Here is a 142500-nt window from a genome sequence, read left to right as displayed (position 1 = left end):
TCAGGCATTGTTCCTTATACATACCTAGACTCCATGGTACCAGTTGATATGTCGCAGGTTTGGTCTGCCGATTTTCTACTGAAATTTTAAATTTACCTACAGTACTAGCTATTCTGACCGGTAATTTGTGCTGAATTTTTTATGAGCTAAAACAAATATCTTCAGTTAAAAAAGAAAATAATTCTTCAATCGGGTAACAGATGGTCCGGCCGGTTGGTCCCTCCCTCCTTCCACCCCCACCAACCGCCCTAAAGGAGATGTGTGGGATAACCACTAAATTTTAATAAATAATACCTCAAACTAAAAGTTAGGATAATATAATTGACATTGCTGGATTCCTTGTAAGACTAGGAATATTTGAATATAAATGTCATATATTTTGGGACAAAAAGATAAATGATACTTACCTAGATTAAACATTTTATCTAAAATTGTATGTTTAATGCAAAAAATATGTTGTTTATATTCAAATGATCAACAAATTATAAGAATTCCAGCAATGTAAACGCTATATTCTGGCTGGGTAATTGTATGAATTTTATGAGCCAAAACAGGCAGTCAGGTAGGTAGCGTGGTGTGGTGGTGTTAATCTAAAAATAGCTCTCGAGCCGACACTCACCATGCTAAGCTGTGAAAAAATCCGCGTTATGAAAGTCTCAGCTTGGCAAGGCAATCACAGATATGTAAAACGCTAAGTGAAAGCTGCTAAGCTGGGTAATACTGTATATATATATATATATATATATATATATATATATATATATATATATATATATATATATATATACGATATATATATATATATATGTATATATATATATATATATGTGAGTTCTATATATAACGCTGTTTTGATAACGTAATTATGAATTCGAACAATATTTGTATAACGTGATCGCCGGTTTTGCTATAACGCCGTATTTTGCTTTACGGCTTCTCCAATTTGGTGGTATTAACTGTGAATATGGTAAAGAAGAATATCTCCAAAAGACTTCTGATGATAGAATTCCCGTGATTATCGTAAAGAAAGGATATAACATTCTTGAAGAGAAGCTTGATGTTATCAACCTCAAAATCACCCCTCTCCCCCATCAAGCTGTTACATTCATATTTTTCAAGGTAAAGTGTTAAATTCTACTGTATGATTTTTCATTAGATATGAATGTAACATTTATTTAGACTGTGCTATCCTTTGTGTTAGGCTAACTACTAAATTTTTTCGATTTCCTCGGTAAACTGCACCTAACCCTATTTTCTCCATAAGCCCTGTTATTTCTATTATCGCTGATTTTCTATATAAACCCATATTTTACAAGAACACAATTATCGCTAAGTAGTAGAACTACCTGTATATATATATATATATATGTATATATATATATATATATATATATATATATATATATATATATATATATATATATATATATATATATATATATATATATATATATATATATATATATATATATATATATATATATATATATATATATATATATATATATATATATATATATTAGGCAGGTACCCTGCTCAAAGCTGCACTCTTCTGGTAAGTACTTCGTTCCCTATACATACTCCAAGGACCTGGCAAAATTTGAAGTTTTGATATACGCAGGTTTGCCCGCCTTTATTTTCACTTTCGGAAAATTTTTAAATTTACCTACAGTACTAGCTAAACACGCCAGGCGGTGCAATGTTCTGTTCAGTGTTTGTCAACTTTTTTTCATATTCCTTTATTTCATTTTAAGTTGTCTTGAAGATTGCAGGGCTGACATGAAAGTGACCAAGATGTGGGACACAGAGTGACGCAAGGCAAGAGAGAAGCCATGATGGACAGAGTTAGGAGACAGCTTATAAAAACATGATATCTGTAGCTGGAGATATTCCTTATGTTGGAGGATAATTCAGATGATTCAAGAGATATTCTCTCACAATACTGATGCTGATTTTGTCCCTGGATCCAAGGCTCTGACAGACAATTGCCTCACAGAACTCTATCAAGACTCCCTACACTGGCTGCCGCCAGGAATCGGTACTTCGATTAGTGATTGGTTGAGCTGCCATTGCTACTGCCACCTTAACTGACTATGGCAATATCACAGCGATGACAAGAGTCAAAGCTATTGGACTCACATAAGCGCGGATGCGACAAAAAATACCGGGATGAAGCAGGCAAGAAATTGAGATGGCTAGTTTAGAATTTGACGCCACTCTATTTTGATGGTAATAAGACCGCCACCTGCGATGATAAAGAATGAGAAGACCGAGAAATGGAGTTCGAGGGATTACGCAAGATCATGTCATCATGGTTGAGCCTGGCAATGAAGACCACACATGTGACCTTCTAAGACTGGACACGGAAAGTAGATTGCCAAAACTATTCCAACAGTTTCTGGGTGGAGAAAATCTAACCCAGCAGCCCATTGTGTGTGTTGGGTTGTGATGAAACCAATGTAAATGTAGTGGATCAGAAAAGGAGTCATTCATCATCTTGAAATGTTACTTTGGTCACCCGCCTATTATTTCTGCTATGTCAGCTTCTCACGGAAATGAGCCAGTTCTTCCGCCGCAGTTTTTGGTCACTATGATGGTGTAAACCAAGTGGTCCTGAGCATTGGCGTGGTCCCATTGGAAAGCAGATCAAGGAGTTCTTGTCTGAGCTTCAGGTTGTCGCTTCTTCCAGCCAGTCAGCTCTGATTTCCTGTGTTTAATGATGAAGTGGGAGAAAGATCTGTCCTGGGATCAGAAATACCTGTATAGGATTTGTAAAAGAGTTACTTCACAGGTGTTGTTGAAGGCGATACCCTGGCTGCTATTGAGCCAGGTCCTCCCTGTGTGTCAAGGTGAACACCTATGGAGTAGAATCCTCAGGGCTGTATGTAGCAACACCAAGACCCAGCCATGAGTTGAAAAGAATTGTCATTATTAAATAATAAAGTTCAGTGCTCCAATGTGGTTTACATCAAGATACACCTCACGTAACACACGCTCAAGGAACTTATTCCAGTCCCTGCTATATATGAAACACCTGAATAGTGAGGAGGAGAATACATAAAGGCGCTGTCCAGAGAAATGCATTACTTTGCCCACACAGATCAACTTCTTCCTTGGTATGTGTGCATGGTGACAGCACTGCTAGAGAAAATCTGTCTCAATGATGTAAGAAAAATTAGAGAGGAGAATCAGCAAAAGGAATGCACTGGCAGATCTGAAGAGGATGAGGAAGACATTCTGATGCTGCTGTTGACGAGAATTTGTTAAAACGGTACTTATGAGGAGGGTAAAGATGGAGATGGGAATGAGGATGTGCCTCCCAGTCAACATGAGAAAATGGTGACCCGGAAACTAAAGTGGGTTAAAAAACTATCATTCCCATGATTAACTGGAGGAATGAACTCAAGACTGAGCCTCCTGTTTCAGTCAAATCTACAGTTAATGACATTCTTGAGCATACCATTAGTGGTGCCTAAGTGGGCCAAAACAGCACTCAGGCGGTCGAGAGGCATAAAAGTGATGACTGGAAGCTTAAAATTGTATGACGGGATACCTAATCGAGAGATGGATATATTAGGCAAAGATTTATTGTCTGGAAATGATGCTGTTCCGCATTAAAAAAGAATTTCACAGGAATTTGTAATGATTTTCTAAGGTGTACCTGTAAAATAAATATGTGAATTAAACGTGATGTCACCCATGTAAATTTATCATTATCCTGGAAAACATTAAATGACACCTAATTTTTGGTATACACTAAAAGTTGACAAAAAGTCGTCAAGGAGCAAAGTGTGGGGCAGGGTAAGTATTATGCATGAAATGGCATGAAATTTTGCACAGGTGTTTGTTACAGCCATACAAATCCATGCCTGAAAGTGCAGCCTGCAACTCAAATAAAAGTGTTTTTCCTGCCCCTAATAGCTATATATATATATATATATATATATATATATATATAGTATATATATATATATATATATATATATATATATATATATATATATATATATATATATATATATATATATATATATTTTTTAGATAAAAATGTCTCTAGGTAATTATGTTATCTTTGTCCAAAAAATATATGACATTTATATTCAAAATATCTCTGGTCTTTACAAGGAATCCAGCAATGTCAATTATATTATCCCTAACTTTAGTTTGGAGGTATTATTTTCTATTAAAATTTAGTGGTTATCCCACACATCTCCCTTTGGGACGGTTGGTGGGTGGGGGTGGGGAGGAGGGACCGACCGACCGACCATCTGTTACCCGTGAAGAATTATTTTTTTTTTAACTGAAGATATTTGTTTTAGCTCATAAAATCTCACAAATACTCAAGTCAGAATATAATTTACATTGCTGGAATTTATATTCTGGGTGGGATCATTTCGAATATAAACAACATATATTTTGTGATAAAACATACAATTTTTAGACAAAAACTTCATTCTCTAGGTAATTATGTTATCTTTTGTCCAAAAAATATATGACATTTATATTCAAAATATTCCTGGTCTTACAAGGAATCCAGCAATGTCACTATATTATCCTAACTTTAATCTTTTTTGAGTACATATCAAATGTTAAAAACTCTTGAATGGCAAGATTGGTAGTGAGGAGGTTGGACTGACCGCAAGGGTTGGAAGAGGGGGAGGCAAGGTGGGTACTTTTGATTGACAGATACTCTAAAATATATATATATATATATATATATATATATATATATATATATATATATATATATATATATATATATATATATATATATATATATATATGTATGTATGTATGTATGTATGTATGTATGTATGTATGTATGTATGTATATATATATATATATATATATATATATATATATATATATATATATATATATATATATATATATATATATATATATATATATATATATATATATATATATATATATATATATTTTAGGGCAGGGAAAACACTTTTATTTGAGTTGCAGGCTGCACTTTTCAGGCATCGCTTGTATGGCTGAACAAACACCTGTGCAAAATTTCATGCCATTTCATGCATACTACTCCTGTCGATCGCAATCACTTTTGTCAACTTTAGTGTATACAAAATTAGGTGTCATTTAATGTCAGAAATGATAAATTTTACATGGGTGACATCGATTATACATTATATTATTATATATATATATATATATATATATATATATATATATATATATATATATATATATATTTCATTAGCCCAATAGTATGCGGAGTTGAGGTGTTGATTGTTGAGTCTCAGAAGTATTAATGAAATATATATATATATATATATATATATATATATATATATTTTTTTTTTATATATATATATATATATATATATATATATATATATATATATATATATATATATATATTTCATTAGCCCAATAGCACGCGGACTTCTACATACAATCAACACCTCAACCCACCAGGATTTGAACCCACGGCCCACTAGCCCATGACTGTGACCGGGGAACGCTAACCTACTTCCATATGGCATCACGAAAATTGTGACCAAGTCTTAGGTTGCTCATTTATCTTTCTGCCTCATTTACACACAATTGCTGAGTTTCAATTGTTTCTCTTCCTTTGACAACACAACATACATACAATATAATGTTTCTCACCTTTGATCTTTTTTCCTTTTTGCATTTATTTATGGTTGGTTATTTAAAATAAGGCCAATTCACTTAAAGTATTGGCATCAAATTTTACTGACTGGTGTACACTAGTGACTCACTTAAGCGTCAGTTATTTAACTGGAAGTAATGTCGGTGAGTAAAATATTTCCATTTACTTGAAATAGATATGCCGATTTATTTGTTTATTTATATATTTATAATATACTGTACAGTTAACCCTCACTTTACGCGGTTAATGTAACCCGGAGGGTACCGCGGAAAGGGAGAAACGCGTAAAGTGAATAACATAACATATGGGATTAATTGAAATGGAGTCCAGGCCGATCACCAAACTCCACTTTTTGACGACACATAACTATGTTGTAGTAAAAATAACATCTTAATTTCATGATGGTGCATGCACACAATTAATACTTAAGAGAAATAGAGAAATACAGTCGCCAAGTTAATGTCCATTCAAATAATGGACACGACTCCCTCCCCCTCTTCTCACACTACACTGCTGGCTCTTCCCTCTGAGAAATTTTGGGGGGAAAACCAGGTATAGTAATAAATAATACCTCAAACTAAAGTTAGGATAATATAATTGACATTGCTGGATTCCTTGTAAGACCAGGAATATTTTGAATATAAATGTCATATATTTTTCACAAAAGATAACATATTTACTCAGATTAAACATTACATCTAAAATTTGTATGTCTAATGCAAAATCTATGATGTTTATATTCAAAATGATCATCAAATTGTAAGAATTCTAGCAATGTAAATTATATTCTGGCCGGGTAATTTGTATGAATTTTATGAGCTAAAACAAATATCTTCAGTTAATAAAAAAAAAATATTCTTCACGACACTATCTGTCAATCAAAGTACCCCACCTTGCCTTCCCCCCTCTTCCAACCGCGCGGTCAGTCCCAACCCTCCCCCCCACCCCCCACCAATCCTCCCTTCAAGAGATGTTGGGTGAAAAATTTAGATTTTAACATTTTGTATTAAATAATACCTCAGATTAAAGTTAGGATAATATAATTGACATTGCTGGATTCCTTGTAAGACCAGGAATATTTTGAATATAAACGTCATATATTTTGCACAAAAGATAACATACTTACTCAGATTAAACATTTTATCTAAAAATTTTATGTCTAATGCAAAATATATGATGTTTATATTCAAAATGATCATCAAATTGTAAGAATTCCAGCAATGTAAATTATATTCTGGCCGGGTAATTTGTATGAATTTTATGAGCTAAAAAAAAAATCTTCAGTTAATAAAAAAAAAAATATTCTTCACACGGTAACAGATGGTCGGTCGCTGGTCCCTCCCTCCCTCCCCCCAACCCCCCACCAACGTCCCTACTAGATAAATGTGTGGGAATACCAGACTGTTTACCTTTTTAGTAATAAATAATAATTCAGACTAAAGTTAGGATAATATAATTGACATTGCTGGATTCCTTGTAAGACCAGGAATATTTTGAATATAAATATCATATATTTTGCACAAAAGATAACATATTTACTCAAGAGTAAACATTATATCTGAAATTTGTATGTCTAATGCAAAATCTATGATGTTTATATTCAAAATGATCATCAAATTGTAAGAATTCCAGCAATGTAAATTATATTCTGGCCGGATAATTTGTATGAATTTTATGAGCTAAATTAAAAAAAATTATACTTCACCCGTGTAAAGGGGTATACCCACCACGGAATGTGAGCATCCTGGGTTCTGGCAGGGCACCGCGTAAACGCGGAATGTGGGACCGCGTAAAGTGAGGGTTGACTGTAATATATTTAACACACTGCAAGTATTTTCTTTAATTATATACTTGTTTTGCAAAAGAGGGAGGCTACCATTATACCTGGTAGGTGAAGTTGACCAGACATTTATGGTGATCATTAAGGACCAAACTCCGAATCCATGACGTGACTTCTGTTCATCATTTATATCCTAAATTTACCACTGTCGGTAGTTTCAAGAATTAACTCCGTCATTTACTGAATATTCTTTGTAAAAAAAAAAAATTTTAAATGAATTATTTATAGGAGATAAGTATTATGATCAGTAAATATACAGATATGCATTACTGACCACCTCCGAACACAAGGACGGCTAAAAATAGCCACAGGCGGTCACAGTCAAGGTCACTTTCCTTTTCTTGTCACTGGCAAATGGGGGGGGTGATGATAGCAGCTGTGTATATTACCGGGGTATATTGTTCTTTTACGGTATGTTAGACTGGTTTATAATACATTTTTATTATTTTAATATACCGGTAATCTTCATTTTAATCCAACTTCCCAAACGTAAGTTTCAGTATAAAATAATTAGTGGTAGGACCTTGTGAGTGGTTTACCATGTTTCCATCACCACTCTTGACACGCTAAACCACAATATTTAAGAGGTAAGAATTTTATATCTGGTGCTTAAGACGACCCCCTAACTTTGGGCTGATTTTTTTTATGGTTCAAATTCCGTCTTATAGGCCGAGATATACGGTATGTCATCACAAAAATTGTGACCAAGTCCCAGGTTGCTGATCTGACTTTCTGCCTCATTTACACACAATTGCATGGTCTCAATTGTTTCTCTTACTATTGACAACACAACATACATACAGGTACATTGTTTCTCACTCTTGATTTTTTTTTTTCATTTTTGCATTTCTTTATGGTTCTTTATTAATGTTATTATTATTATGAGCATTATCATTATTAATATTATTACATTATCGCCCCAATGTGGGTCAGTGACCTGTGCCCGGGTGGGCTAATCCCCGTGTAAAAAAAAAAATTTTTAGGGGTTTGGGATTGACGGTTAATCGAGGGTCGGTTAATCGAGGTTTCATTCCTTTCACATTTATGTGGGATAAATCAAGGGGTACAGAAATTAAAGGAAATTAAAGAATCTAAGGAAAGTAGTGTATGACAAGGGTGGAAACTAACAGTAAATGACCCAAGACACTTTTCTTATCCTGAATCTTCGTAAGTAGTATACACAGTGAATCTTAATATTGTACTGTACTGTATCTACACCAATTCTCAACATTTCGTTTGAACTTAAGGAGTATACTGTACCAAGTTGAGTCATCAGGCTCATTTACAATATCAGTCATTGACAAAGCAACTCCATTGTTCAAGGTCCACAATTATTTTCCTGGCATTACCTTACATGATAACTGGATCTTACTAATTTACCTGTATAGTATAATCCAACCACCTCAATCAATCTTTTTCTCACTTTCAAGCATCCAGCCATAAATTCTATGAACTAATCTCAACCTACCATGCACTGTGTCCATACCAGGCTGTGCAGAATGTGTTCAGTACCAACTCAAAGGTCACTTATGTCCACCTAAATGGTGTCAGTTACCCTTGTCATGTAAAGTCATAACGCCTGTCACCTCACCTTACACCTGCAAAACATACTTCTCTTGCCAACTTCATACAACTTTCCTCTTTGCTTGAAAGGAAAGTTGTATGTAGCTGGTGTGAGAGGTGTGTTATTGTATAACACTGGAACATGAGAAGTTAAAGAGGATGGCATATGTAAGCTTAAGTGAGCTGAAATGAGAATAGTGAGATGAATGTGTAATGTAACATTCATAAATAGGAAACCCTATTCAAAGCTAAGAGGGTGTGTGTGTGTGTGTCTGTTGGTGAGGTTCTGTGCAGAAGTAGCTGAGATGGTATGGGTTTGTGAAGAGAATGGGGGAGACTAACTGGATCAAGAGATACAGGAGTTTGAATGTGGAGGGGAAGAAAGCTAGGAGTAAGCCCTGAATGAGAGATAAGGTCCTCATGAGAGAGGCAACAGGAGACCAATTAGCTTGAAAACTGCCATCAGATAATGGAAAATGGCTGTAAAATGGTACAGTTTTACTATTACTGATAATATCTTCCCTTACATTGTAAACAGATGAATTAGTAGGGTAACTACAGTATGGTTAAATAGCTATCCTTTTCAATCATTGAAAGTACATCCCTTTACAAAAATAGTATCTTTAAGATATGGCACATAAGCTGAAGCTAGACATTTATCTATAGTACTTTTGAGACCAAGCTGACTTGCTACTCGATAAACTATATCAGATTCTTCAACATGAACCAGCATGGATGCTACCCGTACTCGACGGTCCTTTGTTATACCATCATGTTCCAATCTGAAAATGAAAAAATACGATGATCATGATGGTGACTTTACCTGGGCCAGTGTTTGTCCAATTGTGAACAATCATATGATTTTTCACAACAGAAAAAAAAGTTGTTTGTGACATCCCCATCAATGTAAAAATCAAATCTGGTTAAGATAGAAGTGAGGAAAGATGTAAGTTAGCATGCCCCCTCTGTATATGAACTAAGGAGAACTAGTGCATCAAGCCATTCAAGGTACAATACTGGTGCAGTAATTTGAAAGGTAGAGTAATAATCACAGTTGTAACTAACTATAATGTCTTTTTCTAACAATGTATCTTTTCATTCCACTCAACACTTAGAAGTTCAATCACAAATTTACTCAGAGACAAGTAAACACTTTCCCAAATTCTTATAGCATAAATGATAAGTTTCCAAATGTCAATGTTCTTTTTCACACAAACCAAAATAAAAAGAAAGCAAACTGACTTTTCAAATGCACAAGTTAAAAATACCGTACTTAAACAAAAATATAAAAAAATATTAAAATTACTTACTTCTTCACTACCTCGAGCATGATTTCCGGAGAAAGTTTAAAAGTGGCCAGATAATCAGTAAGATATGATTCATCACCATTCTTAACATATTGTTGGTAGAGAGCTGTGCCCCAGTCCACAGTAAAGCTATAGGCACGTCCCACCAGCTGAGCTTCACACACACTGTAATGTGTAAAACAGGTAAGAAAATATAAGTGAGAGTAACTGGTATGGCTGAGTGATTGAAGAAATTGTATTTTAGATAAGCTTGTTGGAGGATGTTAATACAGTGGTCCCTCGATTAACGAACGGTTCAATTAACGAAATTTTGGTTAACGAATTAGCTCCCATCACGATTTTCAGTTCCATTAACAAACAAAACTTCGATTAATGACAGCCTTACGAGAAACACGCTTTGTTGTGCTGATCAGCTGATCGGCTAGTCCGCCAATACAGTAATTGGTTCTATGTTTACATTCGTTTCCAGTGGAGTAAATATCAAGAAAGTTGTGCTCTTGAATATTTTTGCATTTTTAATATTAAAATTACTGGTCATTCTGAAATTTAGTTAACATATTGATAATATATACAGTACAGAAATATTATGAAACATGAAGAAGGCATTAGAACCAATGCACTCTGTAAAGAATATGGCAGTCGATGGACTGCCTCTACAATCAGCGGTTTGATATGTAAACAAAGCTGCCGGGAATATGACATACACACCTCAAAGTAAGTTAAAATACAGTATTCTATTGTTTTTTATTTATTATTGTACAGTATACTGTACAGTACAGTACTGTATTTAGTTTATATTTAATGTTTTGTTAATTCCATTACCGGTATACAGTACAGTACTTTGTATGTACAGTCATGCGCCGGTTAACATCCTAGATACGTTCTTGGAAACGTGACGTTAACCGAAATGAACGTTGTCCGATCATCACATAAACTTTGTATTTATACTTACGTGTATGTGGAATACTATACTGTATACGTACATATACACTTTTACTCTTAAATCACTACTATAATGTGATACAGGTGATTAATTTTTCTCTCTTGTGCAAAATACATGACGTTAATATTAAAATTATTCACTGTTTTACAAGGATTCCAGCAACGCTGGGCAGATGGGGGAGAGGGAGGGAGGGAGCAAGCAAGCGTGGGGGGAGGGGAGCGGTTTGACAGTTGGCACAGGTCCAGGCCTAACGCGTATATATTTATCAGTTCTTAAGTGACTAAGCTTCTCTCCTATAAAAAGCCAGTGAAATGACCTGGGTGAATATAATTTACATTGCTGGGATTCTTGGAAGATGTTGATTTATTTAAATATAAACAACCTATAATTTGCACTAGACATAACAATTTTAGTACTGTAATCAAATACCCTTAGTACATGTGCACTCCAGCTTTGCACTAAAGTCATTTACAGTATTTCTTTTACGTTTCTTTTAGTATGGTGTGTGCATGTAAATGAATGAAAATAAATGAAGAAATTTATGTAAATCTACCCAAAAATACAGTTGAAAAACTTTATATTATAAAAGGTACTACAGTATTGTACACTAATGTCCTACAATTTTTATATCTTGAGCAAAATATATGACGTTTATATTCAAATTATTGGCAGTCTTGCAAGGATTCCAGCAATTCAAATTATAATCTAACTTTAGTCAGAGATATTATATAAAATAAACACCTTAAAGCATAAAGTTATCACCATCTTTTGTCTGGGAACACAAGGAGGGAGGTAGCCAGCGAGCGTAGGAAGAGGGGGGGTGGGGGGGAGGGGGCAGGAGGTGAGGTGACAGAGCATCTGGTGTTTGTTTATTTATTTGAGATAAGATTTGACAGTTGGCGCTGAAGGCCTGGGTGTTTATTTATCATTACTAAGAGTGACTAAGCTCTTCTCATAATTTGCCACCCAAACGACCTGGGTGAATATAACTTACATTGCTGGGATTCTTGTAAGATAGTGATTTATTTGAATACCTGTATAAACAATCTATATTTGCAATAGACATAACAATTTAAGTACCATAATCATTTAGTACATGTACAGTACAGGTTTGCAGGTCCATTGTTAACCGAGGGACCACTGTATTGCAGTGTACTTGTACTGTACAATATTGACTAAATTCACTAGATAACGTACACACATCCTTGACTACCGAAGGGTCAAGACGTACCTGGCGCTCCTCTCGGAGCAGCCAGGTCAACTGTTAAGTTGGCCTATACCAACCCCCTCCCCTGAACCCTCCTCCCCACAGGAATATCAACAAGTTCTCGCCAGAAGTTACAATTTCATTTAGGAAAGGAACGGAACCAGTGTTAAACAGAGGTGAACAGTGCTTAAGTCAGTGAGAACAACTCAACAGTAACAGTCCCAAGTTAACCTTCACACAGTGAGGTCCCAGGTACCCAGTGATAACGACCCGTGAGACCCAACAACAACCAGCGATGTGCTAATCTGTCTATGATAGGAAGGCCTGGGACCAAACCTCACTCATATACCACCATCTGTGAGGGAATTACTACCCCACATGTCCCTCATAACACCATATGTGAGGGAATTACTACACCACGTCAAGTCCCTCATCACACCATCTGTGAGGGAATTACTACACCACGTGAGGTCCCTCATAACACCATCTGCGAGGGAATTACTACACCACGTCAGGCCCCTCATAACACCATCTGTGAGGGAATTACTACACCACGTGATGCCCCTCATAACACCATCTGTGAGGGAGTTACTACACCACGTGAGGCCCCTCATAACACCATCTGTGAGGTAATTACTACATCACGTGAGGTCCCTCATAACACCATCTGTGAGGTAATTACTACACCACGTGAGGTCCCTCATAACACCATCTGTGAGGGAATTACTACACCACGTGAGGCCCCTCATAACACCATCTGCGAGGGAATTACTACACCACGTGAGGCCCCTCATAACACCATCTGCGAGGGAATTACTACACCACGCCAGGTCCCTCATAACACCATCTGAGGGAACTACTACACCACGTGAGTTCCTCCTAACACCATCTGGGAGGGAGTTATTACACTACGAGTTTGCTGTTCAACACCTACACTAATCTATATGTTCACTGTATGTTCCTTTACCTTTCTCTAATGAAGGCTTTTGTTAAACCACCAATGTATGTAATAAGTCATTTATGTCCAATGTATATTTTCAGCCTTCGGGCTGCAGAATTTTTTCAATAAACCGTTAATTATTATTATTATTATTATTATTACAACTAAGGGTTGGTAAAACTTGTCAAGTAAGTGAGTGTCAAGTCTGTCAGCATGAGTGGCACATGTGAGTGCTTGTGTCCCCCATCATAGGAATCCGTTTTCTCTCGCTTCAGGACGCCTGAGTCCGTTTTCTCTTAATCTTAAGAGTGCAGTACACCAGAGACTTTGTTATTCCTTAGTAATGACACAGAATTTGAAATTGCAACTGGGGTTGCAATTGCTGAGGCAACTAGATATGTCTGATTACAGCAAATGTGTTATTGTCAATTTGTAGGTGAAAGATTTTATCCTCAATAGATGTAGGTTAACATTACACCTGGAGGCAAATGCTTACTAAAGTCTAAGGAAGGATATTCCTTTAACACATAATAACTGGCCAGTATGGGAAGGATCAAAGGATCATCGTGTCTCCGTCAGGGGATTGTGGAGTGGGGGACGTATATGTAATCGGACGTTGTTCAGTTGGACGTTAACCAGCGCATGAATCTATACTTTTTCTGTGAGTTGGAACCAATTACCCAATATCCCATTGAAATAATTGATTCAGTTAACGAAATTTTCGGTTAACAACCGACTCTGTGGAACCAATTGTGTTCATTAATCGAGGGACCATTGTATGGGTAAATGTGCGAGGAAAGTTGATGAGCATGCATATGTAAAGGGATGTAGAAAGAATTGTGTGAGAAGGATGTTAATATGGGTGAGGATAAAGCTTTTAAAGTAGTTATACACCTGTTTCACTTTATACATAACAGTATTTTGCAGAAACAAAATGTTTAAATTATGGACAAAATTTATTTAACCTGAATAAATTATCAATAACATAGCTGTAGGGTTGCCAGGTACAGGCACTACAAAGGCAAAATTTATGACCAGCCAACTAAAAAAGAAATACTGTATCTATGGAAGGAGAGAAAATTTTGCAATGTATAGACCCACACATGCAGGATCTTTGGACCTAGAATAAACTGGTTTTGAAGATTTTCTGGTTTCCTGGGTCCGAGGTTATCCATGGTACCTTAGGCCTACCAGGTCTCTCTCTCTCTCTCAATTGACTGTTTGTTTTGTTTCTTAAGTAACAAATTTAAGAAAATATCGTATGTATAATTTAAATTACGAAAAACAAAACAAATACGCCCTGTAGTCTATTTAGAAGTTGAGTTCCCTAAAAAAGAAAAGAAAAAGTTAGTAATATCCCAAAAGCTGGAATAACTGGTGCAGAACATTTCCGTATTAGAGAGACGTTCCTGTATTCTGACGAATCCTTATCATGGGAAAATCTTGCATATATATAGAATTTTTCCGGGCATTAATGAATGTTTCAGTGCCTAAACTACTCGTCTGTTATGTTTTCTCAGATTAATTGGGGGAAAAGGCCAATTTTCCGAGTAGGCTGGAGTCTGTGATAAGAGGATGAGTCTAAGTGTGATCTAGGTAATTTTTTTTTTTTTTTTATGGGAAGCTTTTTGAAGCAAGATGGAAACACAGAAGAAGGCAAAGCATTGCACAGTTTGGCTGTTTATTCAATCAACAATACTTATTTATGAACTGTACTGTACTTCAAGAAAATATAGTAATATCTCTGTTAGCTGGAATTCCTCAAACCCGGAAATCTCTGATAGCCGGAATTGAAATTTGCTTGGAAAATCATTCCCAAAGCCGGAATTTTAAAAAAATTTCCGGCTATAGTAAAAAATTTTACAAGGTTGAAAATCAAGAGAATTTTCTGAAAATGTTTTGAATAAAGATGAAAGTTAATTAATTTATATATATTTTTTCTTTGGGTGGGGGGACTGACCTACTCAATGTCAGGTGGAGGTAGGGTGGGGGATTAGTGGTCTCATATTACTGACCTTCTGATGGAATGTCAGGTCACCCTTTCTTGGGTGGGGGTTTAGTGGGTCTCATGACCTGACGATGTCTTGAATAAACACGAAACCTAAAGTATTTTTAGGGAGGTTGTGATAAGTATAAATGAGCAAAGTTGTATCCCTTCAATATTACATTACAAAACATTTTAAAAGGCAGAAAGGTGTGGGTGATTCGAGAGATGGATTGGAAAGGAGTGGTAACATGCACCTGTGTTGCCAAGTGATAAGATCCTCAACAGCTGATCTTTTAATTCGCCTCCATGCAGTCACACAACAAGACCCTCACTGGATACTTGGTGTCTTAATTCCCATGTGTGTGTGTGTGTGTGTGTGTGTGTGTGTGTGTTTTGAGCTTGCCAAGCACATTGTAGGATTTGAAGAAGTTTGATGAAGAGTTTGTTCAGGAGTCAGGTGACATGCCAAAACACTAACACAGCACTACTAAACCATTGTCTTATAACATTTTACATTATAATTTCTATTTTAAATTAATTGATACATTATAGCTCGACAGGGCTACTTTTGCACTTAGACAACTGATCAATGAATAAACCAGGGCATATGGAGACTCATTATACATGAGTGATGTCACAAAGCTTTGAAACTACAACCACAAATTATCACAACCTGTACTCAAATGTACTAAGTTAATTACTAATATTATTATGTATGGTGCAAAATAAGGGATGTTTACAATCAAATTAATCGCTACCTTAGAAAAATTGCAGCAATGCAAGTTATATTCTCGTAAGTTAAGTCAGTGGCATTTTATAAGTTATATCTCTCTCCTCCGTTTGTTGTTGAAGGATCCATTTGAAGTGACCACACCACCCACTCTCCCAAAGGGTCGTTTCACTGTTTGTCTACCGTACTGACTCATTCATGATACAATACAGTGATTCCTCGGTTAACGAGCGCCTCGGTTAATGATTTACCTTCCATAAGATTCTTAACTTCGGTTAACGAGCAATCCCTCGATTAACGAGTTTCTTACAAGCGGACCTCAACATGTTTTTGCTTGCATTTGGCGGTCCACCAGCTGTAGTATTTGTCAGCCAATACAGTAATCAGTTCTAGGGCTTAAATTCCTTACTATTTTAGTAAATATCAAGAAGTTTATACTATTCAATAATTTTAAAAGTTTAATATTAAATTTTTTAGTCATTTTAACAATTATTGAACAAAATTGAAGTACAGGAAACTAGTTTTATGTGCGCCAAACAGCCTGTCAACACACCAAACAGGCGTCAGTCTCTGTGTCTTTTCAGTGGAGGTAACATCTTGCTTGAGACTCTTCAACTAAACACTTTTTTTTCTCTGTTTCCATGCAAATTATGGGTCATTTTGAAATTTATTTTACATATTGACAATACTGTATATAATGCAGTGCAGTGTTGATTTAAAGAAAATAAGCTTGAATTACACCAACAGAACTAAAATTTTATGGGTGAAATGGCGCCATGGGGTGACTTCTCTTTCACCCCAATGCCTTCTCTTCTCCCTTCTCCTCCACCCCCATTCTAATTCCCATCAGCATCATCATCATCCAGGAGCCTTCTACATACACACCTCAAAGTAAGTGTACTTTACTACCTTTTTTGTTGATTTTAGGCAATTTTCCGTGAGCTGGAACCAATTGCCCAAAAACCCATTGAAACAATGGTTTCGGTTAACGAGCAACCTTCTGGAACGAATTGTGCTCGTTAACCGAGGGACCACTGTAATGTTTATTTATTTTTTATGTACCCTTCATATACAATACAGTATAGAACTATGTATATACCTCATAGGTAAAAAATAATGTCATTCAAGACTTATTCAGGTCATATGACCCACTGATCCCCCATCCAACACTGGTTGACCTGATGTTGCATCAGGTCAGGTTAGTAACGTGACTCAATAATCTCCCACCCAACCTTCATCACAAGTGTTAAGATATGATAAGTTATGTATTACAGTCAATTGAGTGAAGTGTGCAACAAGAGACATGACCAATCGCCCAAGCAACTAATGAGCTGATCAGTGGTGAAGAGGATAAAAGTAACAGCTGTATTCATGCCTGTATCATATAGAGATGGCAGTGGGGTGGAAGAGAAGTCACCCCATGCTTCTTGCCGCCATTTCACCAATAAAATTTTTAAGTTCATTAGGTGTAATTCAAGATTATTTTCTTTAAATCAACACTGCACTGCACTATATATTGTCAATATGTAAAATACATTTCAGAATGACCAATAATTGTACTGTAAAAACGTAAAAATAGTTTATGTTCAAGAGAGTCTCAAGCAAGATGCTTCCTCCACTGAGCAGAGACACAAACTGACGCCATTCTGGGTGAATCAAGTGGCTGTTTGGCGCGCTCAAAACTAGTTCCCTGTACTTCAATTATGTTAAATAATTGTTAAAATGACTAAAAATTTTAATATAAGACTTGGAAAATTATTGAATAGTACAACCTTCTTGATATTTACTCAAATGGTAACGAATTTAAGCCCTAAAACCAACTACTGTATTGGCGGACTAATACTACAGCTGGTGAGCAGGCGAAAGCAGGGGAAAACATGTCGGGAAAAATTCGTAAGTAATTTGTTAACTGAATTTTTTTTGTTAACCGAATTGAATATTCTTATGGAAGGTAATTCGTTAACTGAAATTTCGTTAACCGAGGGATCACTGTAGTAAAGAAATTAAGTTTCTAACTTAATTGGAACTGTATTTATGGATTCCAGTAGTTAAGATTTAAGGAAAACATCTCCAGCACCTAGAAACGTTCTGGGGAAGTGGGCTAGTGTGCGTCTGTGCAAGAGGTCTAGTTTAGACACTCAGAAACTTTTCCCAGTAACCAGAAAAGGTTCCGGGGATAAGGAATTTTTCCGGGTTTGAGAAAGTCGTCTCGTTTCCCGGAAATCTCTCATCCACGGAAGTGCTCTGCACCAATTGTTCCGGCTAATGGGGATATCACTGTATTGTGACCCTAAAAGCTTCTGGAACCTATGGACAGTTCCCTTTACTAGTACATTTACAGAGACTCGTCAGGTTTTGTACAGTGTAGCAGTGCTGTTTGTTTAAATTCGACAGAAGGAAACTCGCAATAGTAAACATACTATGAAATCAAAGTAAAACAATATTAAAACAAATATCTTAATGTAATGATTTGAGGAATGTGTATATGACAAGCCACTGTAAAAGCACTAGTGAAGGGGACTGTACAATAAGATCACAATAAGTGGAATCTATAATCCGTGGAACTTTCCAATACTGTACAAGGAAAAAAATTTTTTTTTTTAAATATCTTTCCATTTCAGGCATTCGCATGAATTTCCGAGTGATTGCATCATGCAACGAGTGCATGATAAGCATGGGTGGCAAGCTGCACGAAGAACTTAGGTCGTAGACTCAGTAAGCTAGTGCACTCTGATTAATTAGCTACCACTGTCATGTGGCTACGTGAATGCAGACAATCTTATATCATAATACAGGTACACCACCGATTTTCCGGCACCCTTGATTCCAAAGCCTTGCTGGATTATCCGTTTTGCCGGACCAACCGAGGTCAGGTAATAATAATTCAACAATACTGTACACCTCTGACCCACTAATTATACACCTCTTGTGTCTCTGAAGCACCATGGACTGCTAAAAACGTAAATTAAATATTAAATGTAAATTAAATGTGAAAAAGCCATAATTTTGAGCAACATTACTCTACACACGTTGTACTCAAATGTACTATACTGTACTACACTAAACTAAAATTTTTATCTCTTGTGCAAACTATGTGATGTTTATACTCAAATTAATCAATATATTGCAAGGATTCCAGCAATGCAATTTATATTCTGCTAAGTCTAGTCAGCAACATTTTATAAGATAAAAACTTTAAGCCTAAACTGCCTTCACCCTGGCTGTGAGGAGGAAGGGGGGGTTGTGTTGACAGCTGTCAGGGATGGGAGATAACAAAACAGGAGTAGTTTTAGTTTTTCCCTTATAAAATGTCACTGAATTGACTTGGCAGAATATAATTTTTATTGCTGTAATTCTTGTAAGCTAATGATTAATTTGAGTATAAACATCACATAGTTTTCACTTGACATAAAAATTTTAGTAATTAACTTATTACAGGTTTACCCTTAAGACAATTATTTCTTTTCCTTTTTTCACAATATAAATTTAGGATGGTTTGTACATGTAAATGAGTAAAAATAAATGAAGAAAGTTACATATATCTTCCCCAAAATATGAGTTAAAAAACTTGTACACAAATGTACTGTACTATGCTAGACTAAAATTTTTATCTATTGTGCAAACTATATGATGTTTATACTCAAATTAATCACTATCTTACAAGGATTCCAGCAATGCAATTTATGTTCTGCCAAGTCTAATCAGCTACGTTTTATAAGATAAAAACTTTAAGCCTAAAACTAGCGTCACCCAGGCTGGGAGGGAGGGAGGGAAGTTAAGTGCCCCTCATAATTTTGTCAGGACTAAAGGAGGTGCCAGACCACCAGTTCCTGGATTATCGGTGGTGTACCTGTACAGTATCACTATTTGACCTGCCTGCATCACAAGCTCACGTCGACAGCCTATGCTAATGAGTAAAGTACAATACAGTATAGTGAACCGGATCACAAGGAATTTTTATTTGTTAAATAAAATGCAAGCTCCATTAAATTTTCATACCCGAAAACATTATGATCGTTAAATTGTATTTTCAATCAGCAGGACCTTGCGGTACTCCTAATTTTTGAAAACTAAAGTTGCTATTGCTGTTAAAAAAAATAATGTAGTACAGGTTGTACCTCTCTAGTCCGGCATTCTGTGGTCCGGAACGATAGTTTGCCCAATAGGTAGATAGGCAGCTAATTTTTTTTTTTTTTTTTACTTATCTGAATTTTTATTATTATTACAGAAGTATTACATTTTCACCCCTCAGGCTCCAATGTGGGTCAGTGACCTATGCCTGGGTGGGCTAATCCCCGTAAAAAAACAACAACAACAAAGCCGCAGGAAACTAAGGTTTGTTTACATACGGCAGTTCGGCTCTCTCTCTCTGTTTGTCTATACAGTACAGAGTACAACATTTAACCCTTCAATATATATGAACAGTAAATAAGTGTTGCTTTCATATTCTTATGTAGAATAATAACGATATGTTTTTACATGTGCTCACTTACATACGCGCAGTCTTACTTTTTTTCTTTAAAATTAATGGTTAGCTACTTATATTGTTCCATTTATTAACATTAAATAACATTTCTTCAAACAACCATATTAATTTTTACATTAATTTTACTACAGCTACAACCAGGGTCTTATTTTCTTGTTTTATATGTAGAACCAATCAGTCACTGGTTTTGTAAACATTAACGAAAACAATGCCGGCAGCCGTCTCGTCTCCTCGTGTGTTTTACTATTTCACAAATTATTAATGAATTGTATTGTTCATTTTGCACACACAAACATTAATTCAATAAAAAAAAATCAGAAACATTAATTAAAACATATATGAACATTAAATAAGTGTTGCTTTCATATTCTTATGTAGAGTAATGACGATATGTTTTTCACATGTGCGCACTTACATACGTGCAGTCTCACTTTTTTTCTTTAACATTAATGGTTTACTACTTTTATTGTTCTATTTATTAACATTAAATAACATTACTAAAAACAAACAGATTAATTTTTTAAATTAATTTTACTACAGCTACAACCAGGGTCTTATTTTCTTGTTTTATATGTAGAACCAATCAGTCACTGGTTTTGTAATCAACGAAAACAATGCTGTCTCATTTCCTCGTGTGTTTTAATATTCTATGTATTATTAATGAATTGTATTGCTCATTTTGCACACATAAACATTAATTCAATAAAAAAGACATTCAGTAATAAACAATAATGAATCTTTTGTACATAAGAGAAATGACGCTGTTTACACGATTGTGCACGTCGTCTGAACGTTGGCGGGCCGTTCAAACCCGTCGAAATTCGAGTTTCCGCTGTCAAAATTTTGAATTATGTAGTGTTTTTTGTGTCCAAATAAAAAATGTTGAATTAAAAACTCGCGAAATTTGAGAAGTTACTGTACGACATTTAACCCTTCAATATGTCTTCAAAGAGACCACGAAGCAGTGAAAGTGGTGCTAACGTAAGCGCAAGTCACTACCTGTCCAGGAAAAGGGTGAATTTCCATGGTCCGGCACCGGTCAGGTCCCGAGGTTGCTGGACTAGAGAGGTAGAACCTGTACATAAATATTCTGAAACTGACCTAAGAAGTCTTGTGGTTATATATTTTACTGCTGCAGGGGTCAGCCTAAGGAGCCTCAAAGATGAGCCAGTAGCACTTCTTCTAACATGGGCTGTTTGTAGTGCTACAAGTTCAGCATGACGACTGTACTCAACAGCTGTTGCCAGTTGCTGGTCCTGGTGAATAAATATAATCTTTACATGACAGATTTAAAACACTGAAACTATAAATTACCCAAGACTAAAATCCTGTGCTTCTAGCTTCCTTCTTTAACACATCCTGCTGGACAGGGGAGACAATAACATATGCAAATGAATCCCCAAGATTGCAAAATAATGCCTAGTAAATTCAAGTAAATTCATTTTGTTGAACACAAAAAATAAGCCTCGGATGTGGAGGCAGCTGCAGTGGTGCACATAGTTCCATAATATCCCATGAATTAATTCTTGGATATTAATATACTTTACGAAAAGACTACATATTATTGTACAGTATAGTCTTAATTTACGCGGATTTCCTTTACACGGTTGGTCATTTACGCGGCACCTGGCCAGACCGGGAATTATTAGTTACACGGTACATTCCATCATTTATGCGGGAAGCGGCGCGGGCAGGGTGTGCACTAGGTCGCCCAGTCAACAAAATATTACCAAGTTCTTCACCCGCCACCCACCACAGCCAGCCCAAGTCAGTGATAGTGAGGATATGGACTTTGAGGGGTTTGACAAAGAGGCCCTGCAAGCCTCTGTGGTGGATAGTAATACAATTGATACAAGTGATACAGGTGAGGGCCAATAATCTGCCCTCTGCCTCGGACCCAACCCCCCATCCCCGTGTGCCCAGCCATCTCTTCTACTAAAGTAAGTGTTAAAAAAACCTAATACAGTGACCCCTCGTTTAACGAACACCTCGGTTAACGTAATTTCGATTAACGAACTGCCTTCCATAAGGATCTTCAATTCGGTTAACGAAAAAAAATTCGGTTAACGAAGTTCTTACGAACCGACCTCAACATGTTTTCGCTTGCACTGACCGGGCAACCAGCTTTAGTATCAGTCCGCCAATACATTAATCGGTTCTAGGGCTTAAATTCCTTACTATTTTAGTAAATATCAAGAAGTTTATACTATTCAATAATTTTAAAAGTTTAATATTCAATTTTTTAGTCATTTTAACAATTATTGAACATAATTGAAGGTAAAGTGACTAGTTTAATGCGCAGCATCCAGCCTCTTAACACAGCAAACAGGAGTTAGTCTCTCTCTGTTTTCACTGGAGGTAACATCTTGCTTGAGACTCTCTTCAACTAAACGCTTTTTTCTGTGTTTCCAAGCAAATTATTGGTCATTTTGAAATATATTTTACATATTGACAATATATAATGCAGTGCAGTGTTGATTTAAAGAAAATAATCTTGAATTACACCAAGAGAGCTAAAATTTTATGGGTGAAATGGCACCATGGGGTGACTTCTCTTCCACCCCAATACCTTCTCTTCTTCCTTCTCCTCCACCCCCATTCTAAATCCCATCATCATCATCATCATCCAGGAGCCTTCTACATACACACCTCAAAGTAAGTGAACTTTTCTACCATTTTTGTTGAATTTAGGAAATTTTCGGTGAGCTGGAACCAATTACCCAAAAACCCATTGAAACAATGGTTTCGGTTAACGAACTTTTCGGTTAACGAACGACCTTCTGGAACGGATTGAGTTCATTAACGGAGGGGTCACTGTATTATTGATATTTCTCTATAATATTAATTGTGTGTGCATACCATCAAAAATTAAGATGATATTTTACTAAAACGTACGTATTGTGTCAGATAAAGGGTAGTCTGGGGGTCGGCCCAGTCTCTATTTCAATTAATCCCATATGTTCTGTTATTTCGTTTGCGCGTTTCTCGTTTTACGCGGACCTCCATGGGTTTAATTGATTGCGTAAACCGAGACTACTATACTGTACTATACAAATTACCCTGTTAATCAATCAATTTAAGAAATCTTCATTCCTAAATATATTTTTAACTTATTCTTACCAACCTGCATGTAATATTGAGCAGCATGAGCATAGCTGTGCATGGCCTGAGTGAGTAGATCTATACTGGCATTATACAGATACTCTGGCTCGAAATCATCAGCAATCTGGAAACCTGGAGTAACCCCTGTTAAAAGAAAAACAGAAATATGTATCTGAATTATGAATAACATTTCATACAAGCCAAACAAGTTATGCCCAGGGAAATAAAATAAAAATGGAGACAGGTGACTGTACAAGCACACCCTTGCATGTGCGTGTGTTTGTGCATGTGCCTGATGAATTTCTTTACAGTACTGTACTGTATTTAGAAATATGGAAGATGTCTGGTCACAAGCATTCTAGATTTTCTGAGTGGTAATGTACAGGCAGACCCCAATTTACCGATGGGTTGTGTCCCTGAAAAACCTTTTACAATATTATTGACAAATATTGTAAATCAAATGACTACCGGGTAAAGGTCTCAAAGGATATTTTTTATGAAAAAAAAAAGTTTTAACAAAATAATCATGATACAGGTTGACAATCCCATATCCGAAATCCTTGGGGCCAGAGGAATTTCGGATTTCGGAATTTTTCAGTTTTCAGAATTTTTTTTATGTGTATTAGCCACCCGGGCATAGATCACTGACCCACATCAGGCCTGGGGGAATATAATAAAATGATAATAATAATAATAATAATTCATAGGTCTAGGTCGTGTTTCTCACTTTTGATCCTTTTTTTCATTCTTGTATTTCTTTATTATTATTATTATTATTATTATTATTATTATTATTATTATTATTATTATAGTGCTCCTGTATTACTGTTATTTTTATTAATTTTATTATTATATATTATTATTATTATTAATGTTGTTATATTTTATTTTGGTGTACTTTTATTAAAAATTTTATTTACTAAGAATAATTATTATTATTATAATTATTATTACCATTACATTTTCGCCCCCCAGGCCCTGATGTGGGTCAGTGATCTATGCCCGGGTGGGCTAATCACTGTTTAAAAAAAAAAAATGCCCCACAAAAAAACTTTTGGTTTTCAGAGCTTTTCGGTTTTCGGAATTTTGGATAAAGGGTTGTCAACCTGTAGTATCGTATAGTATACAGTAGTGTATAGATGCAGTACAGGTAATAAGTTTATTCAATCCAAATTATCAACACCAACAATATCTGGCATAGCATCACTGTCATTGTTACTCTCCTCTTGTGTTAATCCGATAAAGCAGATAAAAAGAGATCCTTAACCCCTAGGCTTCAGTTCACATCATATGAATTGTGCTTACAGGGCTTCAGTTCACGTCATATGATGTTTTGTAACTTCAAAGTACTGTTTCAATCGCCAAGTGGGCCTGGCTAGATTATGTTCCCAAAAAGGCATTTATCTTTCACTCACTCACATATGCAAGCCTTTGTTCATAGTAACTTCTCAGCTTTTGTGATGTAGGGATCTTGCCCTTGTACTTCACGTGCATCACCTCATGTATCTACCCCTCAACCCCTAAGCGCAAGTGTATTAGGGGTCTCTGAACCATCCAGCAGATTTGTGACCAATTAATGGAGGCAGTAATAATAACTGTAAATAGCAATAACATAATAAAACAAGTGTCCTGTACCTCATACTGCCAACAAATCAGTGTTGTGTACCTCGTACTGCCAACCTCACCCTACTGCCTCGCACTCACATGCCACCTCACGTGCATTCTTGACTCTTCCTAACCCCTGCGATCTTAACCTGTGGTAAGAACATGTAGTTCTTCACTTTTTTTTATCATGTATGACCAGTTTGTAAGATTAGAATTGCTTTTTATTTAGATTTTTCTGAATATAGCCACATGGAGGGGGGGTATATGCCAACCATAGCCCGATGCCTGGGGGTTAAATATCCTGATTTTAGCTTTCAAGATTTTGACTAAGGGTCTCCATGAACACCAATTTCGATATAATGGGGGATGATATTGACCATTCACAGTGTTGTTTATCTCAACACTTGTACCAAATCCTCCCCTCACAGAGGAAAGGACATTGATGCTGAAGCTACACATACACTGAATCCTTGCAATTATCACTTGGTCTTTTATCAGAAGACAATGAAATATGCAGTGGGACAATGACTGCTTGGCACACAGTCTCGAGCAGCTAACCTCCCAAAATAATGCTTGAATCTTGGCACACAGTTTAAATCTGAAGTTGTGTAGATGCTTGAGCAATACCGATTCTTGAATTTGGGATTTTTGAGCTTTGACTGTATGTGACTTCATAGCTCAAAGGCAGAATGTCTGCCTCACAAGCGAATGGTCCCAGGATTCTGTCAGAGCAGTGGATTAGTTTACCCCATGTTCATTAACTTTAGAACATTAAGCAAAATAATGTTCAGTAGCGTAGAGTAGCACCCTACCTAAAGGTGGTTAACCCACAAGCTACAAAATTTTACAAAATTAGTGTTTCATCAACTTCTATAATGAGCCTTCAAGGCCTAGAAATAAAAAGCATTATGAAGTCACATGATACCTTATCTTGCATATATTCACTACTGTATAATAAGTATTCCCCGATTTACGAAATGGTTCTAGTCCTGAAAAATCTTTCATAAATCAATATTTGGTAAACGGATCATTTTCTCATAGACTCCCATTATAAATGATGAGATGCATTCTTATATATATATATATATATATATATATATATATATATATATATATATATATATATATATATATATATATATATATATATATATATATATATATATATATATATATATATATATATATATATATATATATATATATATATATATATATATATATATATACGTTAACGCCCCGACGCATATACGCCTGCGGGCCCCCAAAAAAAACGTGACGCCTGCTGGACCACCACTCCACGACCCCCAGACGGAGACACGATGATCCTCCCCATACAGGTCAGATAGTATGTGTTAAAGGAATATGCTTCCTTACTTAGGCTTTTTTTAAGCATTTGCCTACAGGTGAAATGTTAACCTACATCTATTGAGGATAAAATCTTTCACCTACAAATTGACAATAACACATTTGCTGTAATCAGACATATCTAGTTGCCTCAACAATTGCAACCCCAGTTGCAATTGGGGTTGCAATTTCAAATTCGTGGCTTTACTAAAAATAGTAAAGTTTCTGGTGCACTCTAAGATTAAGAGAGAAAATGGAGGACTCAGGCGTCCTGATGTGAGAGAAAATGGACTCATATGACGGGGACTAAATAAAAAAAGCATAGCTACATGTTTTGTGGACTACAGTATTAAGCGTACCCTTTTCATCACTTTGTAATAAACATAGCCATACCTGTGTGTGTTTATGATATTTACCATAACATTATATATATATTTAGTGGGTCTAAATGGTCGTAAAATGGGAAAATGGGGTTGGGTCTTGGGTGCCTGAACCAATTAGAATAAATCCCATAGGTTCTGTACTTTCGTTATCGGCGGGATCCCAATTAGGTGCGATAACCAAGGGATGACTGTACTGTACTGTATATACTTGTGACACTGGCCAGTTGCTTCTGGTGTTATGGTACAGGGGTACCAAGTGACAGCACTAGGATCCCACTTCCTCTATCAAGGAATAAACAATTAAAATTTAAATTACAAAAAACAAAAAAACAAAAACATTCAAATAATGGGACCTAGCAAACCGAAATGGACCAAGAGCGGGTACAGTCAATTATGCATTGCGTATTCTTATAGATTGTGCAGCCAGGCGCACGTTATCTAGTGAATTTAGTCAATATTGTACAGTAACAATGGACCTAAGTGCAAACCTGTATTGTACATGTACTAAATGATTACGGTACTAAAATTGTTATGTCTATTGCAAATATAGCTTGTTTATACAGGTATTCAAATAAATTACTAGCTTACAAGAATCCCTCCAATGTAAGTTATATTCACCCAGGTCGCTTGGGTGGCAAATTATGAGAAGAGCTTAGTCACTCTTAAGTAATGATAAATAAACACGCAGGCAGGCCTTCGGCGCCAACTGTCAAATCTTATCTCAAATAAACAAACAAACGCCAGACATTCTGTCACCTCACCTCCCGCCCCCTTCCCCCCAGGGCCGGCGCTACCCACTAGGCGAACTAGGCGATCGCCTAGGGCGCCAACATCTGGGGGCGCCACAAATTCAGGGCAAACTTGGATAAAATTAAAAATGAAGGGAAAACTGTGGTGGACACTGTGGTGGAGCCGTGGAGGGTCGGAGCAGGATGTTAGAAGGGGGGGGGGTCGGAGGGAGGCGAGGGTAGGTAGACGGTAGCGACTGTGTTTTCTTTTTTAATATTATTCGTTAACCCCCCGGAGGGACTAACCCGGGTCCTTATCTTTGGCGGCCTGGAGAACTGTCGAGCAGTGACCTGAAGGCTGACATCTGAGGAACCCTTCTCCCAACCCCACCATCCCCTCCCCTCCCTTACTGCCAGGGCGGCTGAGCCGCCCCTTCCCTGTCTTTGTCGGGATGAGGCAAGGTTACCTGACCTCTGAAGTTTACGTCAAGGATTTATTGACTTAATGTAATAACAATAATTGGTTATTTGCATGGGTGAAGTAATAAAGCCACAAGATGAAAACAATGTAGTAATGGGTTACTGTACCTACATTAGCTTATCAAAACTTTCAAGGGGGCGCACATCTAAAGGCTTGCCTAGGGCGCCAAATCATCTTGCACCGGCCCTGCTTCCCACCTCTTCCCACCACCCTCGTGTTCCAAGATAAAAGATTGGTGATTTCTTTATGTTTATTTTATATAATATCTCAGACTAAAGTTAGGATAATATAATTTACATTGCTGAAATCCTTGCAAGACAGATATTAATTTGAATATAAGCATCATATATTTTGCTCAAGATATAAAAAATGTAGTACATTAGTGTACAATACTGTAGTACATTTTGTAAAAAGTTTTTCAACTGTATTTTTGGGTAGATTTACATAAATTTTTCATTTATTTTCATCCATTTACATGCAAACACCATACTAAAAGAAATGTAAAATAAATAAATGACCTTAGTGCAAAGATGGAGTGCACATGTACTAATTTGATTACGGTACTAAAATTGTTATGTCTAGTGCGAATTACAACATGTTTATATTCAAATAAATCAGTATCTTACAAGAATCCCAGGAAAATATAATTAACTTATATTCTCCTAGGTCATATCACTGGCATTTTAAAATGAGAGAAGCTTAGTAGGACTGTTAAATAAACACACAGAGACCTTCGCCTCAAACTTATCACCTCAACCCCTCCCCCCCAACCCCTCGCTAGGTGGCGTAGCTGGCTCCTTCAGTCGCCTCCCCCCCCCAGCCAGGCTTTTAGGCCTACAGTTTTTATCTTATATAATATCTCAGACTAAAGTTAGGAGATTATAATTTGCATTGCTGGAATCCTTGCAAGACAGCCAATAATTTGAATATAAACATCATATATTTTGCTCAAGAGATAAAAATTGTTGTACATTAGTGTACAGTACTGTAGTACATTTTATAAAAAAGTTTTTCAACTGTATTTTTGGGTAGATTTATATAGATTTCTTCAATTATTTTCATCCATTTACATGCACACACCATACTAAAAGAAACGTAATAGAAATAAATGACGTTAGTGCAAAGCTGGAGTGCACATGTACTGTACTAATTTGATTATGGTACTAAAATTGTTTTGTCTAGTGCAAATTATAGCATGTTTATATTCAAATTAATCAGTATGTTACAAGAATCCCAGCTATGTTAATTATATTCACCCAGGTCATTTCACTGGCTTTATATAAGAGAGAAGCTTAGTCACCTAAGAACTGATAAATATACACGCGTTAGACCTGGGCCTGTGCCAACTGTCAAACGTAGTACTACCGTATTTTTCAGCTTGGAAGACGCTGCATCGTGGAAGACGTACCCTGATTTTGGAAATGAAATTCTAAAAAAAAAAAAAATTATGGGTTTTAGCCCACCTGGGCACAGGTCACTGACCCACATTGGGGCCTAGGGGGCGAAAATGTAGTAGTAATAATAATAATAATAATAATAATAATAATAATAATAATAATAATAATAATAATAATAATAATAATAATTATAATAATAATAATTATAATAATAAAGAAATACAAAAATAAAAAAAAAATATCAAGAGTGAGAAACAATATACCTGTATGTATGTTGTGTTGTCAAAGTAAGAGAAACAATTAAGACCCTGCAGAAAGTCAGATCATCAACCTGGGACTTGGTCACATAGCAGCAGGGTCTACCATTAGACACACACCCCTTTGAATATCATCACTTAGAACTGCTTATCAGTCATCATTTTCATCAATTTAAAAAAAAAATCTGTATAAGAAGGCGAAGTCTTTAATACAGCACTCATTTTATACATCTGGTCACCTCCACATCTTAGGGGCTGTAGTGTTTACATTCTTTCTCTTGTTTTTGTCGGTATGACAACGAAGGGAAATATTTTCCAACGGTAGAAGGTAAGCAAATGTAAACATGTATATCAACGTCTATATAAAACAAAAAATCTTTATTTAAAAACAAAATAAATGTAAAAACCAACTCGTTTTTTGTAAAACCAATGACTGATTGGTTCTACATAATTATAAAACTGAAGAAAATAAGCCCTCCATTGTAGCTGTATTAAAATTAATGTAGAAAAATTAATATGGTTGTTTTAAGTAATGTTATTTAATGTTAATAAATGGAACAATGGAAGTAGCTAACAATAAAGGGTAAAAAAAAGTGAGATGTGTATGTAAGTGAGCACATGTGTAAACATATCATCATTACTCTTCATAAGAATATGAAAGCAACACTTATTTACTGTTCATATATGTTTTAATTAATGTTTCTGAATTTCTTTTTGATTGAATTATTGTTTATGTGTGCAAATTGAACAATACAATTCATTAATAATACGAAAAATATTAAAACACGTCATTGTTTTTGTTGTATACAAAACTAGTGACTGATTGGATAATATAATTGACATTGCTGGATTCCTTGTAAGACCAGGAATATTTTGAATATAAATGTCATATATTTTGCACAAAAAATAACATATTTACTCAGAGTAAACATTATATCTAAAATTTGTATGTCTAATGCAAAATCTATGATGTTTATATTCAAAATGATCATCATATTGTAAGAATTCCAGCAATGTAAATTATATTCTGGCTGGGTAATATGTATGAATTTTATGAGCTAAAACAGGCAGTCAGGCAGGGTGGCGGGTGGGGCGAATCTAAAAATAGCTCTCGAGCCGGACACCTCACCGCGTACACGTGGAAAAAACCCGCGTTAAGTGAAAGTTCGGCTCTGGCGAGGCACCGCGTATACGGTAAAACGCGCTAAGCAAAACCGCGTTAAGCAGGGTAATACTGTATATATATATATATACAGTCTGCGCGGAAAGTTCGTTCGTCTGCTTAAAAAAGTGCATATTTACTGTTATGTTATATAAATAAAGTCAAGTAACATTTACTACTTCAATTAATACTTTGTATTGTTCCCTTTGCACTTCAGGCAGTCCTTTAGCAAGGTTTTGCAAAAGGTCAGGGAGCAAGTTAGCCCAGATATCCTTGATAGCTGCCTCTAGCTTCGAGATTGATGATGCGTTAGTGTTGCGCAAACGATGCTTAACAACGGACCACAAATTTTCTATTGGGTTGAGATCTGGGCTACTGCCAGGCCAGTCATTAAAGAAAGGTACCTCACAGTCTTTTGAGCCACTGAATGACACTTTAAGCAGTGTGGCATGGGGCACTGTCCTGCATGAAAAGGCTTGCCTTAGCTTTATCAAATGATTCAGGTAAGAAATCACTGAGCAGCTCAAGATAGTTGTACTGATTCATCATCTGGTTCTTAGGAAGGATTAATAGTTCACCAACACCATAATACGTAAAGCAAGCCCAAACCATAAGCGAGGCAGGGTGCTTAACAGTCTTCACTGTGTACTGTGGGAGATATGCATCCGAGTGAGGAGGGCGGTATACCCTCCCTCCACCACTGCCAGTCACAAAAAACGTAGCCTTGTCAGACCACAAAACACTCCTCCATGACTCTAAACCCCACACTGCATATTTCTTGCAAAATTTCACTCTATTTTCCTTCTGTCTCTTCGTCAATAGAGGTTTACGACGGTGCACGGAAGCTCTTAAGTCCAAGGGCATTATGTAAGGATTGCCGAACACAGCTTAAGGAGACGTGGCTGAGAAGAAAGGGTTTCTCTCTTTCACTTCGTGTGCTGTGAGGGTGGGATTGGACTTAACTTGGCGTGAAATAACCTCAAGTGTCCGTGGATACAATAATTTAGGCCTACCAGACTTGGGAAGAGGAGCTGGCAACATGTCCTCTCCAAGCTCATGGAATGTATTTTATCTATTTCTTATGGGGAAAATTGGCCCGCTTAACGTTGCTTCGTATGTCTCGTTTTCAGGAATGTAACCCCGACGTTAAGCAAGGACTTACTGTATTTTGCTTTCAATGGATTTGATTTTGATGTGGTTTTATCTAAAGAAGAAATGCTAAACTTATCCATTTAATATTTTACTCTTTCCATTGGCATCAAATCAAATTCTGGAACACTAAATACATCAGCTTTCCCACAATTGAAATACTGTGTATCTTGGGTTAGCATCTTGCCATTGTTTCAGGTAGCGATCCTGTGAGCCATAATAGGTAAAGCACTGCACGTACGGTATTTTATTTTTAGCTTAATTAATTAAACTCTCTTAATACAGTACTCTATGTTGTTTTAAGTTTAGTAATTTTTATAAACTGACCATGTCCAGTACGGTATGCCCTGATATGCCTGTTTCAGCACCTCGGCACCTTCTAATGATGCAAAAAAGTAAGAAAGCAAAAAAATCTTCTAACTGTATTTTTCGTACTTAAATTAAAACATGGGCCAAAATGAATTTTTTGTTACTGGATCTTTGTAAATTGGGGACTGCCTGTTTATAAATATTACCCAAGTTTTACTCTGCCTAATCCCCTTTCTTAGAAAACTGTATGAAAGGATATAAAAAAGCTTTGATTAAAGACCAACCTTTGACTAAAGAGGATAATCTTGGAATAGTTTCTCGCTGTATGTAAACCTTATTAGGAGTCGACTTGGTTGAGGAACTGAAATATATTGATAAAAAAAGTTTATAAGTAAAGAATAATCATTCCAAGTGTCTTGTCATAATCATATACTGTACTGTTTTGTACTCATCTAAAAATGCTAAAGGATCTGTCAATAGTACTCATGACTGGTATAACAAACAATATGTAACACACTATGAAAGAAAAAGTACCGTACAATTGAAAAAAAATGAAATGGTTCTACCTTTTTACCATAACTTATGTAAATGTAGCATTTTTTGTACTCAGAGGAACGCTAAGTAATTTTACTTATAATCTACTTTAAAATTACAGGTGCAAAACCAGGTATGTGCATCATAAGCAGAACTAACTGTCATTGCAATCACAACAACTCATTAAGTAAAACATTGTCTGTTTACTGAAATTAGCAGTTCCAGGCAAATCCTTTCTTCAATATAACTACCAGTATTACCATTCTAATAATTTCTCAATGGTTGTTGCCTCTAGTTTATATTACTGGCATAAGCTAAATTATATGATAACAGTTGGGAAAAGCATCTGGCAACAACACTCTTTTGTATAAAATCTTCTCTACATTGGAATTTATGAATTTTTATATTTGATTTTTTTTTCTCATTTTATAATAAAGCATCAACTATTCAACTGAATTACAATAACTGTGAGAAAACTATTTATAACAATGACCAAATTTAGGAATTTTATATCTCTGAATCTGCCTCTAATGAGTGAAGCCACGAGAGCAAAATAAAGCTTCACCATCTGGTTTCCACAAGACAAAAAATATCATATCTAAATATTCTACATAATTAAAAAAGTATAACTTACAAGTGACTAATGAACATACCTTATGTTGCTGATGGTACTACATGATATGCCCAAGTCAATAGTAGCTTCTAATGCCTGCTCCACTGCTTTTTCTGCATCAGCTACCCACATCTCAGCAACCTGTGAATCATGATTTTAAAATTTCTTGAACAGAAAAAAGTAATCATGCATCTTGTCTAAGGATGGAAAGACACAGAATGAAGAGACAAAACAAACCAGTCAACACTAGTAACCCCCAACTACAACATTATAGATCAACTAGAATTTCCAGTGGAGTGCAAACTCAGATTCTTAACACTAGATAAGATTTTAGTCTAATATTTTTCTATTTCATAAAACAAACTGTGATCTGATGATCAGTTTCTTGAAAAATAAAATTATACATAAAGCTAAAAACATTGATTCTAAATCAACAATATCATACCTCAGAATACAGAAGAAAATGTAGAGCAACAAGTCTAAGTGTGTCTGCATCCTGAGGGTACTTGGAGTGGAGGTAGTGGACGAGGGCCCGGTCCAGTCCTGTCTCCTTTCCTTTTGGGTCAGAGCCACGCCCCAGCAAATGCTCAAACTGATCATGTTCCCTTAGAGCATCAATAATATATGACATCTCACTGTATCTTCTTACCCCAACAAGAAGACGCACCTGGAAGATATACAAGCAAATGGCACTCTTGTTTTCTGAAGCTAATGACTAGAACCTTGTGAATATTGAAATGATCCCGACTATGACTTAAAAGCATATACAGTATATCTAGGGGGTAGCTGTAACATTTTAGTAAATGTACAAATGTTTAAAAAATAATTTTTGAATCTTAAAATGTTTTCAACTACTGTACTGTATCCTCAACTTCTCCATATCCCAGCCACTGTCCAACTCAGTGGTGGATTCAAGGGAGTTTGGGTTTCAGTCACGTCAGGTCAAATGTCAACTCGTGCCAAGACCAACTCATACGGATTCTTGAAATTTGACCTTTGTTAGATGCAGGCAAATTTTCTCTACAATAGCACCTACCTCTGGTCAGTCAGTCTCAGGTTGTCAACATTTCAAAGGAACCGCCAAGCAAGAGGCTGTAAATGTAAGCTGATAAGAATTATGACCTCACGTGACAAGGGTTACTGCTAGATTATGGGAGGGAGGGTGGTTAGGAACTTAGGTGTAGGTAATCACAGGTGCTGGCTCTGATGCAGATTCACCACACAAAGGAATCAGAAATCAGCAAAATCGTTAACAATTTTGCCAGTGATTAACACAGATTCGTTTATTTAAGGCTTATTGGGCAAGATTTTTATTTTGCTTATCTATCTGGCCCGTCCACATTCTTCTTAGATTCAACTTTGAAATCAAGATAGTCTTTCTTTAACCCCTTGTGCAGAGGGCTACCTCTGGCCTGAATAAAATTGTCTGGCATTAGCCAAATAAAATATTAAAAGTGGTATCCCCAAAGTGACAAGGTTACTTAAGAGAGAATTACATATCAATAAAATAATGATTAATACCATTAGTGACCACTGTGAGTGCTGTATGAGTGATGTGGTGAGAGATAATGCTGTCCGTAATACTGTGCCAATTCCTTCCATGCTGGATGCAGAAGTGAAGCAATCATGAGCTCGGATTACCAGTTCAACACTCATGCTATGTACTGAAAATAAAAAGCTCAATTGCATTTTCCTTTTCATTGTACAGTACAGTATGCACATGTTGAATTAGTATCTATGGTAAATTCAATATATATAAAGAATACATTCAAATGATTAAGAACTAAAAATAAAAGACACATCCACCAAGTTCTGAATGCAGTAATTGAAAAACAAGGTGCATCTCTTGAAAACCAAAAAGCCATTCATATTAATTTCCTGATAAAGAAGACCCAATAAACAGATAACAAGTAAGTATGAACCAAGTTTGGAAAATATCATACAATAACTAATAAAAGCTATACATTATGCAGTTAACAAAATAAAGTCATGATGTACCTTTCTCCACCTGGTCTGGGTGTGATGATCCCATGCGTTGGCCAACATCAAGCAACTGATTACCTAATGCTGAAGGATCCTCACACAGTGTGATCAGGTCCCGCCACTGTGCCTCCAACTCATCCCAGAGTAATATTCGATCTCTTTGAGTAGTCCCTGGTATATCTGATAGAGAAAACAAACTAGTTATGATATCAGTTAAAATATTAATTAAATCTTATTTATTTAATTTAGAATAACCTTTCTCCGTTCATACCACCATTCACAACTGAAACAATAAATGATAAGGTTAATTTTATTCAGTATTAAATATAATTAGGCTTACAGATTTTTAATACAGTAGGGTCCTGCTTCATGAGCGATGTGCATTCTTGAAAAAAGTTATCATAAAGGGAATTCTCATTCAATGTTACCCATTTTTCCATAGGATCCCATGTTAAAAGCCAAGATGTGTTACAGCCCAAAATTTTTGTACCCTATACTCCATGGTATAAACTTATATGTACTCCAGCCCAAAGAATATTTACCCAAAAACATAAACTAACAAGATTAAATAATGTTTTAGTGTACCTTCACACCTCACTTAGAAGTGCCCCTTAGAATGATCGAGAAAATCTATACAATAAAAAGACGAAGAAATCCATAAAGTAAGAAGTGAGCATGAGAAGCACATGCCAAGTAAATGCACCATCACTAATGAGAGAAACATATCTGAGCCAATAATCACATTTCTCTTCAGTTTTAAACACTGCTGGTAGATGTGTGTTTAATCCACCTTGATTCTCTCTTTGTCTGCCTAATTATTGTGTGTTTTTGTCAGTGTTTTAGACCCATAATGTCCGGAAAAGGGCATGTAAGTGTTACTGCTGGAAATAAGACAATAATACTGTATTAGGGAAAATGCAAATGGGTGAGCATCAGGTGGTTGTGGGTCATACATTACACTTGGCTATTTCGACCATTGGAGTTAATACTATTCTAAGACGTCGTCGCTACTTAGCGTCAAATAAAACTTCACATTTCTGGGATCTGGATGCTATTCAGCGTCAACAGAGAAAATTATTCCCTTAATATCAGCTGATTCCTCGAATGCATCAAAAATTGGACAAATGGTAGTGTTTGGCACACATGTCCTGGGAGTTACCTCCTCCCTTGACCCTCCTAAGGAGAGATAGTTTTTTGAGTGACTGTACATGCAGGGCTGGATTCAGGAGTGGACAAAGTGGGCAGCTGCCCAGGGACCTCCACAATCTGGGAGCCTCCACATATTACAATATTTTATTTATTTGTTTATTCATTTGGATTATTTTTATTTTCATTCTTTAAAATTCATGTTTATTTTTGACATGTGCAGTAGGAGCTATATCAGGGCTGGTCGACTTGAAACCACATGAATGACTCCAGTCATGTCTCACTTTTGTGTGTGTGTGTGTGTTGGGAATTTGTACACTATCAATAAATATACAGTTAATTAAAAATTTCTCAATGTTCTAATTTCCTCAATATAACTGCATATGGCTTCAAAATTCTCCAAAGAAGTGTTCAAATTTCACAATTTTCCCGGGGGGCTTACAGCGCCCCCCCCCGGAACTCCCAGATGTTTAGGCTCGCTTCACTCGCCACCCCATCCTCTTGGGTAGTTATAATGAGGGGGGCCTCCACAAAGAGGCTGCCCATGAGCCTCCACAGGTCTAAATCCGGCACTGAGTACATGCATACAGAGAGAGAAAGAGAGACAGATGCAAGTTTTATCCACAATGGATACTTACCAGGGCCAGCAGTTATAGTTGCTACAGCTTCTTCACAAAGAAAATTAATGATGGTACTCTGAGGTACAGGAAGAGCATGAATCAAGTCCCGAGCCAACTGCATGACGCCACTCCTTTTCAAACGCAGCACCATTGACACAATCTGTTAATGGAGAGAAATTCTGTAGATGAGATAATCCCAGAGGATCAACTATCAGGGAAACTTTGAAGTGGTACAATCAGGGGTGAATTCAAGGGGGGTCTCACACACACCCCCCCCTTCATCAAAAAATTTCAATACTTTTTCTTTAATGCGGTATTGTACTCAGGCATTTTTGTATAGTAAAAAGTAATTACTATTGACCTCAGAATATCTCCTAATATAAAATGCACACAGTTTCAAAATGGCTTCAAAACGCCCAAAATATAATATTGGTCATATTTCAAATTGTTTTCTGGGGAGGGAGGGAAGAGGGGGGGACTTACAGCACCCTCCCACAACCCCCTAGCTGGGTGGGCTGTGCTTGACATATTCTCCCACCCACAACTTCTTGGACCCCCCTTTTGATATTCCTGGATCCATCCCCGACAATCAGTGAATAAATTCTAGCATCAAAAATAAAAAAGGTTTTTATTAATAGAACAAAGCTAATAACATAATAAATAGTAAAATAAGTGATGTCTGAAACTCAACACGGCATGCTTGCTGTGAAGCACGAGGCCTCACTGATGTACACATTCCATTTAGAATTGCCACATATAAATAAATAAAAAAAATTCTATGTATGAATTCCATTTTTTATTCACATACCTATCCAGTGATTATATATAATCACAAGTCAAGCCTAAAACTAATGTGGAAATAAGAAAATAAAGTGGTGTAAAATAAATGCTGTGTGTGATATGTCTCACAGGCCACACAGAGATCGTAGCAGTGTTGCATTTAAAAGGCCAAGGCTGGTTCCCATGGAAACGGATATGCTACACAATAACTTCAAAGATTTAGCCAACCTGACAGTTCAGTTGCCACTTTCTAACCAATTCACATGATTTTAGAAATCATTATCTAGCTTTTTCAGCAAAAAACTGAAATTGATTTTTTGGTAACCAGAGGGGGGATATCTAGGTTTATTATATGGAAATCTGTACAGTACAGTGGTCCCTCGGTTATTGAACACAATTCGTTCCACAGAGTCGCTCGTTAACCAAAAATTTTGTTAACCAAATCCATTGTTTCAATGGGATATTGGGTAATTGGTTCCAGCTCACAAAAAAGTACATACAAAGTAAAAAAAAAATGCAGTAAAGTACACTTACTTTGAGGTGTGTATGTAGAAGGTTCCTGGTTGATAATGATGATGGGAATTAGAAGTGGGGGTGGAGGAGAAGGAAGTGGGGATGGTGGAGAAATCACCTTTCAGGGGACCCATGCTTGATGCAGTAATTTCAACAATCAAATTTTAAGTTCACTAGGTTTAGTTCAAGATTATTTTATTTAAATCAACACTGCGCTGCGCTATATATTATCAATATGTTAACTAAATTTCAGAATGACCAATAATTTTAAGGCAAAAATATTCAAGGCACCAACAAAATCGATGTTCACTCCACTGTAAACAAAGCCAAACGGACGCCTGGTGGGTGAGTCAAGCGGCTGATGGGTGCACAAAAAACTAGTTCCCTGTAAAGCATATATTATCAATATGTTAACTAAATTTTTAAATGACTAATAATTTTAATATAAAAATTGCAAAAATATTAAAGAGTACAACTTTCTTGATAATTACTCCACTGGATGTAAACATAGAACAGATTACAGTCAACCCTCGCTTTACGCGGTCCCACATTCCGCGTTCCCACGTTAACGCGGTGCCCTGCCAGAACCTAACGTGCTCACATTACGCGGTGCGTGAACCCCATTACGCGGAGAGTATCCGGCGCGACGCTATTTTTAGATTCACCCCACCCGCCTGCCTGCCTGTGCTCTCGCCTCTCCCTCCTCCTCCCTCCCTCCCTCCTCCCTCAGCCTGGGCAAGCCGCGCGGTAAGGTTGCTCAGTGTGTGTCTTTGTTGCGTTATCACTGACGTCATATGACGTATCGGACTGTGATTGACCATGCATCCCTACCCCCCTCTGCTGCTAGCTGTAATTGGCTTAAAGTATTATGACGTGTCCACCCGGGGGAGGGAGGGAGGGAGGAAAGACGATGCTTGACCTAGCCGCGCCAGTTTCATCCCTCCAGGCCAGACCGTGTAAACGTGTATCCATTGTTCTGTAAAATGGCTTCCGCCGGACCACCGCCCCCAGAGAGAAACCTTTCCTTACCTGGGCCCAGCGGCACTAAGCCAAAGAAGACACGACGTTCCTTAAGCTACGAGGTGAAGTATACCATCATCCAAGAGATGGTGAAAGGAACAAGGCAGGTTGATTTGCCGCGCCAGCATGGTGTGAATGAATCTACGATTCGAACAATAAAGAAGGATGCAGCCAAGATAAAGGAGCACATGAAGATCACAAAGTCAACAGGTGCTTCTATGATCAAGTGTTTTCACAACCAGGTGCTTCTCAAGACAGAAAAATTACTTGTGAGGTACTTGGTGCGTCAGGCGTGACGGAACATGGCGGTCCACACGCGCTATGTTAAGGAGTACACACGTGAACAGTACATTGCAGTGGCACGAAAGATGGGAATTACAGAGCCCAAACCCTTTAATGCTTCCTCTGGGTGGTTACAGAGGTTTAAGATCCGGAACAAGATCGCCAATATAAACATTGGTGGTGAAGAAGCGAGTGCTGACCGTGCTGCGGCTAGGGAATTTCCTCCGTTTTTACGTGAGATTATGGAGGAAGGACAGTACACCGACGACCAGGTGTTTAACATGGACGAATCTGGTCTTTTTTGGAAAAAGCTACCTTCCAATACCTTCGTTGTGAAGAATGCCAGCAAGTGTCGGGGCCGGAAGTTGCAGAAGGAGCGCATCACCGTCCTGTTTACCACCAATGCCTCCGGTACCTGTAAGCTCAAGTTATCGGTGATCCACACAGCACGCAAGCTGCATGCCTACAAAACCATGGACATGACCAAGCTAAATGTCCACTGGCTGACCGCACGTAAGGCGTGGATGTTCTCTACACTGTCCCTCTCCTGGTTTGATGACTGTTTTGTTCCCGATGTAAAGAAATTCTGTGAGCGACAGAATGTGCCATTCAAGAGTTTGTTTCTGCTGGACAACGCATCAGGACACTCGCCCCTACTGTTAGATCGTCACCCCAACGTAAAAGTGGTCTTCCTTCCTCCAAACACTACGTCTATATTACAGCCCATGGACCAAGAGTTAATCTGTAATGTAAAAGCTGCATTCTCTACGAAAAAATTCAAGCTCCTGAACGACTACACCAACACCAGGGAAGAGTTGCGTAACCTGAGTGACACCACCACCGATAGCAAGAGCGAAGAAGATGAGGATCAATAGTTGGCACAGCAAAAAATACTGTTCAAACAATTCTGGAGAGTATTTAACATCAAGAAAGCTGTGGACTTCTTGGTGGAGTCATGGGATCAGCTGTCTATTGCTACAATTCGTCACGCATGGAGACATGTGTTGCATGGAATACCAGGTGAGAGGAGGAGTCAATCTGTGACTGGTGAGGTTCAGACTGTTGCAGTAGCAGTGGACCTTGCCAGAGAAGCTGCGCAGAGTGTTACAGCTGCAGGCTTCTCCGAGACCACCAACGACGACATCATGGAGGTGATAATGGAACCTGATGTGACTACCGAGGAGATGGTACATGATGATGACGATGTCAGTGAAGAGGCAAGTGGTGCGTCATCCCAAGAACAACAACACTTATCCCATAGTAATGTTAGGGGTGCCATCGAGTGTATCGAGAAAGCCAAGCTCCTCCTTTCCGATGACCCTGACGCAAACAGGTATGAAATCTTCACTACCCAGCTGTTGCAGACTATGGAGCCCTACATCAAGGTGTATCACGACAACATCAACACCAGCCGTCAGCAAAGCATAACAGATTTCTTCGCCCGCAACCCACCACAGCCAGCCCAAGCCAGTGATAGTGACAGTGAAGATGACTTTGAGGGATTTGTCAGGGAAGCCCTGACAACTGTAAGTGACAGTGATGGTGATGCACCTAGTAATGGTGATTCACCTGAGGGCCAGTAGCCTGCCCTCTGCCTCAGAACCAGCCTCCATCTCCGTACGCCGACCCATCTCTTCTACTAACGTAAGTGTTCCACCTAACTTTTAGTTTTCCTAACCTAACCTTTATTTTTCCTATGTTAACCTTTATTTTTCCTAACCTAACCTCTTCTATATTACTTGTTTTTTCATACCATCATAAAGTTGAGATAAAATTTTTACTACAACATAGTTGTGTGTCGTCAAAAAGTGGAGTTTGGGGGTCGGCTCGGACTCTATTTCAATTAATCCCATATGTTATGTTATTCACTTTACGCGTTCCTCACTTTCCGCGGGACCCTGCAGGTTACATTAACCGCGTAAAGTGAGGGTTGACTGTACAGAATTGGCAGACTAGTCCATCAGCTGATCAGCTGATGCTCACAACAAAATGTGTTTGTCGTAAGGACTTCGTTAATTGAAGTTTTGTTCGTTAACCGAATTGAAGATCCTTATGGGAGGTAATTCGTTAACCGAAATTTCGTTAATCGAACTGTTCGTTAACCGAGGGACCACTGTAATGTATTGTTTTAGTTAATCGTCTTTCTAAACTAACTATGTACAGAACAGGAAGCCCTGAGATACCTGTGTCAGCATCTTCCAGTGCTGTAAGAAAAATTAGCCCCCCTCCCCCTCCAAAAAAAAAAAAGATTCATATCTTCAAATTACAATATATTTATGAAACACAAGACAAAGTAATTTTTGGGGTAATTTCAGATTTTTGTAAACCAAATCTTCATAAATCAGGGGCTGCCTGTATATGATTGTGGCAGCCTTCCATGGCATTAGCAAGGATAGAAATATGACATATAATCAAATGTTATACGACTTACAGTAATTCTTATAGAATAAAATAGGCTACATTAAATCTACCCTTTAAATATCCCTAAGCTCTCTAATAATACAACTAACCCGAGTTCACTCAGAATCTGATGGACAAGTACTTTACTCACCTTTCTCACAAAGGTAAATAAAAAAGAGTGAGATTATTAATATACACGTATGTAATATAAGAGTATTTTACATATCACTCACTAATAATAAATACAGTGAACCCTCGCTTAACGCGGTTTCACTTTACGCGTTTCTACATTTACGCGGAACCCTGCCAGAACCGGAATTCCCACTTTACGCGGTGCATCTACTCATATACGTGGGTGAAGTATAATTTTTTTATTTAGCTCATAAAATTCATACAAATTATCCGGCCAGAATATAATTTACATTGCTGGAATTCTTACAATTTGATGATCATTTTGAATATAAGCATCATAGATTTTGCATTAGACATACAAATTTTAGATCTAATGCAAGTATTTTGTTTACTCAGAGCAAATATGTTATCTTTTGTGCAAAATATATGAAGTGTATATTCAAAATATTCCTAGTCTTGCAAGAAATCCAGCAATGTCAATTATATTATCCTAACTTTAGTCTGAGGTATTATTTATTACTAAAAATGTAAATATACTGTTATAACCCAATCATTTCTCTGGTAGGGAGGGAAGGTGGGGGTGAGGGGTAGGGAGGGAGGGAGGGACCCAGGGAGCAGGTGGGAAAAGGGGGGGAGGTGGAGTATTTTGATTGACAGATAGTATTTCGGTAAGTATATTTTGTATATTTATTGAAGATATTTGTTTTAGCTCATAAAATTCATACAAATAATCGGGCCAGAATATAATTTACATTGCTGGAATTCTTACAATTTGATGATCATTTTGAATATAAACATCATACATTTTGCATTAGACATACAAATTTTAGATCTACTTTAAGTATTTTGTTTACTCTGAGTAAATATGTTATCTTTTGTGCAAAATATATGACATTTATATTCAAAATATTCCTGGTCTTACAAGGAATCCAGCAATGTCAATTATATTATCCTAACTTTAGTTTGAGGTATTATTTATTACTATACCTTAAAATCTAGTGGTTTTCCTCCCAAAATTTCTCAGAGAAGGAAGAGCCAGCGAGTGTAGTGTGAGAAGAGGGGGAAGGAGTTGAGTCCATTATTTGAATGGACATTAACTTGGCGACTGTATTTCTCTATTTCTCTTAAGTATTAATTGTGTGCATGTACCATCATAAAATTAAGATGTTATTTTTACTAGAACATAGGTTTTGTGTCGGAAAAAGTGGAGTTTGGGGGTCAGCCAGTCTCTATTTCATTTAATCCCATATGTTATGTTGTTCACTTTACGCGTTTCTCGCTTTACGCGGGCCTCGTGGGTTCAATTGACCTCGTAAAGTGAGGGTTCACTGTATTAGAAAATAGAACTAAAAAAAAAACAATCTTACAGAATACATTAATAAATTAATACTAATACTAATATTATTATTATTATTATTAATAATAAATTTAATAATAATAACAATATCATCACTACTATCATTATTATAAATGGAGCCACCCATGGAGGTATAAAGGGTGGAGGCAGCATGCACGACTCCCAGTACTGTCAGGTGAAGCCAATTCTCCCGCCAGCCATCTTTGTGTTGGCTGGTCGTGCACCAGGAGGCTGAGTGACCCTCATTGACACTGGTTTGCACTGTTTACACTCATCCATAGTATCCCTGTGTGATTAAGAGAAACTATTATTTTATTTTAAACCATTTATTATATACTATAGTACAATAAAACTACATTTCAATGAACAACAGAGTCTTTGAGCAAGATAACATTTATCAAAATGAGGAATTTGATGTGCTCTCAGAAGAGGGAAATACTAACTTAGTTTCATCTAGTGTGGTCTCTCCTTGTACTGAGAAAATAGTTGCATATATAGCTGGTTTTGTTAGTGTGAAACTTAAGAAATCTTTGAAGTGTGAAGCATGTTGTAGTGTACTATTTACCCAAAATGTTGATGAAAATCATGCATTAATCACTACGAAAACCAAAGGGAATCTATCATTTCCAACTAAAGACGTCATTGCTATACTGTATGTTGCTTAAGCAAAAAGATATTCAGAGAAAAAATATTGCTTGCCAGTAAAATACACCCCTATGCAAAACTGTCAACATATGATTACCACAAAATTGTAATTTATGTATTGTCGGAGTTCTTGAACAAAACTATATTTCCAGGCTTGGCAATACACACGTCAGAAAGTGATTGTCTCAACAATCATCTTGTATTGCTAATCAAAGCAGTAGCCGAGACCTATCTACAGGTCTACATGTCTACATATCTACATACGTATGCAGGCAAACAGTTCACAGCATGAAACGATTCTCAAAGCTGTCAAAAGTAGAACTAGTGTGAGGAAAGAACTTGTTCAGCAGAATCTAATAATCAGTCTGCAAGGTAAAAATGCACAGAAATCCCCGTGCTCAGGGTACCAGATTCGTGCCAGTATAAGGATAATTGATGATAATGATTAGTGTTGTTCATTGAAATGTAGTTTTATTGTACTATAGTATATATAATAATAAAATGTTATTGCTTAATCACACAGGATGGATGAGTGTAAACGCAAACCAGTGTCAATGAGGGTCACTCAAGCTCCTGGTGGCGACCAGCCAACACAAAGATGGCCGACGGGGAGAATTCTTCAGGGGCCGCAGCATGCCGCCTCCATCCTTTATACCTCCATAGTGCCATCCATGAAAGCACTTGCCGAGCCATTTGCTTTACCGCCTCTGAATGCTCTGCTGGATCATGTCTGTTGTAAAATTGATTTATCTAACAATTTCTCTTACATGATGAAGTAGATTTTGATTTAGTGTTAAGCTCTTAAAATGGATTAATTTGCTAATACCTGTAGTATTTAATGATATCATTACTACACTTTAGATAGAAGTTACATTGCTAATAGGACAATACTGTGTCCCTTTTTGACCTTGTACAGTACTTCAACAGTAGGTGTTCCGGGGTAAAGTTAAGATGGTCAAGGAAAATATTCCCTGTTACACCATGTTATAATGGGTTTCCCAATCACAAATTCCTCAATCAGTCCTTACATAATATGTAAAGTATCCCCGTAATTGTAGAGGACAACCTGTATTTGATTTGGTTAGGCCAACGAAGGAGCTTGTATAGTGCATCCTGTTTTGAGTGCACAAAAAAAAAAAAATTTTCTGAGTATTGGTATGATAATACAGTATGTTCTTGATTTAAAAAAATAACAGTACTGTACTTACTGTTACAGGATTACGATGATGTACAAGATAAATAAATGACAGATCCAAAGATGCTGCAACTTTATACAACATAATAATTCGTTCAGCAGTTTTCTTGCCCACTGTTAGTTCTGGAAAAAAAAGGAAATAGTGTACATTATGAGGTAAGATAAATGTTTATTTTTCCATAAATAACTACAGCTAGTGAGTTTACTAACTTTCATACCCTGAGTGAAAGAATACACAGTAGTACTATATAGTCTGTTCACTCATAGCTTACAACTGAGACTTTGGGTCAATTTGTAGCAAGGCAGCTGATTGGTTGGCAGACACACATGGGAAAAGTCACTACAGTTCTTTACTATTTAATCTATTGTATTATAATCTCATATTTTAAGGGATAATAATTATTCTATGATAATCCCTGATAATTTCTGCACTTGAGGAAAAAAAATTTAATGTGAAATACTCTGCCAAGTCACTTGTTTTTACATGAGTTTGAGGAGTAAGTTATACATACCACTTATATACAGTAAAAGTCCAAAAATCCGGATGCCAGAAATCCGGACACCTGAGAATCCGGACTTTTCGAAAACTCAAACTTTTTTTTTTTAACGGGCTTTTGTGTGTAAAGATGCGAGCACCACAGCTGCACATGACAACAAGCGACCACGTGGTCGCCACTTTAAAACGAGCACTCAAACTGTGACAACATATGTAATTTTGAATCCTACTCTTCCATTTACAGAGTACTGCACAAGCCCATAATAATGGCTCCTAAAGTAGATAAACTTAGTTGTGTGAAGAGAAAGAAGAACACTTTGAAATTGAGTGACAAACTTGAAATAATTAAAACTAGAACGTGGTGTAAGCAATACTGTTCTAGAAACATACGACATTGAAAGTCTACAATTTATGATATAAAAGGCAAAGAATAAAATTCTAGAATTCACAGCTTTTTTTAAAACTGTCTCGTATAAATGAAGCATGGTATATTTGCTAATGAATAAACTATCAAAATGTACCTGTTCATCTCTTCTTTATTCCTCCTTAAATTTGAATTTTAAAAGTACTGCCTGAGAATCCGGAAAATCCGAAAATCCGGATTGACCCAATCCCCAGGCAGTCCGGATTTTTGGACTTCTACTGTATGGTGATTGTAGATGACACATTGAAAGCTTATTTATAAACGTAATAACATTTTAAGTTTTTTGTGTAATGATTGTTATTGAAATAAGTAAGCATGCTGGTTGTAACAAAAAACTGCATACATATTTTCTTTATTACTCATAAAATTATAAAAAATTGCAAAAATTTTTGTGACTTTGGGATTTTTATTTGTAGATAAGATCATGACAAAAAAAGTTTGTACCTTTGAATTTTTGTAAACCAAACCTTCCATATTGTCTAGTTTTATCTCTTTATCACAAAACTTTCAATAAACTTCTCATGTTATATGTGCACTAACATACTGTACATTATGATACCCCTAATTCCCATCCTATACTGTATCAGTTATCATTCTAACACAATAACTGAAACACTGAATACCTTACCAGAGGCAACTTTGATTAAAGCTGATGTATACATTCCAAGATCTTCCTCAAGAGACATCATACTGTAGCTACTGTAACTGCTACCAATGGTACTTCTGCCTGTAAGGTGCAATGGATTTTATTTCACTGCTGAAGAAAGACCCCGAAGTCTCAAATCCATTTATATATTCAGTACAGTAAAAGACTAAAAGTAAAATCTAATGATATTAAATATTATGCATGCATAAAAAACTACGTGTCAAACATACTTAGTGTGCGCTCTCGTCGTGCCACATTCTGATATGATAAAGTTCTGTGAGTCTCAGTCATAACGGTCTTCTCAGCCCCTACTTTCTCTATTTTGTTGCCACTAGCCAACCCAAGCAACTGCAGCAGCAGCTGTACATTCTGAAATTCAAATGTATTTACCATTTATGTCAACAGGTACAGCACAAGAATACAGCAGCCTTGTGAGCTTTGTGATTGCTTTGTTCTGGGGACCCAGCGCGACATATGTTTACATGTTAAAGGTACGTGTTTGCTCTGGCACTCATACCAAAATTCCCCTTTTTTGTCCTTCACTCCCCCCATTTGAACTAGAAAATAATGCTCTAATGTGACTTATAAAATAAAGAAAATATGAAAATATAATATAAAACTATAAAATATAAAAAACAATAAGTGGAAAGGAATAATGCATAAGGAAGTATAGTAGGTATCACATAAACAAGTTTAAGGAAAACACTGACAATTCACTGTGTGATAACCTTGGACCTACAGCAGGCCCTCCTACCCCTCACATATATTTCAGATCTTATGAGGCTTCATGGACATTTTATACTAAATACAAAGAGTCAGGGGATCAGTACCTAGCATATAGAGTATATATACTGGACAGTACAGTGATCCCTCGGTTAACGAACGCCTCGGTTAACGAAAATTTTTCATGAATTACCTTCATAATCTTCATTCGTTAACGAAATTTTAAGTAACGAATTACCTTCCATAAGAATCTTCAATTCGGTAACAAAAATTCGGTTAACAAAATTTTTACGAAATCATGTCAACATGTTTTCGCTTGTTCACCAGCTGGAATATTAGCTTAAATTCGTTCCCATTTGAGTAAATATCAAGAAGGTTGTACTATTCAATAATTTTCCAAGTTTTATATTAAATTTTTTAGTAATTTTAACACTTATTTAACATAATTGCAGTACAGGAAACTAGTTTTTGTGCCAATCAGCCACTTGCCTCACCCAGCAAGGCGTCAGTTTGTATCTCTGGTCAGTGGCGGTAACATCTTGCTTGTGGCTCTCTTGAACATAAACTATTTTTACATTTTTACAGTACAGTTATTGGTCATTTTGAAATTTATTTTGCATATTGACAATATTTAGTGCAGTGCAGTGTTGATTTAAAGAAAATCATCTTGAATTACACCTAGTGAACTTAAAATTTTATGGGTGAAATGACGGCATGAAGCATGGGGTGATTTCTCTTCCACCCCCACTTCTAATTCCCATCATCATCATCATCATCATCAACCAGGAGCCTTCTACATACACACCTGAAAAAGTACTTAACTGCATTTATAGTATTTTTACTTTGTATGTAATTTTCGAGCTGGAACCAACTACCCAAAATCTCACTGAAACAATGGTTTCGGTTAACGAACGACCTTCTGGAACGAATTGTGTTCGTTAACTGAGGGACCACTGTATGTCTAAAGAACAAAATCAAACAAACCTTGTTAGTTTCTTTGAAGAATCTCAGTATCCGACAAGCAGTAATACATCCCATTGCTTACACAATGGTTTACCAGGGCCTGAATCGTCTCATGTTTTCCTTGATCATTATGATTGTCTTGCCAACTTTCCTGCTCTCTTTCCGGCTGATCATCACTTGTGTCTTTACACTGCGGCTTTTGTTTGGTTCTTTGTCACACGTTTGTACACTTTGTATCTCCTTTTTGTCTGGCATCTCATTACATCTTTTGGTACACAAAATGGTATTTGAAATCTTCCTTAAGTTTTTAATATCTGATGTTTCAATATTGGAATAGTCTATGTTACCTGATTCAGCATCACCTTTATTATTAGTTGAAAATGAACTGTCCAATTCCTCTTGATTTATTGTTAAAAGACAATCAGGTAGTCCAGCTGACTTTAGCACAACATCATGGTCAAGAGGGCTAACCCCATCTTGTCCTTCCCAAGGCCATGTACCAAGATCACTTGGTGGCCTAATTGTTAGGCTCGAAAATCCTGGTTCTTGAGAGTGAAAAGCCTCGACATAGGCTTGCCACATTTCATATTCAAGCGTCACAAAACCTGAAGGTGGACTATGTGCACTTTGTAATTCATGAGATAAATCTAAGTTGCTATCAAGGGATGAAGGGCCATTAAAAGCAGTGCTTTCATCTTTTTTGATGGACCAGATCAGTGCATACTGCAGACACAGACACTTCAGGGTAGATGATTCAAGCTCCTTACTTATGGCTATAAATAATGCAGCTGCATGTTCTGAAGGCACAGATTCCTTAATAGCTTTTTTTGGCTACTACAAAGGAATTCTTCAAACATAGAATAATTTGCAGTGACAATTGACTTATTTTTTTCAAACAAAGCTCTTAACTGGGCACAAACAATAGTATAAACTGGAAGGTTTGTCAGCTGACACACTTGAAGGCTCTCAGTAAAGAATCTCATTGCACAGATTTGTCACAAGTTTTTCTGCAATTTCTTTCACTTCCCCTGCTTCAAAACTCCAGAGTAATTCTCTATAAGTTATTTGGTGTTTAACTACTCCCACTGCCTTGCAGATTTGACTTACCAAATTCCAATTGACAGAATGACTGCAAAATGGGGGCAGTTGACTAACTGATGTTAGTGCAGAGAGAAACTGATACTGCAAGTAACTATTGGTAATGAAAGTATCAAGTGTTATGCCAATAATATCAAGTGCAGTTCTTGTGATCCATTCTCTTTCAATATCAGATGTATATTGCTCTGCTTGAGATTCTTCATTCATAGCAGAGGCAGAAGTGGAAAGTATCCGAGTGATTTTGTCCTAACATGTTCTTCACTTCTTGTATAGCTAGAAGAAGAGAAAGAATCGGGGAATACAGATCAAACACCTTCAGACCTTCAACAGCAATATCAATTGATCCCTCTGAAACATGAGACTGAAGGAACCAGCTTTGTTCTTGAAGTCCTGACTGCAGCACACAAGTATCACAACCACGGCAGCAATTTTTTACTGAAAGATTACATCGTTGGTTCACTAAATTCTCACTAAGGGCTGCTTGGTGGATCTCACTCTCTGCCAATTGGTAATGCAAAGTGCTTTGGACTTTCTGTGATAGCTGAGTATATAACCACACAGACAGACAGAGAGAGGGATCATGCTTCTCATAACATGCGCAAAATACAGCCAATATTGGAGTACGTAATGAAACCGCTGCTGTGATTAATTCACTGGTACTATTTTCACGTTGATGACATGTCAGCAATATTGAATACAAATCTTTAGGCTCATATGACAACCAGGCATCAACTCCCACATCAAATGTAGTTTCTGTTGTAGTACAAGAAAGAGCATCATCAATAATGGATATTTCACTATCACTGGGACTGGTGCTAATTTGTTTTTCATCACCACTATGTACCGGGGACTGAGAATTGTCTCTGCTGTGGATCCCAATCTTAGCATACAAAGCTGACCTTTTGCTCTGACCTGTGGCTTTTGTTGTTTCTCGAGACTGATGTGCTTACTTATAATAGTACATGTGGGTAAGGGCAAGCATCATGTGTTCTCTCAAGGCAACACTCTGGAAAAATTCTGTCACTTTTAACACTTCAAGTTTTGGGCAATTAAAGACTTGAACAATGACAAGGAAAAGCAGCCAGTGGTTTGACTCTGCTAATTTTGTCAAAAGCTTAACTGGCCAAGGGAGGTTATATATAGAAGACAGTTCAACACACAGTCTCATACCTTCTATTAGCAGGTGCATGTGCTTCTGAGTAATTTCTTGTGTAAATATATTGCCCATCATATCTACCACAGTGTTTAGTGGGAGTGACAACTCAAACAATTCCCCAGGTCCAAGGCTTCCCCTTACATTTACCTTATTTTTGCAACTGACAGAATAATACAGTTTTCAAGCATTTCTAATAAAGCTGCTGCAGCCTCTGCTCTAGTTTCCAGAATACAAAGTTGCTGAAGAATACTTCCAATTTCTGTTTCAATAAGAAGTTCATGTCCTTTTCGTTTCTCTGTGGTCAGCTTCATGCACCATGCAGTTCGTCTGGGATAGATCTGAGGAACAGAAAATTCCTTGTGCATAAAACAGATTTAAGAAAACTACATCTTATGAGATGGCAAGAGACCAAAGATCAATAGGGATGCACAAAAACCATAATATCAAGTTTTGGCCAGAATCAGAACTTAGTGTGCTACAGTTGATTGAAAAGAATATACAGTACTGTACAGTATATCAGATTCTCAGGTTTAGTGTTTTCTGTCCTTTTTCACAGTGTACATCAGAAATTTATCATCATTATAAATACAGTAATTCTGCATATTCTGATTACAGTGTATGATATTCTATATATCAAATACATTAGGTGTCATGTATGGTACAATAAATACGATTTCAGATGCAATAATGTTTTTACTACACATACATCAATATTCATTAACCATTCATTACTTTTTATGCTGCATTGTCAATTAGAAATAAGAAGCATTAACAATGAATTATATTTTAATTTATGATAAAATAACCAGCACCACAATAAAAAGTTCTGGTTCTAGCCAGTTATTTTACCGAAGTTCTGACTGGAATCGTAACATTATAAAAATCAAAGTTCCGGCCGGAACTAACTTTTGGTGCATCCCTGAAGATTAACAGAGGTACAGTAATGGATTATTTGCACATATATAGGTGTGCAAACAGTAATGATTTCCATGCTACAGATAAAAATACAGCTGAATATAATTGTAACAGCATAATAATAAAAAAATCATAACTCATATTATGTAGCCATTTAACAATCAAAATATTCTTAAAAAAAAAAAAAAAAAAAAAAAGGACTTACCAGAAATGCAGAAGCCAAAACTATCCTGAGGGAGTCAGCCTCAAGGCTAGTCATGAGAAGAACAGATATACAGGCAGAACAAATGGCACGGTTTGGCCAACTACTGAGAGCAAATCCATACACTTTGTTCTTGAATTCATCAATTCTGTGTTAAATTAAAATGGAAAATTCAATATTACTTATAATGTACAAAAAACTTTCTAATGTTACAAGAGATTTTAAACACAACTGGAAAAGGTTTTATCACTACAGGTGCTCCTCTACTTAAGTACGTTCAACTTACAAACTTTCAGAGATACAAATATCATCACTGAGGGGGGTTACCTGCCAGAACAGGTGTTTAATGTGGATAAGACTGGATTATTTTGAAGAAAATTCCAGATAGAACAAACATTACCTGAGAGGAGAAGAGTGAGCCAGGTTTTAAGGCTGTATTAAAGGATATAGCTGTACTAAATATCCATAATCTTTTAATTTTTTACAATATATTTGGTATCTACAAGAGTAAAGTTGGACTTACAAACAAGCTTCAGGAACATAACTCATTCATAAGTAGAGGAGAACCTGTATAAGAATTCATGAAAAAAAAAAGGAAAACATAGTACAAAATACTACTACTTACTTTTTCTTGTTTTTGTTTGCATAAATGCTTGCCAGGATTGCAGCACAAGCATACGTGAGTCGACATTCTTTAAGATAGTACAAATACTCCAAGGAATGCAGGATGCCATGTTTTTTTACCAACTCTTCATTACTAAAACTAGTAATTCCAGCATTTATATCATACCCATATCTGTGAATGTCAAAAATATATTCAGAAGATAATACATATAAATAAATACAGTATATTCAGATATGAAATCAACACATTAAAAGGATTATCAAGTGCGATTTAGTAAAATATATCCAAAGTTGTCTTTCAAACTGTTACTCAATCTTTTACTGAGTGTTTTCAATGGGAATAGAAATTTCTAGGAACATCTACCTTAACAAATTTGTTTGGAGTTTGATCTACTTTCTTGAATAAAGTGTTCAATATAAAATATACAGTGTAGACCATACATCCCAATTGGTCATAATTATGGGGAAATACACAAAATTAAAACAAAGGAGATATTTTAAAAAAGATTTGAAATATACATTGGTCATCCAAAGTAAAAAATACTGTACAACCATCTTGGCACATAATCCCTCATTAGCTAATGATTTTTGTATTATCCCCTTAATCATAACCAACTGAGTCTCACAGGCCACTCTGTAAATTAATATTATGTCATCTTTATTAATATTGTCATTGTGAGAGTTAAAACATTTGCCATCTTAAAGAAGGATGAAAACACTATCATTTAACAACTGTATAGAATATGGAAATATTAGATATTATGTTGCAAAAGTGTAATGTGTTATTTTCTCCTGGATATTAGGTAGCCATTGGTAATGTCCATTGAACAATGACACACCATATACAGTACTATACTGTACGGGCATAAAAGTACAGTTACATTAGAGCATTGTATCGCAGTATTTTCTGGATGTTTTAGATAATTTAGGATGGGTTCGGTTTACTGTACAGTTAATTCGTTGAAGAGAGGTACTACTGGAATCTGAGGAGCCATTCAGTATACCTATAAAGTCGCCCTCATACGCTATGGGGTTACGGCTGGGGTTGCAACAGATACCCGTGGATGTTAAACTGACATTTGTGCTGCCCCAAAAAACCTGACCCCATGTCCTTATTTATCAGAGTATACCTGTGCGAGTTCAAGTTTTTAAGACCAAATTATTTTGGCAAAAAATTGGGGGCTCACCCCTCTAAACGGGTAATAGTTTTATAGGTTGAAAAATATTTACCAGTAACTACCAGTAAACAATAGAAATGACACACCAACACACCACCAGCTGAGTGTCGGTACAGTTGCTAGGGCAGATTCTCTTTAAGGCCATCATAGCAAGCCCAAAGTAGCCAAATGCATGGTATGGTATGCACAGGACGATGTAAAACATAAAGTATTCATTTTTAAAGTTTATTTATAGATACTGTACATAAATTTTGTTCATTACATTTGAAACATCAATCTTGTTAATTAAATTTAAAACAAAAAGAAAACCACGACATACCGTATTTCTAAATACCCGGTATTTTCATTAAAAATATTACATCACAAGTATATTTTACCTTAACTGTGACTGAATGAATATAGGTAAGTATTCTCAGAATAATTATAAATATATTTAAGGGAATGACGCATATGTTACAGTGAAAGATTAAAAACAATGACTTCGCTGTTGTTCAAAGATTTAATTGCAACGTCAATGGTTTTCAGTTAAAAACTGTTGTACTGCATTCGTATTACAATAATATTCTATCCTATCATTAGCCTTATAATCCTTCCACAACTAAAGACCATTCAAAAGCCAAATACGTAAAATATCTTTTGAACGTAAAGAAAGAGAAAGTCATTGCTTTCACAATTTTATCCCACTTTCCATCGTAATACGTACATCATTTCAGCAAAAATATTACATTTCCATGTTCTCAGCTAAATGGTAGTTTTGTTGAAACGTAATGTACAATATATAATATTAAAATGCAAAAATAGCTATAAAAACAATTAATACAATCTGCAATGTACTGGCTGGCATCTCCACTGCCTGCTCCTGCTGCCCAAGGTCACCACTCCTCCCAACTTCGCCTCCCTCAGCTCCTCCACCTCCTCTGCCTCCTTCACCCCCTCTGCCTATTAAATCTAACACACAAATGTTTTGTGAATAACTGCACTTCCATCTCTATGTACAGTACTGAACTGTACTGCCAGTATTTTTACAAACAATAAACATGGCAAGAAAAGCTATTAAAAAAAAAAAAAAAGAGATAAAAATTTCACTTTACTGTACAATACCTATCCTCGGCGACAGGACAATATCGGGCTCATCGTCACTCAATTCCATAACGGTGAAGTGGGGGCGACGATTCAGCTGTGCTCTCACTGTCGCCAGTGATTGATGGTGTTAAATCTCCTTCGGTGATCAAAGAACATGTAGATGGGGAGTTGCCTTTCTTTCATTTCTTCCATGATGTTTTTGTATGGAGCGAAACGTCCTCCATCCTCGGTGAGAGATGAATTTCAGGGCACGCACTAAGGAGGGGTCCAGGTACTATAGGCCAGGTTTTTCAGCGCTCAATAAGTCTTGGTCATCTTATTCCTGGTCATCTCCCAACTTCTCCCAACGTTATTTCGTGCTCTTCCCTCATCCTCTTCCTCGCCTCCTCTTCCTTGCCTGAGTCTACTAACTCCCAGATCCTCCTCGTCAGCTCAGTGGCGCGGCTCTCACCTCAGCTCCCCTAATCTCGTCCCTCTGCCATAAACCTTCAGCAGCCACTTTCCTGGATGAAAAGCCAGGGTCTTCTGAATATTTTCATTAAAAATCCACCCAAAATCATTTTCCTTGTCATCGCCTTAAGCACCAAACAAAGCTCCCAGTCTTCCTTGAACAGGGCTAGAGGGCAGAGCCAATCATTTTCAATTAAAAAAATGTTGCAGCACATGTATATTTTACCTAAATCAGCTCTGGAATGAATATATTCTCACACAAATAGTAGTTTAAAAGGAAACGCGGATGTATTTCAATGTAAAATAGGATAAAATACATGACGAAACAAAAGACTTTACTCTAACCTTCCAATGTTCTCAAGAGATGTTGATTGCTTTTTTAATAGTTTTCGTTAAAATACTGTTATATTACAATGATATATCTATACTGTGCTTGATACTACATTCACGGAAATATTTTGAAATGATTTATCAGATATAGTGGAGAAAGTGACGAAAGCAATGACTCGCTGCTCAAAAGATGTTACCGTAACGCTTGAATGGTTTTCAGTTAAAAATCGTTGCATCACAAGTGAATTAGGATAGAATATTATTGGAATAATAAATAAAGCTTTTAACTTTGAAAACCATTCAAAAAGCGTATTACGTAACATCTTTGAACTTAAAGAAAGCGAAGTCATTGCTTTTCACACTGTCCACTGCACAGCGACGCCATTTCGTAGCAAAAATATTACATTTCCATATTCTCAGAAATAAATAGTAGTTTTGCTGAAACGTAATGCATTTCAATAAATTTAGATAAACTACATGAAAACAAAGACTTGTACCTAACCTTCCGGCGTTCAAGATATGTTACTCGCTTTTTTAGTAGTTTTGTTAAATACTCTTATATTAGTGATATTCATACTGTGCTTGATATAATACATTCACGAAATGTAATATTATTTTTGCAACTACAATGCTGATGTCAACACAAGCGTGGTTGCTGTGTGCCAGACTGACTGAGTGAGGAGAGCTGTGCGCAGTGTCTGTAGGTTGCGGAGCGATCTGCGTCCCGGGTGGTTCGGTACGCACGCGAAGTTGAATGGGGCAAAGTATCGAATGTATTTCTCAATTACTAATGTGTTGCGAATAGCCTCCAGCGGGGCAATCCGCGTATTTGCAAATCCGTGTATTATAAACCCGCGTATGTTAAGGGCCGACTGTACCTTATAATGAATTTCAGTAATTGGAAGTTTGGTAAAGACAGCTAATACTGTATACCAAACAAAGTTTGGTATTAGATGAGTTATTAAGATTTTTGGTTTATACCAAAAAGCTCCCTATACCAAAATGGCTGCACATCGATTATTTTGGTAGAGAGAGGTAATACTGTACCCTGTATAGTAATTAAAAAGGCTGAAATGTGCTGACTTTGAACTTTGAGGTGAACAAATAAAAAGAAATATTTAAAAATATTAATTAATAGTGACTTTAGTTGCCAGTTTAAGAGGGCTGTTTGAGGGGTAGACTTATCGGGTGAGTATTGCACTAAACATGAATTTTTAGATGAAAAATTGCAGGTCAACTAATGCACGAGATGGACTTGTAAAGCAGTACAGTAGACACAGTAATTGCATAGAGAAAAATTACTGTAATTTAAGTATACAGTGCTGGACAAGAGATTGTGTGTAACAAAGGGCGAATATAACAAACCTGTTCTTTTTCTGAAATGTAAAGATCCGACTCAGGTCAAAAGAAACTGTGCCATGCAGGAGATCATAGACAGTAACATCCAATGATGTACCATTTTCTGATTTTGTAAACATCTTCTGCAAAATGGGAAACCTCTCCACAACTCCTTCTGCTGTTTGCTGTAAGGACATGTTATGCCTGGCAAGGATAGTACATAGCTCTTCTATTTCACCACAAGGTTCACTATTTACATCATACTGAATAAAATCTCTCAAGTTCTTGGTTGGAGCAAAGAGCATGGTGAGAAAGGCTGGAAACTGTAGTTCTCGAGGATTTTGACAAGTTTCACTAAGAACTACAAGATTTTTCACACTCAAGTCATACAAAATTTTGTTGGGTTTTGTCTTCAGAAGCTTCATAAAGGGAACAATTGTATTTGCCCAAGATGGCAATTCAAGTTTTTCTAGGGCTTTACCTTCAGAAGCATCCAAGGAAAAGTTTTTAACATAATCATAGGCAGGTAAAACAAGATCATGGGCCCCCAGAAACTCCATCATTACTGTATGAATGTGGCTTTCAGAGACCTGGCAGGGGTGTTCTCCAGTGAAATCCGCAACAAGTTCAAAAGCTCCCGACATAAACAGTCGTCTCATGAGTAATTCAGCATTACCTTTTTCTCTTGTAATGAAGACTCCACACTTGGCTAAAATATTTAACACTAACTCCAAAAATGGTTCTTTGGCAATTATCACTAGATCAATCATACTTTGTGTTATGGGTTTAAAGAGTTCTGTTGACCACACTGTGTCCCTGCGGTCATGAGCTTCAAAACTCTGCACACTCCACGTATCTCCATCACCAGGTCCAAGAGAAGAGGAATCTAAAGAGTCGTGGGACTTGACAGAAGACTCCACATCACTAGCATACAGTGGTCCACTCAACAGGTTGAATCCTGCATATTTTGACTCTGATATATTTTCATACTTCTCATTTCCATCATTTCCTGATTTTTCTGGAATGAATGATCCTGCTTGCAGGTTCTTAGAGGGCCTAGAATTGTGATTTGACCTCATCAAATCTTCACTTTGTACTAGTTCATTTTCATGCAGGTCTGCTTCTTGACTATTAAACTCCCTGAAGATCCACCGCTTCAAGTTGTTTAAATCATGTTGATGAAGAAGGTACTGCCACTTTACATCGGCATCCACATTCTCCAAAATCTCTGGGTCTGTGAAAATATGAATAAATTAGTAAGGTGACATTCTAGGAAAAATTAGACAGTAGAAATAATATTCACAAACAAAGAAATTTCATGAAAACAATATACTGTACAGCAGATGAGATGATGATGATGATTATGACTTCTTTAGTTTGTCAACTGATAGTTTGAAAACAGGATACTTCACCTCTACCTATTTATGATCCAACTTGAAAGGGGGGGGGGGACAACAGAGTCCAGCAACATATAACACAGATACAGTGTATAAAGCTAAAGGACAAATAAATGTGAAGTCCTTGACATATAGGTAATGAAGTGTTCATAAGTACAATACAGGGCTGCCTCACTTATCGCAAAGGTTACGGGCATGAAACTTGTTAAGAATATTGAAATTGTGAATAGCGGAGCAATTTCTCCCATAAGAAATAATGTAAATAGGGGGGATACAGGCATCGCGGTGATCATGACCGCCCGATTTTAACACTTGTTTTACTCAATACATATAGAACATAAAAAAAATAAAGAAACAAGGCATAATATCAAATAAACATCAATAACAAACACTTTGAGTTTATTAGGCATATATGTTTACAAGTACAGTATACAGGGGTACTTTACATGTTTGAGTGTGTGAGTGTTTGAATGTTTATGTGCGTAGGTGTGAGAGGTAAGTTTTAAATGTAAACTGTTAATTTACCTCTGATGTGCTGTGTTGCTTGCTTGCTGAAGTTGGCATTAAGGGAGAGGGTGAAGGTTTACTGGGGTGAGAGGAGGCTGGGGTCGTCAACCACCTCACTGCCAGGGTCGTCAGCCACCTCACTCTCATTATCGGTGTCAATTTGCACTGAAAGCTGTTGTTCTCCAATAGATGAAGGCTGTGGTTCACTCGTTGAAGGCTGTGGTTCACTCGTTCTGTGTTCACTTGCTGAAGGCTGTGGTTCACTTGTTGAAGGCTGTGGTTCACTTGTTGAAGGCTGTGGTTCACTTGTTGAAGGCTGTATTCACTCGTTGAACTTGGTTGATGGCTGTGGTTCACTTGTTGAAGGCTGTGGTTCACTTGTTGAAGGCTGTGGTTCACTTGTTGAAGGCTGTGGTTCACTGGTTGGGCTGGTTCCTCGTTGAAGGCTGTGGTTCACTCGTTGAAGGCTGTGGTTTTACACTGGTCTTGAACAGCTGCCTAAAAGCTGTGTTCTGTTTGGATGTACGTGGGGTGGTTGGTGCACTGGGGTTGAAGGTTTGGCCATGATAATTACTTCAAGAGTCATTTGTTGTGCATTCTTCCTCTTCTCCTCAACCACCTTGTATGTCTTTCTTGACATTGTGGATGATAGTGCAACTTCAGTCAACATTAAGGTCCATTTCTAATGCCATATCCATCACCATCTCAAATGAAGAAATCAGTTTCCTTCGGTTCCATACAGTGAGGAGTTGTGTTGGAGTTTTATCTGCATCTTCTCCCGTTGCAAGTGACATTTCTTCTTGCTGAAGCCTCTCCAGTTCTATCAGGTCTTCATTGGTAAGTTCTTCATTGTGAGAGTCGAGGTCTTCTTTGTCAGTGTCATCCACTTCATCAAATCCAGCCTTCTTTACAAGTCACAATACTCTTCCTTATTGCAGGCACTGAAAGGAAACCAAGAAAGTTGTGCACACACTCGGGCCACAGCTTACGCCACACACCGTTCATGTTCTGTTGTGTTATTGCCTCCCATGAATCACTGATGTTTTTTATGGCTTTCCTGATGTTGTAGTGTTTTTTCCAAAACTCCCGGATTGTAGGTTCCCTTCTCCATTTGTCCCCTCAATCAGCTGCTCCATGATACGCTGAGTGTAGAGCGCCTTGAATGTAGAGATGACGCCCTGGTCCATGGGTTGCAGCAAATCCGTGGTGTTGGGAGGCAAAAAAACAACTTTTATGTTTTTACACCAGTCAACCATAGCTGGTGGATGACCTGGTGCATTGTTGATCACCATCAGAGCTTTATCATCAAAATTATTTTCCTTATTATAGCGACTAATGCGACCGGACACATATTTGAACATGTAGTCGTGCATCACAGATCCTGTTACCCACACCGTTTGAACGCCAGACGACCGGAAGTTGTCCCTTCACAACCCCCCTCAGAATATGGGGTGCTTCAGACCGGTACACAAGGAGAGGTTTAACTTCAGGTCACCCTCAGCATTTCCACCAATCAATAGAGTGAGGCGGTCCTTGGTAACTTTGAATCCCGGTGCAGTCTTTTCCTACTTAGATATGTAGGTCCGTGAAGGCATTTTCTTCCAGAAGAATCCGGTCTCATCCAAGTTGAAGACTTGCTTAGGACTGTACCCACCCTCCTTAATTATGGTTGCGAGAAATGGTGGGAACTTCTCTGCTGCTTCATGGTCGGTGCGAGCTGATTTTTCTTGTATTTTTACATTGTGGATTGATATACGTTTCCTAAATCTATCAAACCATCCACGGCTGGCACTGAACTCAGGTACTTTGGGTTTATCTTTAGTTATATCTTTCCCACAGCGATCTTGCCTTCTGTTGAATCATGCGTTGTGATGAAGGTGTTTTAAGGCACTGGGTCTGGTCGTCAATCCACGTGCTCAACATCCGCTCCATCGTTTCCTAAATCTATCAAACCATCCACGGCTGGCACTGAACTCAGGTACTTTGGGTTTATCTTTAGTTATATCTTTCCCACAGCGATCTTGCCTTCTGTTGAATCATGCGTTGTGATGAAGGTGTTTTAAGGCACTGGGTCTGGTCGTCAATCCACGTGCTCAACATCCACTCCATACTCTCCATCGCAGCATCATGGAACCTCGTCACCTTCGTAGCCGTCAGTGGTGTTGCAGCCCTGGCCATCTCCTTGGTCTTGTCGGCGCTTTTAACTATAGAATGCACCGTAGAGGGAGCCAAAGCCAAGCCGTGCACACGCCCAATCACTGATGTTTTTTCTCCGTGTTCATGTCTTTTTATGATATCCTATTTCACATCCAATGTAAATGCCACACGTGATCTCTTAGCAACATTGCTGGGAGTTTTAGTAGCTGGTTGCTTAGGCGTTACGAGATCACACAAAACACACGCCAGCACATGAGAGACTGAGGCAAGTGGGAGCGTATGGAGGAGGAATACGTACACACGCTGTCCTACGCTGCGGTTGAGGCGCGCGGTTCAAAATTTTTGCTCGTAAGAATTTGCGAATAAACGGGGCAACCATTGCGAATAGTGGAAATGAGTAACAATAAATTGATTGCGGATAAATGGGGTTACGAGTACCGAGGCTATGAATAACGGGGTTTGCCTGTAAAGACCTTGAGTACCGGAGTAATTAATCCACAGCGATGTCATTATGCAGACGGAATCCGTTACACTATACTGTATATTCGTGTGTTAATAAAAGCATACAGGTATTACACTAACACAGTTTGGCTTATTTATGCTCATAATAAATTAGTTCAAGTATAATAATCATACTTATGATATACTTTCAGGAAATTCAGTTAATTTTTTTTACTAAAGTGTGAATGAATGTAGGTAGGGTTCTAGATTTTATTATGTACATGTAAGTGGCATGGATGACCTTGTGCAGTGTGAGATAAAGTGGATGATGTGGATGTGTACAGTATACCATACACTCGTACACTTGAGTACATTGAGTTTTTATGATGAAAATTTTATCCAAAAAGTAAGGGGTCGAACTATATATGCATAGTATTTTTGAGGGGTTAAAATTAATTAATTTCCATGGGTCATTTATGGTGAACGATAGCTGTACATACATGCTGTAAGCTCCTTCATCCTGGGCTTGCCCACCATACCCCTAGATCCTTTCTTTATGTTGAAGCATGAAGAGCAGAGCCTCATTCAAAATATATGCCACTTGAAATCTACAAATACCTTGTTTTAGCCCCTGTCTTATAGGCAGAAGTATTTATATAAATGGGTTAGTTACATTACACTTATATACTCTATCACCCCCTGTAACTTTCCACTAGCTATGAGGTAGCATGTTCAGAGCATGTGATAAGGTGTGCCCACAGGAAGTCACGTCACTTAGTGCTGAGCTAAAGCATTAAAAGTAACCGGCTCTCTGGCTACCTATTGCGGGCAGTAGTTTGATTTCACTCACTAGAGGAAGACGTTATTTAGAGCCATCGTGGATGGTTCTGTCTTCCCTCGAGGGAAGACATTGGATATATTTCTGTTCTTCCCTCGATGGGTCCCTACTCACTCTCACTCACCGCTCATCGACAGGACGTACTTAGCAGAGCTATTTAACATAGCCTCCGTCCTCATTTAACACTCATAGCTACAGTGATTAAGTTACAGTGATAATCCTTTTTGAAGGTGTACATAGAACTCTTTATAATAAATACAAACAAAGGAACATATTGGATTTCACTACAGAAGATTCAATAAACTTTTATGTATATTTTAGTATCTCTAAAATATAATGTAACGTGCTTCACAAGTGATTGCTACAAGTGGTGACAACCCAGGAAGGTTGTTACACATATGACAGTTTCACAAGTAACTGTTATATTCATGGTAACAGTCACCTCAGCAGATACACAGTTGGTAAAGTTAGAGATATTACTGTGGCATACTGTTACATCTGTTAATAAGAGGCAATTTGTTATATAGGTGGCAGAGGTTATATACACTTGGAACTGTATATAATATATTTTCCTAATAAATGAAGAAAAGACAGTTGGGTTTTTGCTACTAAAAACCTTATATACTTTTACATGTTCCAGCCCCCTTAACTCATCAAGAATCAATGGTTAAGGGCCGGTTCATAGGGTGGCAGCGAAAGGCAACCAGACCAATAACATTAACCAGTGTTCGCCAATAAACTTTGAACTTATTTTAGCACTTATACCATACAAAGTAACAAACATTCACCAGTGCCTGTTACGGGTGTGACCAGCGCAGCTCAAGGTGACCAAGTCTCCAATCTACAGTGGTAACAGTCGAGGTAATCGTATCTCCTGTTCCTACTGTTACAAAGAAGATATTGGGTGCACAAAACACTAGTTCCCTGTGCTGCATATATTATCAGTATGTTAACTAAATTTTAAAATGACTAATAATTTTAATATAAAAAATGAAAAAATATTAAAGAGCACAACTTTCTTGATATTTACTCCACTGGAAACGAATGTAAAGATAGAACAGATTACTGAATTGGCAGACTAGTCCATCAGCTCAACAGCTGATGCTCACAACAAAATGTGTTTGTCGTAAGGACTTCGTTAATCGAAGTTTTGTTCGTTAACCGAATTGAAGATCCTTATGGGAGGTAATTCGTTAACCGAAATTTCGTTAATCGAACCATTTGTTAACCGAGGGACCACTGTACATAAATTGGTGATGTTCACCTGTAAAGAAGAAAAAAAAATATCTGTACAGTGGTCCCTCGGTTAACGAACGCCTCGGTTAACGAAATTTCGGTTAACGAACTGCCTCCCATAAGATTCTTAAATTCGGTTAACGAACAAAAATTCGGTTAACGAATTTCTTACAAACCGACCTCAACATGTTTTCGCTTGCACTGGCCGGTCAACCAGCTTTAGTATTAGTCCGCCAATACATTAATCGGTTCTAGGGCTTAAATTCCTTACTATTTTAGTAAATATCAAGAAGTTTATACTATTCAATAATTTTAAAGTTTAATATTCAATTTTTTAGTCATTTTAACAATTATTGAACATAATTGAAGGTAAAGTGACTAGTTTAATGCGCGGCATCCAGCCTCTTAACACAGCAAACAGGCGTTAGTCTCTCTCTGTTTTCACTGGAGGTAACATCTTGCTTGAGACTCTCTTCAACTAAACGCTTTTTTTCTGTGTTTCCAAGCAAATTATTGGTCATTTTGAAATATATTTTACATATTGACAATATATAATGCAGTGCAGTGTTGATTTAAAGAAAATAATCTTGAATTACACCAAGAGACTAAAATTTTATGGGTGAAATGGTGCCATGGGGTGACTTCTCTTCCACCCCAATGCCTTCTCTTCTTCCTTCTCCTCCACCCCCATTCTAATTCCCATCATCATCATCATCATCCAGGAGCCTTCTACATACACACCTCAAAGTAAGTGAACTTTTCTACCATTTTTGTTGAATTTAGGCAATTTTCGGTGAGCTGGAACCAATTACCCAAAAACCCATTGAAACTATGGTTTCGGTCAACAAATTTTTCGGTTAACGAACAACCTGCTGGAACAGATTGTGTTCGTTAACCGAGGGACCACTGTACAGTAAATGAAATAATAAAATAAATACGCTTAGGAAGCATATTAAGGGTAAATAACAAGTGAAATACAGCCACTCCTCGACTTACGACGGGGTTAGGGACCCAAATCCAGGTCGTAAGTTGAAAATGCAAAGATAATACGTACATAGAAAATCTAAAATGGATGTCTCTTTTTCTTCTCAGCACCACAAAACTCTCACTTTTACGCTTGCCAGCCATTTTAAAGGGAATTACAAACCAAAATTTTGTCAGTACACAGTGCAATCACTAACGTCGGGACTCGAAAATACGTAATTTGAAAAAATTTTGGTACAACTAGGGCGGTCGTATGTCTGAGTGGTCGTAAGTAGTCTTAAAGGAAAATGGATAAACCTTACATGATTAAGTTATTAAATTAAATTTGCCTTAATCTCACCAAAAACAGGTTGTAGCTAATTGTTTTGTAGCTGAGAGCCTCTGTGCAGTTTTTCAACGAAACAAAATTTGATATAATTCAAAATTTCAAATGGTAAGAAAGACTATCGTCCAAAATTATAGTGCTATACTGTGCCTGCTACAATAAATTCATAATAGTAGCATAAATGGAAATAAATTCTTTTTAATAATTTAAGAAAATTAATTGGGATCAGTACGTGTTGAGGAGCTGTGCCTGAGTTCATATATATTTGTTCTTAGGAACAAGAATAGCTTCAGTCGGGGTCGGTCAGTCTGGTGATTTTACCGACTCGACTCCGACTCCACAAGCATTTCCTCCGACTCCTCGACTCCGACTCGACTCCACAGCCCTGGTTAAAAGGAAATGACAATGCATTTAGAACTAACAAAGGAAAACAATGCATTCATAAAAACAACAATAATGCAGGAAAAAGCAGTCAAACCAAAGGAAAAACAAAAACAAAAAACTACTCCTAAATTGATTTTTACATCACATACACTACACCCGTAGTCCGTCAGCCAGCCGGGCTCAGGCTCACCTGGGCCAACCTTCGACTGGGGAGGGCCGTGGAGTTCTTGCGGAGGCGGGTATGGAGGAGGCACAACAGAAGGGGCCAGGAGGCGGCAGTGCACCACGGGTAGTAGGCACAGGTGTGGGAGCCGTTCGCCAAGTGGCGTCTGTTTAGCAGGATGGACACCCACCACTGCCACCCAACCTGTGACATACTGCCTGTGGTGGGGCTTCCACCACTATGCCTGTCCTGTCGGCTTAGTGGCTGCGTCACTGCACCGCACCTGCGTTGCCCCGACTAGGAGCCAGCTGGCGGGATACCTCCCTCATGACAGGACCCCATCTGTGTTTCATTAAGCGCACCTCCCTCTGCTGAAGTGCCACGCCCGCCAGTGCTGGTCCACCTTATAGTGCTGTCTGTGCAGGAGCGCCGTCATGGAACTGGCGACAGAGTGGCAAGTTGGGCGGGCGACATTCACCCCGCAGGCGTGTTCAGGTACTGGAGGAGGGCCTGGGATGTCTGCTCGCGGTCCAGGCTACCCCGGGCCCGTGTATCCCTGAGGGAGCCTCTTGGCAGCACCAGCCCCAGCCTCTGCCCTGCCATTGGACTGGGGAAGTATAGACGTGAGGCGCCCCCCCATGACTTAGAAATCTGTCATCTCAAGGCTGGCCAAGGTTGGCCTCCATCTGTGATGCTCAAGTACCCCCACCTCGCCCAGTAGGCCCGCCAGACTGGCGATAATTTTTCAGGGGTAGCCTCGTTGGGGAAGTGGGCGTCTCCAGCCAACATCAGTCGATTAGCATATACTGAAATGCGTCTTGTTTCAGGTGGTCGTCGGCCACCACTTGTTGAAAGGGAGATAGTCTGGCGCTGGGGTCAGAACCAGCGACTCCGGAGGCTGGGAAGAAGTGGGTCTGCGGCAACACCTGAGGACCCGATGATACTGAGTCACCCTCCATGTCAGGCCATTAGACAGACTGCCGGGCCCGCCTGAGCATTGAGTCGAGCCCTGGTGCCCCATGCAGGTTGCGGCGACCAGTGGCGGGAGGAGTCAGGGGATGACAAGCGCCACGCAGCCCCTGGTGCAGGGGTGTAGGTGACTGGCTTGTCACAGCCAACCTGTGTCCTCACCGAGGCTCACAGGCATGAATGAGCCCTCCTGTGACTTGTGGGGGTGCCAGTCGCCCGCCAGCACCCTCGACACTAGAATCTGGTACACTGGGTCGTCCGCCGCCGCTTTGCATACTGTGTCTTCGTCCATAGTGATGCACCCATCCTGATCCAGTGCTGCGATTGTGACTGCACACACTGCAGCGCACAGGTCCTCCTCTTGGTCCATGTCCTCCGCATCAGGCGCCGCCCTGAGGGAGGGGAAGCGGGATAGGGCGTCAGCTGCACAGTTCCGCTTCCCTGGCAAGTATTTGACCGTGAATCGGTACTGCAGGGTCTTCTCCTTGAGCCTGAACAGGCGCGGATTCGCCACATCCGTGAAGGCTCTGTCCCCTAGCAAGCCAACTAAGGGGCGGTGGTCCGTCACCAGAATGAGGTTCGGGCAGCCAAGGAGGAACAGCCTGGCCTTGCGCAGGCACCACACCACAGCCAGGGCCTCCCCTTCTACTGCAGCATAACCGGCCTCGGCCGTGCTCAGATGTCGGCTACCACACAGAGCCAACCGCCACCCTCCTCTGCAGCAGAAGGGCGTCTCTGGAGAGGCACAGGCACAGTATTGTTGCAGGACGACGAAGCCGATGCCCTCCCTGCTCCAATCAGTGACAGCTGCCGTAGGCCTGGATTTGTCGTAGTACACCAAGCCGTCCCTGGCCAACTGACAGATGGTGTCCTGGGCCTGGCGAAACTTGAGCCGCAGCTGGTCGTCCCAATACACCTGCTTGCCCACTGGCTTCTTGAGGAGCTCACGGAAGGGCTCCATCACAGGTGCAGTGGCAAGGAAGGGAGCCAACTGATTAACCAGGCCATGCCAGGACCTGATGTCAGTGATTGATGGCTGATCCGGCATGGGGAAGTCCTTGATGGCTGACAGACGTTGGGCAGTGGGCTGGTACAGGTCCCACCCCAGGAGGAAACCCACAAACTCAGCTTCTCTCCTGCAGAACAAGAACTTTTCTGGTTTCAGCGTGATACCTGTGCGAGCGCAGGTCTCCAGAAAATCGTAAGTGTGCCAGAACGCCCCCTTCACACTGGAGTCATAGAGGAGAGTGTCATCCACGCACTTGTACTTGCAGGGCACATCCTGAATAGCGTCGTCAAACCTCTTGGTGTAAGCATCTGACGCTGAGCAATGTCCCATGGGCGTCCTGCAGTATCGAAAACGTCCCCACGGCGTGATGAATGTGGTCAGGCGTCTACTCTCCTCCTCCAACTCCACTTGATGAAATCCCCAAAAGGCGTCGGCGACGGTTTTGAACGAGTGCACTGGCACCCCAGACACCATGTCGAATGGTGCAGGTGTGTGGTGCGTCTCCCTCAGACAGCTTGCATTGAGGCGTTGGAAGTCCACAGTGCGCCTGGGCTGACCGTTTTTCTTGGCCACCACGACCATCCTGGCGCACCACTCCGTAGCCTCACCAGCAGGCACTGGCTGGATGACGCCTCTCCTGACGTCCTCCTCCAACTGGGCCTTCACCTCCGCTTCCCAGTGTTTCGGAACGGGAGCAGGCGTAGGGGGTCGTGCCGGGCGTCAGGTGGATACGGTGAGGGGGACCAGTCATGACTGGCAGTGGGGACCTGCTGGTGTTGAATGCGGTAGACGAAAAGTGCGTGAGTAGCCATGCCTCCAGCCTGGCCACATTCTCCTCCAAAGGAGGCAAGGGTATCTCAACTGGCCTCGGCGGGAAACGGCTGCTCTCAGGTAAACGGTTCGGAGGTAGATCGTCGGCAGTGTGCCGCTCCCCTCCATCGCCCACGGCAGCCACAGCACGTCTATGGAGCGGGAAGTCGACAGGCACCAAGTTGAGGCACTTGCAGGCCTCCAATGACAGATAGAGGGCCTTGGCTGTCTGCACGAAGTAGACCTCCTGGACGGTGGACCCCTCGTCCACACCGAGGCGGCAGGGGGCGGACCCCAGACACTTGAGCTGTTTGTTCGCCACGTCCCTTAAGCCATTACGGGCCCGAAGTTGCCCCGGACACAAACCGATGTCCCGGAGCAGGGATGCGCCTGCCACACACACCATAGCACCCGTGTCGGCTACAGCCAGCACAGGGGTGGCGGGGGAATTGCCCCCGGCCTGGGACACGAACACTTGTAACCTGGGGTGGCGGGATAGCTGGGCTGTTGCCACTGTAACAGCGCCTGACACATCCACAGGAGCACTTAGGGCTGACTTACTCCTACAACACCTTTTGAAGTGACCAACCTTACAGCAATTGCGACATGTAGCCCCACTTGCAGGGCAGTTACTTTTACCAGAGGCATGTGACACGCCGCAGTTACCACAGTGCACGCGACTGGGGTGTCGAGGTCGGGCGGCAGCTACCTCAGACTCACCGGTGACGTCATCACCAACCGCCACTGCCTCCGCGGCTGTTCCCACCACTGCCTGGCCAGACGTACGACACAATACACCAGCATCTCTCACTGCTGCCTCAAATAACATGCATTTGTTTCTAAGCACTTCAACACTATTATAACTAGAGTACCCCTGGAAAATTTCCCTTTTCAACACTGGGTTACTCAGGCCCACCATAACTTTACGTAATAGCATGTACTCAGAGAGGTCGTTATCACAGGTGGGACATTTAAATTCACACTCCACTGCCTCTGAGAAGCATCGTTGAAAATACCTTTTCATGGGCTCCTCTTCACCTTGTTTGCTGTTGAAAAACTCGTTCCATTTCACAGCTTGGTTTGAAGATTGAAGAACCATTCCACTGATGGCGTCCAGGGCTTCTTTGGGCGAGAGCTGCTCCCACTGACCGCTGGGGTATCTCGAGTCAATCACTCTTTGGAGTGCGGGGACGCAGTTCAGGCGAATGTGGAGTGTGGCCACCAGTTGTGGCCACCCGTTCAACAGCACCCATGACTCCATGGACCGCCTCCATGTCCTAAACGCAGCTGCTGGCATTTCTGCCTCACACTTCTCTGGAGCGACAGCTGCTGAGGGCTTCATGACCGGCATAGAAGCATGACCACCGCCAGCACCTAGAGACGCCATCTGAGCCATCAATGCACTCATGGCCTGCTGCTGGGCGCGCGTGGTGTTCCCGGCCGGTGTAGAGAAGCCCTGGCGTCCCCTTGAGGGCGTCGAGAATCGTGGACGTGTAGGGGCCATGTCAGCGTTCTTGTCAGGGCTGTAATGGCGTGTCGGGCCCCGACATATCCTACTCACTGTGCGCCATGTGAGAGGTTGGAGTCATAGACCACGTTCTTTATAGACTTTATTCTAACAGTGTCAGCTGGAGACTGGCAACCGGGCGCTGCCAAAGACAAGCCCCCATCTCAACATGGGAAAACATATCGTACGATGGTACAATCTTACAAGAACTAAAATTTTATGGGTGAAATGGTGCCATGGGGTGACTTCTCTTCCACCCCAATGCCTTCTCTTCTTCCTTCTCCTCCACCCCCATTCTAATTCCCATCATCATCATCATCATCCAGGAGCCTTCTACATACACACCTCAAAGTAAGTGAACTTTTCTACCATTTTTGTTGAATTTAGGCAATTTTCGGTGAGCTGGAACCAATTACCCAAAAACCCATTGAAACTATGGTTTCGGTCAACAAATTTTTCGGTTAACGAACAACCTGCTGGAACAGATTGTGTTCGTTAACCGAGGGACCACTGTACAGTAAATGAAATAATAAAATAAATACGCTTAGGAAGCATATTAAGGGTAAATAACAAGTGAAATACAGCCACTCCTCGACTTACGACGGGGTTAGGGACCCAAATCCAGGTCGTAAGTTGAAAATGCAAAGATAATACGTACATAGAAAATCTAAAATGGATGTCTCTTTTTCTTCTCAGCACCACAAAACTCTCACTTTTACGCTTGCCAGCCATTTTAAAGGGAATTACAAACCAAAATTTTGTCAGTACACAGTGCAATCACTAACGTCGGGACTCGAAAATACGTAATTTGAAAAAATTTTGGTACAACTAGGGCGGTCGTATGTCTGAGTGGTCGTAAGTAGTCGGTAGTAGACAGCTACCAACCAGGGAGGTACTACTGCTTGGGAAGATATTGGAAGCATAATGTATTGTCTAATGGTAGGCCCTGCTGCCATATGGCATTACAAAAATTGTGACCAAGTCCCAGGTTGCTAATCTATCTTTCTGCCTCATTTACACACAATTGCAGGGTCTCAACTGTCTCTCTTACTATTGACAACACCACATATATAACCGTACTCATTCTTGATCTGTTTTATTCATTCTATTTTATTCTCCTATGTCAATTGATATTAATGTTGAAGCGGGGCCTTCTCGGATGGGTTCCACTGGTCGGGATGGTTGTGGACCCCAGGGCCGACCTGATCATCATCAAGTTACTGGGGCCTCAACTGACGCCACCGAGGTTGCTGGAGGATCGGCTTTTTTCACACTTCATTTTTCCAACATTCGCGGACTGAGATCCAATTTTCCTTCTGTGGGGCACCATCTATTAACCTCTTCCCCCAACCTCTTACTACTTTCCGAACTTCAACTGACCAAAGCAGCTTCACCCAAACCTCTTCAAGTCTCCAACTACAACCTTTATACCTCTTTCCGTTCTAAGGAAGGTGTATGCGCCTACTGCAACACACGTACACCCATAGCTCGACTCACGGATCTTGAATCTTCCCTTTATGATGTCATCTGGCTCAAAATATCTCTACCTACTGTGACTATTTTTCTTTGTTTCCTAAACTGTTCTCCCAACTCTACCAACTATTTCAAACGCTTTGACTATCTCACTTCTTGCCATGAATCATTGCAATCCACACACCCAACACCGAGACCCTCTACCTAGGGGATTTCAATGTACATCACAGAGAGTGGCTTGGCTCTGCAAGGGATGACCCAGGTGGAGCTGAGGCACTCTCTTTTTCCTTACTTAATGATTTGGAACAAATAATCAAACACCCTACACGCGTTCCTGATCGACACGATCAACTTTCTAACATTCTTGATCTTTGTTTTACCTCTAACCCCTCACACTATTCATACTCAATTTCTGCCCCCTTAGGGTCTTCTGAAAACAACCTTATTTCTATTAAATCAAACTGGGCACGACCACCTCCCCCAACCCTCTCTAAACGTCAACTATGACACTATCAGAGGGCAAGCTGGCAATCCTTGCGAGAATTCTTCACCGACTTTCCTTGGGATGAATGTTGTTTTACCACTCGGGACGCCTCGGTTCGTGCTGACAGCATTGCTGGGGTTATATGGGGTGGTATGAGTGCATTTATCCCATCTTCTACCAAAACTTTCACATTACAATCATGGTTTGATCGCTCCTGCTCTCTTGCTTGCAGGGTGAGAGATAGGGCATATCGAGCTATGAAACTATCTCCTTCTCCTATTACCCACACCTCTTTCATTACTTCTAGGAATCGTTGTAAGGCTATTCTTCGTAGGGCCAAGCGGAATTTTATTAAAAGAAAGACCGCTGTCCTGACGAATTCTTCCTCTAGTAAATCCTTTTGGTCCTTAACTAAAAACATTAGTAACAACTTCTGCACTCCTTCTTTGACTCCCCTCTTCCGACCTGATAATTCTATAGCCAACTCTCCCCCTGACAAAGCCAATCTCTTTGGCACCTTATTCTCCTCTAATTCCACCTTAGACAATTCCCACTCTATCCCTCCTACCCCTGCACCTCCTACTGAACCTATGCACTTTCCTATAATCTCCACTCGCAGGGTTGCCGGTGTGTTATCCAGGTTGGATGTGAGTAAGGCGCATGTACCGGACGGAATACCCCCTAGTGTTCTGAGGGAGTGTGCTGAAGCCCTGGCCCCTGTGCTTGCTCGCCTCTGCCCCAAAACCCAAACTTTTCCTTCTTCTTGGAAGCATGCCTTGGTTCAGCCCATCCTGAAGAAGGGTGACCATTCTAATCCCTCTAACTATCGCCCCATTGCCCTAACTTCATCCCTCTCTAAGATTTTCGAAACTATCTTGAACTCCCATTTTCTCTTTTGTCGGATCACCAGTATGGCTTTCGCCAGGCGAGATCTACTGGTGATCTGCTCTCCCATTGCACCCATCTTTGGTCATCCTCTCTTAGGGATTATGGGGAAACTTTCGTCGTGGCCCTCGACATCTCCAAAGCATTTGACAGGGTATGGCACAAGTCTTTGCTATCTAAACTTCCCTCTTTTGGTTTCTCTCCCCCACTTTGTTTTCTCATCTCTAGCTTCCTTGAGAACCGATCCATGGCAGCTGTTGTCGAGGGATCGATCTCTCGCTCTTTTCTACCAGTAGTAGTGTCCCACAGGGTTCTGTTCTTTCACCTACTCTCTTCCTTCTTTTTATTAATGATTTACTTCACACTACAACTAATTCTATCCATTTTTACGCTGATAATTCTACTCTTCACTCTTCTTCACATTTTCCCCTTCCTCCTAACTCTCAAACTAGATCTGTTTCTAGAACTGATATCATTACTTCTATCAATGCAGATCTGTACAGCATCTCTGAATGGGGAGGTAGAAACTTGGTTAAGTTCAATAGTAATAAAACTCAATATTTACCAATTACACTTTGTAAATTAGACGATCTTCCACCAATTACATTTCAGGACGCTATCATCCTGCCAAATTCTGAAATAAATATGTTAGGCCTCACCATTTCCTCCAATATGTCCTAGAAATCACACATCCTGAGTACAAAATAGCTAAAGCTGCCTTCCGAAAGTTGGGAATGCTGTACAGATGCAGTAGCTACTTCACTCCTGAGCAGTTGCTCCAAGTATATAAGGGATTCATTTGCCCTAACTTGGAGTACTGCTCTCATATCTGGGGTGGCTCTTCTTCTGTCCAACTATTAGATAGGGTGGATCAAAGGCATTTCGTCTTATTAACTCTTCTCCTTTAGTCGACAATTTCGCTTCCCTTTCTGTTCGCCGCAATGTTGCTTCACTCTCTCTCTTTTACAGGTACTTTAACGGGCAATGTTCGGTGGATTTGGCATCCTGTGTACCGCCGGCAAGGCCGTGGGTTCGTAACACTCGTCTTACCCGCGGTGCCCACCGTTTCTCTGTGGATGTCGGTCACATGAGAATAACCCGTTATAGTATCTCCTTCTTTCCTTACACAGCCAAACTGTGGAATGCTCTGCCTTCTTCTGTGTTTCCATACTTACACAATCTGTCTCACTTTAAAAAGCTGGTTTTCCAGCATCTTCGTGGTGCAGATTAACACAATATAACCTTTTTGTTCTCTATTTTCAATTTCGTTCTGTTCCTTTTTTCTTGCCCCCCAGGCCCCAATGTGGGTCTTTTGACCTGTGCCCGGGTGGGCTAATTCCCGTAAAAAAAAAAAAAAAGTCGAGTAGGTCATAAGTCAAGGAGTAGCTGTATTACAGAAACACTTGAAATACCTAGGAACGCACCAAACTCCACGAGGGCCAGATGTAAACAAAGGGGATGCTGAACCATGGATACTAGCGCCGGAAGACAGGAGGCGCCGGACAATAGAGTACTGTACCGAATTAGGGAGGTTCAACCTGTACAGGCAATTGTGAGTTTGCTCTGGCATTAATTTGACTGTAATGTACTGTATGTGAATGTATTTCAATTACTGTACAGTATATATATTAGAGCATTCTTTTAATCAATGTGTACACCAAAAAATTTATTTAAAAACATACTTATGTTATGAGTTTTTTTTTTAAAGGGACTTATCTCAGTTTTTATAATGGGAGTCTATGGGAAATATGATCTGATTTAGGAAAAATGTATTTACAAAATGCTTTCAGGAATGGAACCCTTTTGTAAACTAGGGACTGCTTGTGGTATTGATCAGGGTTTTTGTGCCACCTGACTCATACTAATCAAATAATACTGCAATAATACAGCACTGACCTCCAGCATAGGCATAAAGATCAGTGATAATAAGCATTATCGCCAGTGGAGTCCAGCGTGCCACTTGTCCAACTGTCACTGGAGCTGACACCTCTGCAGAGGAAGCATCACCCAAACACACCAATTCTGTCCATCTCCTAAGATAATACAAAAACTACTGAGTCATTAACATCAGGAAAATTTACACTGATTCTGGAGTAATACCAGAAGAATAAACCAGTCCAATGTGGAATTATCCTCAAATATTTACTACACTTACACTGGGAGGTTTATGTACATTCTTCTACAAACCAATTTACTTTAGCCAAAGAACAACTCAAGAGTTCTCCCAGTTTGCTTCCCTTTCACTATGCTTAAGCTTTATATCAGACCTCTTCCCCAGTCACAACATTTTTATTGAATCAAAATTGTTAAGTATCATGGCAAATACACTACATAAGAAAAATTAATTCACATACACTACTTCTTGGAATGACAGGGAGAAGAATGACCCAAGATAACACTAAGTAAATAATATATATTTTAATAATTTATTCTGAAAGTGAAAAAAATTTCTTACTGCGGTGGGAGAGTAAGAAGATCTGGTAGTGTTCTATGGATAGTCATCACCAACTGTACTGCCAAAGTTTCAACAAGTGTCAACAGACCTCTGCTTCCTAATACTTTTCCTATAATATTTATTTCAAACTGATCATCACTTAAGTTCATCATCTGTCTTAATTCTTCATTGTAGTCATCATCCTGTACATGAATAAAAGAGAGATTTAAATAATTATAATACTGTACCTTGTTCTACAAGTATTTGATTCAAACATTTTCACATATTATAAATGTATACTAGTCTCTCTCCTATGTATTACAATATCATGTTGGCAGTGTTAAAGTGTCATCATAAGTTACTATCTCACTTCCTGCTATGAATCGTTGCTAACCACACACCCCAACACCGAGATCCTCTACCAAGTGGATTTCAATGTACATCACAGAGAGTGGCTTGGCTCTGCAAGGGATGGAGCTGAGGCACTCTCTTTTTCCTTACTTGATGATTTGGAACAAATAATTAAACACCCTACACGCGTTTCTGATCGACACGATCAACTTACTAACATTCTTGATCTTTATTTTACCTCTAACCCCTCACACCATTCATACTCAATTTCTGCCCCCTTAGGGTCTTCTCATCACAATCTATTTCGATTTAATCAAATTGGGCACGACCACCTCCTCCACCTCCCTCGAAACGCCAACTATGGCATTTTCGGAGGGCAAACTGGCAATCCTTGTGAGAATTTTTCTCCGACTTTCCTTGGGATGAATGTTGCTTTTCCACTCGGGACGCCTCGGTATGTTGTGACAGCATTGCTGGGGTTATACGGGGTGGTATGAGTGCATTTATCTCATCTTCTACCAAAACTTTCACTTTACAATCATGGTTTGATTGCTCCTGTTCTCTTGCATGTAGGGTGAGAGATAAGGCACATCAAGTTATGAAACTTATCTCCTTCTCCTATTACCCACTCCTCTTTCATTACTTCTAGGAATCGTTGTAAGGCAATTCTTTGTAGGGCCAAGCAGAATTTTATAAAAAGAAAGACCGCAGTCCTAACTCTTCTTCTAGTAAATCCTTCTGGTCCTTAACCAAAAACATCTGTAATAACTTCTGCACTTCCTCTTTTCCTCCTCTTTTCCGACCTCATAACTCTATAGCCAACTCTTCCCCTGATAAAGCCAATCTCTTTGGTACAGTAGAACGTCGATTTAAAGCGATTCAAATTAAGATTATTGATTTAAAGCAACACCCACAATTAAGGACAATGTTTTAATTTAAAGCAAATCTTTCCTATTTTGTGCGAGTCAACCTGGCGCATCCTATTTTAAAATTCGCGCCTAATGTTTCTCTGAGCAAGCTACACTGTCCTAAGGGCAAAGCTGTACTGTACATGTACTCAGAATAATGTACTAAATGATTACTAAAATTTTGGTCTAGTGCAAACTATAGCATGTTTATATGCAAATTAATCACAATCTTATAAGAATTCCAGCAATGTAAATTATATTTTCCCCAGTCACTTCTGTGACATTAAAAAAAAAAAATTAAACTTAATCTAAAGGACATAAATAAACAAATACATACTTCACTAGACCTGCGGCACCAACTGTCAAACGTGTCACTGTCACCTCCCTCATCCCCCCACCTCCCTCCCTCCCTCCTAGTCAGGGTTTGGTGGTTATAGTTTTACAGTTTTTATCTTATATAAGATCACAGACTAAAGTTAGGAGAATATAATTTGCAATGCTAGAATCCTTGCAAGACAGCAAATAATTTGAATATAAACCATATATTTTGCACAAGAGATAAAATTTTTAGCCATTTGTAATAAGTTTCCTAATTAGAACTAAAATTTGTATGTCTAACGCAAACTATAGCATGTTTATATTCAAATTAATCACTATCTTATAAGAATTCCAGCAATGTTAATTATATTCTCCCAGGTCAGTTCAGTGAGATTTTAGAAGAGAAAAACTTAGTCACTCTTAAGGACAGATAAATAAATAAGCACTAGACCTTGGCATCAACTGTCAAACATATCACCTCACCTCTCTCTCCCCCCAGCCCCATCTTCCCATCAGCTGATCGCTAGTAAACAGACCATTTCGCGTCCCTTAATTTATGATTTATGAGTGTTTGTTCTAACATAATACTACAAAAAACAATGTTTTGTTTATTCTAGGAGATGGGCTGAGGTGCATCTTGGTATAACTGTCAGTCTTTTTAGTATTTTGTACTTCTTTCAAGTTCCAAACTAAATTATTCCATTGAAACAACACTTCGATTTAGTGCAAATTCGGTTTAAAGCGACCTCTCTTGGAGCGTATCTCATGTTATATCGACGTTCTACAGTACTGTACCTTATTCTCCTCTAACTCCACCTTAGACGATTCCAATTCCATCCCTCCTACTCCTCTTACTGAACCTATACACTTTCCTGTAATCTCCAATTGTAGGGTTGCTGGTGTGTTCTCCAGGTTGGATGTGAGTAAGGCGCATGGACTGGACGGAATACCCCCTCGTGTTCTGAGGGAGTATGCCGAAGTTCTGGCCCCTGTGCTTGCTCGCCTCTTTTGCCTTTGCCTCAAATCACAAACTTTCCTTCTTCTTGGAAGCACGCCTCGGTTCAGCCCACCCCGAGGAAGAGTGACCATTCCAATCCCTCTAACTATCGCCCCATTGCCCAAATTTATCCCTCGATAAGATTTTCTCTGTCACCTTGAAAGCCACTTTCTCTTTTGTCGGATCACCAATATGGCTTTAGCCAGGCGAGATCTACTGGTGATCTGCTCTCCTACTGCACCCATCTTTGGTCATCCTCTCTTTGGGACTATGGGGAAACTTTTGTCATGGCCCTCAACATCTCCAAAGCATTTGACAGTGTATGGCACAAATCTTTGCTTTCTAAACTTCCCTTTTATGGTTTCTCTCCCCCACTTTGTTCTCTAATTTATAGCTTCCTTGAGAACCGATCCATGGCAGTTGTTGTCGAGGGATCAATCTCACTCTTTCTCTACCAATAGTGGTGTCCCACAGGGTTCTGTTCTTTCACCTACTCTCTTCCTTCTTTTTATCAGTGATTTACTTCACACTACGACTAATTCTATCCATTCTTACGGTGATGATTCTACTCTTTACTCTTCTTCACATTTTCCCTTTCCTCCTAATTCTCAAAACACATCTGTTTCTAGAGCTGATATCGTTACATCTATCAGTGCGGATCTGTGCAACATCTCCGAATGGGGAGGTAGAAACTTGGTTAAATTCAATTGTAATAAAACTCAGTATTTACCAATTACATTTTCCAAATTAGATGATCTCCCACCAATCACATTTCAGGACGTAATCATTCTGCCAAATTCTAAAATAGATATGCTAGACCTCACCATTTCCTCTAATATGTCAAGGAAGCCACACATTCCAGAAAGCTGGGAATGCTGTACAGATGCCGTAGCTACTTCACTCCTGAGCAGCTGCTTCAAGTATATACAGTAATGAATTCATTCGTCCTAACTTGGAGTACTGCTCTCATATCTAGGGTGGCTCTTCTTCTGTCCAACTGTTAGATAGGGTGGAATCAAAGGCATTTCGTCTTATTAACTCTTCTCCTTTAGTTGATAATCTTTCTTCCCTTTCTCTTCGCCACAATGTTGGTTCACTCTCTCTCTTTTACAGATACTTTAATGGGCAATGTTCAGTGGATTTGGCATTCTGTGTACCGCCAGCAAGACCGTGGGCTTGTAACACTCGTCTTGCTCGCGGTGCCCACCATTTCTCTATGGATGTCAGTCACACTAGAATAAACCGTTATAGTACATCCTTCTTTCCTCACACAGCCAAACTATGGAATACTTTGCCTTATTCTGTGTTTCCATACTCATACAATGTCTCACTTCAAAAAGATGGTTTTCCGGCATCTTCGTGGTGTAGATTGATATAATCTTTTTCTTTTCTATTTTTAATTTCTTTTTACTCTTATTTTTTTAGCCCCCTAGGCTCCGTTGTGGGTTGATGACCTGTGCCAAGGTGGGCTCTTCCCCGTAAAAAAAAAAAGTGTCCCATGACCCTGCATTGGAGGTGCACTTACTGATACACAAAAAGACACATAAGATTATACAGATCCCACATCCCTTAACCTGCTAACTCCAGAATACATTTGATATGATCAATCCTATGAATGATTGCATCCACATCCTTGCTAACCTTGAGCAAGCACCCACACAGTGACATAACACTACCCCATGTGGACACCAACTGAATATATGACTATCAATAGATATATAAACAGTTTGCATTACATATAAATGCGGATAGTGGTAGGGCTGTATCCTGGAGTGTGGTGTGAGTGAGGTGCTGTGGTCTTGGCAGCAATGGGGATTGTCTTTACAGTTGTGCTTAGAGCCGTCATGAAATATCAAAACAAGATTGAGGAGGATTACTTATTTAACACGATAATATGATGGTAGAGTAGCCCTCACGATTTTACCTCATTTAATATCATCACAGGGGGTAAAGTAGCTAACTTAAGGCAACTATGCACTACACTGATTCTTGTTGTCCATCGAAACTCAGAGAAGATACTCCATATTCTCCATTAACTAATTTTAAGTCCTGCTAATTTTCATGGCACTAAAGGGTGTATCACATTGTGTAAGGGCTTTAATCCTCAAAGCAATACCCTAAATAGAACTTACCATGGTGGGAGGCAAGACTAGAGCAACACCAATGTGAACAGCACACTCACCAGCATCAAACAGTTTTAAACCCCAATTTGGTACCCAAGGTAATTGTTTTCCTGATTTTCTTGGTGCTAGGCACTGCACTGTAACTTGTTGGGTATTTTGGAAGCATAAGTTGAGGTAGATTAACCAAAAAGCAACAAAATATAATAAAACATAGCAACACTAAACAAACACTTTCCCTAATTAATTAAGTTTATAATAAAACAACATTAAACAGGGACCCCTGTATTTTATTCTGCCTTATCAGTCCAGCCCCCCTTAACATATCATAAGAAGTCCCCCTTAATATTTAGACATCTATTACAGTACAGTACAGTAGTACCCGATTTACGCGGTCAATTGAACCCACAGGGTACAGCGGAAAGTGAAAACCGCGTAAAGTGAACAACAGAACATATGGGATTAATTCCAATAGAGACTGGCCCGACCCCCAAACTCCACTTTTTCCGACACAATACCTATGTTGTAGTAAAAATAACATCTAAATTTTATGATGGTATGCTCACACAATTAATATTTAAGAGAAATACAGTCGCCAGGTTTATGTCCATTCAAATAATGGACTCAAATCCCCCCCCCCCCTCTTCCCAGCTCACTAGCTCCTACCTCTCTGAGAAACGATTGGGTGAAAACACTAGATTTTAACGTTTAGTAATAAATAATACCTCAGACTAAAGTTAGGATAATATAATTGACATTTCTGGATTCCTTGCAGGTCAGGGAATATTTTGAATGTAAACTTCATATATTTTGCACAAAAGATAAAATATTTGCTTTGTGTAAACCAAATTATTACATTAGATCTAAAATTTGTATGTCTAATGCAAAATCCATGATGTTTATATTCAAAATGATCATCATATTGTAAGAATTCCAGCAATGTAAATTATATTCTGGTCGAGTAATTTGTATGAATTTTATGAGCTAAAACAAATATCTTCAGTTAATAAAAAAAAAAAATATTCTTCACGACACTATCTGTCAATCAAAGTACCCCACCTTGCCTCCCCCCCTCCTCACACTCACGCCAGCTGGGTCGGTCAGTCCCAACCCTCCCCCCCACCCCCCACCTTCCCTCCCTACCAGAGAAATGTTGGGTGAAAAAACTAGATTTTAACTTTTAGTAATAAATAATACCTCAGACTAAAGTTAGGATAATATAATTGACATTTCTGGATTCCTTGCAGGTCAGGGAATATTTTGAATGTAAACTTCATATATTTTGCAAAAGATAAAATATTTGCTTTGTGTAAACCAAATTATTACATTAGATCTAAAATTTGTATGTCTAATGCAAAATCCATGATGTTTATATTCAAAATGATCATCATATTGTAAGAATTCCAGCAATGTAAATTATATTCTGGCCGGGTAATTTGTATGAATTTTATGAGCTAAAACATATATCTTCAGTAAATAAACAAAGAAATATTCTTCAAGGACACTATCTGTCAATCAAAATACTCCGCCCTAGCTGGGTCAGTCCCTCCCTCCCCCTACCAGAGAAGCTTTGGGAGAAAATAGTATATTTACATTTTTAGTAATAAATAATAACTCAGACTAAAGTTAGGATAATATAATTGACATTTCTGGATTCCTTGCAGGTCAGGGAATATTTTGAATGTAAACTTCATATATTCTGCACAAAGGATAAAATATTTGCTTTGTGTAAACCAAATTATTACATAAGATCTAAAATTTGTATGTCTAATGCAAAATCCATGATGTTTATATTCAAAATGATCATCATATTGTAAGAATTCCAGCATTGTAAATTATATTCTGGCCGGGTAATTTGTATAAATTTTATGAGCTAAATAAAAAAAAATTAAAAAAATTATACTTCACCACGTATATGAGTAGATGCACCGCGGAAACTTTCAAAGTCCGGTTCTGGCAAGGTACCGTAAATGAGAAATCTCGGAAAGTGAAGGGTAATACTGTATATATATTTAAAAATTATATCTCAACTTCCCCTCCTCTACAGTTTCTTCTATTTCTCTCTCAATTCCACATTCTTTTATCCTCTCATGCTTTACACTGTTCCATTCTTCCAGTCCCTCATTCCAATTCCTGAACCTGAAAAATATCTTTGACCCACGCAGCTCCAACTCATAAATTTCATTTTAACAAAATGTTTTCTTTCACCCAAAATTTTCAGTCACTTGCTAAACCTAAATCCCAATTCTACTATTTTCACTATCTAATTCAGCAATAAATCCCTTTAAAAACTTGTAAGATTCATCATAAAAAGATAATGAAAAAGAGTTTTGGGTAGAACTTACAATATTCAGTAGAGCTTTGAGCTGTGAGTCTTCAGACAATTTCTCCCTTGCAACATCAATGCAAGTAGAAACAATACTAGTTGTGACAATTGTACCATACACCCAGGGCTTCAGTTGAAGATAAGTTTCTGCAGACTTTACTTGACCTTTGGTAAGTGCATCTTCTATGATTTCCTTCATTGGCTTGTCTCCCCAATCCTTAAAAAAATATTGATAAATTGTGAATATCGCACACTCATTATCTGCAAGCAGTCTTAAGTAAAACTTTCCAAAGACACTGTTATTGTTATGGCTGCTGGCTTTATCGTTGATGTCAACAACCATGTGCCTCCCCCACCCCACACACGGCCTGTTACCACACCACATGTAGCGACTGGAGGAGGCGGTGTTTACCACCGGGAGTGTCATCACCACTGGCATGAGCGCTGAGAGGGTGTCATGGATCTCATGACACAGATTGCCCTCTCGAGTGATGCCCCCCACCACGCGACCTGTTACCTCGACAGATGTGGCAGCTGGAAGTGTTCACTGGGACTGTCATCGCCACTGGCGTAAGCGCTGGCATCGCCGGGAGTGCTTTCATCACTGGCGTCAACACTAGTGTCAGTGCTGACGTTTTTGCTGCCTTACCCAACAAAGATTAGGGGGTGGGCGGTGTTTACGGAGAAGAGATCATGACTCTGCTAATGTATGGTTTAAAAGGCAGCGTGGCCACCTGGACTCTAGGACACTGCCCCCTCAAGTGATGCTGTGAGGATCAACACTCTGCTAGCAGTGGTGAACAACAACTCCCAATCCTGGCAGAGTTTTGTACTGGAACAATTTACACAGAACTACCTTCCCTTGGAACACCATACTGATTCACATTGACCCGCACTTGTAAGTACAGCCAAAGTGATGACATACCCCTCAGTACTGAAATATTGTGGACTAATTATGCCCACTCGTTCCTGCCTTATCTGGAGCAATAAGCCAACGCAGAATGAAGTGTAGCTAAGATTAATAGAGTTATGAACTTTGTATTATGTCATTATGCTCAATAATCAATTACAATTAAGATAAATTGTGAGACTAACTAATTATGTATCAGACAGGTCACCATGTAATACTAATGAATGCCTTGTTATCTGCAGGTTTTGACCACATCAATAAATATTGAATGCATCAAAAGACGGGTTTCAATCATTCCCTTCGACTTGCCCGTCACCTGAACGTCCTTAACTAAGGCGTTTACAGTCAAAACAAATGCGGAAGGGCATCGAAGGGAATACTCAACTACCAGGAGAAAAAAGGACCACAGGACACGTCACCAACGCCAGGAGTTCAGCGTGGAACAACGTAGATCGTCAATCAGCCACCTGCCCACAGTGGGTGGGACATCGGTGCGGGAGACAGTGTCGTGTGTGTGAATGAAGTGTTTAAATATCTGAGGGGTTGTCATAAAGTTTTCGGTTCAAGAGTACGGTCCTAAGAGCGTTTGCTTGTAACAAGCCGGCTCACGCACCCAGTGAGGCAAACCCACTCTCCCAGTGATTATAGTGTATGCACCAGCGATCATAACGGGCAGCTGACCAGGTTTGAGGTAACAAATAACCAACTTAACAAATTACGAGGTAAGTGTGATTAAATTAACTTAATATCACCCCAATTTGTGACACCATAAACAACCTGCAGTGATTCACTTGAAACACCGTAAGTAACCGACAGTAAAGTGTCGTTTGTAACACCATAAGCAACCAACAGTGACCTACTATTGTCAAACATACTTACAAGCAGCGAGCCACACCACCGAACGCAAATACAGTCAGTGAGCAGTGGTTCATCGAACAAACTTTGAGATCTAACCAGAGCTGAAAATAATTCTCAAAAAGAGGGCCAAAGGTAGCGGGAATGGATCCAGAGCAACGAAAGGGAAATGTGAACATGGATCAAGGTGACCAAGACCCAGAAGCAGTAGTTGACCCTCCAGAGCTGAACGACCACGATGTTACGGCCACAGAAGCTGAAAGGGACCACCCTCTGCCTGAGTCTGAATGCTCAGCACCTGACCAAAATCCCGGATCTAACATAATGGCAGAAGTACGACGAACTGTGACTGAAATGCTGGAAGCATATTTTGCAAAAGGGAACACAGCACGACGTTTGGAAGAAGGGAGCGACCAACCCAGGCTGAAGACAACATCAGGGGGGACTCTTGACAAGTCTCCCACTGGGATGACTGGACGCCCCAAGGGCCATGAGGAATCGACCGACAAAGATGAAGACGTGCAATAAGTTGAAATGGAGCAGCCTGAAAGGAGAGAGAAGTACGGCGGCAAGGAAAAATCCGGCAGCACCTCAACTTCACTGAAGGATATGTTGTCATCCTACCACATGCAAAATGCACGCATACCTACTTTCAAGGGGGAGAGCAGTGGAGAATATTGGGACTACATGAATAGCTTCAAGAGATATGTGGGAACCTCCACTGCCCCAGATTCGGAGAAACTTCAAATGTTAATCCACTCATGTTCAAGTAATATTCGGAATGTTCTGAACCCATTCACCAGGATGAAGTCCTATGAGGGCTATAGAAAGGCCCTGAGTACCCTGAAGGACCGGTATGGTGATGAGGACGCCCATATCGAAGAATTATTGATGAACCTGATCAACGGACCACCTGTCAAAATAACCAACAGCGAGGGCTTGCAGGACTTGGCTGGCGAACTTCAGGCGAGCATTTGCAGCTTCGAGTCCATGGACTCACAAGAAACCCTCGAGCATCTCCTCGTAAAGAAAGGCATAATTGAAAGGCTTCCTGGTCGTTTACAAGAAAGGTATGAGATTGCAGTCCTCGATCACCCTCCAAAGAGATATGGCTACATGAAAATAAGGGATATCTGGCAGTTCATACAAAGCAGAGCGAAGGAGGCAAAAAGGGCGCATACTCGATACACTAGCCTGAGGTACGAGGGAAAAGACCGATCTGGCAACTGTATGTCTGGCTTCCGCCCATGCGACATCGACGGGTGTGGTAAGGCACAATCAAGATGGCTCCACCTGCCAAAGGAAGGGGCAGATGTGCCGCCAAGAAAGGCAAGTGGGAGCAGCCGCCAGATCATAAAATCGAATAGGGTAGATGCTGACGTTAAGGAAGGCTGAGGATTCAAGAGAGAGCGCGAGGACTGTGACTTCGAAGATAGAGAACAGAGTGGTGGAACCGGAGGAAGAAAGAATAGAAAGAGAGAGCCCCAAGAAGATGACCAAGTCAATCAGCTGAGGCGGTTCGACCAAGCCGACAACAAGCAAGGAGAGAGGACATATGTGAATTACGTGGATACTACTGTAAGAGGGCGAGATCAATGACTAAGCCAAGACAAGGTCGTGCTCCCACTACTAGCAGTTCAAGTAATGGGAAAAGGGTTTACAGGATCAAAGAGAACCACGGCGCTACTAGACACAGGCAGCGACAGGTCTTACTGTGCCAAAGGACTGGTCGAAAGACTAAGAATACATGGGAAACCAACATCACTCTTCATAAACACGTTAACCCAAGGGGAACAATGTAACACCACAGAAGTAGATCTGGAAGTAAGAGGCATTAACACCCGGGGAGCGAAGTGCCCCATATCCCTTCCTAAGGTACTGGTACTTGACAGACTGCCACCTTCTTTAGAAAACTCAACAGCTACAGCCCTAGACATAGATGCTTGGGGACATCTTCAAGGACTTGCTCCACTTCCACCAAACAGACGAGTCGCAGAGTTACTGATTGGACAAGATTGCCCAGATGCCCTGACTCCCCTCGAGTGTCGGACGGGGCCGGATGGAGCACCTTTTGCAATAAGGACAAGATTGGGTTGGACGATCAATGGGCCCCTGATGGGCAATTTAATTCACAGGTTTACAACGGAATGTTCCATGCTAACTGCCTCTACAGAAAAAACTCGTTTGGAAGAGCAGGTGAGGCGCTTCTGGGAAATCGAAGCATTACACCAGACCCCGGGAGATGGCTCCCCATCATCGGTAGAGGATAAACGGGTCATCAAGCTTTGGTCGTCGACTGGACAAAAGAGTACCAAGAGATATGGCTGCATATTCACCTGTCTAGCTACTCGTGCAATGCACCTGGAGGTGTTGGAGTCTCTAGATACAGATGCACTCCTAAACGCTACTGTCCGCTTCATCGCCAGAAAGGGTACGACTCCGAAACGTATTCGTTCAGACAATGGCACCAACATGGTCGGGGCTTGCAAGGAACTCCGAGCGGCAGTGCGTAGTTGGAGGAATGATGAACGCAAAAACAGACACTTTCAGAAGAAAGATATAGAATGATTCAACCCTCCAGCGGCTTCACACATGGGAGGAGTCTGGGAATGGCAAATCCGAACAGTCAGTAAGGTTCTCAGAGCAATTGTGGGGACCCAAGTCCTGGATGAATATCGACTGCAGACGCTATTTTGTGAAGTGGAAGCAATCATAAACAATCGACCCATCACCCCTGCCTCGAGCGACGTGAGGGACCTGGAAGCGCTTACACCAGCCCACATCCTCCACGGTGGCCCACACGCTGATCTGTCACTAGGAGGATGTCTTCTGAAGGACTCACATCAATGACGGTGGCGGTGCGTGCAGTTCCTAGCAGACCGCTTCTGGAAACGCTGGGTGAGGGAGTACCTTCCACTACTCCGCAAAAGACAGAAGTACATAGAACCAACCCGAGATCTCCAGGAAGGCAACCTCGTCCTCGTCACTGGGGAAAATCTTCCTCGCAACAAATGGCCATTGGGCAGGGTCACGGCAGTGGTCCCAGGAGCTGATGATCTGGTACGCCAGGTGCGTGTACAAACAGTATCTGGGAAGTTCCGAAGGCCAGTGACCTGTGTATGCCTTCTTGAACACGCCACACCGTAAATCTTGGGCGATTGCCCAAAGCCGGGAGTGTTATCACCGCTGGCTTTATCATTGATGTCAACAACCATGTGCCTCCCCCACCCCACACACGGCCTGTTACCTCGACAGATGTGGCAGCTGGGGGGGGGGGGGACGGTGTTTACCACTGGGACTGTCATCGCCACTGGCGTAAGCGCTGGCATCGCCGGGAGTGCTTTCATCGCTGGCGTCAACACTAGTGTCAGTGCTGACGTTTTTGCTGCCTTACCCAACAAAGATTAGGGGGTGGGCGGTGTTTACGGAGAAGAGATCATGACTCTGCTAATGTATGGTTTAAAAGGCAGCGTGGCCACCTGGACTCTAGGACACTGCCCCCTCAAGTGATGCTGTGAGGATCAACACTCTGCTAGCAGTGGTGAACAACAACTCCCAATCCTGGCTGAGTTTTGTACTGGAACAATTTACACAGAACTACCTTCCCTTGGAGCACCATACTGATTCACATTGACCCGCACTTGTAAGTACAGCCAAAGTGATGACATACCCCTCAGCACTGAAATATTGTGGACTAATTATGCCCACTCGTTCCTGCCTTATCTGGAGCAATAAGACAACGCGGAATGAAGTGTAGCTAAGATTAATAGAGTTATGAACTTTGTATTATGTCATTATGCTCAATAATCAATTATAATTAAGATAAATTGTGTGAGACTAACTAATTATGTATCAGATAGATCACCATGTAATACAAATGAACGCCTTGTTGTCTGCAGGTTTTGACCACATCAATAAATATTGAATGCGTCAAAAGACGGGTTTCAATCATTCCCTTCGACTTGCCTGTCACCTGAACGTCCTTAACTAAGGCGTTTACAGTTATTATTTACTATCATCACACATTTAAGAGTTTAGAATCTACAAATAATGTTGTAAACATTTTCTATGGACTTCAATTCACTGCTTTAGTTGTCATATAAAGGAAACAGAAGCAAATGCATGAAATGAGGTCTATTAAGGCATCGAGACCACAAAAACTAAGAGTATCCAATCATTACATACATCAAAATCAAAAAATTAGGAAGGAAGCCAATCACCCCTCAAACTGATGAACAAACCCAAGGTCACCTGCTCACCAAGTTAAAACCAGGGCTGTGTGACGCAAAAGAAAAGAATCCAAATTAAGAGAAAAAGCTTATGAGGAGCCAATCACTGACACAAGGAATCTTATACCATCATTGTTTCTGCCACTCTCTTATGAGAAATGGGTGAAGAAAGGATCTGAAATGCCTATTCCTGTAGAAGATGTGAGGAGTAGACAACAACACTTATATCTGGATCAAACCCAAGGAACTCATATCCAACAACTTATAGAGGGTTTTATGAGAACATAAAGTATAATCCTGTAATATGTACCAACATAAACAAGTCTGGATAAGAATACTACATTACAATCACTATCAAACCCTTCACTACAGGGATGCTGCTTTTAATATTTTATTTGGTTAATGCTTGACAATTTATTCAGCTCAGAGTCGACTCCATACACAACGGGTTAAACATTTGGATAGGCATGATATATATATATATATATATATATATATATATATATACAGCTGCTCCCCGACTTATGACGGGGTTAGGGACCCAAATCCAGGTCGTAAGTCGAAATGGTCATAAGTCGAAAATGCTTAAATAATACTGTACATAGAAAATCTAAAATGGGTGTCTCTTTTTCTTCTCAGCACCACAAAACTCTCACTTTTAAGCTTGCCAGCCATTTTCAAGTGAATTACAAACGAAAATTTTGTCAGTACACAGCGCAATCACTGACGTTGGGACTCGAAAATACGTAATTTGACAAAATTTTGGTACGACTGAGGCGGTCTTATGTCCAGGTGGTCGTAAGTCGAGTAAGTCGTAAGTCGGGAAGTAGCTGTACAGTATATGCACCCTAAAAAGAAGGGAGATTAATTAACCCAAAATTGACAAAATTATATAGAGTACAGTATAATTAGCTGGCAGGACTGCAACATCACTTCTTCTACACTGTACTAGGGAAATCGGTAAGTTAAAATACACCCAATAAAAGCTCAATCTGGGGAGAGTGGAAGATAAAATTAGATGTATTTAGAGTGCCACCTTTATGGAGGGAGAAAAAATCATGTATCAGGTGTGATACCAGGTACTTTATATCACATAACCTCATATACAGTAATATCTAGATTCAGTAATAAATAATACTGGAAGCAAGATTGGCAAAAATAATCAACCAACAGTTTATAAGGAAAATTAACAAAAGCAACTCATAGTACATGGGCATTATAAAACAGATATACAGAACTGTACATTGAAATGCCTGTCAGTTTAATGAGCACCCAGTTAAATAAGTGTTGTAACTTTTTGGTAAAGAAAAAAGTTACTGAACATGAATTCTTAATGTACAGTGACCCCTCGTTTAACGAACGCCTCGGTTAACGAAATTTCGGTTAACGAACTGCCTTCCATAAGGATCTTCAATTCGGTTAACGAACAAAAATTTGGTTAACGAATTTCTTACGAACCGACCTCAACATGTTTTCGGTTGCACTGACCGGGCAACCAGCTTTAGTATCAGTCCGCCAATACATTAATCGGTTCTAGGGCATAAATTCCTTACTATTTTAGTAAATATCAAGAAGTTTATACTATTCAATAATTTTAAAAAGTTTAATATTAACTTTTTTAGTCATTTTAACAATTATTGAACATAATTGAAGGTAAAGAAACTAGTTTCTGGCGTGCCATCCAGCCTGTTAACACACCAGACAGGCGTTAGTCTCTCTCTGTTTTCAGTGGAGGCAACATCTTGCTTGAGACTTTCTTCAACTAAACGCTTTTTTTCTGTGTTTCCAAGCAAATTATTGGTCATTTTGAAATATATTTTACATATTGACAATATATAATGCAGTACAGTGTTGATTTAAAGAAAAAAATCTTGAAATACACCAAGAGAACTAAAATTTTATGGATGAAATGGTGCCATGGGGTGACTTCTCTTCCACCCCAATGCCTTTTCTTCTTCCTTCTCCTCCACCCCCATTCTAATTCCCATCATCATCATCATCATCATCATCCAGGAGCCTTTTACATACACACACCTCAAAGTAAGTGAACTTTTCTACCATTTTTGTTGAATTTAGGAAATTTTCGGTGAGCTGGAACCAATTACCCAAAAACCCATTGAAACAATGGTTTCGGTTAACGAACGACCTTCTGGAACGGATTGAGTTCGTTAACCGAGGGGTCACTGTATTAAATTGCTAGAGAGAGATCAATATATGAACCACATGATTTTTAATCTCCCTTAATTTACAATCCAACAAAGAAAGAGAAAACAGTGATAACAATAATTCAGGACTTACTGCATGGTGCTGAACTAGTTCACTGTCATTTCCTGCTTGTGGCAACTGCAACTGCTCTACACTACGTAGATAAAATGATACCTGAAAAATAAGTAAAAAAAAAATATAAATAAACAAAAATGTATAAAGAATTTCACATAAGAAACCTTTGTATCTAGCTTAATTCAGTAGTATTTAGTTAATACTTCTCAAGTTTACTGAAACTTCATATGAATATGTATTTTGATGAGTACAATACTATATACAGTATAGCATTAAATTAAGAAACCCTTTGACATCAATTACCACAGGGTCTGCATTTTGACAGTACCTGTACCTGATGACAACCGCAGTGTCTGCATTTTTCATTTGCATGCCTTACATTTAAACATATCATTTTCTATGTTGTTCTCTGGGGCTCTAAAGCAGGGGTGGGCAAGATACTGCCCGTGGGCCAAATTTTGCCGGCCAGACAATTATTTCTGTGGCCCGCCATTGCATGTGGCAATGGAGAATTTTTTTTTTTTTTTAATCTTAGAATGGATCAATATTATGCGGGAACTGGCCACCTATAGCAGCAAGACCAGCTCATCACCTGCTGACCTGGCCTTGTGAATACCCCCAGTATGGTTATCCATAGGGACTAGGCAAAGGGAGGTCAGTAAACCCTTACCTGAGAAACCCGTTCTTGATCATATGACCTGGACGACCACACCCACACTTCAATATTGTGTCACACACTGACCCGGGCGTCCAGCACCAACACTAGAGAAGCTCAGCCTTCTCTCTGCTTCTCACTTAAGAGGATGTTACTGTGGTTTTGCAGAATTTGTACTTATGTGTTGTTGTCCCCAACCCATAATTTCTAAGTGAAAATGAGTGAATCTAGGAAGAGGAAAGCTGCAGCAGTGTCGAACATTCAACAAGGAATGGACTTCTAAATATTTTTTTACCAACGTGGATGGAAAAGCAGTGTGTTTAATTTGCAAAGAAAGTGTGGCAGTGCTAAAGAATTACAACTTAAATTACCATTTTGAGACCAATCACTCCAGTAAATATAAAAAAAAATTCTGATGAACAAAAGAAGAAGAAAGCTAACGAGATGGTTGCTCAATTACAACAACAGAAAAGTATTTTCAAAAAACAATTTGCATCCCAGGATGGTATTACAAGAGTGAGTTATGTGACAGCTCACAAAATTACCAAAAACAGCAAGCCATTCTTTGAAGGAGAATTTATAAAGGAATGTATGGCTGATTCTGCCTCTATTTTATGTCCAGACAAGAAAAAACTGTTTGAGAAAGTAAGTTTGTCAAGGCAAACAATTGTAAGACATGCAGAGGACATTGCTGAGAACATGTATCTGCAGTTTAAAGTGAAAGTAAGGACTTTTGAATAATATTCACTGGCACTTGATGAAAGCTGTGATGTCAGAGACACAGCGCAGTTGTTAATTTTCATTCGAGGCATCACCAAAAATTTTGAGATCACAGAAGAATTGGCATCAATGCAGCCACTGAAAGGAACAACAACTGGAGAAGACTTATTGGAGGCAGTAAATAACTGTACAGTATTTTGAAATTAAGAATAGAGTGGAAAAAAATGGTAAATGTGACCACCGATGGAGGGCCAAATCTGACAGGTAAAAATGTTGGATTGCTGAAAAAAATTCAAGATCAAGTCAGAGAAACAAATGCAGAACAAAATATTGTCTTTCTACAGCGCATTATTCATCAAGAAGTCCTTTATAAGAGTGTTTTAATTTAAGCCATGTCGTGGACAGTTGTAAAAGTGGTTAATTGCATTCGAGCAAGAGGATTAAATCACAGACAGTTTATATCCCTGCTCGAAGACTTAGAATCTGATCATACAGATGTACTATATCACACAAATGTGAGGTGGCTTGGTTTGGGAAAAATCCGGAAAAGAGTTTGGGAACTGAAAGAAAAGATTGGCTTATTTTTGGACATGAAACAGAAAGCTATAGATTTCCCACAGTTGAATGATGAAAAATGGTTCTCCAATTTCGCATTTGCTCTTGATATCATGGGTCATATGAATGACCTGAAATCAAAGTTACAAGGAAAGGGGGCTTTTGCACATGATTTATACAGCAGTGTCAAGGCTTTTATGAAGAAATTACTTCTTTTGTCTTGTCAGATAACAAACAAACAGTTTGCTCACTTTGCAACCTTACAACAGATTGCAGTTTGTGATCAAAATGTACAGAAGTACTCATTGCAGCTACTTGACTTGCATGCTGAATTTTCACCCCGATTCCAGGATTTCAAATTAATTGAAAATAACCTGTCTTTGGCGTCTTCTCTTTTCATGTTGACAAAGCCCCATTTGACCTACAATTCGAGCTTATTGACCTGCAATGTGATCCTCTGCTTTCTGAGCAGATGAAATCAGTGCCTCTTCCAAAATTCTATGCCTCTCTTAATGACTGCATTTCCAAAACTAAAGGCTCATGCCCAAAGAATGCTTGTGCTGTTTGGATCAACATATATATGTGAGCAGACGTTTTTGGTAATGAAGCTGAATAAATCCAAATTTAGATCTTCAATGACTGATAATCACCTTGAACAAGTTCTTTTCATTGAAACAACAGAGGCAACACCTGACTTCAGTGGTCTGGTTAGCAATCATCAGCGCTGTCATTCATCCCACAGAGTAAGTTAAATATTCTTATCAACATATGAACAACTTCAAATATTACATAATCACATATAGTTTTTTTTTACTTGCCTTTAGTTACTTATTTTTAACAATTAAAACAACTTTATGACTTTTTATTCATCAAGAACAAATAAATATTAAATTTTATTAATTTTATTTATCAAGCAGAGTGCAGCAGTGACAACGTGGATCAGGGACAGCTACAATCAGACCTGGACGACTCCACCCAACTACCACTTCCCTAGGGAAGTCGGAAGAAGCAGGATTAGCTGTGATCAGACCTGACCAACTCAACCCTACCACCACCTCCCTTGGGAAGAGTAAAGATAACGTCTCAAGAGAAGAAGAATTTCAGCCAGCAAGATCAATTCTGTTCTATTACATTGATGTCCTTAAAGTACTAATTATACTGCACCTTAACTCTATATTATTACTAGTAGTATTAATATTAGTATTTGTATTAGCATTATTATAAATAACAAAAGAGACAAGCTAAGAAGTGATATATTTATTTACCCAAAATATCTATGTATGTTATTTAATATTTTCCTTACATCCTATATATAAAAATACAAGCCTTTACTTTGTGCAAATATTATGCATTTGCATCTTTATTAAGTCTGAGGCCCGCGAAGTGTACCACCATTCATGAAGTGGCCCGTCAATCAAAATAATTGCCCACCCCTGCTCTAAAGGCATCAATGTCTCTGCAGAACCCAAGTAACCAAAGAGTGTGTTTGGTTTGATTATCTTATATTTCGTGACTGCTAACTATTATTTTATTTATTATATGTTCATAATTCTGTACAAACTACAATCAACCATAATTTTTGGATGAAAATATACTAATTGAGGTTAGGAAGGTAAGTATTGTATCTAGAATACGTATTTGTTTTATATAAAATGAAAGTTCTTTTTACAGCTATGCAATATCACTGTCATCATCATTCTTGGAAATTAAAAAAAATTCTGTTGTAGGGGGAGACCATACGGTAAAAAAGGAAGCCTGATTTTTCGTATATCTGATGTATAATTCGACCCTATCTTTTGAGAAATACCAGGTATAATCCTAAACATATTTTGCAGCAAGACACCAGACTCTCATTAATGCATCTTGGCCATGATTACTACTAGCAAACTAGTAGGAAGTTGAAGGGTTAAAAATTTCTGTCACACAATCGTATTCTACTGGATACATATATCTCACCTGTTCTGTCATTTGTAACACCATCTGAGATATATTTTCACTGTCAATGTACTGAAGCACATTACTCATCTCTTCTAGTACACTCTGAAACACAAGGTAGTGCAGCATTATTAAGAGAGAGAGTAACCTTACTGTTTAACTTACTATAAAACTCTAATATCCAATATGATAACAAAGCAATTACCACTCTAGGATAATTGTCATACACCCTCTGAACAAAGATTTTTGTCCCCATCCTTCTAGAAAAGGATACAGTAATTTGTCCCCTCATCTACAGACAAGGATAACGGCCCATCTCCTCCTAGGCAAGGGCATTTACCCTGTCCTTGGACAAGGATAACCATTATCCCTACCCTCCACACAATTATTAATTTCATTTTTTAACCATGTAACTCTGAAAAAAAAGTTCACTCACAATATCAGCCCTGTATGTCATTAGTTCCTACTTAAGGTATTTGCCATGAGTCAGCTGATTCCTTTGTATACAGTATTATCAGCGGTTAGTAATAAAATTTCTTTGCTGCTTGTGTTCTAAAATATATTGAAAATTAAGTATTATTCAAATACAGAGTGAGGTTACAATGGCAAGTTATTATCGTTTGCAATCACAGACGAGAGGTTGTACACTGATCTTAAAAAGGGTGTACAGTATTTCCTACTTCGAGAATTGAGGGTGTAGTACAATGGCAGGTGCTGTATGTTTACCAGTATGAGCAGTAGATCATAACAATGACTGAATTTGATATCAAATTTATTTATTTCAGATCCCTGGTAGACATAGGCTGTGAATTCCCTCAGTGTGCCCAACATGGTATGCTACAGTACCCTGAGGGTTTAGTTTGAATACTAGGCTTGTTTAAAGGCATTTAAGCAATGATCCTTGACAGTTAATAGTTATTCTGGGGAATGAGGGCTGGGGTTATGTAGGGGACAGCTGTCAAACAGCCACTGTCTTGAGACACAACTGTCTATGAAGTTAGGGTGGAGGTGGAGGGAGGATTTTATCATTGAGGCAGTTATTCAAGACCTATCCACTGGTGATGGGATGCTAATAGTGTGTCAGCCCTTGTGATGGAAATATCTACCAAATATCTAATAACTGATAAAGTTGGTAGCAATTAAACTTTTTTATATTTAAGCACCTGTTTCAGTATATAACTCTGACTATGTAACACAACATATAGGGGTAAAATTTATCATAAATCATACTGGATGGTAGGAACCTAACCTTATTTGTGATTCCTTCCAAGATACAATCTCACACACAAACTGGTATCTATTGTAAAAAAAAACCTTAAGAATTCCCAGTTAACCTCTACGCCCCGGTTGACATTCCATCTAGAGCACCCCGGTTGACGTTCCGGAACACGTGCCTTTCACAGCATTGTTTGAATGCCCAGCATGGGTTATTACGTTCCAGTGTGACTATTTGCCTGTCACGCCACACGCTCGGCCACAGGGAAGCTTCCTGAATGTAAGTACCTACCGGTACTTTTGTTTGTTTCTTTTTCATTGTTTGTCCATCTTATCATGTTGTATCAAAGTAATATTGCTAAAAGTAGTGTAGTATTACTGGTAAATAGTGCTATGATCATGTTATAAATGTATTTATTTGTGGAATTATTATTCCGATAATTATTTATATGCATTATCTGCTCTACCAAACACAAAGACAGCCAGAAAACCTGGCGACAGACTGCGTGTGTGTCGCCGAGCACTTTTTAAGAAAAAAAAAATGCAAATAAAATATTCTAAATGAATTATAATTTATAGTGAATAAGTATTACGAACAGTGAATATATGCATTACTGGCCATCCCGGACACAAAGGCAAGCAGAAAATGGCCGCTAAGTGCATAGTGACAACGAGTGCTAGCCGTCAAAACAACACTGTCACCTTATCTCCCTCGCCACTGCTGCCCCAGGGAAGTTTCTAGAGGGTCAATATATAGTTTTCTTACTTCTTTTTTAATGTTTTATCATTTAAAAAGGTTAAAAATTATATTTGGAAAAGTTGATTTTTCTCGATTTACCTCATTTGTGAGGAATACGGCCAGTGGCAACCCTAGCCCTGGGAGTAGGGGTTAAGAGTCAATCTCTACGTTTTCTATGTAACATATTTATTAGTGATGCTCAAATATACATTGTGGGAGTCTGTATGCTGGAGTGCCCATCATAAGACTAATGCAGGACATAACATTCAGAGATATATGTAATACAGTATTCCCACATGCATTTCTGAACGTCATGTCCAAAAAATACGGTATCCCTTTAAAACAGTTTCACACAGCACAGGGAGCCCCCCAAGTTCGCGGATTTTCATTTTGCGGTCCTCTATTATTCACGGACGACACCCTGGATGTACCCAAGAATGTCTGTGGGTAGTTTTAAAGTTGACGGCATTTTTGCGGCTGGGACAAAAAGCCATTCGTTCTAGAGACAGGAATTTCTTTTACCTGTATTGTATACATGTGTGAGTGTGTGTAGACACACACACACACAAAACACATACAAATAAATAATAAAGGAAAAATACTATCACAAATAATCAGAAACAAATTTATTAAAAATGTGAGTCTACCCTCAAGTCACATTTTTAATAAATTTGTTTCGGATTATTTGTGATAGTATTTTTCCTTTATTATTTATTTGTATGTGTTTTGTGTGTGTGTGTGTCTACACACACTCACACATACCCCCTGTATATACAATACCTGTACAGGTAAAAGAAATAATTGTCCTAAGGGCAAACACATAAAGGGAATATACATTTATTTGTACACAAGTAAAAATGTATCCCGCCCGGTCCGCAAATGTTAAAAAGTTATTCGCGGATTTGTTGATTCGCGGTCATTTTGAGAACCTACCTCCCACGAATTTGGGGGGCCCCCTGTACTTATCTTTTCTATTTAGCTAAAACAGGCCTATTATGCTGATCAGAATGGCTCATGGAAAACTTTCTCAAAATTCACTAATGACTCTTTTTTCAATAAAAAATACCAGAAATTTATAATTAAATGACGCAAATTGTAGGATTAGATCTCCTTTCTTTTGGAACACTGAGAGCAGTGAATTAAATGTCTTGTGGTTCTAAAGGAAGACTGAATTAATCAGTTTTCTTACAATATTCAAAATTATGGAGGTTTTACTGTACAACGGAAAAAAATCTGTCAAATTAATTCCTCACCGAGAAATGATGCTTGGCGAGGTACTTGAGAGATAACGCTGTGGAATGTGAATCCTCCTGCTGAGCATAACGAGGAATGTAACTGAGAAGTAAATCTGCAAGTTGACCATACTGCTTTGCTCTCATCTCTGCCAGACCTGTCCAACCCTCTTGGTGGTTACATGATGCCAGGAATACACTCAACCCTATCAGATAAACAGTACCTGCACTTTATTATCAAATCATAAGATATTTTCATCAAAATAGTTAAATATAGATACAAAATGACAATACGTATATAATTTAACTCATCACTATTTATATTCAAAAGCAATTATGAAATAAACTTCAAGGATAAAGCATAAACTAAGGCATTACAAATACAGGTAGACCCCAATTTACAGATGGCTGATGATCTTCAAAGACAGGATAAATACTTATCCACTGCATCAATTTATAAATGAAAAAAATAAATAAATAAATAAAATCATATTTTCTTCATAACATTGGAAGAAGCTGAGGTGCTGACACAGGCCTCTGGAAGTTTGCTGTGCTGAACAGTGAATACAGTCTCTCCTCGACTTACGACAACCCGGACATGGTCATATAAAATATTTTTCACATTACGTATTTTCGAGTCTCGACATTAGTGATCGCGCTGTGCACCGACAAAATTTTCGTTTGTAATTCCCTTTAAAATGGCTGGCAAGCGTAAAAGTGAGAGTCCTCTTGGTGCTGAGAAGAAAAAGAGACACCTATTTTAGAATTTCTATGTATTATTTTCGCCTCTTCGATTTACGACCTGGTTGTCGGGACGGAACCCCGTCGTAAGTCAAGGAGAGACTGTAGTGTTGTCTTCATCCATAATGTGTGTTGCTTCATTTTTGAAGAGTTTGCGGTGTACAGTATGTCTACTCTATACGAAACTGCTCCTCAAATTCCTGTAGTACCTCAGGCTCTCAACTGGCTCAGCCATGTTAAAATTTATATTTTTATCGACTCTGTATTTGTGTTCTTCTGACTAAATAAACTGCTTCAATATCAATTTGCTATACATATACAGTACCGTTCCTCAAATATTCAAATACAGTAGGGTAGGGATATATCGTTACTTTATAAAAAAAAATTATATCATGGCTACCAAAATTATAGTACACATATCGGCATTTTCCTATATAGCGATAATTTTTTTATTTCGCGAGGGAAAACAGGCAGGAAATATTTCAAATGTACCGCCATGGCAAACAAATGTGTTATTTGCTCACCAGAGGTGCCACCGTGGCTACTCACTCGCGCTTTCACGCTCGCCCGCTCAGTCTTTCCAAGTGAGTGACGAGAAAGCAACCGACTGCTGCGGATTACGACTTCTAAGGTGAGTGTAAATGGGTTGCTAGTGATGTGAAAAGTGAAGTGAAGATACAGGTGCTCCTCTACTTAAGAACGCTCAACTTACAAACTTTCAGAGATACAAACATCATCACTGAGGGGGGGGGGGGGGTTACCTACCAGAACAGGTGTTTAAGGCTGTATTGAAGGGCATAGCTGTACTAAATAACCATAATCTTTTCATTTTTTACAATATGTTTGGTATCTACAAGAGTAAATTTGGACTTACAAACAAGCCTCAGGAACGTAACTCGTTCGTAAGTAGAGGAGCACTTGTAATGGAAAGCTTAATGGAAAAGATTTAATAATGGAACTAATATTTTTGGTGTTCGTTTATGTAGGTGTGGGATTGTCATGTTTAGTGTTCCCAAGATGGTGCGTCAGCTGCCGAGTCTGGTGTTCCTTGATATTGAAATAGCCTGTTGTTCCAGAGTCTAGTGATCATTGGTGCTTTAGTTAGTAAGAAAATTAACTCGTTAAGTCAAGTTTAGTCACTTTTTTTTCGTATCCAGAACCTAACCTTATTTTCTCCATTGATTACATGTACAGTAATTATATATCGCGATTTAGTATATGGCGAACATCGTTGGACCCCACCTCGCAATATATTCCGACCCTACTACAGTACAGCAATTTTTGAGCGACTGCATCATGCCCTGACACGTAGACGCATATTGGGCACGTGGGTAGGCTAGCTGCAAGGAGAACTTAGGCTGTAGGCTCGAGTGCTGCAATTGGCTACTACTGTCATGTGACTGCATGGGATGCCTGTGATTGCCCGATGCATCTCCCAGCCTATTTCCTCAAACCCTAGCATCATAACGTGTTTAGTTCTTAGTCTGCTATCATTGTAGAAGGTTGCTCCCTCACTCACTGCTGTTTTTGCAAATGATCTGTGTTCTGCAGTACTGCACATTACTGTACCAGCATACAGTGTTAAGCTGTAAACAGTGATTACAGTTACGTACACTGTAATTTAGATTCAATAAGTATAAGTACCATACGTACGGTACTGAGCATAGCAGAGTGGACAGTGTTTGCATTCTAAAGCCTCGTGTGTAGATGTGTGTGTACTGTACTGTACATTATATTGTACATGTACAATGCTAAAAGCTACAAAAAAATTCCCTGGCACCAAGGGGTCGAGGAGAGGCACAGTGAAAAGACTGTCCATAAAAAAAATTAGACATTCTGAACAAACTTGAAAAGAATGTGCCTGTAAAAGTGTTAATGAAGGAGAATGGAGTGGGCAAGTCGAGCATTTACAATGTGAAATATGCTAAAGGAAAGCTGAGAAGGCAAGGACAAAAAGCTATGCCAGGTACAGGTGAGGAAGGTAGCCTCACCCTTACTCATATGGGTAGCTTAAAGTACGAGAAAGCTGATGCTGTGGTGTATAACTGTTACAAGCAGCAACACACTGCAATTTTCAATCCTGCTGGAGATGCCTGATTTCTGTGGGAGCTTTGGGTGGGTCTTTAAATAGGAAAATCCACTTTAATTTAAAGATTTTTTATTAACAAATGTTTTTCAAGAACATATCCCTTATGTAAACTGAAGTCGACCTGTATCTGAAAAGTAAAGTCCTACCATAATTTATCAATACTTTGATCTATGAAAACTAAGGCTCCCCCCCCCCAAAAAAAAATGGAAGAATTACAAACTGACCATCTACAAACCTTGTTCTATCATGGCTTTAACCTCTGATACTTTAGCCAAGTTCTTCTCCTCAAGACCTTCATTCATACCACCCAGTAATTCTCCAATGTCAACCTCAGAATCCAGACTACTTATAGAGGCATCCTGCAAAACAAATCACAGAATACAAATGCAAGCATAAAATGTTCTACTTCACCTTGATTACCTTCTAAACCTTTTACTTATTGAGCACTTTAATGGTATAGAAACACCCACTAGTATACCCATCCATCCACATAGTCCACGTAAGAGAAGACCTCTTTTAATTTTTCTTTCATTTTACAACAGAATCCCTGTTCACAATGTGACTAGTATGGTTGTGTATGCAGGATATAATAAATAAAAAAATAGCAGTAAATTAGAAAGGTGTGTTCTGTTCTTAATACAAATATTTAAACCCAAAGCTACAAAAGATCATAAAGCAGACAACCAAAAACCAAAGTACAGTTATTCCCTCAGTTTTTGTCTGGATCAGAATAAGATATTTTAATCAATACAACTTATCTTATAGCCTGAGCTCACAGCATGGTGGCCTAATTTGTTTTTACCTAATCCAGTTTGGTTGACATACTGTATAAACAGTAAAGCCTCGAATAACGATGGTAATGTGTCCTCCAATATTGCAGTGTAAGGTGAATCATCGTATCGCAAATCATTAATTACCATTAAAATAAAGCAATAATAATGAGATGCATTCCCAAGTGTGGCCTTTTCATATCTTTAGTGTGTCTTTTTACTCTCTTTTTTCCCCAAAACAATACAATGCACCTTATACAATATAAATGAATAATAATATGGTCACACAAGAGGAGATGGGACGCCATTGTTTTTGTTTGTGTTTACAGCCGAGAGTCCGGGACGATAGTTCTACACGAGAAAATTAAGAAAATAAGACCCTGGTTGTAGCTGTAGTGAAATTAATGTAAAAAAATGAATATGTATGTTTTAAGTAATGTTATTTAATGTTAATAAATGGAACAATAGAAGTAGCTAACCACTAATGGTGAAGAAAAAAAGTGAGATGGATTGGGAACGCCAACATGCACGTGCGCATTTAAGGATACCGTGTCATTTATCTTTTTAAGAACATGTACAAAAGATTCATTATTGTTTATGACTGAATATGTATTTGATTGAATTGATCTTTATATATGCGAAATGAACAATATAATTCATTAATAATACATAGAATATTAAAACACACAAGAGGATAAGAGATGGCATTGTTGTCAGTGTTTACACCCATAATGTCAGTTATCCACCTGAAACTGAAGAAAATAAGACCCTGGTTGTTGTTGTTGTAAAATTAATGTGAAAAATATGTATGTTTTAATTAATGTTATTTGATGTACAGTAAAGTAACCACTGATATTAAAGAAAAAAGTGAGATTGATAGTGGAGCGCCAATGTATATGTGCACACTCAAGGAAACATAGTCATTTATCTTTAGAATATGTACAAAAGGTTCATTATTGTTTATTACTGAATATGTATTTGATTGAATTAATGTTTATATATGTGAAATGAACAATGCAATTCATTAATAATATGTAGAATATTAAAACACACACGAGGAGACAAGACGGCATTGTTTTCGTGAGTGATGAAGAAAATAAGACCCTGGTTGTAGCTGTAGTGAACTTAATGTAAAAAAATTAATACCTGTATGTATGTTTTAAGTAATGTTATTTAATGTTAATAAATGGAACACTAGAAGTAGCTAACCACTAGTGGTGAGCACAGCTAAACAAAAAGTTAGCTTTGCTAACCGCTAATCTGCTAACTAAAAAGTTAACTTCGCTAACGCTAAACAGCTAAAAAAATTAGCGGAAGCTAACACTAACCGCTAACTTTTATTATATGAATTTAGCTTCGTTTTCTTTTGGTGGGGGGGGGGGGCTCTAAAACCCTTAAAAACAGACCTAGACAGCTGAAATTTTCATATGTTGTCTTGTAGCTTAGACATAGAGCTTTCCAAAAAGGTATAGCATGCCAAGATCAGATGATGATCAAGGTGTACATAAATAATTAAATGAACTAATGAAATAAAACATTAGTTTACATTCAAGTTTCAACATACACTTTATAATCTTTATTTACTGTACGAAAAGACAGAAAGTATTAAATGAATCCAAAAAATATAGTACTGTATAGCATAGGTAGCAAATAGCATCATTCCAATATCAGATGATGATCAACTTATCAAGGTGTACACTGTACACAATTTCACAAATAATTAATTTGCATTCTCATACAACCTATCGGCCTTATTCATTATTCATGTAAATATGTAATACCAACCACATACACATTATACCAGTGCATTTTTATATAACTCATTGTTGGCCTTAGTCATGTAAATAAACAGAAAACTTTAAACTTTAATGAAAAGTAAGTTTTTAGAAAAATTTGTTTGGCACACACCTTGGATGACATCCTGGTTATGAACTTAAGCAGTACTTAGCATAACCAAATATATTGACACAAAAAAATCCTAATTAAATTAACAAATACAGTGGGGTATGCTATAACGAACGGATCCTACTACGAATATTCCTATAACGAACGTTTTTACCTATAAAATTGAGAATGCTATAACGAACGCCAATCCTACAACGAACGCGGATGAATACGGGACTATTTCGCTTGGCGCATGAATATTGTTGTACCGCGTCAGGTGCCATCTTTGTCTCATTGTGTAGCCAGTGCACCACTGTTATTGTTGAAATTTCGTCTTTTGATATGGAAATAGAGTTATTTGTATAAATATTTCGTTATACAAGTGTACAATTGTAACAATGAATCGTCCAAAGCGAGTGAGAAAGCTCATAACTCTTGAAACTAAGAAAGAAATCATAAAGAAACGTGAGGATGGAACAAGCATTGCGAAACTTAGTGATGAGTATGGGATGGCTAAATCGACTATATGTACGATTTTGAAGAATAAAGAGGAGTTAAAAACTGTGCAAGTGGCTAAGGAAATCTCTAGACTTAGCAAAGCAAGGTGTAATGTGATTGAGGAGACGGAAAATTTACTCTTAGTGTGGATAAAGGAGAAAGAAATGGCAGGTGATAGCATTAGTGAAGCTATAATTTGTGAGAAGGCCAGACAATTGTTTGAGGACCTTAAAGCCAAGACTCCCAGTGCAAGTGATAGTGATGTGCCAGTGTTTAGGGGTACCAAGGGGTGGTTTACTGGTTTCAAAAGGAGAAATAAATTGCATAGTGTTGTGAGACATGGTGATGCTGCTAGTGCAGATAAGGAAGCAGCTAAGGAACACCATGACATTTTTTTAATGTGATTAAAGAGGGAGGCTTTGTTTCTCAGCAGGTATTCAACTGTGATGAAACTGGACTTTTTTTGAAAAAAATGCCTCGCCGTACATACTGTACATTACCAAGGAGGAAACTTCTGTCCCTGGCCATAAGCCAATGAAAGACAGGCTTACCCTCCTTCTTTGTGCTAATGCTTCTGGTGACTGCAAAATAAAGCCACTCCTTGTGTACCATGCAGAAAACCCCAGAGCTTTCAAAAACATTAGGAAGACCTGCCTTGGTGTTATGTGGCGGTCAAACCCAAAGGCTTGGGTGACCAGGAGTTTATTCTCTGAGTGGATGATTGAGGTGTTTGGACCCAGTGTTCGGGAATACCTCAGGGAGAATAATCTTCCACTGAAAGCTTTGTTGGTGATGGACAATGCACCAGTCCACCCTCCTAATTTGATGGTTGAATTGCCAGAGGAGCTCAACTTCATCACTGTGCACTTCTTGCCACCCAACACAACACCTCTCATCCAGCCCATGGATCAACAGGTAATTTCTAACTTTAAGAAGCTGTACACAAAGGCACTGTTTAGAAAATGTTTTGCATCCACTTCTTCCAGTGATGTTAGTTTGAAGGAATTTTGGAAGAGTCACTTCAATATAGCAGATGCTGTTTTTTTAATTACCTCAGCCTGGAAAGAGGTTACTGTGAGGTGTCTTTGTGCTGCTTGGAGGCCATTGTGGCCTGAATGTGTGCTTCAAAGAGACTTTGAAGGCTTCGAAGAGTTAGAAGAAGAGGCTGTTGTTCATGAAATTGTGTCTCTGGGCAATTCCATGGGCCTGGAAGTGGATGATGATGATGTTGAGGAGTTGGTGGAAGAGCACAATAAGGAACTGTCCACTGAGGAGCTGCTTGACCTTCACAAAGAAGAAGAGCTTAACTTCTGAGGAGTCAGGGGAGGATGAGGACAAGGAGGAAAGCTGCATCATTCCAGCCAAAGATCTCAAGGATGCGTTCTTTTGCTGGAGCAAACTGTCTAAGCTTGCTGAGGATTATCATCCTGATGTTGGTTCTGTGGAAAAGGCCATCAGTGTGTTTAATGACAATGTTATGAACTACTTTTGGAAGGTCCAGAAATCAAGGTTGAAGCAGCCAACCCTGGCTTCCTTCTTTAAAAAAGTAACAAAAGAACCTACAGACAAAGTGCCTGTAAGACAGTCACCAAAGAGGGCTAGGAAGGATGACTCCTCTCCTTCCACCTCTTCTCCATAATTCTCTCCTTTCCCCTCTCCTCCTCAGCCTCCTGTCCTGCATGCTGAACAACACTATGGTAAGATAAAGTACCGTATTGTTTACATTTTCCACAGAATTTTTTCAATGTTAAGTGGTTGTATTGGGGGCCTGGAACGGATTAATCCTATAACGAACGAGGTTCTACACCCAATTAGATTCGTTTTAGCATACCCAGCCTGACTGGCTGTTGGAGACGCGTCGTGGCGTCACACGCTTACAACAGACAGGAACAAACATGTATAAATTTTTTTAGCGGACTTAAAGTTAGCGGAACTAAATTTAGCGGAAGCTAATTGGTCCGCTAATGGTTTCCAAAGTTAGTGAAAACGCTTATCCACTAACGAGAAAGTTAGCTTCGCTAATTAGCGGTTAGCGGAACCGTGCCCACCACTGCTAACCACTAATGGTAAAGAAATAAAGCGAGACAATTGGGAACACCAACGTATGTACAGTAAGTGCGTGCATGTGAAAACATATCGTCATTTCTCTACATATGAATATGAAAGCAACACTTATTTAGTGTTCAAATACGTTTTAAATAATATTTACGCACGTAAAAGAAAAATTTTACTCACCAATGGTGGTAAAGTCTAAAACATAAGGACAGCCAATGAATATTGTGCGAGTTTTTACTCTGATGACGAAGTCATCAGGTTCAACTCTGGCTGAAGCTGTAGTTTTCCATAAAGCTGTTGCTGAAACTGTTCCTGAACCTGAAGTTATTGTTGAAGCTGCTGAATTTGATAGTGGAGCTGAAGTTGATTGTTTAGGCCTTCGAATAATAAAGCTGTTGAAAGAACCTTGCACAACTGCTTTCTTTTCTCATTATGCATCTTTATGTAGAGGTCATTTGCATTTATAAAAATTTTAATGCTTTGTTCTGTTAATGGATCCACTTCAGAAAATATGTTCATTGCTTGCTCCATATAATATCCACAAACCTCTCACCTTTTTCATATCGTTTTAACACATCTAGTTTCTGAGCTAAGCTTATACACTTTCTATTAGCTTTTGAAACAACACTACCATCACTTGCTCTCTTGCTCATGTTGAATAGGGATGCAAAAATGCTGTTTTTCTCCTTTTCCTGTTCAGTTGCGTGAAAACAAAGGGCCTGCCCCGCCAGCTGGGATTGTTTACACTAGTGATGCCGGTTTCACCACTAACAAGCCTGGCAGCCTCCAAGCGCAAGGTGTGTTTTTTTTTTAATATCGGTATTTAGTTATTATTTATACAAAAATGTAATATATTTTTTTAATTTCATTGTAAATACGAAGAAAATAATGGCGTAAATTGAATTGGGTCCTAAATTAACCAGGGTCTCGGATATGAATCTAATAATAATAATAATAATAATAATAATAATAATAATAATAATAATAATAATAATAATAAACGGTTTATTAATAGAGTTGCAGCCGGTGGCTTAACTGTACCTTAGTATCTACATAACGACTGAGGGTTAGGGAAATCGGTTATCCAGTTAGTCATATAAAAAAAATTTTTTTTTAAAAATCTAAATGATACAGTACAGTAAAGTAATAAATAATGATAATGGATACAGTACAGTGAAGTAATAAATAATAAGGAATGGATACAGTGTGACTGAGCATTAACCTTTAATGTAGTCAGTGAATGCATGGGATAATTTTCTAATTATACATGGAACTACATTAACTGGAAACGTTCGGTATAGAAAGTGTGTTTTTTTCGTAAGTCCGTAGTCGTAAGTCGGGGTCTGGGTGTACTGTAATATAAAAAATGCATTGACTATGCTTCACACTTTATTAAGAAAAAGAAAAAGTAAAAATTATAGGCATCATAATCAAGCTTACCTCATCCATTAACATTGCAACACCATCAGCAACAAGGAAGAGATCAGGCAGATCATGGGTTATGCCAAGGATGATGGCTGCCTGCTCAGCAAAACAGTGATGGCTGATGAGGCTGCTCAAATTTACGTCAAAACTCAGGTAGTTCTGGGTTTCTGAAGAAAACGCAAAATATCTAAGATTTTTAAGTGCCTGAAATGTCTCTCCCATCCATCAACTCTTTTGACACAGGAATACAAGAATCCTATCCAAATAAAATTGTTGCTCTGTTGACACTGCGAGTTAGACTCGAGGAAAGACGAAAAGAAAAAGAAATGAGTACCTTTATACAGTATACAGTATAACTTAATCCCATTCATCAGTGATTAAAAATTAAATAGTTATGACAAAAACAGTGTTTAAACTTTTTGATATTATTCCCGCACACTATGAGGTAAACAATATCACTGTGATCGCCACAACATATACAGTAACAATCCCTTCCCCTCCACCCCCCCAATTCAGTTACAGCAACAAGTGGTTTTCTAACTTAACCTGTATACTGTATCAACCTCTTGCCATTTTTGCTTCATATCTCCATCAAATGTACAACATAAACATGGAGTATAAATTCTCAATTAAAGATAAAAAGAAACATGAAATTTATCTAAATTCAATACGATAAACATGGAATTTATAAACTGCTTAAAATTTTGAAAACATGGGGTTTTAAATCTGAATTAAATATACCGTATATCTCGGCCTATAAGGCGTCGGGGTGCATAAGACAGCCCCACCAAATTTCCATTTAAAAAGTAGTTTTTGAGCTCTATTCGCTGTATAAGACCAGTACCCCAAATGTGACACTTACCCACTGACTCAGTAGTCCTCTACCAACCATCCTTGGTTTTTTAAAATAAGGCCAATTCACTTCAAGTAATGTCATCAAATGTTACCCGCTGGTGTAGTGTAAACACTAGTGACATCACTGAAGCGTCTGCTATTTACCGGTAACTGGAACTAATGTCGGTGTCGAGTAAAATTTTTCCATTTACTTGAAATGGATTTACCGATTTATTTGTTTATTTATTTATTTATAATATACTGTAACATATTAAACACACTGCAAGTATTTTCTTTAATTTATATGCTTGCTTCACACGAGACGATTGGTGGTGGGAGTGTTACCTCGTCTCGGTGGTGGGACTGTGTTCCCACTGTTTACCTTACTTTTTTTTTAGTAAGTTCTTTTTTGTTATATTTTTTACTAAAAGTGTTATTTTATGTGGATAAAAATGTTACAATGGACTTAAAACTATAAAAAATCATCTGAGCATGCTTGAAAACATACATATCGACACCAAGATCACCCAGATTGACCAACTACATCAATTTCTATAAGAAAAATCAACTTTTGAAGGTCAATATGGCGGTCATCTTGAAAAATGGTCGCCATCTTGGATTTTTAAATGGCCAATCAGGCAGACTTGACTTGTAACCATTAGAGAATTACCATGCCAAATTTGGTGCTTGTACCACCATTTTCATGATTCTCTTGAAAAATTGCATTTAGCTGCCCCACTAATGTCACCACTCCCATCTCAACATGACACTCGTATACTGAAATATTGTATTTCATACTACATATGACTTTACAAAAAGAAATGTCCACGTCTGGTTAAATAACTCTTGTTAAAGGCATTTTGTTTTCTTTATAAGCACTTTATTATACAGTACAGCGAAATAATATACAGTATTACCCCACCTAACGCGGTTTCACTTAACGCGTTTTATCATATACGCGGTGCCTCGCCAGAGCTGAACTTTCACTTAACACGGATTTTTTCCACATATACGCGGTGAGTGTCCGGCTTGAGACGCTATTTTTAGATTTGCCCCACCCGCCACCCGCCACCCTGCCTGACTGCCTGTTTTAGCTCATAAAATTCATACAAATTACCCGGCCAGAATATAATTTACATTGCTGGAATTCTTATAATTGGTGATCATTTTGAATATAAACATCATATATTTTGCATTAGAAATACAAATTATAGATAAAATGTTTTCTCTAGTAAATATGTTATCTTTTGTGCAAAATATATGACATTTATATTCAAAATATTCCTGGTCTTACAAGGAATCCAGCAATGTCAATTATATTATCCTAACTTTAGTTTGAGGTATTATTTATTAAAATTTAGTGGTTTTCCCACACATCTCCTTGGGACGGTTGGTGGGGGGTGGGGGGGGAGGGAGGGACCGACGGACCATCTGTTACCCCGTGAAGAATATTTTTTTTATTATTAACTGAAGATATTTGTTTTAGCTCATAAAATTCATACAAATTACCCGGTCAGAATATAATTTACATTGCTGGAATTCTTATAATTTGATGATCATTTTGAATATAAACATCATATATTTTGCATTAGACATACAAATTTTAGATAAAATGTTTTCTCTAGTAAATATGTTATCTTTTGTGCAAAATATATGACATTTATATTCAAAATATTCCTGGTCTTACAAGGAATCCAGCAATGTCAATTATATTATCCTAACTTTAATCTGAGGTATTATTTAATACAAAATGTTAAAATTTATTTTTTTCACCCACTCTTCTCTTGAAGGGAGGATTGGTGGGGGGTGGGGGGGAGGGTTGGGACTGACCGCGCGGTTGGAAGAGGGGGGAGGCAAGGTGGGGTACTTTGATTGACAGATAGTGTCCTGAAGAATATTTTTTTTTTTATTAACTGAAGATATTTGTTTTAGCTCATAAAATTCATACAAATTACCCGGCCAGAATATAATTTACATTGCTGGAATTCTTATAATTTGGTGATCATTTTGAATATAAACATCATATATTTTGCATTAGACATACAAATTTTAGATAAAATGTTTTCTCTAGTAAATATGTTATCTTTTGTGCAAAATATATGACATTTATATTCAAAATATTCCTGGTCTTACAAGGAATCCAGCAATGTCAATTGTATTATCCTAACTTTAGTTTGAGGTATTATTTATTAAAATTTAGTGGTTTTCCCCCAAAAATTTCTCAGAGAGGGAAGAGCCAGCAGTGTAGTGTGAGAAGAGGGGGAGGGAGTTGAGTCCATTATTTGAATGGACATTAACTTGGCGACTGTATTTCTCTATTTCTCTTAAGTATTAATTGTGTGCATGTACCATCATAAAATTAAGATGTTATTTTTACTACAACATAGTTATGTGTCTTCAAAAAGTGGAGTTTGGGGGTCGGGCTGGTTTCTATTGGAATTAATCCCATATGTTCTGTTGTTCACTTAACGCGGATTTCACTTAACACGGGACCCTCTGGGTTCTATTGACCGCGTTAAGTGGGGTACAACTGTACATGTAGATATAATACCAGTTGAATAAACGAAACTAAAAAACTGGAGATTGTAATTACAGTGAAGCCTTGACAACTCCATTATGAAGTTAGGGATTAGATGACGCCAAATTCAATCACCTTAATGCACTTTAAGAGAGAGGAGTCACCGTGCCAGGGCTTAATATTATCCTGGACCCTAGAGGTTGATGACGTATTGAGTGTCAGAGGCAGAAATACATCGATGTACACAGCACCTGATCCCAATCAACTCCAGTATAGGTGTTAATAATGTAGAGGTGACCAGGTGTGTTGCACGTTGGTAGTGTTGGATGGTGATGCAGGAAAGAGGTAGTGTGTTGAGGGTGGTGTGTGGTTATGACTCACTCCCACAACCCCCCCCACACCACTCACACATCCTCACAACTGTACCACAAAACCCCCACACTACTTACACATCCTCACAACACTACCACAACCCCCCACACCACATACACATCCTCACAACACTACCACAACCTCCCACACCACTTACACATCCTCACAACACTACCACAACCTCCCACACCACTCACACATCCTCACAACACTACCACAATCCCCCACACCACTCACACATTCCCACACCACTCACACATCCTCACAACACTACCACAATCCCCACACCACTCACACATCCCACACTCACATCCTCACACACTACCACAACCTCACAACACTACATCACAACACTCCACGCACCACTCACACATCCTCACAACACTACCACAACCCCCCACACCACATACACATCCTCACAACACTACCACAACCTCCCACACCACTTACACATCCTCACAACACTACCACAATCCCCCACACCACTCACACATCCTCACAACACTACCACAATCCCCCACACCACTCACACATCCTCACAACACTACCATAATAAAATTAATCATTTCTAGTGTGGTTGACTTCCTACACAAAGACAGGCTATAAATAGCCATCTTATCTCAACCTCCTTCCTTCCCCCTCCATCCCTCTGTTCTCAGAGAGGTCTTGGTAAATAACTTTTGTTTGTTTATTTTCATTGTTTGTCTAATTTATCATGTTGTATCAAAGTAATATTACTAAAAGTTTTAGGCAGCTACCAAACAGGGAGATACTACCGCCTGGGAAGATATTGGAAGCATAATGTACAGTATTGTCTAATGGTAGACCCTACTTCCATATGGCATCACGAAAATTGTGACCAAGTCTTAGGTTGCTGATTTATCTTTCTGCCTCATTTACACACAATTGCAGAGTTTCAATTGTTTCTCTTCCTTTGACAACACAACATACATACAATATAATGTTTCTCACCTTTGATCTTTTTTCCATTTATTTATGGTTGGTTATTTAAAATAATGCCAATTCACTTCAAGTATTGGCATCAAATTTTACCGGCTGGTGTACACTAGTGACTCACTTAAGCATCAATTATTTAACTGGAACTAATGTTGGTGTGAGTAAAATATTTCCATTTACTTGAAATAGATTTGCCAATTTATTTGTTTATTTATTTATTTATAATATACTGTAATACATTAAACACACTGCAAGTATTTTCTTTAATTTATATACTTGTTGGTCAACTTCACCTGGTAGGTGAAGTTGACCAGAAATTTATGGTGATCATTAAGGACCAAACTCGAATCCATGACGTGACTTCTGTTCATCATTCTCATCCTAAATTTACCACTGTCGGTAGTTTCAAGAATTAACTCAGTCATTTACTGAATATTCTTTGTAAAAAAATAAATTTTAAATTAATTATTTATAGGAGATAAGTATTATGATCAGTAAATATACAGATATGCATTACTGACCACCTCCGAACACAAGGACGGCTAAAAATAGCCACAGGCGGTCACAGTCAAGGTCACTTTCCCTTTCTTGTCACTGGCAAATGGGGGGGGGGTGATGATAGCAACTGTGTTTATTACCGGGGTATATTGTTGTTTTACGGTATGTTAGACAGGTTTATAATACATTTTTATTATTTTAATATACCGGTAATCTTCATTTTAATCCAGCTTCCCAAACGTAAGTATCAGTATAAAATAATTAGTGGTAGGACCTTGTCAGTGGTTTACCATGTTTCCATCACCACTCTTGACACGCTAAACCGCAATATTTAAGAGGTAAGAATTTTATCTCTGGTGCTTAAGACAACTCCCTAACTTTGGGCTGATTTTTTTTGTTCAAATTCCGTCTTATAGGCCGAGATATACGGTAAACATGATACAGTGATATCACTGTTAGCCAGAACAAATGGCGCAGAGCACTTCCAGGAATGAGAGATTTCCGGGTAATGAGACGACTTTCTCAAAGCCGGAAAAAAATCCCTTGTCCCCGGAATTTTCTGGGCAACAAAAAAAAAAATTTCTCGAAAGTTCCAGAAATTGCCCATTACATCATCTCCCAAACCCGGAAAAATATCCCTCATCCCCGGAATTTTCTGGGTAAAGGATTTTTTTCGGAATTTCAAGAAAATGCGCCTGATTTTCATATCTCAAACCCGGAAAAAACTTCCCCCATCCCGGGAATTTTCTGGGTATCGGGAAAATGTTCTCGTAATTTTCGGGAAAATGTGCCCCTCGGAAAATCGTTCCCAAAGCCGGAATTATCCAGAAAATCCCAGCTTTGGGAACGATTTTCCGAGAAAATTTCAATTCTGGCTATCGAAGAGTTCCAGGTTTGAGGATTCAGGCTTTTTTGTTCAATCCAGAATGCGACGTCTAGCTATATACCAAGGTATTTAAATGCCTAGCATTAACTCGCCAGGCCAACATACAGGCAATTAAAACATCTAATAATGACTTAAATACGTAATAGTGGGAGGACACGTCTCTACCTGGCATTTAATTGCAATTCTCAAAACCCCTCCCGCACCCTCCATCACACGCATTGCTACAATCATCTTCTTGCCTGGCGAATCAGTTGTAAACATGCACAAGGAAAGCTCTGCTAATTTGTGTTGTAATAGCTGAAATATTCAGTGCCACGGGGATTATATTTTTGGTATTTATACAGTACATCTTAGCACAGTGAGGAAATCGAGTGACTTTTATTTTGATTATGTCTCAGATATTGTGTTTGGGGCAATTTTTTATACGGTCTGGTCAAGAATGGCGACCGCGGCTCATCTTCTATCTACGAAGACAATCCATCTGCTTTCAAGTCACTTAGTGAACGACGTTGTTTTACGCCATCCGGGCTCGTCTTCACTGTGGGAATACATGTGTGTGTGTGTGTGTGTGTGTGTGTGTATATATATATATATATATATATATACACCTAGACCCCGAATTACGACTACCACAACTTAACAACTTAGCCCCCTCGATCAAATTCACTGTGGAATTAGAGCAAGACTGTAAATTGCCATTCCTAGACTGTCTGATACACAGAATAGGTAACACTTTTAAGTTCAGTATTTATAGAAAACCAACTAATGTGTGTTCATACATTCATTATTATTCTGCCCACCATAATAAAGTCAAACAGTCAGTATTTTCAACAATGTTTTTACGTGCCTTGAGAATTTGCAGTCCGGAATTCATCGATGAGGAATACAAATATATATATAATATTGGCTCAAACCTTAAATACCCTAGATCTTTCATAGACAAATGCTTAAACATTACTAAGAAAACTTTTTATAGAACTGACCCCAAGCCCACCCATGACCATAAGAATATCTTAATATTACCATTTCACAAAAATTTCTCACACATTCCTGCACAGCTAAAAACCTGGAACGTCAATGTGGCATTTAAAAACTCATGCACTGTTAAACAAATGTTAATCAAGAACTCCCCAACAACACAATTGGTTGCATTTATAAAGTTCCTTGCAAGGAATGTAATATGTTTTACTTAGGCCAGACAGGTAAAGATCTTGCAACTAGAATTAAACAACACAAATACAGTGTTAGGACAGGCCAGGAATCCAATGCTCTGTTTGTTCATTTGAGGGATAACAAGCATTGCATTGACTGGGATAATGCCTCCTCAATATTACCATGTAATTCAATTGATAGTAGGAACATCATAGACTCTAGTCTTATTAAACATACCGAAGCATTCAACATGAATTTGAGTAGCGGCATGTACAAGCTGGACAATTTTGTAATTAAGAAGATTTGTGATCAGGTGAGAAGGCCGGGTCACTTGACCATCTGACCTGACCACCAACTGTTGTGTGCTATTTAAAGATTAGTAGGGTCATTACCTAATACCTGACCATTGTGGACCTGGTCTCACCCTCCTCTGTATATATACACCTTGATTTGTATTACTCTCTCTAGTCTGTACTCACCCCTGAAGATGTGAATTACACGAAAGCGCTTGGGAACTTCGTGTTTTCTTCTTTCCTTGTGGTTATCAGCATATATATATATATATATATATATACTATATATATATATAAATATATATATCTATCTATATATATATATATCTATATATATATAGTATATATATATATATATATATATATATATATATATATATATATATATATATATATATATATATATATATATATATATATATATATATATATATATACACAGTCAACCCTCACTTTACGCGGTTAATGTAACCCACAGGGTACCGCGGAAAGTGAGAAACGCGTAAAGTAAATAACATAACATATGGGATTAAATGAAATAGAGACCAGCTGACCCCCAAACTCCACTTTTTCCAACACAATACCTATGTTCTAGTAAAAATTACATCTTAATTTTATGATGGTACATGCACACAATTAATACTTAAGAGAAATAGAGAAATACAGTCGCCAAGTTAATGTCCATTCAAATAATGGACTCAACTCCCTCCCCCTCTTCTCACACTACACTCCTGGCTCTTCCCTCTCTGAGAAATTTTTTGGGGAAAACCAGGTATAGTAATAAATAATACCTCAAACTAAAGTTAGGATAATATAATTGACATCGCTGGATTCCTTGTAAGACCAGGAATATTTTGAATACAAATGTCATATATTTTGCACAAAAGATAACATATTTACTCAGAGTAAACATTTTATCTAAAATTTGTATGTCTAATGCAAAATCTATGATGTTTATATTCAAAATGATCATCAAATTGTAAGAATTCCAGCAATGTAAATTATATTCTGGCCGGGTAATTTGTATGAATTTTATGAGCTAAAACAAATATCTTCAGTTAATAAAAAAATAATAATATTCTTCACTACACTATCTGTCAATCAAAGTACCCCACCTTGCCTCCCCCCTCTTCCAAGCGCCAGATGGTCGGTCCGTCCCAACCCTCCCCCCCCCCACCCCCCACCAATCCTCCCTTCAAGAGAAAGGTTGGGTGAAAAAACTAGATTTTAACATTTAGTATTAAATAATACCTCAGATTAAAGTTAGGATAATATAATTGACATTTCTGGATTCCTTGTAAAACCAGGAATATTTTGAATATAAATGTTATATATTTTGCACAAAAGATAACATATTTACTCAGAGTAAACATTATATCTAAAATTTGTATGTCTAATGCAAAATATATAATGTTTATATTCAAAATGATGATCAAATTGTAAGAATTCCAGCAATGGAAATTATATTCTGGCCGGGTAATTTGTATGAATTTTATGAGCTAAAACAAATATCTTCAGTGAATAAAAAAAAAAATATTCTTCACACCGTGGTGCCAGGTGGTCGGTCGCCGGTCCCTCCCTCCCTACCAGATGAATGTGTGGGAATACCAGACTGTTTACCTTTTTAGTAATAAATAATAAATCAGACTAAAGTTAGGATAATATAATTGACATTGCTGGATTCTTTGTAAGACCAGGAATATTTTGAATATAAATGTCATATATTTTGCACAAAAGATAACATATTTACTCAGAGTAACATTATATCTAAAATTTGTATGTCTAATGCAAAATCTATGATGTTTATATTCAAAATGATCATCAAATTGTAAGAATTCCAGCAATGTAAATTATATTCTGGCCGGGTAATTTGTATGAATTTTATGAGCTAAAACAAATATCTTCAGTTAATAAAAAAAAATATTCTTCACGACACTATCTGTCAATCAAAGTACCCCACCTTGCCTCCCCCCCTCTTCCAACCAGGCCAGATGGTCGGTCCGTCCCAACCCTTCCCCCCACCCCCCACCAATCCTCCCTTCAAGAGAAAGGTTGGGTGAAAAAACTAGATTTTAACATTTAGTCTTAAATAATACCTCAGATTAAAGTTAGGATAATATAATTGACATTGCTGGATTCCTTGTAAAACCAGGAATATTTTGAATATAAATGTCATATATTTTGCACAAAAGATAACATATTTACTCAGAGTAAACATTATATCTAAAATTTGTATGTCTAATGCAAAATATATGATGTTTATATTCAAAATGGTCATCAAATTGTAAGAATTCCAGCAATGTAAATTATATTCTGGCCGGGTAATTTGTATGAATTTTATGAGCTAAAACAAATATCTTCAGTTAATAAAAAAAAAAAATATTTTTCACACCCTGGTGCCAGGTGGTCAGTCGCCGGTCCCTCCCTACCAGATGAATGTGTGGGAATACCAGACTGTTTACCTTTTTAGTAATAAAAAATAAATCAGACTAAAGTTAGGATAATATAATTGACATTGCTGGATTCCTTGTAAGACCAGGAATATTTTGAATATAAATGTCATATATTTTGCACAAAAGATAACATATTTACTCAGAGTAAACATTATATCTAAAATTTGTATGTCTAATGCAAAATCTATGATGTTTATATTCAAAATGATCATCAAATTGTAAGAATTCCAGCAATGTAAATTATATTCTGGCCGGATAATTTGTATGAATTTTATGAGCTAAATAAAAAAATTATACTTCACCCGTGTAAAGGGGTACACCCACCGCGGAATGTGAGCATCCTGGGTTCTGGCAGGGCACCGCGTAAACGGAAACGCGGAATGTGGGACCGCGTAAAGTGAGGGTTGACTGTGTATATGTATATATATGTATGTATATATATATATATATATATATATATATATATATATATATATATATATATATATATATATATATATATATATATATATATATATATATATATATATATATATATATATATATATTTATATTTATATTTATATTTATATATATATACATATATATATATATATATATATATATATATATATATATATATATATATTACAGACCTCGCTTAACGTAATTTCTGATTAACTAACTGCCTCCATAAGGATCTTCAATTCGTTAACAAAAAATTCGGTTAACGGTTCTTACTAACCGACTCAACATGTTTTCGCTTGAATTGACCGCAACCAGCTTTAGTATCAGTCCCTAATACATTAATCAGTTCTAGGCTTAAATTCTTCCTATTTTAGTAAAACAAGAAGTTTATACTATTCAATAATTTTAAAAGTTTAATATCCAATTTTTAGTCATTTTAACAATTATTGAAAAAAATTAGGGTGACTAGTTTATTGGCGCTGATACACTTTGGACCCTCGTACTCTACTTGACGGGGTTAGGGACCCAAATCCAGGTCGAAGTCCACATGGTCGAAGTCCGATAGATATAAAAAAAAATATATATATATATATATATATATATATTTTTTTTAAAAAAATCTACAATGAAATACAGTACAGTAAAAGTAATGAATAATGATGAATGGATATGAAAGTAATAAATAATAAGGAATGGATACAGTGTGACTGAGCACTTAACCTTTAATGTAGTCAGCTGAATGCACATGGGGCCCCATAATTTTCATTATACATGGAGACTACATTAACTGGAAACGCTTCGGTTAGAAAATGCGTCATTTAAATTTTTTTTTTTTTTTTTATCTATATCTGAGGCGGTCGGGGAAAGTCCCGACGGTCAGAAAGTCTGACGAATGTAAGTCGGGGTCTAGGTTATATATATATATATGTCATTGTGTATTACCCCCCGCCTAACGCTGGTTTACCTTTAACGTTGCTGCGATATACGCTGTGCCTTGCCAGAGCTGAACTTTCACTTAACACGATTTTTTCCACATATCACAGAAAGTGTCCTGCCTGAGATGCTATTTTTAGATTTTGCCCACGCGCCACCCGCCTGCCTGCCTGTGCCTCGCCTCCCTCCTCCCTCCGCTTAAAAGCCGCTGTAAGTATTATGAGTGTGTGTCTTGTTATATCACTCGACGCTATATGACGGGATCGTATCGTGATTGGCTATGCATCTTACCCCCTGCTGCTAGCTGTAATTGGTTTAAAGTATTATGGACGTGACCACCCCTGGGAAGGAGGAGGGAGGGAGGGAGAGAGACACGCTGACCTGAAGGGTGTAGTTTGATCCCTCAAGGCCAGCTAACTGCAAGAGTCCACAAGACCCATTGTTCCGCGAAAATGTCACTGACCACCACCTAGAGAGAGACCTTCATTTTGACCCAGCGGCACTAAGCCAAAGAAGACACGACACTATTGTTGTACGAGGTGAAGTACCAAATTGTTCGAAGATTTGGAGAAAGGAAGACGGCAGTTGATTCGCCAGAGATACAACGAATTCACGACCAAATGATCAAGAAGGATGGTGCCAAGATCAGCAAGAGCACATGAAAATCACAAAAGCCCGTAGGCGCCCATCTATCAGGTATTGCCAGAACAGGGTGCTGGCAAAAAGGGAAAATTTGCTGGCGAAGTTATTTGCGCCAGGCGCCACGCACATGGCGGTGGACACGCCGCCAGTGCAGGAGTACGACGCGAGCTATAATGCAGCAGTGTCACGTAAACTGGGAATTCAGGTTCAAACCTCAATACCTCCGGTTGGCTGCAGGTTTAAGAAGAGGAACAAGATCACCAACATCAACATTATAAGGAGAAAGCGAAAAGCTGACCGTGTGGCGGCTAGAGATTTTCCGCTTACTTGGAGATTATGGAGGAAGGACAAGTACAGTGATCTACCAGGTGTTTAATATGGACGACCTGGTTCTTTCTGGAAAAGTTACCTCCAATCTTCGCTATCCAGTCTGCCAGCAAGGTAGGTCGGTTGCAGAAGGAAACGCATCAATGTCCTGTTTACCACCAATGCTCCGGTACCTGGGGAAACCAAAGTTATCGGTGATCATGGTCGCAGTTTTATCGCCTACAAGAATATGGATGACATGAACAAGCTTAATGTCCACTGGCTAACCGCACGAAAAGGGGATGTCCTCTTCTGTCCCTCTTCTGGTTTGACAATTACTTTGTTCCCGACGTGAAGAAATTTAAGCAACAGAATGTTTCATTCAATATTTCTGCTCCTGACAACGCATCTGGACACTCTCTCGCCTTACTCTATGGATCGTCACCCCAACGTAAAGTACCTTCCACACCACGTACATTAATCCAGCCCATGGACCAGGAGTTGGATCTGCAATGTGAAAGCGTATTCTGCAAAGAAGTTCAAGCTCCTGAACGACTCCTACCAACACTAAGGATGAGTTGGCGTAAGCTGCGGACACTCGACAGAGCAAAAGCGATGAGATAAGGAATAAGAGGGCGTGGACTCAAGAACTTTCATTAAACAATTTTGGAAGAAGTTTAACGTTAAACAAGCTGTAGACTTCTGGTGAGGCATGGGATCTGCTGACTATTGCCACCATCTCACACGCATGGAGACATGTGTTGCATGGCATACCAGGTGAGAGGAGGGAGTGAACTAGACCAACAGTTCAGGACTGCTGTGTAGCAGTGACCTGGCTAGAGAAGTTGCCAAACACTAATATTACAGCTGAAGGCTCTCTCCCAGACCACCAACCGAAGATCCTGGAGGTGATCAAAGACCTGAAGTGACTGCCTACGAGATGTTGGAAGAAGAACACGCCAGTGAAGAGGGGAGGAAGAAGGTGTCATTCCTAACCTAGTTTAAGTCAAGTAGTGATATTAAGTGCTATAGAGTTTGCAGAGGGATTAAGTCCGGGCCCTTTCCCCATGGCATAATGACGATGAACGCTTATGAAGTCTTCCATACCTGACTGGTGCAGGCTATGGAGCTGTACATCATCGGTCAGGACAACATCAAAGCCAGCTGCTCAGCAAAGTATAACCGGAAGTTCTTCTCAACCCACCACAGCCAGCCCAAGCCAGTGATAGTGAAAGTGAAGTTGACTTGAGGATTTATCAGGGAAGCCCTGACAACTGTGGGGTGACAGTGATGTTGGATTCACCTGTAATTAGGATTCACCTGAGGCTGCACCTGCCCTCTGCCCGAACCAGCCTCCATCCCTCGTATGTCGAATTCCATCTCTTTCTACTAATGGTGTTCCACCTAACTTTAGTTTCTATAAAATTTCATTTTCCCATAAAACAATCTTTATCTTTCCTGCAATCCCACCTCTCTATGGCTTACTGTTTTTTTCATGTACCATCATAAAAGTTAAGATAGAATTTTTACTACAACATAGCATGTGTCAAAAAGTGGAGTTTGGGGGTTGGCTGTTTTATTTAATTCGATATAGTTTGTTGAATTACTTAACTGACCTCTGGGTAATTGATTATATATATATATATATATATATATATATATATATATATATATATATATATATATATATATATATATATATATATATATATATATATATATATATATGTAGTGATGGGTTGTCAGGCCACAGCTTACATCTCAGAAACAGTCCAGACTTGACCTGACATTAGGGTGGTCAAATGTAAGGGTACCCTTCGCAACCACTCAAGGAGTTACAAATCAACTGGCTCCCCTCCCATGTCACACGGCCCCAACAAACATGTAAGAAGGCACCGGCCGACTCTCTCGCAATATACACAATAACCTACACCGCAGAAGAAGTCCAGACCTGACCTCACATTAGCCAGGTCAAATGTAACCCTCGAGCCCAAGTCAAGGGGCCACAAATCAACCAGGGCCTCTCATGTCACACAGCCCCATCTGAAGATTTCTCCAGAATATACAACTTATAGTCTCTGAAAAAGTCCAGACCTGACCCTACATTAGCGAGGGCAAATGTAAGGAGACCCCCCCAATCAGCTCAACCTGACGGCTCGCCTCCCAATATATAGGACGTCCTAGTCCTCCCTCTGCCCAGAGAGAGAGTGTGTCTTGTAACCAAGAAGGGCCAGCTACCACGTCCCCAGTCCTGCTCGAGAGAAGTCAGGGGCCGGAGGCAAGCTGCCTCCGGTCGGGAGCGAGTTGCCCTCGACACACCGGTGCCCAGCTAAGCAGTCTCCCATAGAGACAACCCAGGACCACCTGCTAGGCCTCCCCTAGGTCATGTGAGATTTTGTCAGAGCTTTCCATGGGCTGAGTTACTTATGTGGGAAGTGTATTCATTTCAGGTTCGTGTCCGAGAATCAGTGTCTAGTAACGTAATATGATGTCCTAGTAACGTAAATATAATGTCCTAGTAACTTCAATAGAAGGTGTTATTAATGTGTCCATGTCATGTTCATAATTAATAAAGAGTTGTAACGAAGCGGTGTTTGAAAAGTCGCCCTTAAGACGTAATAGATGTGTATTGACGTATAAGATACGATAAGTGTAAGTCCAGAGAGTAAATAACTATCACGGCCACGCTACCAAAATCTTCCTCTCTTTTATACTCTTATACTATCAATATTCTACCTATATGTAATCTTCTTATCAGTGCCTCATTATATTGGTGGCAGCGTACTATAACGTTAACTCACGCCCTCCTCGTCCCTTGTTATTGGTAACAGTGTACTTAACGTAAACCCATGCCCTCCCTCATTTAGCCATAACACCTGGCTCGTTGTTTGAGTATTGTTCGAAAGTGCGTGATAAGGAGTTCCTGCATAGTAGCGTGAAAAGTGTCCTAGTGTGTCACCGTTACAGCTCAAGTAAATGTCTCTCGTCGTGGTATGCGCGATTTTTTTCTAGAAATATGTTCAGTGCTTAACGTGATTTCTCAGTGTCCCCCGCGATCTGTGACATTCTCAGTAGCCCAAGTGCAGTTTGATTGTTGGTCAGTGATGAACGTAGAAATTGTGTTTCAGTGATGAAAGCGGTGTCTGTACTAACTGTTATAACTTAACATGTCTTTTAACCTACATCCTCCTCCCTGTCCTAATCCTCACCTCACCCTCCTTACCCTTCCTCCCAACCCTGCCCCGCCCCGCCGTTCCATGCCCCGCCCTGCAAAGCCCCGGCCTGGCCTGATCAACCACGCCTCGGCTCCTCCCCACTACACTTAACTACGCCTCACCCGCCCCGCCTCACCCGCTCCGCCTCACCCGCCCTGCCTCACCCACTCCGCCTCACCCGCCCCGCCTCCACCCGCCTCGCACCGTCCAGTGTGACCACCAATCCCCATATGTTTTGTCCCGTGAGTTATGCTTCGAAATCGGTAGTTAGTGTTACTTAATATTGCGATAATTACAGAGCTTCACTCAGTGTGTTTTTATGCTAGTATGATTTGTAATGTACTCTTTGACGCGTAGTGATAAATAATATTCAATGTAGTGAGCAGAGCTTCACTCCCCGACCCAGCCTAATGAGAATATTGTCGTGACGGAAACCCCCCTAACTTTGGGCAGATTTTTTTAATGTTCAAATTCCGTCTTATAAGCCGAGATATACGGTATATATATACTGTACTGTATATAATTTTTTTCTTTGTCCCAATTATACATGTGCAAGTAATGAATACTATGATATATGTGGCCATCCCTCTCCCTCTTCTCATGTTCGTTCACGAAAGGAAGTGTCCGTAAGCAGAGGATGTGAATTCAGTAGTAGTAGTTTCACCTATGACTCAAGGGGACCATACTATATGTAATAATCAAGGATGTAGGGCAACTTGGATTACCAAGTTAGATCCTCATTTGGCTGGCATAATTCATAGCAGCTGTGTCTCAGACAAACTGTTTTCACCATTGGATTGTGCAGTGTGTTATGATCAAATTTTCAAAATTAATCAAGCTGCAGGAGATAAGAAGGAATTATCAAAGATCCAAATTAAAAATAGATGGAATAAAGCCTTAAACAGTATTTTCTAAATGTAAAACACTGGAAAGATCCCAAGTTGGCAGAAAGTTTAGAATTATGGGTGATAGGTAATGGACTAAATCCCCAGTTAGACCAACCTGCTTCAGCAAAGAAAAGGTTATTGGATATTCAAGAAAACGAGGCAGTAGGAAGGTTGCAAGAACCTCTACCTAGTAAGCCCGCTTTTAGTGGATTCCAGGATCAGGATGAGGAAGTTGGCACTAATCATAGTGTTCAGTCACTAGAGCAGGGAGAACCTGTTGAGACTGACTTCATCCTGTCCCCATCTTGGCAACCTCTTCCACCTGGGGCAAAAGTGTTGGTTACTGTGAGTGGAAACAGGCTGCTGTCGACTCCCACGCAGATGATGAAGAACATTGAGTGTAAGGATGATCCAAACAGGCCTTGGGTAAAACTGGTAAGATCTAAGTCTTTGTTTTCAACCACATCCGAGTCTGTGGATTCCTTATTCAAGGTATTTTATGAAAATGTTTCTAAACTTCCTGATCTCTCGGCACTTACAAAGAGACAGGAAGGCCAAGCAACTGTGGGTCATCATTCATTGTTTTTAGAAGGTGATACTACTATTTCTTGGCCTGATATTTGCCCCAAAATGGTCTCTGAAATAGATGAAGTCTGGGCTAATATATTGAAAGACTTAACATTCATTCCCTCAGATAGGAATGCTCACAAGTTTAGTTTTTTGAAGTTCCAATTTAATGGCAAAAAGGGTTCCTTATATGAACTTTTCCAGTATTTGTCGGCTCCAAAATATGCTGACATAAGTTATGAAATAAATGTGAAACCAGTTGCTTCTGCACTGTTGCTTGAAGAGTTCAAATCTAGGAAGTTGGCAGTGGATATTTGGTCTGCAATCATGATGTGTCAGTTATTGACGAAGTTTGTGCTGGACAATGAGGACAGTTCAGAAGTACACACATGTTTTGCTGCTGCTATACAAGGGATTCCATATTCCCTGTACAACTCATTTTTGAAAATGTTGAAAGCACTAGAACTAAAAGCCCAGCTAAGGAAGCAAGCCACTAATAAAGCTTTAAATGGTAGTACTTATTTAATGCTACGTTCTTCCCCTCCTTCTCCTGCTTTGTTTAATGAACAAACATTAGCTAAGTATAGATCAGCTATTGAGCAAGCTATTCATATTACTGTTCCCAGGAGTTCTAAGACCATTCGGAAACTTAAGAGGAAACCTAGATGAGGAAAAAATTGAAGACGTAGTAGGGGTGGCCGTTTGTTGAGAAGCGGGAGGAGACCTTATTGCACCATATAAGCGACCACTCCATTCCAATGAAGACAGACAGCTGGGTCGTCTAGGGGGTTGGGAAAACAGGTGGACTTCTTTCACATGGGCGTACAATCAAAGGGGGCCTCACATGGACTTGGTTGAGGCGCCCTCTACTAGTGTTACAAAAAAAAAAAAAAAGGGGGAGGGGGGGGGTGTCAGAACCAATCCCCCTTACTCACAGAATTTGTAGTTCAACTGTTAAACAGGTGTGATAGAACTGTTGCAATCAGAGAAAAGTTTCATGTCTCGCCTGTTCCCAGTCCCCAAGAATGGCAGTGACAAATTGAGGTGGATTTTAGATCTTTCCGTCCTGAACAAGTTCATTACAAAAAAAAAAAAGTTTCAAGATGCTCACTTATGATCATCTGAGGCATCTACTTCCGCCCAATGCTTGGATCTCAAAAGTGGATTTCGAAGATACCTATTATCACATGCCTGTTACTCCCAGGTACAGAAAGTTTCTAGTGTTCACAGTGGGGGATGCAAGTTATCAATTCACAGTGATGCCATTCAGCCTAACAATTGCGCAAAAAGTGTTTACAAAACTGGAGAACATCCCCAGGGAGATCCTTATGAAGGAGGTTTGGGACTCCACAAACAGATCTCTTTGCCTCACAAAACAAAAACAAGATGCAAACTTAACCATCTCAGGAACGAAAGAATCTTTTAGGAAATGCTCTACTCATAGATTGGAACCGTTGGAATTCAATCGATCTGTTCCCACCTATGAAAATGTTGCCCAAAGTGGTTCGAAAACTAAGATCCTTCCAGGGAAAGGTCCTCTTAATTGCACCATATTGGATCCTACAACCGTGGTGTCTGGGTCTGTTGGAATGGTGCCTTGAATCGGCTGCTTGTGCAATTAACCAGGCCGTTCACATATATTTATTATTTGGGTTTAAGTAACGAAACCCAAACGGTAGTTCCTTGTTTTATTATAAAAGGGTTGTATATATAATTCCTGAGTGTAGATCGACCGTAAGTCTCACTGTATAGGAGTGAATGAGAAAGGGACGGCGTTTATGTATTATAACGTTAGGTCACGTCCTTACGATATAAGTTGATGTGAGCGACTCATGAGTAGTGACCCATCGAGGGAGAACGGTATGGGTACGTCGTTCCCCCTCGAGGGAAGACGGAGCCATCCACTGCGGCTCTCAAATAACGTCTTCCTCTAGTCAAGGATATCAAACTACTGCTCGCTTCAGGTGGCCAGAGAGCCGGCAACTTATGCCTTTACTCAGCATAGTATGACGCAGCTTCCCGTGGGCACACCTTATCACGTGCATTGAACATGTCACCTCATAGCCAGTGGAAAGTTACAGGGTGGTGAATCTGAATATAATATCAGATGTATTGACCCATTTATATAATATGTTCTGTTGATGAGACAGGGGCCCATTACAGCCTGCATCCACTACAATTGCAACAAGGATGTCCAGACCAGGTACTGCACCCTCAGTTCGAGATATCCTTGGCACTTCACGCTTGGAGTTTCTCAAAAGATGTTTAAATAGACCCCAAACTTCTATGCAATATGAGAAAGCTTGGAAACTTTTTCAACAATTTATCAGGTTAAAGACTCCAATCACATTGTCGGAAACAGTGGTGTTAGAATTATTTGAGTTTCTGTTCAGAGTTAAAGGCCTTCAAGGATCTACAATTGCATCTTATAAATCATCATTGGTTGACCCTCTGGCGTGGGGTTTTAATATTTCTTTGATATTACTTATCAAATGCTCAGATCACCCTTTTTCACTCAGAGACCCCCTCGGCCTTTTCACTCAGAGACCCCCTCGGCCTAAGTGAATCCCACCTTGGTCTCTAGATAAAGTTACTAAATTTCTTATGGGGCCTAATTACAATATAAATCTGAACTGGGACAGATTGTTCCAGAAGGCAGCTTTCCTTCTAGCAATAGCAACAGGTATGAGAATCAGTGAGCTGATTTCAATTTACAATAATCCATCATCATTGGTATTTTCTGAGGAAGATGTCACCCTTTTTCCTATGGAGATTCTAAGAAAAAATGAAAGGGAGGATTTTCAAGCTAAACCTATCAGGATAAAATGGCTAATGGATGAGATAAGGGTTCCTCATATATTGTGCCCAGTTAAGAATCTTCAAGAATGGTTAACCAAATTCCCTAATCGAGGCCCCTATATATTCTCATCACAGGATGGTACAAAATTGTCTCCTAGTCAAATGACAAAATATTTATCTCAGTTAGTGAGTCAAGCAGACCCTGGCAAAACAAATTTTGGCACCTGACACCAGGAAATATGCAGGGTCTGTGGTCTTTCTGCAGCATATGAGCCTCAGTCATATCAAAGAAGTGGGCTTTTGGAAATCTTCAAAAACCTTTCAAAACAGCTATCTTCATCTATCTCTGAAAGATGCTTCACATGTGGTGGTACTGGGGCCCCTTCCCCCACCTAGTTAATCTCCACAACCAGGACCTTCTTCTTCCTCATCAATATAAAGTGAGTATCCTAATTGGGATATGTAAATTAACGTTTGACCTTCCGGTAAAAACCATTTTGTGATATAATCCAGAATGCAACGTCGACATCCCACCCATCTCGACCCCTTGAGAGTTGACATTTGTTTACTGCTCGCTCTAGGGCAAGAGATGTTGGTAGCAATGCGTATGATGGAGGGTGCGGGAGGGGGTTTGAGAATTGCAATTAAATGCCAGGTAGAGACGTGTCCTCCCACTATTACGTATTTAAGTCATTATTAGATGTTTTAATTGCCTGTATGTTGGCCTGGTGAGTTAATGCTAGGCATTTACATACCTAGGTATAAAGCTAGATGTCGCACTCTGGACTATATCACAAAAACTGGTTTTTAGAAAAGTTTTTTTTCTTACGGGGATTAGCCCAACCGGGCACAGGTCACTGACCCACATTGGGGCCTGGGGGAGAAAATGTAACAACAATAATAATACAGTTAAAGTCCAAAAATCCGGATGCCAGAAATCCGGACCACCCGAGAATCCGGACTTTTCGAAAACTCAAAACTTTTTTTTTTCAATTTAGCTGGCTTTTGTGTGTATGTGCGCATGCGTAAGCGCCACAGCTGCACAGCGACAACAAGCGACCACATGGTCGCCACTTTAAAACGAGCAATCAAACTGTGACAACGTATGTAATTTTGAGTCCTACTCTTTCCATTTACAGAGCCCATAATAATGGCTCCTAAAGTAGATAAACTTTGTTGTGTGACGAGAAAGAAGAACAAATTGAAATTGAGTGACAAACTTGAAATAATTAAAATTGAACGTGGTGTGAGCAATACTGTTCTATTGGAAACATATGACATTGGAAAGTCTACAATTTATGATATAAAAAAGGCAAAGAATAAAATTCTAGAATTCACAGCTTTTTCTTTAAAACTGCTTGTTTTGATAAATGAGGCATGCTATATTTGCTAATGAATAAACTATCAAAATGTACCTGTTCATCTCTTCTTTATTCCTCCTTAAATTTGAATTTTAAAAGTACTGCCTGAGAATCCGGAAAATCCAAAAATCCGGACAGACCCAATCCCCAAGCAGTCCGGATTTTTGGACTTCTGCTGTAATAATAAAAATAATAATAATAATAATAATTCATAGTAAATAAAATTTATAATAAATAATACAGAATCGAAAATAAAATAATAATGATAATAATAATAACAACAACACCGTAATAATAATAATAATACAGTACAATATAGTCTCGGTTTACACGGATTTCCTTTACGCGGTTGGTCATTTACGCGGCACCTGGCCAGACGTGCCAATTATTAGTTATGCGGTACATTCCAGCATTTACGCGGGAAGCGGCACGGACAAGGTGCGCGCTAGGTCGCTCTGACGTCACCGCTGACGTCAGATGACGTTTTGGACTGTGATTGGGCCACGTATCCTTACCACCCACGCACCCCCTCCGCCAAGCGCTGTGATTGGTCTATTTAACCTTGCTTGCCCAGTCAACAAAACATTACCGAGTTATTCACCCGCCACCCACCACAGCCAGCCCAAGTCAGTGATAGTGATAGTGAGGATATGGACTTTGAGGGGTTTGACAAAGAGGCCCTGCAAGCCTCTGTGGTGGATAGTGATACAGGTGAGGGCCAATAATCTGCCCTCTGCCTCGGAACCAACCCCCCATCCCCGTGTGCCCAGCCATCTCTTCTACTAATGTAAGTGTTAAAAAACCTAATATTATTGATATTTCTCTTAAATATTAATTGTGTGTGCATAACATCATAAAATTAAGATATTATGTTTACTACAACGTACGTATTGTGTCGGAAAAAGGGTAGTCTGGGGGTCGGCCCGGTCTCTATTTCAATTAAACCCATATGTTCTGTTATTTCATTTACGCGTTTCTCGTTTTACGCAGATCTCCACGGGTTTAATTGACCGCGTAAACCGAGACTATACTGTGCAGTAATAATAAAGGACCATAAAGAAATACAAAAATTAAATAAAGATCAAAAGTGAGAAACAATATATGTATGTTGTGTTGTCAATAGTAAGAGAAACAATTGAGACCCTGCAATTGTGTGTAAATGAGACAGAAAGTTAGATCAGCAGCCTGGGACTTGGTCACAATTTTCGTGATGCTATATTGCAGCAGGGTCTACCATTAGACAATACATTATGCTTCCAATATCTTCCGAAGTGGTAGTACCTCCCTGTTTGGTAGCTGCCTACTACCTACTACGGAGATATTACTGTACAGTATTTCCATTGATTTAAAACACAATTTAAAGTTGGAATTATATATTTTTTTTAAATAAACAAACTTCAAATTTAATATCTTCATTAGAAATAAAACATTCACACGGAATTTACCTCTGTCCTCATCTTCCATTCGAAAGAACACAGTGAGCACAGTATTTGATAAACCCAAGGATAACTCTGTGATTCTTGATAGTTGGAGACTTGATGGCCAGATCACTTGATGAAGAGTCACTCTTGCCCTGCCTACTCCACCTACAATGGAAACACCTAAGTTTTAAAAAAAAATTCTATATCCTATACAGTACATCATTTCTTAATATAAAACTAGCTGCCACAATTAAAAAAATTTCCATAATCCACAACCTCTAAACATATCTATAGAATTCAAAATAAAATCCTTACAAGCACAAAATCACTCGTGTCATTCTCGCACTTCATCTTCCTTTACATCTATGACCAGTCACATCTTGCATACAATATCCATCACATTTTTCACTGTCTTGTGATTATGAGGATGGTAAATTTTTTAATTCTGGAAATATACAATAACCCGCATCCAGTTACAGAAGGCACTATTTGTAGCAAAGCTCAACCATCAAATAAAATTTGTCATGTCTTGTTTTACAGATGCATTTAAAGATATAGTAGATATAACAAAATGATCACTATGTAATGTAGGGGCAATAGTTTTGAATAATATTAAAGATATTGTATACTGTATAATACTGTACTATAAAAAGGATCATTATAATATAAACTGAAAAATAAAGAACAACTCCTTCCCTTGTCCCATGGTAAGGTTAGGAACATTACTGTACTCCTCTGTGCTAAACATTTTGAACATACAAAATTCCAATATTTTGAACTACACAAGAATGACAGGAACAAAATCTACTGGCAGGTTAATGGATCTGGGACAGGTGGTGTAGGGATCTTGATTTTTTAAAAGTAGATGGAAAAATAAGTCGAGGTGAAAAGGGTGAATGAGAGAATAATGGTTTTTAAGCTACTGACAGGGAAGAATGTGGCAACTGTTATTTCTGTATATTCCCCACAGGTTGGGATAAGTACGGTTGAGTTTATGCATGAAGTGCTGAAGCTTGGTGAAAGGAAAATTTATATCCAGTTTTAGGTGGTAACATAAATGGCCATGTTGTTATACACACAGAGGGTTGCGAACGTGTGGAAAAGGCTATGGTAAAGAGGATAGGGGAGAAGAGAAAATAATTGAATTTGGGGATGCACTGAATATGGTTGCATGCAACACATTGTATAAAAGGATGAATAGGTTGATTACTATATGTATTAGCCAGGAGATACAAAACCCAATTTGACTTCATACTTGTCAGGAAATGACATAGGAAGCTTGTTAAAGATATAAAGATGAAGATTGTGTCTTGCAGCACTTTTAATATTATATTTGGCTAACACCAGACGATTTTATTCAGCTTAGAGGTGACCCTGTACACAAGAGGTTAGTAAATTATCTCCACTAACCCCCTTCACTATGGGGACACCACTTTCAATATTTTACAGGGTATTTGGATAACGCCAGACAATTTTATTCAGCTCAGAGGAGGCTCCGTACAAAGGAGGTTAATAAAATCAAGGAAATGAAGTTGGATGTTCCAAGAAGGAAAGTGTGGAAATTGAAAGAAACATTTTGAGCTGAGCCAATGGAATCAGCCAATGACAGTGTGAGGGGTAGTGTAGCAAGGTGCAGAGCTAAAATAAAGGATGTTCTGCAAAGTGTGACTAACAAGATGTGTGGCTGGATGAAGGGCCCAGCCAGGCCTGTAGTAATATGGTGGTAGAACAATAAAGTGAACAGAGGAATGAGGCAAAAATAGGATTGTACAAGGCCTAGAAGATGAGTGGCAACAAGGGGGAAGTTATTGATGATGAAAAACTTATTATCTTACTTAACCCCCAATTAAATAAAAGTTCATTCAGTCATCCTTGTTACATTAAGAAGGACTTTCAAGATCCAAAACTATTGATTCTCACCTTTTTTCCCAGATATTGTTCGATGCCTAAAATTTGTTACATAAAGATGCCGTTCAGAATCTGCTAATGCTATAGTTTCACCAGTTGAGGAACAGGCAAGGGAGCCCCATTCTATATACTTACAACCTGTCCTCTGTAGGCCAAGGCTTATAACATTTATCAACTTGCAACTGCTTGTATCATATTCATCTAACATTTTAGTTAAGGAGAATATACTGCTGTACTTAAAACTCTCCCTCTGTAATAACAAAAGCTGAGGCAAAATTTTTGGTTAAATAAAATTTTTAAATTTACCCAGACGGCAAACACAAGAATCTGACTTGATGCTGTATACTGTACACAAAAGCTGGTATGATAATATTACTGTACATCCATAATGAAAGACTGAATTATCAAGCAGGATTTAGTTTCATGTGCCACTACAAAGTACAGGTTTTCCTCCCAGATTCAATTCTCACTGTACAGTACAGTATAAAGAAAAATGACTTGCTGACGCATTTGGAAAAATTCACACACTCGTCACCCAAAAAACCAATCTTTTAGTTATAATTATACTGTACAGTACTTCAGCATAATAATAAGGAAACCTTGTACTAGAAAGGAAAACAAATGAATGGGCACATAATACTGTACCGTACCTGAATAAGAATAAGTAAAAAGTCAAACAAGGCACAACCATAAGGCATATTCTGACAGAATATCTACAGATCTGATAAAAATGTGATACTGGTCTGTTCTGTTGATCTATGTACAGTATAGTGTACTGTACACTGCACAGTTCAGAATTTCACGGGAATGATAAAGAACCTATGCTTTACATAGGATTTACAGTAATTTCTCATAGAAGAAAATATTTTAAGAAATCTTTAAATAATAAAAAGATAGTAAGAGGTACTATCTCTTAGTTCTCTCTTACTACACTGCAGATGGTGAACTAATTCCTTGTTATCCCCAGAATTGGGGTCAACAAAAATTCATCATATTAAAAGGATACACAGGTCAGTCCCAGTTAAAGGTTGTACTAGAATTATGTTCTCATAAAGATGTGCTGTACGAAGAGGAGGAGTCCGAAGAACACCCTGAGTTGTAGGACGACCTCCGGCATTTGTGGAAAGGAGCACCAGGCGATCACTTTGGGGCTGAAGGAGAATGAAGTGACGTGTGTGGCCCCATAAGCTGGGGTTACGAATAGATCGTATATCTGTCAAGAAATTTAATATAGTTATACCTGTACATGTGCACTGTACTTTCAGGGTTTTTCAATATCCAGAAATCTTGCAATGAGTACAGTACATAATTAGATACTGTATTTAAGAGTAATTAATTAATCAATTTAAAATGATTAAATGAATAATAAATAAGAGTACAGTGGTCCCTCGATTAACAAACACAATTGGTTCCACAGAGTCGTTTTTTAACCAAAAATTTGGTTAACTGAATCTATTATTTCAATGGGATTTTGGGTAATTGGTTCCAACTCACAGAAATAGTATACATACAAAGTACTGTTCTGTATACCGGTAATAGAATTAACAAAACTTTAAACATAAAATAAATACAGTACTGTACTGTACAATATACTGTACAGCTGATTGTAGAGGCAGTCGATGATGACACCATATTCTTTACAGAGTGCACTGGTTCTAATGCCTTCTTCATTTTTCAGAATAATTTCTGCACTGTATGTTATCAATAAGTTAACTAAATTTCAGTATGACCAATAATTCTAAAGTAAAAATGCAAAAATATTCAAGAGACCAACAAACTGGATGTTCACTCCACTGTAAACAAAGTTAAACTGGGAAGCATTGGTGGGTGATTCGATCAGCTGAAGGGCACACAAAAACTGTTCCCTGTACTGTATATATTATAAATATGTTAACTAAATTTCGGAAAGACCAATAATTTTAATATAAAAAATGCAAAAATAGTCAAGAGCACAACTTGCTTGATATTTACTCCACTGGAAACGAATGTAAACATAGAACCAATTACTGTATTGACGGACTAGCCAATCAGCTGATGCGCACACCAAGGCGTGTTTCTCGTAAGGCTGTCATTAATTGAAGTTTTATTCGTTAATGGAACTGAAAAACCTTATGGGAGTTAATTCGTTAAGCAAAATTTTGTTAATTGAACCGTTTGTTAATCGAAGGACCACTGGATATTACAGTACTATATAAATTAGCAGTCTAAATTCCCTTAACACTTGTCAATAATTGGTTTTTTGGGGGGGGGGGGGATAGCCCACCCAGGCACAGGTCACTGACCCACATCAGGGCCCGGGAGGCGAAAGGGCCCGGGAGGCGAAAATGTAATAATAATACAGTAGTAGTAATAATAATAATAATAATAATAATAATAATAATAATAATAATAATAATAATAATAATAATAATAATAATAATACTGTAATAATAATACAGAAATAATAATTCAGATAAGTAAAATTTATAATAAAAATAATAAAATACTGTAATAACGATATTAATAATAATAATAATAATAATAATAAAAATAAAGAACCATAAAGAAATACAATAAAAAAGACCAAGAGTGAGAAACAATATATGTATGTTGTGTTGTCAATGGTAAGAGAAACGATTGAAACCCTGCAATTGTGTGTAAATGAGGCAGAAAGTTAGATCAGCAGCCTGGGACTTGGTCACAATTTTTGTGATGCCATATAGCTGCAGGGTCTACCATTAGGCAATACATTATGCTTCCAACATCTTCCCAGGTGGTAGTACTTCCCTGTTTGATAGCTGCCTACTACCTACTACATTTCATTACAAATTATGTCATAATAATAAGAAAAAAAAAACACTTTATGCTTACTATACTGTACGAGAAATTGTTCTGAATATGGATAATACTCGGAAAAAGTTATAAACTTGAGAACAATAATAGTGTCATCCATGGTGTCATACAGAGTTGAAGGAAAACACCTCCTCATCATGGTACATTATGACTGAAGTAAACCATGACCATGTTAAGGGCAATTCTATTTTTACAAGAGTAAAAAGTGGACCCCAAATTACTAAAGAACTATTTGCTGTTGATTTTGCTTCATCATAGTAGGTAGTAGGCAGCTACCAAACAGGGAGGTACTACTGCCTGGGAAGATATTGGAAGCATAATGTATTGTCTAATGGTAGACTCTGCTGCCATATGGCATCACAAAAATTGTGACCAGGTCCCAGGCTGCTGACCTGAATTTCTGCCTCATTGACACACAATTGAAGGGTCTCAATTGTTTCTCTTACTATTGACAACATAACATACATTCTGTATATTGATTCTCACCTTTGATGTTTTTTTTAATTTTTGTATTTCTTTATTTTTATTATTATTATTATTATTATTAGTGTTATTATTATTATCATTATTATTTTATTATTATATTTTCAATTTTGTATTTTGTATTATAACTTTTATTTACTATGAATTATTATTATTAAATTTTCACCCCCCAGGCCCCGATGTGGGTCAGTGACCTGTGCCCGGGTGGGCTAATCCCCATTAAAAAAAAAATAAAATAATGCATTCTGTATACAGTACAGTAATGTACTTACTTGAGTCTCTTTCTCTGATGAGAGAAAGAAGGGACGCAGCAGATAACTGAAGGGAGCAGGAAAGTCCAGTGTCAAAGTGTATAGAATACCGCACCAAAGTCCCATTCTGGCAAGCAATAATTACTTCACTCTCTCCTCCACGTTGCCAACATGCACTGAAAACAAGCTATATTGTCTAGTAATACTGTATGTTAATTTGGATATTAAAAATTACTGTACTGTAGAGGGTTATTGAAAAAGAAGTAAACACGTATATACAGGTACCCTGTACTCTTCACATTTAGCAGAGCATACAGTACAGGAGACTGCAACTTACGCAGATTTTTCTTACGTGGTTTCAACCATACGCGGATTACCCCGGAGATTAGGTTACAATTTCCAACTTCTCACGAGGTCTTATAAGCCATATGGCTCAGTATAAGAATATGTTCCAGCAGCTTAAGAAACAACAATGAAAGCTTCCCATCACCATCTTATTTGAGAAAACCTCAGCATCAACATTGTCACCAGATCAGCCAATGCCCTCAATTTCTCGCAGTGACCTTGAGTTGCCCACATCCTCCCCTGCATCGTTATCTGAGCTTGACGATCCCCTCACGGTGACGTAGGAAGGGGATGCATAATCTCAAAACAACAACACATGTCTGTCTACATACAGGTAATGTCTGTGTTCTATTAATGCTGTTATGCACTTGTTACAGATGTTGATATTACATTACAGGAGTGATTTATGAGTTCTAGTGTATATGTACTTATATATAGTGATTTAAGGGCGATTTCTGACTTTATGCGGGGTCCCAGGAACGTAACCCCTGCATAAGTTGCAAGTCTACTGTACTCTTAAAGATATGTCTTGGCATTTTCATCATAGTAACACTCTGGAACACCAGGAATTTGGGTAAACTCTTCTTACTTCAAGAATATCCTGCCCATAAAGGTGAAGGAATTGGCATCCCCACAACTTTTTTGACAACAGTAGTTAAAATGAACCAATCAGACCTAACTATCTAAGGATGAAAGTACAGGTATATTCTTTTAGATTAGGTTTGGTAGGTTAATTTATGTTAGGTTAGGTATGTTTGCTTGTAAGGTATGGAAAGGTTGTTGGAGAGCAGTAGGCTTGGTCAGTTTATCTTTTCTACAATAAATCATTTCCATCACTATAGGAGAAGAGTCTAAGTCTGTACGGTGTACAGATATGAAATACTACTAAACCAAAATCAGTGAACTAATAGAACCCTGTACCAAAAATGCCATAAATTCTTATTTTTGTTTTTGACATACTATTAATGTTATTGTTAATACTGTATTGTTATTGTTTTAGAATACATAAGCTACTGCTGGTTTTTCATATTTTTGTAATGGAAGCATTAATGTCTATGAACATTTGTCTCTTAGCAGCACACAAACAGGTGATGAGGGCATACCAGGTTCAAAATGAAAACATTGGAAAACCAAAAGCAGGAAAGTTACAAATCTTCCACCTTCCTTTGGATAGTTGAGGCGCGAAACAAATTTTCTTCTTTAGAAAACTTCTTCAAGTGGCTCCTTCTGCATCAGACATCTAAAGTATTACACCTTTTTACATATCCGTTGAGACATTGTTACATAACTATTTGACAATTTTCATAACCCAATGACAGACAGAACACATATCGAATGACAATCTAAAATAACTGTTGGTGGTATGTCATTCTCCAATTGTTACATTCTCAAACTAGTATATGTAGACTGTCGGTTTATTGTTCACGTCTGTCAACTTCATAACTTATGTCAATCATTTCAGTTAACATAAACGAACAGTTATTTTAGATTGTCATTCGATATGTGTTCTGTCTCATTCGATTATGAAATTTGTCAAATAGTTATGTAACAATGTCTCAACGGATGTGTGAAAAGGCTTATTATCAGTGGCTTACTTGTCATTTCATAAATAAAATAGAAGTAAAAGAATAGCAAGTGGTAAATAATCAGTAGTGACCATACACAGAACTCTATCCTGATTTGTTCAGGGGGTCCCAAGGTTAGGAACGGGTTCCGTTCCTGAGGACATTCTTAAGTCGGATTTGTACGTAAGTCGGAACACATGCTATGTGCATACCGTACTTACAGGACAATGTTTAAAGTCCCACTATATCATAGCCTAAGTCCTTATATACATTTAAAATCACTTAATTTAAAACAAAAGAAGAAATAGAATGACAAAATACAGTAAATGAAAGTAAAATATAAGTCATCAGGTAAATAAAATACTATAAATTTCAAGTTTAACCCTGTTGTATATAAAGAGATATAGCAAAAATAAAATAAGAATACAGGGTACTTTACTTTATACACTTTGTATCAGAAATTTATATTTTTCATTTTGTTTCCATTTTTACTCTTCACACAAAAAACTGACAAAACCAAACCTGACCTAACTATTACAGAAAACTTAAAAAGTCTAATATTTAAGAACAGGTGTCAGGGTAAAGGTGTTGACTTAGGTCAAATTTCAATCGAAGAAAAGTTCTTAAGTTTATCAAGAACATCCCAAAAATGGAGGAAATAAATCTTTGCCAATCAAACAGATAATCAAGAACCCAATCTAACGACTCAAATATCAATTTACATGTCTAACCAAACCTAACCAGAGGAACCTGGCTTAACCTCCTAAATTTCCAACATTAATGATATAGAGTAAAGTATTTTTATCGTTTTTACTTTATCTTCTGATATAAAAATCAATATAAAGTGCTTGGACGGCACTGAACATTAACCTAGCAAGCTGTATCTTGAAATAGATCCAATTAAGAAGGAGAAGTATTTCAGATAACATTTTAATTTCGGTCATCCCTATATTAACCTAATCTACCTAACCTAATGTATCCTAACCAACCTAACCTAGCCACAGAACCCAAGAATTATATCTAACCTAACCAAGGGGACTTCTCCCTCCCAGACCCCTAGTAATTCCAATAGTTAAATTCCTAAGATTCCCCATATGACCGAAACTAAAATAATCGGCATTTCGTCCTCGTGGACTGATGGGCGAGCATAGTTAAACTGGTTAACAAAGCAACGAACGTTGTACACACAAATTCCCACATTATTTTCGAGGCACCCTTGATTTAAAAAAAATATTAATTTACTCTAAGACTTACAGCATGTCTGACCATATTGGGCTCTGTAAGCACATACAGTACAGTAATTTATTTCACCATACTCACTCAGACACGTCCTGGACTACTTTGGAGGTGACTTTCTTGTTCACCCAGACAGTAAGTATTAGCCTGCCATCAGCTAAGAGAATCAGGGCACCTTTGTTGTTAGATTCTAGATCTGCCCTGAGAACTTGATTAATGGAGTATGGCGTTTCTGTTAGTTTCTTCACCACTACAGACTTGTGCACGTTACGGTGGGCGGACATGGTTGTTGTTTACTCTGGTCAGCTGACCTGAGTTGCCACTAATCATTTTATCGTCGACAAAAATGTCATCTCAAAATATCTACAACTTCAGTAGAGTATTTGAATTATAAATGTCTGCAATGAAACTAACATTACTCATTCCAATGAGCTGAATCATTGATGCAGAATTCTGAACATTTACGATTTTAATAACATACCTAGTCCTAATATAAAGATGTTGAAAGACATAACATGGAATATCCTTTACAGTCAACTTTATTTAACTACTTTCTTTCTCGTGCTCTGATAAAATAATAGTAACATGAATAACTAAAATATCGATACTTTTGAAATTAATTTAAGCCTTATAATAGTGCCCATACGTTTGCGTGCGTCTGCCCATGATCCTTCCTAATAAAGAAATCACCCCCAATATTGCAATATTATCTTTTGTTGGAATTCACAACTAACACATTTGTTAAATATTTAATGCAAAAGGGAATTAAAATTTATATATAAATATATATAAACAATGAAGCATGAGGGAAACCTCGATAGCACGTGACTAGCAACAACAACAACTCGCGATTCCGGATTTCCCCACAAGGTGGAGTGAGGGTGTGGCTGACTGTCCCCATATAATGTGTCATACAAGCTAACTTTCCACAAAATCTTTATCCCTACTTCACGTGCAGGGTGTATTTAGTAATAAATGGTGAAATTTTAAACGTACCTATGTCTCACGCATAATTTATAAATATAGTGTAAGGACAAAAGAACGGACCCCTAGCTCTCTCTTTCTCTCTCTCTTCACCACCAATACTAAAACTAAGTAAAAAAAATAAGTGCAATGAATAAATATAAATAATTTATATGTAAAAAAAATAAGAGAAAATGAAAGGAACAAGCACATTAATGAAATCGCACACACAATTGTTCTATCACATAGTTTTCACTGAGGTGACTTGGTATATTCCAGAAAGAACTAGTTTTCTGACACAGTGGTGTTGCTAAACCCATTTCTAACTTATATATTTAGTTAAAACTTGGTTTAATAATATGCTAGTCCTGGATTTCTAGTTTCCCCATGCCTAGTTAATACGAGCTGTTTCATTCAGCCTTTGTGGCTTCTAGTTTTAGCTAATTAAAACTGGTTTTGACTTTTATATATTTGAAACTAAATCACTGTACGTGCACGTGATCCATGTATATGCTGATAATCACATAGGAAAATAGAAGACGCGAAGTTTACAAGCGCCTTCATGTAACGTCACAAGTGTAGTTCCCCAAGGCTCAGTACTTGGACCATTATTATTTATTATATACATAAACGACATAGATATCGGCATAGACAGCAACATAAGTAAATTTGCTGATGACACTAAAATAGGACGTGTTATTAAATCGGACGAGGACTCAGCAAAACTACAGGAAGATCTAAACAAATTTACAATTAAAAAAATGGCAGATGAAATTGTGCGACAAATGGTAAAAGTACTAGATGCAAAGAGGAAACCAGATACCAGATGGAATAACGATGCCATAGAGAACTGGATCATGAGAGGAGACTAGAATGATAAGTAGGAACCTTGTCATAAACAATGTGTTTTAAGCTCAGAATAAGGCTAATAAAGTACTTGGGTTCATACAAGGAGTGTTAGTTACAAGTCTAAGGAGGTCATCCTAAAACTGTATCTTGCTCTTAACTGTTTTATCAGAATGGATATAAACTCAAAAGAACGGGAGGAGAATGACAAGACTAATCCGGCATTAGGAACTTGAGTATAGAGACAGGTTAAAGATCTAATTTGCACTCTCGAGAGACGAGAGGAGGGCGACCTAGAGGTGTGCACAAGGGAAGGCAGGGCTAAACAAAGGACATTACAAATTGATTCCAACCAGGAAGTTGAACTCAATAATGACGAAATTAGACAAATTTAGATTTAGCTGAAACAGGGTAAACACTGGTTTGGAAATGAGAGGACAGCTGTCAAATATCACAATGAGTTGTCAGCTTCAAACAGTAGGTTGGAGGCCATGGGTATGGGCTAGGGGCCAAAAATGACTGTCAGCAATGAAATAGCCAGCAGTTTCTCCATTCTTATGTTCTTCACTCACGTCAAAAGTGGTGAGTACTCACCCCTGAGATGTAATCAACACAAAAGGTTTGGGGAACTTCTGTCTTTTTCTGTGGTTTTGAGGAGAGATGGATGGATGAGTGGAAGTGATATGGATGATGGATATATATATATATATATATATATATATATATATATATATATATATATATATATATATATATATATATATATATATATATATATATATATATTCCTCATCAATGAATCCCGGACTGCAAATTCTCAAGGCACGTAAAAACATTGGTGAAAATACTGACTCTTTGACTATTATGGTGGGCAGAATAATAATGAATGTATGAACACACATTAGTAGTTTTTTACGTGCCTTGAGAATTTGCAGTCCGGAATTCATTGATGAGGAATATAAATATATCAATAATATTGGCTTGAACCTTAAGTACCCTAGATCTTTTTTAGACAAATGCCTTAACATTACTAAGAAATCTTTTTATAGAACCGATCCCAAGCCCACCCATAACCATAAAAATATCTTAGTATTACCATTTCACAAAAATTTCTCTCAAATTCCTTTACAACTAAAAAACTGGAACGTCAATGTGGCATTTAAAAACTCATGCACTGTAAAAACAAATGTTAATCAAGAACTCCCCCAACAATGCAGGCAGCTGCATTTACAAGGTTCCTTGCAAGGAATGTAATATGTTTTACTTAGGCCAGACAGGTAAAGATCTTGTAACTAGACTTAGACAACATAAATATAGTGTTAGGACAGGCCAGGAATCCAATGCTCTGTTTGTTCATTTGAGGGATAATAAGCATTGCATTGACTGGGATAATGCCTCCTCAATATTACCTTGTAATTCAATTGACAGTAGGAACATTATAGAATCCAGTCTCATTAAACATACCGAATCCGTCAACATGAATTTGAGTAATGGTATGTACAAACTGGATAATTTCGTAATTAAGAAGATTTGTAACCAGGTGAGAAGGTTGGGTCATCTTACCCTCTGACCTGACTACCGGCTGCTGCGGTGCTTTTGAACATGAGTAGGGTCACGGCCTAGTGACCGGACCATTGTGGACACTCACTGTCCCCTAGGGACTTGATCTCACTCTCCTCTACTGTATATATATGACTTGTTATGCCGAAATGGCCTAAAGGCGAAATGGCCAGTAGTCCCCCCAAACAAGTCTATTTCTCCTTAGTCTGTACTCACCCTGAAGATGTGAATTACACGAAAGCGCTTGGGAACTTCGTGCTTTCTTGTTTCCTTGTGGTTATCAGCATATACCTGGATCACGCGCACCTACAGTGATTTACTTGCATATTCTGAGTAATTCAGTCAGGTCTTGACACTAAGGGTGGTATTACTTCTCACTGCCACGTAGGACAGAGGTTCATACATAAAGAAATACATCATATTCATTAACATATATACGTACATATACACATACACACACATACATATGCATACACATACCTACACATGTATACATACAGTGTATCAGATTCATGTGGCTGATGTCACTGTTCAATGCCATGCAGGACAGAGGTTCGTACACAAAAAAATACATCATATTCATTGACAGTATATATATATATATATATATATATATATATATATATATATATATATATATATATATATATATATATATATATATATATATATATATATATATATATATATATATATATATATATATATATATATATATATATATATATATATATATATAACAA

The 142500-nt window shown here is 38.4% G+C and overlaps 2 protein-coding genes across 2 annotated transcripts; both read right to left on the bottom strand.

Annotated features, from left to right (window-relative positions):
- Window positions 1-9534: 9534 nt before the first annotated feature.
- Window positions 9535-49200, bottom strand: LOC121855747 (spatacsin-like). Its single transcript, XM_042350855.1, has 14 exons — window positions 49065-49200; window positions 47588-47726; window positions 47340-47438; window positions 45805-45914; window positions 37486-37627; window positions 35717-35881; window positions 35240-35382; window positions 34164-34385; window positions 33759-33859; window positions 32856-32932; window positions 23776-23897; window positions 21753-21907; window positions 10362-10523; window positions 9535-9833 (listed from the first exon to the last, which is right to left on the bottom strand). The coding sequence occupies exons 1-14, from the start codon at window positions 49116-49118 to the stop codon at window positions 9635-9637; spliced, it is 1890 nt and encodes a 629-aa protein (XP_042206789.1). The 5' UTR covers window positions 49119-49200; the 3' UTR covers window positions 9535-9634.
- Window positions 49201-51431: 2231 nt separating this feature from the next.
- LOC121855746 lies at window positions 51432-138710 on the bottom strand. Its single transcript, XM_042350854.1, has 17 exons — window positions 138473-138710; window positions 135264-135418; window positions 132683-132889; window positions 131689-131877; window positions 129793-129933; window positions 107243-107394; window positions 100831-100954; window positions 97787-97971; window positions 94601-94684; window positions 90733-90813; window positions 82460-82657; window positions 75442-75623; window positions 74883-75019; window positions 57445-58651; window positions 53040-53210; window positions 52418-52562; window positions 51432-51635 (listed from the first exon to the last, which is right to left on the bottom strand). The coding sequence occupies exons 1-17, from the start codon at window positions 138670-138672 to the stop codon at window positions 51441-51443; spliced, it is 3753 nt and encodes a 1250-aa protein (XP_042206788.1). The 5' UTR covers window positions 138673-138710; the 3' UTR covers window positions 51432-51440.
- Window positions 138711-142500: the final 3790 nt, after the last annotated feature.

This window comes from Homarus americanus, unplaced genomic scaffold, assembly GCF_018991925.1.
Source record: "Homarus americanus isolate GMGI-L3 unplaced genomic scaffold, GMGI_Hamer_2.0 scaffold39722, whole genome shotgun sequence".
Lineage (NCBI taxonomy): Eukaryota > Metazoa > Arthropoda > Malacostraca > Decapoda > Nephropidae > Homarus > Homarus americanus.
The sequence above is the reverse complement of the archived record's forward strand: the minus strand, read 5'-3'. Positions and strand labels throughout refer to the sequence as shown.

Coding starts and splice junctions, on each gene's coding strand:
- LOC121855747 (XM_042350855.1), bottom strand. CDS start 49,118: ATGGGATGTATTACTGCTTGTCGGATACTGAGATTCTTCAAAGAAACT. Junction 33,860..34,163: donor ATTTTCTTCTGTATTCTGAG/GTATGATATTGT, acceptor CATGATTCACAG/GTTGCTGAGATGTGGGTAGC. Junction 23,898..32,855: donor ATTATCCTCTTTAGTCAAAG/GTTGGTCTTTAA, acceptor TTCTTTTAACAG/GGGTTACTCCAGGTTTCCAG.
- LOC121855746 (XM_042350854.1), bottom strand. CDS start 138,672: ATGTCCGCCCACCGTAACGTGCACAAGTCTGTAGTGGTGAAGAAACTA. Junction 75,020..75,441: donor CTTCTTACTCTCCCACCGCA/GTAAGAAATTTT, acceptor GTATTATCTTAG/GAGATGGACAGAATTGGTGT. Junction 53,211..57,444: donor ACATTTCAGAAAAAGAACAG/GTTTGTTATATT, acceptor TGACATTCACAG/ATATGGGTATGATATAAATG.